This window comes from Nelumbo lutea, chromosome 1 (assembly GCF_056320005.1).
Source record: "Nelumbo lutea isolate HS-2025 chromosome 1, American lotus-T2T, whole genome shotgun sequence".
Lineage (NCBI taxonomy): Eukaryota > Viridiplantae > Streptophyta > Magnoliopsida > Proteales > Nelumbonaceae > Nelumbo > Nelumbo lutea.
In genome coordinates, this window is record NC_142684.1 from 45,165,011 (window position 1) to 45,309,189 (window position 144,179).

General features: G+C 39.4%; 1 protein-coding gene, 1 long non-coding RNA gene and 1 pseudogene across 4 annotated transcripts; 1 reads left to right on the forward strand and 2 right to left on the reverse strand.

Moving 5' to 3' along the window:
* The first annotated feature begins 18,869 nt into the window (after positions 1 to 18,869).
* LOC148874487 (ras-related protein RABA4d pseudogene) lies at positions 18,870 to 20,270 on the forward strand (annotated as a pseudogene). The gene has a single exon (XR_016112867.1). The product of XR_016112867.1 is annotated as a ras-related protein RABA4d pseudogene (transcript).
* Positions 20,271 to 21,321: 1,051 nt separating this feature from the next.
* Positions 21,322 to 117,134, reverse strand: LOC148874488 (DNA topoisomerase, type IA, core). 2 transcript variants are annotated; one of them, XM_088966096.1, is made up of 15 exons: positions 116,840 to 117,134; positions 116,630 to 116,686; positions 114,259 to 114,362; positions 113,260 to 113,353; positions 112,440 to 112,539; positions 92,938 to 93,181; positions 72,943 to 73,105; positions 72,725 to 72,844; positions 53,854 to 53,933; positions 52,823 to 53,101; positions 45,698 to 45,866; positions 45,330 to 45,458; positions 44,354 to 44,566; positions 35,444 to 35,623; positions 21,322 to 22,224 (listed from the first exon to the last, which is right to left on the reverse strand). In XM_088966096.1, the coding sequence occupies exons 1-15, from the start codon at positions 116,849 to 116,851 to the stop codon at positions 21,577 to 21,579; spliced, it is 2,592 nt and encodes an 863-aa protein (XP_088822222.1). In that variant the 5' UTR covers positions 116,852 to 117,134; the 3' UTR covers positions 21,322 to 21,576. The 2 variants fall into 2 exon arrangements, with proteins under 2 accessions (XP_088822222.1, XP_088822221.1); XM_088966095.1 differs by having other exon boundaries at positions 116,831 to 117,058.
* Positions 23,157 to 24,226, reverse strand: LOC148874489 (uncharacterized). The gene is made up of 2 exons (XR_016105532.1): positions 23,637 to 24,226; positions 23,157 to 23,496 (listed from the first exon to the last, which is right to left on the reverse strand). It is a non-coding gene; the product is annotated as an uncharacterized LOC148874489 (long non-coding RNA).
* Positions 117,135 to 144,179: the final 27,045 nt, after the last annotated feature.

The following is a 144,179-nucleotide window of genomic DNA, read 5'->3' on the forward strand; positions in this document are numbered from 1 at the left end:
ATTTAAAATTCAAGTGTGTTAATCTATCATGCCATAAAGAGAAAGAATCAACAATATAAGCAGAAACTTTTCCTTCATTAATACTTAATTTCAACATACCATTACAACCATATCCCTTTCCAACAAATATCCCATTCTTGGATAGGATCAGTTTGTCGGATTCAAAGACAACTTTGAATCCCCTCTTACATACAAGATTTACTAAAACCAAGTTCTTTCTAATGTCAGGAACATGGATAACATTCAAGAGAATCAATGTCTTTCCAAATGTGAAGTTCAACTGTACGTTGCCTCTTCCAGCAACTTCGGCACATGTTTGGTTTCCCATCTGTTAGACAGTTTTGTATGCCCTTAGCTTCAATCAAAATGATGTACTTTATGAGTTTATTGTAAATGAATAAAACTGCATATTTGATTCATGTTCCCTTGGTATGTTTCTATGTAATACCCTTAAACTGGACAATTAATGAGACTCATGTCAGTTTAGAATGTTCACAGCCAGTAGGTCGGTCTAGGGAGACCTATCCTGACAAGGCTGACACTATGATGCTACCAAGTCGGTTGGGGTGGCTAGTCTCAACTACCGGGATGAGACCCTAGGCACATACAGTGTAGGATTAATTGAATCTTTGAACTGGACCAGATTTCCAGTATTGCCCTAGACCTTGGAGATTGATGGGCAAAACTAGAAAGTTACACCCGACCCTAGACTCGATTATGATACTGCACTAGGTGTCGGATTGGGCTGTCTTTGATGTACCAATCAGTGAGATCCTTAGCGGGGATCAAAACTTGGGTATGTTGGGACAGTCTAAGAATTCATCTGAGTGGATGATCATAGTGACAGGATCAGCCCCTTTGTCGGACAAAGGTAATGATTAGGGATGCGCTCTCAGTGATGGAAACCAAGACTGCCGACAGTTGATTTCAATCGTTGAGATTTGTTTTGCAAAATATATTTTATATGAGATATAAAAGTTTATAAATTATGGTTTCGAAATAATTTGCAAAAGGTTTTAATTCCCGGAATCCATATAAGTAGAGAGTGCAACACTGGGTTTTAATTCATCTGAGTGGATGATCGAGTAGTGTATGATCATTATGGGCTGAGAGGTTAAGTGTAAGACCATTGAGGATAATACCTGATTGGCTAATCTTGCATCTGCCCACAGTCCCTGGGTGTTACAAGGTGGCTTGGCCCAGGGACCACTTAGGGTAAGTGTTGGGTCCATAGAGCCCATTTGATGGGTTTCAGAGGGTGCACTGTCCATAACAGTGTATTCAGCCAGGCCTTGTAACAAAGGCTGGGCTGAACCCATGTGGCTGATGTGTAGATCAATTTTGGGTCCCATGCCATACAAGGAAGCCCAACTAGGCAGCAATTTGGAAGGCTAAATGAATACATAACTTTAAATGGGCCTTAAGCCCATTTCAAACTGGGCTAATTTGATTAGTCACTTAAGGGGCGAATTCTGACATGGATCAGCTGATAGGATTGGGCCCACACCCTATCCACTTAGAGAGTCCAAGATCTAAATAAGATTTAGATCTGAAACTTCCTAATTAGATTAGGAGATGGCTGGTCTAATCTGCAGATAAGATAAAGGTTAGCCCTTATCTTAAAGGGACTTCTAATCCAAATATGATTTGGGTTAACAACTCCTAATGGGATTAGGAAGAGGGGGCAGCAGCCTTTATATATCACAAGCAAGCAATACATAGTCTTGTCTTCAGAGCTGAAATCACAGAAGAGAGAATCTGCACCCTGCAAATACTCTCTTGCTGCCTCCTTCCTACAGTCGCCGCCTACTGCAGTTTGATCTCCAATTCTTGGGAGAAATCAAGATTGGATCTTGATTCCAATCTTTTGGAGAAAAGATTGGTGGGAGTTGTATTCATAAGCCGTCCGGGTGATTCTTGAGAAGGATCAAGTTCTTTTGGAAGAACATTGTTGATTATGCTCCACCCTGCACTGCGCCATCTTCAGTGGGAGTAGATTTTGAATCCTTCCTTGGGCGTGAACACCTCCATTGGGAGATACTACTTCTCTATATTAGGTATTATCTCTCCCTATTCCTTTTGGTTCAGATCTGGTTCAGTTTATGGTTCAAGAATGATCCTTGAAAATATGATTTTCTAAATAGGGAATTCGATTACCAGTTGAAGGGAGAGGAAAACTTTTGAAATTTGCCCCCTTATTCTGCAATCTTTGGGTGTCCATGTGATGGATTTCCTATCCCTTCAGTGGTATCAGAACCAGGTTCAAATCTTGAACCATTCTGTTTCAGATCTCAACCTGCGCAAATAGGGAGAATTCGTTCCACCCAATTTGCGTAGATATGGGTTTTGGGAAATTTGTTCCCAAAACTGATGGGAAAATAATCTGAAATTAATTTTATATAAATCTAATTATTGTTTAGAATAGTTCTATATGATTTTCTTGATTTATGGGCTGTTCGTACAAGAGGAGATCGAATTCTTGGTTTGCGCAGGGAGAATTGCAAGATTTGTAGTTTCTTGAATTTATTTATTACATTTGGTCTGTAAATAATTTTTTTTTTATTTTTAGACTCAATGTATAGGCATTCGATCTGATGTAATTATTAATAGAAATAGGATTTCTATTTATTTTTATTTCGAATTGAAGATGGTAGCGCAGAGAAGGAGATTTTGCAAATGGGACATTCGCTATCTGCGATTTGCAGTTTGAGAAACTGCAATCGGTGATCTAACCTCTGTTTTGCAGGATGGAGTGTGTAAATAGCCCTGATTAACTGATTCTTGATTTTCTTTTATCAGTTATTTAATTTCAGATTATTTTCTTGAATTAAATATTTAATTAAAGATCAAACCCTAGACCCATTCGAACCAAGATTGGTTCAAAACTGTTTGGACCAAATCTAGGGTTTAATCAAGGCTAAAAGTCAGCCCTAATTTTCCCACTAATGGGTCTGATGATTGATATTTAATTAAACGGTTAATCCGGCCCAACCTGTAAAGGCCCAGTTTTAAATAGTTAAAACTGCTAAAAGCCCACTTCAAAGGATAAAGCTATATGGGTCGAACTGGGAAACCCTAATTCAGCCCAAATACCTAGATAATATTAATGGTTAATATTATGGATTTTCAACGGGCTTCCAATGGGCCTTACAGATAATTAATTGATTGGATCAATTTATCCTTGCATGAGATGTTTGGATGTGTGATGTGCTCCGTACATGGGCCATAAGTGCTTGGCCCAAGCTCATTCGACAGTGGCTCTTGTGCACACCATGGTTGAATGCACATCATTGCCATGGTGTCCCTTTTGGTCATTGGATGATCTCCCTCAGTGGTGGGCCCCACACCTCATCAAGAGGTTATGTGCAGAACCCTAGCCGATTTAAGGCCCACCGAAACTTGGCTTTATGAAAGCCAGTGGGAGCCACTTTGGTTTGACCTAAATCAATCTAGGGCGTAATTAACCATTCCCTCCAGCTAATATGAGTGCAAGTGATAGGGAGATTCATATGATGAACTCTCTAAAGGCCTTCCATCATTAGCATGAGGATGGGTCCCTCAGTAATGAGGAAACGCACTAGAAAATGGGCTATCCATTTGCTATTGAGCTTGTCTAAGTGTTTCATAAGATGATAGGGGCGTCATAGATCAATGTGGGAGGGGCTTCACCAGAAAATGGGAACTCTCTCACGATACCTTGGCATTCATGAACATGATAGTGAGCACTCCTTGGATAGAAAGGTTTACCTGAAAATGGCTATGAACATTGTCTGAGAAAGGCCAAAGGAAAAACTCTTATGATGAGTGGATATGATCCATAACAGAAAGGTGGTGGGGTTATGCAGCTGAAACAGTTAGCTCCATGCACCCTATGTGATTTACCACATTTCCAAAGACAACCCGTAGTCTCCATCTCTGAGAAAGGAGGAAAATCTCAGAGATGAATAAATGGAAATGGATCGTAGATTAAAATCCATATCTATGAAATGAACATGAATCAAATTAGGTTGTGGACTGATGTTTGCTCTTTTATCAGAAAATGGCAAACAGATTATTTGCAAAGCTTCTTGATGACAACAAGCTTAAGGGCCCAAACTATGTCGACTGGTACAGGAACCTTATGCTGGTCCTAGCTTCTGAAAAGCTGGACAGAGTGGCAAAGAATCCTGCCTCGGAGCGTCTGGGTGACAGGGCTTCTAAGGCCCAAAGGAAAGACTATCAGGAATGGGAGGAGAAAAACTCCCTATCCCAGTGTTACATCATTGCCTCCTTGGACAACCCAATACAGAGGCAGTTCGATCAGATCGAACTCGCCGAGGACATATTAGACAATCTCAGGATGATGTATGAAGAGAAGAATCATTCTACTCGACAAAATTCTTGAAACAGTTCAAGACCACACAAATGTTCAAGGGCCAACAAGTTCCCGACCATTCTCTTCGGATCATGGGATACATCAACGATCTAGAGGCTCTTGGATCCGGGCTGGACCTTGCAACCCAGATAAATGCTATCCTTAATTCTTTGCCTCCTTCCTTAAATCCGCTCATCATGAACTATAACATGAACAAGCTGAATGTCAGCTTGCAAGAGCTCAGCAATATGTTGCAAAGAGCCGAAGAACTTATTAGAAAGGATGAGCCTGTAGCTATGCTTATTGAAGCTAGCAAAATGGGCAAGAGAAAGAGAAAGAAAAAGAAGCCTTAGAAGAAAGCCACTAAGGGCAAGAAGCAGAAGAAAGACAAAGCATCGGATGCCTGTCACTTCTACAAGAAGACCAGCCACTGGAAAAGGAACTGTCATGCCTACACGGAATCCAAGAAAGGTAATTTCGAATCTTGTGTTATAGAAACCAATTTATTAGTAGCTTTTGCATCCTGGTGTATTGACTCCGGGGCTTCAACTCATGCGTGTAACTCACTGCAGGGGTTCAAGGTAAGCAGAAGGCTGAGTGAAGGAGAAGTCACTCTCTACTTGGGGACTATTGCAACTGTTGCAGCCGCAGCCATAGGAACCGTGGAGTTAATTTTTAGAGAAGGAAAAATTGTACTGAAAGATTATCTTTGTGTACAAAATTTAAGGAGAAATTCAATTTCTGTTTCAAAACTGTGTGTAAATGGTTATTCTGTCTTCTTTAGTAATACGATTACTATTAAAAAAAATAACAGATTCATTGCATACGGGGAACTGAAGAACGGTCTCTAAGTTCTACATCCTTCTCTAGAAACTAAAATAACCGAAACTACGTCGGCTGAAATCCCCAAGAAGAGAGCTCGTGATACAGTTAATCCCACGTGTCTGTGGCATTACCGACTTGGCCACATCGGTGTTGACCGAATCACAAGGTTGGTAAAGGATGGTCCTTTGGATTTTCTAACTGTAGAAGATCTTCCCACCTGTGAGCCTTGCCTACAAGGCAAGATGACGAAATGGCCATTTAACAGTAAGGCTGAAAGATGTAAAGGCACACTTGACCTAATACATACAGATGTATGTGGTCCCTTGAGGGTTAGGAAACGAAATCAACACGTGTATTTCATCACCTTCACAGATGATTTCTCACGATATTGTTACGTGTACCTAATGAGACACAAGTCTGGATCCTTTGAAAAGTTCAAAGAGTTTAGACAAGAGGTCAAGAAACAGTTGGGGAGAGAAATTAAAGCCCTTCAATCTGATCGAGGTGGCAAATATCTCTCTGATGAATTCAGGGACTACTTAAAGGACAATGAGATAGTATCACAATTAGCTCCTCCTGCTACACCACAACTTAACGGTGTTTCAGAGAGGAGGAATAGGACCTTATTGGATATGGTCCGGTCACTTCTCATACACTCAGAGTTACCCACATCCTTTTGTGGTTATGCATTAGAGACTGCGATTTACGTGCTGAATCGGGTTCCAACCAAATCGGTTCCGAACACTCCATATGAACTTTGGACCGGAAAGAAACCAAGTGTCAGACACTTGAAGATTTGGGGTTGTCCAGCACACGTTAAAAGAACGAGTGCAGACAAGTTGGAATCCAAGACCAGCCATTGCCTATTTGTAGGCTACCCAAAAGGCTCTGTAGGTTACCTATTCTATGACCTAAGTGAGCAGAAAGTGTTCTACAGTCAAAATGCCCAATTCTTGGAAATTGATTATATCTTGGACACCCATCATCAGGAAATTGTTCTTGATGAGGAGAGCTCAGGAGCAATGGGAGATGTCCCACAAGTTCCAGGTAGTGACCAACCTAGAAGATCCACTCGGGTATCCAGGCTACCAGTCCATTATAGTTATGACCAGATAGTTACCTGGTGGAAATCTTGACTAGTGAGGAGGATCCTGCGACTTACGCGGAAGCTATGTTGGACATAGATTCCTAGAAGTGGGTGGAGGCCATGAGAGCAGAGATGGACTCAATGGAAACCAATGGAGTCTGGACTCTAGTAGATCCACCCTCTAGGGTAAAAGCAATCGCTTTCAAATGGATTTACAAGAGGAAGAAAGGCTCCGATGGTAGGTTGAGACCTTCAAAGCTCGTCTGGTGGCGAAAGGGTCTACTCAAGATAGAGGGCATCGAATTATGAGGAAACATTTTTGCCTGTGACCATGCTAAATCTATTAGGATCCTACTAGCTGTAGCAGCATACCATGATTATGAGATTTGGCAAATGGATGTCAAAACTGCATTCCTGAATGGAGATCTTACTAAAGATATCTATATGCAGTAGCCGTAAGGCTTCATAGCTGCGGGTCAGGAAAACATGGTATGTAAACTCAATAGATCCATTTATGGACTTAAACAAGCTTCTAGAAGTTGGAACATCCATTTTGACTTTGCTGTCAAATCGTTTGATTTCGAGCAAAATCCGGATGAACCCTGTGTTTATAGGAAGTATAGTGGAGATAAGGTTACCTTCTTGGTTCTGTATGTAGATGACATTCTACTCATTGGGAATGATGTAGGAATGTTGACTACGGTGAAAGTATGGCTTTCACAGCAATTCTCCATGAAAGATCTTAGAGAAGCCTCCTATATCCTAGGTCTTCGACTCTATAGAGATAGATCAAAGCGGATAATAGGATTATCCCAATCTGCATACATTGACAAAATAGTCAAAAGATACAGTATGGAAAACTCCAAGAAAGGAAATGTTCCTTTCAGGCATAGAGTCACTCTCTCCAAGAAGATGTCTCCCAAGACTTCTGAGGAGATTGATGGCATGAAAGACGTTCCCTATGCTCTGCCGTAGGGAGCATCATGTATGCCATGCTGTGCACTCGTCCTAACATTGCTCAGGTAGTGAGTGTAGTAAGCAGATTTCAGGCCAACCCAGGGCAGGAGCACTGGACTGTTATGAAAAACCTACTTAAGTACTTTCAAAGGACAAAAGAGTTTTGTCTAGTATTCGGTGGTAGCTCACTATAGATCCAAGGGTATATAGATGCCGATTTCCAGTCGGATCCAGATGATAGAAAATCTACATCTGGATATATTTTCACGATAGGATCGTGTGTTGTTTCCCTGAAAGTCAGCAAACAGGGGTCCTAAGTAGCAAATTAACTGTCCAAAACCCAAGCCGAACACATTGCCGTAAGTGAGGCTGCCTTATGAATGAATGTGTTCATTTCTGAGATTTGGAATTCAACACATCACCCATTCCACTGTTGTATGACAATACTGGACCTACGGGAGGATGATATTAAGAGGTAGCATTAGCGGAGAATGTGTTAGACCCAATGACAAAGCCACTATCACAGAATGTGTTTGAGAAACACATGGAAAGCATGGGACTCCAGCTAGTACCTGATTGGACCTAAATGCAAATGGGAGCTGTTAGACAGTTTTGTATGCCCTTAGTTTCAATCAAAATGATGTACTTTATGAGTTTATTGTAAATGAATAAAACTGCATATTTGATTCATGTTCCCTTGGTATGTTTCTATGTAAGACCCTTAAACTGGACACTTAATGAGACTCGTGTCAGTTTAGAATGTTCACAGCCAGTGGGTCGGTCTAGGGAGACCTATCCTAACAAGGCTGACACTATGGTGCTACCAAGTCGGTTTGGAGTGGCTTGTCTCAGCTACCGGGGTGAGACCCTAGGCACATACAATGTAGGGATTAATTGAATCTTTGAACTGGTGTAACAAAGGTTGGGCTGAACCCATGTGGTTGATGTGTAGATCAATGTTTGGGTCCCACGCCATACAAGGAAGCCCAATTGGGCAGTAGTTTGGAATGCTAAATGAATACATAACCTTAAATGGGCCTTAAGCCCATTTCGAAGTGGGCTAATTTGATTAGTCACTTAAGGGGCGAATTCTGAGATGGATTAGCTTATAAGATTGGGCCCACACCCTATCCACTTAGAGAGTCAATGCTCTAAATAAGATTTAGATCTAAAAATTTCCTAATTAGATTAGGAGATGGCTGATCTAATTTGCAGATAAGATAAGGGTATCCCTTATCTTAAAGGGACTTCTAATCCAGATATGATTTGGGTTAGCAACTCCTAATGGGATTAGGAGCTGATCCCTTTAAGTCTATAAAAGGAAGAGGGGGCGGAAACCTTTAGATATCACAAGCAAGCAATACATAGTCTTGTCTTCAGAGCTAAAATCACAGAAAAGAGAATCTGCACCCTACAAATACTCTCTTGCCGCCTCCTTCCTGTAGCCACCTACTACAGCATTTCGATCTCCAATTCTTGGGAGAAATCAAGATTGGATCTTGATTCCAATCTTTTGGAGAAAAGATTGGTGGGAGTTGTGTTCACAAGCCGTCCAGGTGATTTTTGAGAAGGATCAAGTTCTTTTGGAAGAACACTGCTGACTCTACTCCACCCTACACGGTGCCATCTTCAGTGGGAGCAGATTTTGGATCCTTCCTTGGGCGTGAACACCTCCATTGGGAGATACTATTTCTCTGTATCAGGTATTATCTCTCCCTACTCCTTTTGGTTCAGATCTGATTCAGTTTATGGTTCAAGAATGATCATTGAAAATATGATTTTCTAAATAGGGAATTTGATTCTCAGTTGAAGGGAGAGGAAAATTTTTGAAATTCGCCCCCTTATTCCGCAATCTTTGGGTGTTCATGTGATGGATTTTCTATCCCTTCACCATCTATACCCCCTGGTCATCAGTCACTTCATCATATGTCTTGAACAAGGACTTGTCCTTGCACACATGGACTGTGGCACCTTAATCAAACCACTATCTAGAAGACGATTCTGCCATGTTGACTTTAGTAATCATGGCCACTAGATTGTCTTCTACCATGTTTGCAGACTTGGTTCCGCCTTTCGGAAGTCGACAAACTCGGGTATAATGCCCCTTCTTTCCACAAACATAACAGGACCCTTTCTTATTGTTGCTCTTCTTGAAACTCCCATAATTCTTTTTTACTTATAATGCAGGGTTAGTCTTCTTCAATCCATTTTCCATAAAATTGACCTTAGAGTTCAGCATACCGACCAAGGTCTTATCCCTACTGTCTCTAATCCAAGACTCTTCTTTAATACCAAGGTGTTGTTGAATTTGCTCCAAGGTAAGTTCTTTAGCCTTGTGCAGAAGCTTCTTCCTGTAATCCTTCCAAGAGGGTGTAAGTTTGGAAATGATTGCTCCCATTTGGAAAGATTCAGGAAGGATGATGTTAAGGGATCGAATTTTGTTAACTATCACCTGTAGTTCATGAACTTGCTCCAGTATGGGTTTATTGTCGTTCATGGTAAAGTCAAAGTATTCTGCAATAAGATACTTGTTCATACTTGCTTCTTGTACCTTGTATTTGAATTTCAAGGCCTTCTAGATTTCTTTTGGAGATGTAAGTTCCTTGTAGAAGTTGTAGAGCAGGTCTGATATGGCATTCAGTATGTGTCATCGGCACAGAAATGAGTCTTCTTCTCGTTTTGCTCTTTCCTTCTTTAGTTTTTCTGAGTCTTTGTCAGTGGGTTCAGGAAGTGATTGCAAATTCGGGTCCAGTAGATAGTATAATTTTAGTATGGTTAGAAAGAAAATCATCTTGTCTTGTCATCAGTTGAAGTTTGCACCATCGAATTGGTCTAGTCGAACAAGATCTTGATTCATCATCTTGATCGAAGTCGTGCTTGATTCCAACTCCATTATAGAATAACGTTCTAAAATTGTTGGAAGAATGGGGTCACCGTAACTTTGGAGGAGAAGCTCTGAGGCGTGTTTGAAGACATTGTCATTAGAACGTTATTTTCCCCCACTCAGTTTCACTGAGTTTGCTGTTGGGTTACAGGCAAATCCATTCCCAAGATACAACAGAGACTTGGGCGAGAAACTGCAACCAGCAAAGTTGAAGAATCTCCGGAGAAACCTTCTGTGAGATTGTAGCAGATCGGACTCAGAGAGAGAGAGAGAGAGAGAAAGAGAGTGAATTTCGAAAATGTGTGTTTTTAGAGTCTGATTCATGCTCCTTAAATAGTTTATGAAGAGGTATGAAGAAAAGGTAGGTGCTGGTTTAGAGAAGGCACCTTGAATAATCACAATTTCAAACATTGTGACTGTTTAAAAAGTAGTTAACAGTTAATGACTGTTAACTTTGAATTGTGCCTCTTGATCACACCCGATCGAATCGTGACCATTGATCTTATCAACGGTGATCAACGGTCAGCAATGCACCAAAACCAAAGTCGCCCTTTGCGAGCCATGCGTGTGCAAGCAAAGTGCGCCTCTAAAGCGCCTCATTGCACTGCACAAATGCGCATGTGTGCACGCGCGTTGCGTAGTATCAAACCACCATACTCTCCTCTACCATTTCTAAGGATTGTAAATCAGCTCCTATTAAAATACTGAAAACAAAACTTATAATTTTTCAATGTGGGACAAGTTCAAAATTGAGTTTTGCAAAAGAAAAGCTAATTTTTCAATCAAGTGTGCAGGTGCAATTTCTCATGTAATTGACCAATCAAACCCATTGAATTTAATCTCTTATATGAGATTAAAATCCAACAATGGCTACTGACATTGTTCTCAAAAAGAACTTTGTTATGAGAATGCCAGCTGATATGCCGCATAACATTAACACAACCATGCACCTCTTCGAAGATAGAATATATCTCATCATTTCTTGGATTCAAGCTAATGATCCCATGTTGAATTCACTCAACAAGTTATGAGCATGAGATTGTTCAAGATCTCAAGGGCAAGCTCGACATCCACCAAACTGATTTTGCCAAAGGACAGAAGAAGAATTAAACAAATGTTCTAAAGATTCACTATCTTCATTAGTTATAGTATGGACATCTGGGATCAATTTTGTTACTATGACGGGCCAGAACAGCTGTTACAGATAATGACTTAGACAAGCATCTCCAAATGAAAGTGATGATCACTCTTAGAAGTGGCAACTTAAATGACCAAAGCTTCTTCCAACCATCTGAATGATCATGAGCTATCAAAGTGGAGCTAGAGAGATTCTAGACTTCTTTAGGAGTTAAAATCCAAAGAAGTGAGTCTTGGGAGATTGGGGTGATTTTGCTGAAGTGGGATGTTGCTAATCTGTTTTGATGTCCAAGGGTCAACAATTTCTTGCACAGGCCTTTGTCAAATCCCATTGTATAGACTCTGAACAGAACAAATAATTGACTAGACATGAAGAATATAAATTAAATCATCTCTGAGTATTGGTTTAAATGAGCTAATGGATGGGATCCAAGGATCATTTTGCACATTAACTTTAGTTTCATCCCCGGTGATCCAACAAACACCCTTCTCCAACACATAACGACAACTCACAATGGCCCACCAAACCTTAGAATTACTGAAGCTAGCTTTAACATTCCAAAAGTTGTTCAGCTGAGAGATAAACAACCAACCCAACTTGGTGATTAAAGATTGGTTGACTAGCATAAAATTCCTGATCCCAAGATCCCCTATTTCTTTTGGGAAAAACTTTAGCTGTTGGGGGGCAACAGTCAATGCTGTTGAGAGAATTCTGGGAATGCCACGTTACCATGGAATGCATAAATTAGTAATTACATATTAATTTATTTTTACTAAAAACCAAAACATGAACGTAAATAAATGAATTGCCCAGAACATGCCCAGCCCAGAAACTGTCTCGGCACCACAGTTAAAGTAACCCCTTTCTTTTGGGGTCAACAAGCATCCCGCGCCTTAGGATAAATGTGGGTGGAAACCACCCTTCTTAAACCCCCACCAGAATTCACGCATTAGAGCATGGAGATCATCACAAAACTTCTTAGACATGAGAATAGTAGACATAATTCCATAAATACACTGGAGCGCTAGCCATTGCTGACTTGATTAACGTTAATCTACCCGCATGAGAGGCACTTGGATCTACAGCCACATAGTCGTTTTTTCATTTTATCCATGATAAATTATATCCACGTTTTAGAGCTACAACCTTGAAACTAGGACCGGCAATCTTGACCCCAATTCATTTGACCCATCCAATCCACCCACCTTGGAACTCACCCATTCTATTGGCGGGTCATTATGGGTCGAGTAACCCATTAGGGCCAGTGGAAAAGGGTTAGGGTGGGTTGGGTCGAGTATACCCATTAGCAAGGACAGGATAGGGTTGTGTAGGTCAGGATGGATTGGGTCAAAAGTCAAACTCAATCTATACTCACCAAATCTCAAAAAAGCAATTAAAGTAACTCAAACCCAGGCCTCTTAGCACATCCACACCTCATTACCATTCCAAACCACCATGCCACATTTCATTTTGTTATTAAAAGTGAAACAAAATATATTTTATTAATTTTCGTGTTCACATGCAACTTTACACGAAAACACTTTTACAAAAGTACTTTTACACAAAAGCACTTTCACAAAAATGCTTTTACATGAAAACACTTTTATAAAAGCACTTTTACACAAAAGCACTTTATAAAAGTACTTTTACACGAAAGAACTTTATAAAAGTACTTTCACGAAAGTACTTTTAGAAAAGTACTTTTACAAATGCACTTTTACACGAAAGCACTTTTACAAAACTACTTTTACATGAAAGAACTTTTATAAAAGTACTTTTATGAAAGCACTTTTCCGAAATTACTTTTAGGAATTTATGAAGTACTTTTATAGAAGTACTTTTGTAAAAGTACTTTTATGAAAGCACTTCTATAAATGTTATGCATTTTTTTTTTGCATTTTCTGCAATTTTCTGTAATTTTTTGGTATTTATTTTTGCATTTTTGCAATTTTATGGTAATTTTCTTTTTTTTTCTGGTATTTTTTGCATTTCTTACAATTTTTTATGCTCTTCTGCATAATTTCTTAATTTTTTGGTGTTTTCTTGCAATTTTTTGGTTTTTGTTTTTGCATTTTTATGATTTTTTGCAAAAGTTTTGCATTTTCTGCAATTTTTTGGTACTTTCTACATTTTTTCATAATTTTCTGGTATTTTTTGTAATTTTCTGAATCTTTTATACGAAAGCACTTTTACAAAACTAATTTTACATGAAAGAACTTTTATAAAAGTACTTTTATGAAAGCACTTTTCTGAAATTACTTTTAGGAAAGCACTTTTATGAAGTATTTTTATAGTACTTTTGTAAAAGTACTTTTACAAAAGCACTTCTATAAATGTTATGCATTTTTTTTTGAATTTTCTGCAATTTTCTGTAATTTTTTGGTATTTGTTTTTGCATTTTTGCAATTTTATGGTATTTTTCTTTTTTTTTCTGGTATTTTTTGCATTTCTTACAATTTTTATGCTCTTCTGCATAATTTCTGCCTTTTTTGGTGTTTTCTTGCATTTCTTGCAATTTTCTGGTATTTTCTGCATATTTTCATAATTTTTTGGTATTTTTTGTATTTTTCTGAATGTTTTGCATTTTCTACATTTATCTACAATTTTTGCATTTTTTAGTAGACGAGTTGACTTGACCCATTTTTGTCACATGGTAGTCTTGAGAGAGATAATTTTCTCAAAAATGTTTTTTGTCGGGTATACAGATCAGCTCGGCCCGGTTCTTTCGCTGGCATCCTTGAAATAGATTATTCTCTCAAAAATTATTATTTTCAGGCATACGGGTTGCCCTGACCCATTTCTGCCAGGTGGCAATCTTGAGAGATGTTCCTTTAAAAAATTTGTTATTTTTTGGTATACGGGTTGACCTAACCCATTTCTACCATGTGACAACCTTGAGAGAGAGATTCTCCTCTTACAATTTATTATTTCGGGTATACGGGCTGACCTGGCCCATTTTTGTATTTGTAGGTGAGGGTAGGTGGGTTAGTATGGGTGAGGGTGATTAAGGATCAATATGGATGAGTCAAGTGAGTCAATATGGGTGGGTCAAGGTTAGAGTGGGTTATGACCCTATAACAAGAATTGATGATGAATAATGATGGATTGATGGGTCAATATTGATAGATTGGTATTCAACCCTTACCCAACCTTACCCAATCCACCAATTTGCCACCCTTACTTAAAACAATGGATTACAAGATACTTATCTGTCTTTTGCATTATCTTGACCCCATCAACTGTTGGAATCTTCTAAGGAAGAAATGGCTGTGGATATTAGGACTGAAGTGAATGGCTGATTTAGAGAAGTCAAGTGAATCAATATGGGTGGGTCAAGGTTAAAATGGGTTATGACCCTATAACAAGAATTGATGATGGATCATGGTGGATTGATGGATCAATATGGATATAGTAGCTTGCCCAGAAATTATGAGATCATCAACATACATTAGGTGAGTAATAGCTAGACTTGCCCTGTTGACCTTCACTCCGTGAATAACCTTCTCGCTTTGCAAATTTGAAAGCATCCTTGAAAGAGTCTCTCAGTCACCAATAGAAACAAGTAGGGAGATAAAAGGGCTCCCTCTCATCAAAGGAAGGAATAGCACACAAATTATAATTTTCTTCAGCTATAATAATAGAAGAAAAGAGGTTCGTACCTTCAAAATCTTCAATGGGTTCTGCTGTGAAGAGATTTTTGTAAAAATTGAAGGTATCTTCTATAGTTCTTTGGTTAAAGCACCAAGAGATATCAGCTTGCTTGACCACACCAATTATGTTACGATTTTTTATTTTTCTTTTTGAATTGCCGAGACATGAAAAAAGTGAGAATTGGGATCCCAAAAAATTACTAAGGGTCCGTTTGGTTCATAGTCGAATTTGAAATCGGAATCGGAATTAGAATGGTCCATTCCCATAGTTTGTTTGGTTCAAACAAGAATAAGAATGAAAATTAAAATCAGCAGGAATGAAATTTCATTCCCAAGAGAGGGGCTGGGAATGGCTATTCCCTCAAATGGGGGAATACCATTCCAACAGGAATCGAATTCCGATTCTACCCAACCAAACAGTTGGAATTGAAATAACCCATTCCGATTTCGATTCCAAACCCCTGCAAACCAAACGGACCGAAAAAATTCTTCCCCCATCTTTATCTGTGGCTGAGGAAATGGCATTGAAATCAACAAATATCAACCAAGCCCATCAGCATTTTCATCTAAAAACATTAAATCATCAAACTATTTATATAAAATATATCAATGACATGGACCACATCAGCAGCCCTCTCATTCTCTCATTCCTCCTCTCATTTCTCCTTTCTCCCTTTAACCCTTCTCAGCTCTCTCTTTCCACCCCTTCCTTACCCACCCACCCACCATGTCAGCAAGACTTTTATTCATAGATTACCTATTACAATGAACACTCTCATAGAAAGTTTAGATTACGTATTTGTAGGAGGAAAAATCAGGCATGGGAGTTAGATCAATCGCAATGAAGAGAGTTTGATCTTCCAAAACTTCTCTCACCATTCTGCTAAACAAGATAGGGAAAGTTCCAACATCTATTGAAAAGTATTTTCGTATTTCAAAGTCTCTCTAGTGAGTGCATGTGGAAAGATTTGGAGAGGAAGCTTAATGGTGTGCGATCTGACGGGTCTCATGTGGCAAGTGACTCGGATCTCGAACTGGAAGTTTCCTTTGTCGGTAGCCAAGCTAAGGTTGGTTGAATTAAGTTTGGCCGAGCTATATAGTTCAATAATAGAGAGAGAGTTAGAGTGTCGGGTTGCTTTTACCCGGTGTGGGCACTCTAATGCTTAAGTTAGCAAAGAGTTGTTAGAGATGTTTAAAAGATTAGAGAGTGTGAGAGTTTAATAGCGCATACCTCTTGAAGTGGAAATGAGCCCTTTATATAAGTGTGAGTGGTGAGAGACCTCATGTAATGGGTCTCAGGCTCTCATAGAATTGTTTCCGTTAAGTTGGGAGAGAGTAATGACATTAGTTATGTAATCTGCGCAAAGGGCTAAGGTCCATCCGATTGACTCTGATGCACATGATGCGGGTAGGTTGGCCTAAAGGTCGACTCATTAATATTTCGGGGAACTCGGACTGACAATGGATCTATGTGATAAGTCAACTAGTACATCTTGTAGGTCACCAATAGTACCTTTAGGTCGGCGTGGCCGGTGTACTTTAAGTCAGCACTAGCGAGGTACTACCAGCCAACCTACCGAGATGATCTACTTACTCAGCGCCAAGGTATTACTTGGAAGCCACGTATGTTCAATCTATGTGATAACCACAACACACTTTCTACTTAACGCTTCATTTGTAAAGAAACCCAACACATGTATGTTGTTTAATTATTTTCAGATGGCATTTAAGTTGCAAAGTTCAATCTAGTTTATCTTCTATTAGTGTTTCAGTTGTAGACTTCAACATATTTTCTAATGGCTTTCCGTTAGCGAAGTTCAATCTATTTGAGCCTCATCTGTAGAGAACTTCAACACATGTACGTTGCTTAAGTTCTTTTATTTGTTGTAGAAAACATGTTAATTTCGTACTGTTTGAGAAATAAAAACACTTCTACTATATAGTTAATTTGTTGACATTTAGTCTAAAGGCACCTCCGAAGAGAAAAACCAATTAGAGAGAGAGAGAGAGAGCAGCAAGTAATAATCAAGAGCCACAATCGCAAAGTGATTGATCAAGATATGAGATTTAAGGCCACATTTTTAGCAGTCGGGCGAAGAAGACAATGTAAATGGGTTTTATGCAACCCATTTTTGGCTCTTATGGGTTTGTGTTAGCTGGGTCCATGGTTACCCCTTTAAGGAACCCGTGTAGGGTACAGTAATGTATTACCGGCTTACTGCACATTGAATGTGTCCATCAAATTTTCATAATTTAATTATTAAATAGTAAACTAAAAACAATAAAATCAATAATAACAATAATAAATGAACAATAATTTAAAAATAAATTAAAATCATAACGAATAATAACACTAATAGCAATTTTAATAAAATTATTTTACTAATTAATAACCTCAAAACAAAATCAAAAGTAATACATCATAATTAATAACCAATAGTAGTGATTGTTTTAAATAAGTTACTAAATTTATATTCAATTGGTAAATAAATGGCATAATCAAACATAATAAAAATAGTAAAATTGCACAAAAATAATATATAATTATCAAAAATTAATAAATTCAATGAAAGTGATTAGAAATTAACAAAAATTAAAAACACAATAAATTTAGTAGAATTAAGCTGTTATTTTTTATTAAAAAAATTTAGGGTATATTACTTAAATCTCCCTTGAACATGATTTCCTTCTATTCAAGTTTATAATTTAATTATTTGTCTCACACATTCATAGTCAGAGCTCTCCCTTTTCTTTAATTTGAACATAAGTTGAATTTATATTTTTGAGTTCTGATGCTGGATCTCTGTTTGGATTTTGAGCGAATCCTAATTTCCTCACAAAATGGTCCTCACACCCATCTCAAACATTTGGAGTCATCCTCCTCACAAAATGAAAGATGTTTTGGTGTTACTATTAATTAATTATTATTAAGATTAATTATTAAAAAGTAAAAAATTAATAAAAATATTTTTATAAAATTAAAAATACTGAAATTATTTATTTCTTTGTATTAATAAAATTTAAAATTAATTCATAGTAAAAAATTAATATGGATTATTCATAGGAAGTTTTATCACTCTCTAGGCCGCACTCAAACAGATTTGTTTCAATTTGAATGTCATAGGACTTTTATTTTAATTTCGTGCATTGCATAAGTTATATAAGAGTAATTTGGGGTTTTAGAAATGTTTAAACATGCACATGGCAATCACTAGGGGTCAATGTTTTCGAACCGCCATTGATCAGAAGGTCGAACCATTCAGACCGAGAATCATTCAGGTAGCCGGTTCTGTTTTTATCATAAATCCGACCCCAGGCCAAAAATCATTGAATTAACCCATTGACCCGGGTGGTTGAACCGTTGATCTATTCAATGATTTAGGCCATTTTTTATTTTAATTATTTTAAATTTTTTTTTATCAGAATGGGCCATCCATTCGAACCAGACGATTAAAAGATTGACCTAAAAACCAGTGGCCAGAATAGATCCGGTTCCAAGTCGTTTTTCTAAACATTACTAGGGGTATAAGTGGGTTGGCTGAGCCTGGTTCAAACTCAACCCATAGAATCGGGCATAAGGCCCGAGCCCAAATCAAGCCAAAGGTCAAATACGAATTATCCATCCCAGGCCCAGCCCACGCTGAAATTTGATGCATCGTTGGATTCAAGGCTGGGCTGAGCTAAAATGGGCTTAAACTCAACCCACACATGGCTTCTTTTTATTTTTGTAATTTTTTGTAATTTTGTTGCTTTAATAAAAATAGACAAATAAGACCCTCTCACAGGCTGTGACTGCGATCAATTCGGTGAGCCACAGACCCAGAAAAACCCAGCACTAACAGGATGAACTAGAGCTTCAAGAGCCGTCCATCCTTATGAAACCATTTGCTGGCTGTCACCAGCAAACAAACAAACAAACAAACAAACGAACATCTGCCACTCTTATTTTATTGGACCTTCCTCATCACTTTCATTTAAATTTTGGGAAGAACAAAAAGGACAATATAGTTCTGTAAACGGTGATGAAGCAGAAAAATTTCTGGCCCACATTGATAATTTTAATTGGCCCTTGAGAGAAGCTCAGACCCACAAACAAATTGATGGATTCCAGCCCACTTGAAATTTTAAATTCTATCCCATCTGCCTATGGTTCCTGAACGAGCTAGCTCCATTCTTCATCTTCAGAGTTGGATATGGTGATCCATATTACCGACAGACACCAGCAACAGAAAGGTTATTAGTTGGCTGTGGGGTGTGGGTAGATGGACTATGTTTTCAAGCTGGTGGTGATTGGGGACTCAGCAGTGGGGAAGACTCAACTGTTGTCAAGATTTTCCAAGAATGAGTTCAGCGCAGACTGCAGGTCTACAGTTGGAGTAGAGTTCCAGACAAAACCAATCCTCATTGACAAGAAGCTGGTGAAGGCTCAGATATGGGACACAGCAGGCCAGTAGCGCTTCCGATCCATAACAGGTGCTTACTTCCGTGGAGCTCTGGGGGCTCTACTTGTCTATGACATAACCAGTAGGCCGTCCTTTGACCATGTTCCCCGGTGGCTCAACGACCTCCGGCACTACGCCGGGCCAAACGTAGTAATTATGCTTGCTGGGAACAAGTCTGATCCGGAAGTAATGAGGTCTGTGCCAACTGAGTCCGGCAGGGAGATTGCAGAAAGAGAAGGCCTCATGTTCTTGGTAACATCAGCTCTGGATGCTACCAATGTAGAGAAGGCATTTCTTTCGGTGTTAGAGCACATTTACCATGCTAGTAGCCGGAAATCATTCGGCGGCGATGTGGAACGGCCTTTGGTGCTAAACTCAGATCTCAAGGGTACGAAGCTGGACATAAAAGAGAGTCAGAAGAAGCAATCATGCTGCACAGAGTAAACAAACAAAGTTAAGGTAGCTGATAGCAGGAGAGTATATATATTTTTGTTTTCTTCTTTTTTGATATTTTGCCCAAAATTTCTCCTCTCCTCTGCAGACTGCAGCTAGTTTTATATTTGGCTCCAAGAGTCCCAGGTCGTCTACTGTTGTAGTAAATGATAATTTCCTGCAAAGCAAAAACTTGGGGTGAGAAGTCTTAGAAAATAAGATCAGAAGACATGATTTACCTGCTTGATGAGGAGATCTTCTCCTAGATTGCCTACAGGTAGTCTCATTCTTGAGTAAGGATTGAGTCAACATTTGAACGATATCTTTCTTCTTTAACAATTACTTAATTTTTTTATTTTTTTCTGGGTCAGACGAAACAAGCATCCATGCTTCATTCTTCCTAGAACATTTGAAGTATAGAAATGTAAGTCAGTAGGGCTGCAAATAAGGATATTAACTTGTGTCTAAATTTAATCCAATGATATTCTGATTGAAATTAAATCTTATTTGTCAAATTCAGATTGGTGGATCCATGTTCCATCTAAAGTTCTAAACAAATTGAATCTTGGTTTCCTAAATGGGATCGCATTTTTAGATACCGTTCTCTAAGGCGATGTGTCATGGTTCATGGTGAGCCTTATCTGTACCTACAGATGGATGGATCTCAGGTGAACACCAAGGGTCCATAATGCCACCAAGAAAAAATGGGTAAAGTTGGGACAGTTGCCCAGTATTCTGGAGGTAGTGAGACCTACTAGGCCCCTGAATTTTCATTTGGGACGGACAGCTACTTAAGATTCCAACTAACTCGGAGTCCATCAGTTCTAAACTTTTTTAAAATTATTTTGCCTTTTTTTATTATCTCTTCAAACCCAAGTTTTGAATTTTTCCCATCTTATTTATATTTTTTTTTTCATTTGTTTAAGAGAGGAATAGAAAATTAAAAGAGGGCAAAATGGTCTCATCAAAGTTGGATGCAATAAAAGAGAGGGTAAAATGATCTGGTAGGTAGGTTTCATTGAAAATGTTAAAACACTACTACTTTTAATTTCTCTAAACAAAGCTTATACATCGCACGAGTCCTGATCTCATAAATTTGGGTTTTGAAGATAGAATAAAGGAGAACAAAATGGTCATATCACAAAAATTTCAAACAACCTGAATGCTAAGGTATAGATCTAGGAACTGATACTTGGTGAGGAATTTTCCCACAAATTTCCCACAAACGCAGTTAGGATTTTCCCACAAATTTCCCTTTTTCATTATATACCTCTAGGCTCTGGCTATTCAAATGACAAAAAGCAAGAAAAGCCTAGGTTTCTAGACCTCTAGGTTCTGACGATTCAAATGATCATTTCTTATCATATCTAATAGTTAGAAATAACCATATCTAGAATTACAAACAACCATTATATGAATGTAGCATGTATTATATTAACTGGTTCGAAACAACCCAAACCAGTCCCGAATCGATAATAATCGGCAAACCTGGAACCAGAACCGATCCAACATGGCTTGGAACTAGAACAGCTATAATCGGTTCGGATCAATATTTAATGACAATATATCCTGACTGCATTTCTATATATCCTGGAAGAAAGTCGAGGTTCTATTGGTGCAGCACATAGCCAAGATCAATCTACAATAATGTACAAATTATAATTACACGCCAAATGAAGCCAAGCCAGTGTCTGTGGTCATGATTTTTTGAGATTGAATGAGATCCAACACCTTCCCCTGTTATATGATTAACTAATGCTGTCTGCTTATAAATCAAACTATGTAGGAAGACTGAATTCAACATATGTCAGAAGTCTCGGAAGCTCATTTTTGGGTCCTCTCGTTTTCCACCACTCCGTCCCCTTCCCCTGCTGCCTCCTCTTCCTCTTCCTCTTCCCCTTGGTCTCCCTCCCATTCGTTTGAAGAAAGATTTCCCATGCCTCATCTCCACAAGAGAATGTAGCAATTCATCACACAAAATGCAGCCAGTGTGCAAAGTGGCCCCATCTTTCAGAGGTGTTGTTTTCTTATTGAAGTCAACTTCTATGATTGTAGAATCACAGTCAGGACACCGCTCTCGGGTTGTTGAAATCCTGTGGGCACCCTGAGGAAGGAAGACAAGGCAGTTGCACATGTTGCAATAAAGTCTCCACTTGGGAGCACTGACTGGATCAAGAATAAGAGTACCATTGCACTCAGGGCAGGCACACACCCCTTGGGATATCATAGAATGCCTGCATGTGGGATGTGGACAGAGGAAGCATGGCATGCCAGCTCCTTTCGTTGAGTTTCCCGAATTGCTTATCTTAAGGCTTCCAAAGAGAGTGTCTATACCTTCAAATGGAGGACTATTGTAACAATAAGGACATAAAGGCAAGGACTTTCCTTCTGGGCCAGCCATGGAAAAGATTAAGAGCTCAAAGTTGTCAAGAGGGCATACAAGTTCCTTGTACAGCTGCAAAATTGAACATGAGCAATTGTAAATTAAAATCATGCTTGTGCATTGGATAAGGATGTAATAGACAAAAGAACGGTAATAATAACAATACAATTTCTCACCTCAAATGTTATATTATTATTGCTATAATGCTATTTATTCAAGTCATTCAAGTTTATGACATCAACTGTTATTCACTTCAAAAATGACCAGTAATTCAAAACCATGGAGAACCAAAATGTTAGTAGCATGCTGTATATTATGTTAGTATCATAACATATAGTGACTATGCAGAATCCTGATCAGAGCAGATACATCATCTTACGCTTTCTACCACATGTCCAAGAAAGCCTCCATCTCTACAATGCCTTTCTGGTAGTAAAGATGTAGTAGTACATTAGTACTCTATCTCTCCACCCAGAGATTTATAAAACTTTGACCAGTTCTCAGATCAACTACCAAAGTTATCTTTTCTCGTTGTATATCTGACTACTTGCAAAATGTGCACTTTATCTAAAATTTGCACCAAGTCGCCAACAAAAGAAAATATTTGGAATAGTTGTGTTAAGGTTGAAGAAGCTAACATTCTCCCTAAAGGGAAGGTTGTAATAGACCTAAATACCCTTTTAATTATTATAACAAATACATTGTGTAAGAGCATGGACAAGCAAATCACCACAGACCAGAGCTGGCAGACATGCAAAAAAGGTCACAAATGCAGTTTTCAATAGTTTCCAACAGAAACAGAATCTTCAACGTGTACACATTTTGGTTGGGAATGACACATCTCTTAGTGCCATAACCAGTGCGGGACTTCACAATAATCTCCCATATTAATGTAGGCTGACGTGGCATTAGCCTAAGTAGTCTAGAATATTCCCAAATCACACTTTCTGCATGATCTGATAAAAACAGAACAAGAAACATAGCTGCAAAAGGCTAATAGAAAATGTGGAAGTTTCAAGAAAATTCCAAGAAAGCTATAAAAAGGGCAGATCACAGAACAACAAAAGAGACAACAGACTCCAGCTCTCCTGGTTTGAGTGGAGAACCCTAAGTCCACTCTCAATCCTGATCAACTTCAGATCTTAGGATAAAAACATCAGATCTCAGATCTGAGGATGGATATTCCACAGCCAACCTCACTCAACAATCAGGTAGGTATCGGCCAATCTGCCCCGGTGTTCTCCCATTAAGAATTTTTGGTTCTTGTTGTCTTATCTTGATGTGAGAACCATGGCGCTGAGGAAATCTACTATATGTTCAGATGATCCAACTCTAGTAAATGCCCTGGAAGAAGCAGCAGCTTTGTAAATTGAAGCAGAATGCATCCGTGCTGACAATCAAGGTGATTATGAAATCATGGCCATAAGGTGTATGAGTTAGCAAATAGAGTTGAACGTAACAAAGAAAAGTTGCAGAAACTGGACCTAATGGAAGGAAACCGAAGCAGATTTGATGAAAACCAGTGTCGGTATGAAGCAAGAATGCAAGAAGCACAAGAACAAGCCAGATCGTGAGATAGGGAGATTATGAGTCTCTTATGCCAGATCCAATGGCCGCAGCAAGCTGGATCGACAACTTCACCCAGATCCAACAAGATCTGGCCCCTCTGAGCAGACAGACATCAGAACCGAGCAGTCATGCATCACCACCAGCGACAGAGGCACAACCACCTCAGCAACCTGCTCTAGCACTGTGATAGCCAACACTGCCAGTGTTACCAAGTCCAGTGACAGCAGCAGATCTTGGATCTTCTATGCAAGGAGAAAGATACCCGATACCAGTGAAAAAAGAGGAACTATATGAGAATCTGCAAAATGTCATAGGAGGCACAAGCAGGATGAAGACAAGCATGTATCAAAAGCCCTATCCACTGAGCATCGCTCAAAAGCCATATCCGGTAAAATGGCAGTGCTCAAGAGCATGTGAGCAAATTTGAGGATACCTTAGGTCTGTTCCCTTGCATGGTAATCCGAAGATTAGAGAATTTTACAAGACTCATAGGATGAGCTTATACATGGTTTTTTAATCATGCATCGGGTAGTATTAAGTCATGGGAGGACCTGGTGAAGAGGTTCTTGGGAAAATGGTTCATGATGGAGAGAAAGATGAGCATGGAGGAGGACCACAGGAATGTTTGTCAAGGTGACACAGAATATCTAGTGGCCTACATCTTACGATTCAGACAAGCCACAGAACTGGTAATAAGATGAATACATGATGGAAAAAGATTTTAATTGATGAGTGTTTCCAAGGGATGCACCCATGCTATAGGGTCCACCTTGAGAACAATGGACATTCAAGAATCCTCCAAACTCTGGAAATGTGTAGAAAGAAGCAGCAAATCAATCCGTAAACCAAAGACAAACCGACATGGTGGCAAGCATCACCTTCTGCAGGAAAGCCAGAAAAGCATACCTAGTAGAGAAGAGAGGAAAGTATCTTAACGTCAGGAGCAAAAGGGGCAGGCCAAGTTCGTGCAATGGAGTTGCTACCTCCACCCTTCCATTCAACCGATCAGAAGTGCTCCTGATAATGAAGAAATTAGTAGAGGATGGAAAGACCGTGTTGCCACCACCACCCCACAGCAATGACCCAATAAGAGATAGAAACAGCAAGCATTTTTGTGAATATCACCAAAGTAACACACATTGCTTGATGGATTGCTTCCATCTTAGACGAACTTTTGAGCAAATGGTAAAAATAGAAGACAACCACCGAATGATGGCAGAGATAATGTGCACTGACTCAAAAATCAGAATACATTATAGAAAGGAAATCAGTTATGGGCCTAAAGAGATGTTGGTGGGAACTGCAGATCACAACAAATCATACATAATGGCACGACTGAATGGATATGAAGCAAGAAGAGTGCAGAGAGACCAAGGCAGTTCAACAAATGTAGTGTCCACACATGCTCAAACCAATGGGCATATCTGATGAGCAAATCAAGGGCCTTCCATTGGAGGTAGCAGATTTTAATACCAACTTCCTGAATGCAGCAAACAACATAACTAACAGTGAAGAACAGAAACAGCCTCACTTTTGAATACTACATAAATCTACAATCATTGAATCAGGAACGTACACAGCTGAAACATGCAGAAAACCTCTAATCAAACCTTGTGGGACACCCAGTGTTTTAAAAGCACAAGGCGCAAAAAAAGCGCAAGGACCAATTTGCACCTGAGGCACAAGGCACAAGGCACAAGGCACAAGGCGAGGCACGCGCCTTTTTAAGAAAGGCACAAAATTACAAAAGAAAAGGCTAAAAAATTAAAAAAAAAAGGTCAGAAAATTCAAAAATAATGCCAACTTTTTTTTTTTAAAAAATGCAAAAAATTCAAAAAATATTAACCATAATGTTAATAAAAAATATAAACTTAAATTTTAAAATAAATGATTTAAAAAACCTATTATCTAAAATTAAAATACATAAACATAACATATAAAGTGTATTCAAATGAAAAATTAAAAATAAAAGCAAACATATAAAGCATTTTCAAGCTGTAAAACCCACAATCTCTTTTTTTCCTTAATTGCATTGCTTCAAGTAGTTAATGTGATGTAAAACATATTGCATTCTTGATTCTATAAGTCGCTATTGTACCACGCCCCTCGAGGCAAGCTCGGACAAGTCTATGTTAAGGTCTGAAATTCTTATTTCTCACACAAAAAATAATGAGTTTATAACTTTCATTGCCTTTTAAGAAGATATTTTATTGCAATGAATGAATGAACAACATTAGCAAATAGGGGGTTCTCGGCCCAAGCATGAGAACCCCCTATTTGCTAATGTTGTTCATTCATTCATTGCAATAAAATATCTTCTTAAAAGGCAATGAAAATTATAAAATCATTATTTTTTTATGTGAGAGTTAGAATTTCAGACCCTAACATAGACTTGTTCAGGCTTGCCTCGAGGGGCGTGGTCGAGGGTCCAGGGGCACCGGGGCGGAGCCCCCGGTCCAGCCATTAGACTCAAAAAAAAAAAAGCAAAAAACGCAAAATTTTAAAAAGGCGCATCAGGGGCACCAAGCGCGCACCTTTTGAAAGGGGTGCGCCTAGGACCTAGGCGAGGCGCATACCCCAAAATGCGCCTCGCTTGTGTGCCTAGGTGCGCGCCGCGCCTGTGCACCTAGGTGCGCACCCCGCCTGTGCGCCTAGGTGTGATGGTTCAGCCACCATCAGCACGCCATCCAAGTGTTTTGGGTTGGGTCCTTGTACTCTTTTTGTAAGGGGGGTATGCCAATGGCAATTATGTAAATAGTAGTATGCATGTACAGTATTTTGATGTATTATTCTGTCACTCCCCCAAAAGCTTAACATACTCTTTGAGGGGAGGTAGGTAGTCGAGTGAGCTCATAAGCGTGTAAAGGTTAAGCACAAGAACCCCTCGACACTGTACTGTGTGCTTGTGCTTACCACTGATTAATGCAATACAAGTGGCTTTTGTCCAATTTGTGTGCACTCCTGTTTCCTTTTGTGTGTTGTTGCTTGCATTTGTAGGCTTTCTCGACCCCAATCGAGCGCCACACGGGGCCCCGTCGACTAGCCCCGTGACAGTTGGTATCAGAGCCACGTTGACACTAGCGGTTGTCAAGCCCAACGAGTCCCTGTCGTGCCCCGCAACAACACCAGCCCGATGAAGAATCGTGACACGCAAGAGGAGATCCAAGAAGGGATCTCACGGGTTTATTATGAGGACGAGCCTAGAGATAGCTCTCCCAAAGACAAAGGCGTCAGCTCAAAGCATAGCAAGCGTGACAAGTCAGTTGACAAGCTTGCGACCATGGACAAGCGCATCATGCGCTGTGAAGCAGTGGTTGGAGAAACTCGTGACCGCGTGGACGAGCTTCAACTCAACCTTGAGACCGTAGCTTCGGTCGTGGAAAGATTGGAGGACCAGTCCGGTGATAGCTCCAACAAGCCAGACAACCCAGTAGAAGACCTGGTGAAGTGCCTACAGATCCAACTCGAAGACTTGAAGGGCGAAGTGACCCTTCTGAAGAGGCTGATGGCCAATACAGCCAGCACACCTGCTGCTCCAGCCCCTCCAAAGATCGAAGTCTGCGAGCCTACCTCATATGCAGGGACCCACGATGCCCGGGAGCTTGACAACTTCCTGTGGCAAATGGAACAATATTTCACTGCCGCCAAACTTGTTGAGGTGGCCAAGGTGCGTACTGTTGTTATGTATCTTACTGATGTTGCTATGTTATGGTGGCACAAGAGATGTGCCGATGCGGAGCGAGGATTATGCTCCATTAATACCTGGTCCGTGTTCAAGAGCGAGATAAAGCGCCAGTTCTATCCAGAGAACGTGGAGTACCAAGCCCGTCGGAAGCTCAAAAACCTAAAACACACGGGCTCATTGCATGAGTACATTAAGGAGTTCTCCGCACTATCGCTCGAGATCACGGACATGTCAGATAAAGACCTGCTCTTCAACTTCATGGACGGCCTACAACAATGGGCCGAGCTTGAACTCCAGAGACGAGGTGTGAAGGACCTCGCCACAGCCATGGCCGTTGCTGAACAACTGGTAGACAACAGACGACCAAGCAAAGACGGCCCCAAACCCAACTCATATCAAGGCGTAGGGAAGGTTGGAGGTGATAGGAAACCTTACTACGCACCCAAGGGAGACTCTGGGCCAAGTATACCCAACACTATGAAGTTCTACAGGAGACCCGAAGGAGACCCTGGATACAGGGGTGGCCAATTTGTGAAGAGAACACCTCCGGCACCATGCTTCATCTGTGAGGGAAAACATTGGACTAAGGATTGTCCTAGTCGGGGGAAGCTCAATGCCTTGCTTGCAAAGCTTAGTGATGATGAGCATAGCGAGGAGGAGAAGGAACCAGGGGAGACAAGAATGGGGGCTCTACGAAGACTCAATGCAATGAAGAAGAAGACGAGCCCGCAAGGACCATCGAAGTTCAAGCCGAAGGGACCGATGTATGTAGACATTCACTTGAATGGTAAGCCCACAAGAGCCATGGTGGATACAGGTGCTACCCACAACTTTATCTCTATGGAGGAGGCATCCCGAGTAGAACTCACACCTACCAAGGAAGTTGGATGGTTGAAGGCTGTGAACTCTAATGCCAAACCCATACAAGGTGTAGCTCATGGGGTGGTCTTGCAACTTGGTGACTGGGAAGGGACGATAGACCTCTCAGTCGTGCCCATGGATGATTTTCAGGTTGTTCTCGGCATGGACTTCTTAACTCAAGTAAAGGTGGTGCCCATGCCTTTCCTCAACAAAGTGTGCATATTCGAAGATCAGGCTCCTTGCATGGTTCCAGTTGTGCCAGAGACCACGTCCACCCCGAAGATGCTCTCAGCATTGCAACTCAAGGATGGAGTGCGGAAAGGACATGCCACTTACCTAGCCACATTGGTGGACTCCGACTTGCCTGACCCACCAACCGGGCATATCCCGCCAGCGATTGCTATGGCACTAGAAGAATTTCAGGATGTCATGCCTCCCACATTGCCGAAGAAGCTTCCCCCAAGGAGAGAAGTTGATCACAAGATTGAGTTGGAGCCTGGAACCAAACCATCGGCCCGCCCGCCATACAGAATGTCTCCTCCTGAGCTGGCCAAGCTATGAAAGCAGTTGAATGAGTTGTTGGATGCTGGATTGATTCGGCCTTCTAAGGCCCCTTTTGGAGCACCAGTCCTGTTTCAAAAGAAGCATGATGGATCTCTTCAGCTCTGTATTGACTACCGAGCTCTCAACAAGCTCACCATCAAGAACAAATATCCCATACCTTTGGTGGCCGACCTCTTTGACCAGCTCAGCAGGGCCAAGTACTTCACCAAGCTAGACCTGAGGTCGGGGTACTATCAAGTGCGCATAGTTGAAGGAGATGAACACAAAACAGCTTGTGTTACACGATATGGGTCCTTCGAATTTCGGGTCATGCCCTTTGGGCTCACCAATGCTCCAGCCACCTTTTGTACATTGATGAACAGAATATTTCATCCCTACCTACACCAATTTGTGGTTGTGTATATTGAAGACATTGTAATTTACAGTAGAAACCTGGAGGAACATGTTAACCACCTCCGTACTGTTTTCCAGGTCTTGCGGGACAACAATTTATTTGTTAAGAAGGAGAAATGTTCTTTTTCCATAGAAGAGGTGGCCTTCCTCGGACATATAATCCGAGCAGGCACAATCAGCATGGATCCAGCCAAAGTCAAGGCCATTCAAGATTGGGCACCGCCCACTAGGGTCACCGAACTGCGCTCCTTCCTTGGCCTCGTGAGCTACTATCGAAGATTCATCTCTGGATTCTCAGCACGAGTCACTGCCCTCACCAACTTACTAAAGAAGACTAGTACGTGGACCTGGAGTGAACGTTGCCAAACAGCTTTTGATGACTTGAAGAGAGCTGTCTCAGCAGAACCTGTCCTCGACTTGCCTGATCCAAGCAAGCCGTATGAGCTACACACAGATGCTTCTGATTTTTCCATTGGTGGGGTCTTGATGCAAGGACATCCCATCGCCTTTGAAAACCACATATTGAATGATACAGAGAGGAGGTACACTGTGCAAGAGAAGGAGATGACAGCCATCGTCCACTGCCTCCGCACATGGCGACACTACCTGCTTGGCTCCAAGTTCGTGGTCAAGACTGACAACATAGCTACTAGTTATTTTTAGTCACAGAAGAAGCTGAGCCCTAAGCAAGCTCGATGGCAAGATTTCTTAGCGGAGTTTGACATGACTCTAGAGTACAAGCCAGGGCCGATGAACAAGGTTGCTGATGCACTTAGCAGCAAGGCCGAGCTTGCAGCACTATCCACAGGTGAAGGTCCCTCGCAAAGCCAGATCAGACTGGACATCATTAAGAGCATCAAGGAAGGACTCCAGAAGGACCCCATCGCTCAGAGCCTATTGACAGCGGCTCGTGAAGGGAAGACTAGGCGGTTTTGGGTTGAAGAAGGCCTTCTTTTGACAAAGGGAAGGCGGATATTTGTACCGAGAGTTGAAGACTTGAGGAAGACTCTTCTACGTGAATGTGATGACAGCTTATGGGCAGGACACCCTGGGTGGCAGCATACCTTGGCACTTCTACAACATACCTACTATTGGCCTCATATGGAGCAAGATGTTCGAGAATACACAAGGACATGCCTGATTTGCCAGCAAGACAAGCCTGAGCGGGCCAAGCCTCTTGGACTCCAGAAACCTCTTCCAACTCCCTCACAACCTTGGGAGAGTGTTTCCATGGACTTCATCAGCGGTCTTCCTAAAGTGGGAGACTATGCATCCATCATTGTTGTCGTTGATAGATTTTCCAAGTATGCCACTTTCACCCCAGCACCAAGGCACCTTTCAGCTGAAGACATGGCCTACCTTTTCTTCAAGCACGTGGTGAAATATTGGGGAGTCCCACAGAACATTGTTAGTGATCGAGATCCCCGATTCACTAGTGCTTTCTGGACAGAACTATTCAAGCTTCTTGGCTCGAACTTGAACTTCTCCAGCAGCAGCCATCCAGAGTCAGATGGGCAGACAGAGAGAATGAACTCCCTCCTTGAAGAGTACCTCCGCCATTTTGTATCAGCTACAAAGAAGAATTGGGTTCGATTGCTGGACATTGCACAATTCTCCGTCAACTCACAAAAGAGCTCCTCCACCAATCAAAGTCCTTTTGAAGTCATCACTAGCCAACTACCAAGATGTCCGCACAGCATCGCCAACGACCATCAAGGAAGAAGCCCTCGAGCCTTCACTTTCACCAGGGAATGGAAAGAATGCCTTGACATCACTCGAGCCTCCCTAGAGAAAGCCTCCAGAAGAATGAAGAAATGGGCCGATTTGGGTAGACGACCCGAGAACTTTTAAATAGGTGACCTGGCCTTAATAAAACTCCATACCCATTGCCTTAGGTTCTTTCGAAGAGTACACCCCGGGCTTGAGAGAAAATATGAGGGACCCTGCAAAATAATAGCCAAAGTAGGAGCTTTAGCCTACAGACTCAAATTACCCCCCTGGCTAAAAGTACACCCTGTCTTTCATATAAGCCAACTTAAACCCTACAATGCCGACAGCCAAGATACCTCCTGAAACAAAAGTCAACGCCCACACCCATCCTACCAACTACCCAAGAACCGATCCCTCAACTCCATCCTCGACCATGGGTTGTCCCAATCCTCTCAAACATCAGAATGGGAGTACCTGGTGAAGTGGAAGGGACTTGCAGAAGAAGACAACTGGGAGCTAGCAGAAGTCCTCCTTCCGTTCGCGGAGAAGCTGGATGAGTACCTGAGGAAGAATCTTCTGTTAGACAGTTTTGTATGCCCTTAGCTTCAATCAAAATTGATGTACTTTATGAGTTTATTGTAAATGAATAAAAGTGCATATTTGATTCAGGTTCCCTTGGTATGTTTCTGTGTAATACCCTTAAACTGGACACTTATTGAGACTCGCGTTAGTTTAGAAAGTTCACAGCCAGTGGGTCGGTCTGGGGAGACCTATCCTGACAAGGCTGACACTGTGGTGCCATCAAGTCGGTTGAGGTGGCTTGTCTCAGCTACTGGGGTGAGACCCCAGGCACATACAGTGTGGGATTAATTGAATCTTTGAACTGGACCAGATTTCCAGTATTGCCCTGGACCTTGGAGATTGATGGGCAAAACTGGAAAGTTACACCCGACCCTTAGACTCGATTATGATACTACACTAGGTGTCGGATCGGGGTGTCTTTGATGTACCAATCAGTGAGATCCTGAGCGGGGGTCAAAACCTGGGTATGTTGGGACAATCCGAGAATTCATTTGAGTGGGTGATCATAGTGACAGGATCAGCCCCTTTGTCGGACAAAGGTAATGATCGGGGATGCACTCTCACTGTTGGAAACCAAGACTGCTGGCAGCCGATTTCAACCGTTGAGATTTGTTTTGCAAAGTATATTTTATATGAGATATAAAAGTATATATATTATGGTTTCTAAAATGTTTGCAAAAGGTTTTAATTCCCGGGATCCATATAAGTGGAGAGTGCAACACTGTTCCTTGCAGCCGAGGGAGAGGTCCTCTCTTGTCGGGCAGTGTATGATCATTAAGGGCTGAGAGGTTAAGTGTAAGGCCATTGAGGATAATACCTGATGGGCTAATCTTGCATCTGCCCACAGTCCCTAGGTGTTACAAGGTGGCTTGGCCCAGGGACCACTTAGGGTAAGTGTTGGGCCCATAGAGCCCATTCGATGGGTTTCAGGGGGTTCACTGTCTTTAACAGTGTATTCAACCAGGCCTTGTAACAAAGGCTGGGCCGAACCCATGTGGCTGATGTGTAGATCAATGCTTGGGTCCCACGCCATACAAGGAAGCCCAACTGGGCAGCAGATAGGAAGGTTAAGTGAGCACATAAGCTTGATGGGCCTAAAGCCCATTTCGAACTGGGCTATTTATTTAGTTAATTAAATGGGTGAATTCTGAGATGGATTAGCAGATAGGATAGGGTCTTAATACTATCCACTCAGAAGGTCCAGATCTGAATGTGATTCAGATCTAGAAACCTCCTAATGGGATTAGGATAAAGATAATCTAATCTGCAGATAAGATAAGGGTTTATCCTTATCACTAGAAGAGGAGGCTGATCCAAATATGATTTGGATAAGCACCTCCTAATGGGATTAGGAGCTGATCTTTCAAGTTAACAAAAAGGAGGGGGCGGCAGCCTTGAGAGAGACCAACAAGAAACACATCAGATCCTCTTTAGTGCTGAAATCAAGAAGAGAGAATTCTGCAGCCTACAAATACTCTCTTGCCGCCTCCCTGCTCTTGTCGCCCTGTTTGCCAGTTCGATCTCCAGTTGTGGGAGAAGTCAAGATTGGATCTTGACATCAGTTCTTTGAGAAAGGATTGAAAAGGAAGCTGTGCTCACGTACCATTCTACTGATTCTTGCGAAGGACAGAGTTCTTGGGGAAGAACACTGCTGATTCTGCTCCATCCTACATTGTGCCATCTTCAGTGGGAGCAGTCTTTGGATCCTTCCTTGGGCGTGAACACCTTCGTTGGGAGATATTACTTCTCCGTATCAGGTATTATTCTCTCCCATTCCTTTTGGTTCAGATCTGGTTCAGTTTAAGGTTCAAGATTTATCCTTGAAAATATGATTTTCTAAATAGGGAATGTGATTCCCAGTTGAAGGGAGAGGAAAAATTTTTGAAATTCGCCCCTTATTCCGCAATCTTTGGGTGTCCATGTGATGGATCTCTCATCCTTTCAGTGGTATCAGAGCCCAGGTTCAAATCTTGAACCATTCTGTTCCAGATCTGAACCTGCGCAATTAGGGAGAAGACGTTCTACCCAATTTGCGCAGATTTGGTTTTTGGGAAATTTGTTCCCAAAACAGATGGGAAAATAATCTGAAATTAATTTTAAATAAATCTGATTATTATTTAGAATTGTTCTTTATAATTTTTTTGATTTATGGGTTGTTCGTACAAGAGGAGATCAAATTCTTGGTTTGCATAGGAAACCTGCGATTTTGCAGTTCTTGATATATTTTGGGTCTGTAAATAATTTTTTTTTATTTTCTAGACTCAATGTATAGGTATTCGATCTTATGTAATTATTAATAGAAATAGGATTTCTATTTATTTTTATTTTGGATCAAAGTTGGCGGCGCAGAAAAGGAGATTTCGCAGAGAAGATTTCGCAGATGAGAGAAATGATATCTGCGATTTGCAGTTTGTGAAACTGCATTTTGTGATCTAACCTCTGTTTTGCAGGAATGATTGTGCAAACAGCCTTGTTTGACTGATTCTTGTTTTTCCTTTTATCAGTATTTAATTTCAGATTATTTTCTTGAATTAAGGATTTAATTAAAAATCAAACCCTAGACCCATTCGAACCAAGATTGGTTCAAAACTGTTTGGACCAATTCTAGGGTTTAATCAAGGCTGAAAGCCAGCCCTAATTTCCCACTAATGGGCCTAAGGATTGATATTTAATTAAATGGTTAATTCGGCCCAGCCTGTAAAGGCCCTGTTTTAAATAGTTAAAACTGCAAAAGCCCATTTTAAAGGATAAAGCTATATGGGCCGAACTGGGTAACCCTAATTCAGCCCATATACCTAGATAATATTAATGGTTAATATTATGGAATTTTAACGGGCTTCCAACGGGCCTTACAGATAATTAATTGATTGGATCAATTTATCCCTACATGTGATGTATGGATGTGTGATGTGCCGCGTACATGGGCCATAAGTACTTGGCCCATGCTCATTCGACAGTGGCTCTTGCGCACACCATAGCTGAATGCACATCATTGCCATGGTGTCCCTTTTGGTCATTGGATGACTTCCCTCAATGGTGGGCCCCACACCTCATCAAGAGGTTACGTGCGGAACCCTAGCCGATTCAAGGTCCACCGAAATCTGGCTTTATGAAAGTCAGTGGGAGCCACTTTGGTATGACCTAAATCAAACTAGGGCATAATTTTGTTCCCTCCAGCTAATATGAGTGCATGTGATAGGGAGATTCATATGATGAACGGGGCCCCGTCGACTAGCCCCGTGACATAGGTGGGCACCTTTTAAATCACTGGGGACACCCTAATAACTGCATGAAAGCAGATGATTGGAATCCAAGGGAAGATACCAATCAGACCTCCTTATATCACACCTCTATGTCCACAGAAATGAATCTCCTCAGTACTCTCAACAAGGACAGTCCACAAATCTACTCAGACTACTTCCTTTACTTGTCTATAAATCCACAGGTTAAAGAAGAAGAATGAGAGAGAGAGAGAGAGATCAGTCCATAGGATCAGAAAACCTGCTCTGTTACCATGTTTTCTTGTGGCAGCCCTCGTATTATTATATTTGGGTGAACATAAAAAAATAAGGATCAAAAAGACCATATTGCCCCTAGGACATCAAACTGAATAAGAACACTATATAAACAAAAAAGCACTTTTATACTGTCGGGCAGGGCTAGAGAAAGCAAGAAAAATTGTAAACAACTGGAGATGGTGAAAAGAAGAAATGAGCACTGTTTCACATGGTAGAATACTAGAATATGGCTAATTGAGTATGTTTCAAGGATCACTGAAAATGGGACATCTGCCTATCTTTGATATTTCACTTTTTATTCAACCTCTGTATCTGCACCTTACTTCTGCTGTGTCGAGGTAAAACAATATGAACCAACAAATACAAATGGAAAATTATATTAATTATTTATAAGATTGAATTAGATTACCTTGATTGTGCCTTTTTGAGGAAGATAATAAACCTCCTCACATGTACCACAATATAAACGTGATGGTTGAGTGGAGATGTACTTCATGTACCGCAGACATTTCCCACATTTACTGAGCACACGGCCTGAATCTGCTAAAGGTGAGAACTGTGCTTCAAACAATGCATCCATGTTATCAATCTGCAGTAAAGAGAATTGAACCTGGTTGAATCATCCTGATAAAAAAACAAGTATGAACAGAAGTGATGAGATACATGGCTGCTTTCTAAACATTAAAAATCTGACGTTTCAGATGATCAAGTAGGATGAGAAAAACCTTGCAAAAACAAATCTTACTTGGTGTGTATAGAAGTATATCTAGAGATTTGTGAATGCACAAAACCCTAAATAAGAAACTAACAGAAAATCTCTGGGAAAAGACGGAGAAACCAAATGAAAATCCAGTCATTCAACAGCTATGTACGGTGAAGGGCTGCATTTCTTCCTGTTTTTCTTTCATTTTTCCTTTTTCTTGATAACCTTATATAAATATGCACTTTCACTTGCACATCTTCCTTACATTCAGGAAAGAGTGAATGGTTAATAGCAACAGGAAATAGATCAGAACAACAATCCCATAAAGCCCAATTGAACCAGAAGTTCAGGACCTTCAGGTTTCCGACTTTGTTGATAGGTATGCAGGTCTTGTTACATTAACCTGAAGTTCAGGTCTTGTTACATTAGACCGAACCGAAGCCAATTTCCAAATTCCATTAGAATAGCACCAACCTCAGGCACTAGTTAATAAATTTGCAGAATGCAGGAGTGAAATGGCTATTCAGACTTTGTTGCATCTTTTGGAGACCATGCTCATCTTGGCCTTGTAGCTTCTCTTTTTTCACCAACAAAAGTGGTATAAGCTTGAGGAAAAGAAATACTTGATGCCAAACATAACCTGATGCAATGTGAAATTTCCAACCTCTGCTATGAAGCTAGAACATTGAATTTGAATTACATCATTTACAAGTGTAGCCAATATTTCTTGAAGGGGAACTAAAGGAAAACCATTTAAAGGGTGTGTTACGAAATTATAGGCTGTAAGCATGTAGTATTAGCCCAATTAGGAATAGCTTGATTATAAGAATTATTCTTTCTTTGATTTTCTTCCTATTTTAGTATCTATAAGGCAGTATGATTTTCTTCCTTTTTTGTATCTGCAAGGCTGTATGATTTTCTTCCTTTTTAGTATCCATAAGGCTGTATATACATGTACTATTTTCTCAATTGAAAGAAATCAATTTCTTCCAATTCTTGTTCTATCGCATGGTATCAGAGCTGGAGACACCAATTCCAGTCTGAAACTAATTTCTAGTTTTCTTCCCTCTACTGCCCAAGTGAGCAGCTTTGAATTCTTTATGTTGCCCAAGTGAGCAGCAGCTGTGATCTCTAGGTCACCCATTCCGAGTAACATCTGCATCTCACCGCCCCTACCAGTGGAAGCGGAATCCCAGATCGGCCTACCCACCTTCACTGATATCTTTTCCGACGATCGCCTCAGCCTCGGTGTTACTCATGTGGTGTTGTTTTCCCATCAGGAAAGTCTTTCTTTTCTGTTCTTTTTTATACAGTTGATATTTCGGTGCTGCCAGTTGTGGTTTCTTGCTATTTGGGTGTTGCATCTGCTGTCGATACTGTTTAAGTGTGTTTTATTGTCTTTGTTGGTTGTTAAAAGTTTATTTTCCTGTGTTTATGATGGCAGTTGAACAAAAGAATTTTGGCTATGCCTAGCGTTATCCCTATTCTGTCTAAAATCACTGAACAAAAACTAAACGGAACTAATTATTTAGACTGGAGTAAGACTGTTCGTTTGTATTTACAGAATATCTCTAAGGACAACCATCTGACTAAGGACCCTCCTACTGATGAGACCCACACTGAATGGCTAAGGATTGACGCTCAATTGTTTTTGCAAATCCGCAATTCTATTGATAATGAGTGCGTCGGTCATGTCTCTCACTATGAGTTTGTAAAAGAACTAATGGAATACTTGGCTTTTCTGTTCTCTGGTAAAGAAAATATTTCCTGTATTTTTTATGTTTGCAAGACATTTTATCAGGCTGAACAACAGGATCAGTCTCTTCAGACCTATTTCATGAATTTCAAACACACTTATGAGGAATTTAACGCCTTGTTACCTTTCAGTACTGATATCGAAGTTCAGCAGACTCAACGTGAACAAATGGCTATTATGAGCTTTCTGGATGGCCTTAATCCTCAATTTGATGGTGCTAAGTCACAGATTCTGTCTAATCCTGAGATTACCTCTTTAAAAGAGGTCTTTACTGAAGGGATAGGAAACCATCATATGGACGCCCAAGATTGCGGAATAAAGGGGGGACGAATTTCAAAAATTTTTCTTTCCCTTCAACTGGGAATCGAATTCCCTATTTAGAAAATCATATTTCCAATGATCATTCTTGAACCATAAACTGAACCAGATCTGAACCAAAAGGAGGAGAGAGAGATAATATTTGATATAGAGAAAAAATATCTCTCAACGGAGGTGTTCACGCCAAAGGTAGAAACCAAAATCTGCTCCCACTGAAGATGGCGCAGTGCAGGGTGGAGCAGAATCAGCAGTGTCCTTCCTAAGAACTTGATTCTTCCCAAGAATCACCTGGGCGGCTAGTGAATACAACTCCTACCAAACTTTTCTCCAAAAGATTGGAATCAAGATCTGATCTTGATTTCTCCCAAGCAATGGAGATCGAACTGCTATAGGCGGCGACTGCAGGAAGGAGGCGGCTAGAGAGAATTTGTAGGGTGCAGAATTCTCTCCTCTGTGATCTCAGCTCTGAAGACAAGACTGTTGCTGGTGATTGTGTGTTTGGATGTCTAAAGGCTGCCACCCCCTCTTCCTTTTATAGACTTAAAGGGATCAACTCCTAATCCCATTAGGAGTTGCTAACCCAAATCATACCTGGATTAGAAGTCCCTTTAAGATATGGGATAATCCTTATCTTATCTGCAGATTAGATCAGCCAGCTCCTAATCTAATTAGGAAGTTTCCAAATCTAAATCTCATTTAGATCTTGGACTCTCTGAGTGGATAGGGTGTGGGCCCAATCCTATCAGCTGATCTTATCTCAGAATTCGCCCCTTAAAGACTAATCAAATTAGCCCAGTTCGAAATGGGCTTAAGGCCCATTAAGGGTTATGTATTCATTAAGCCTTCCAAACTGCTGCCCAGCTGGACTTCCTTGTATGGCGTGGGACCCAAACATTGATCTACACATCAGCCACATGGGTTCAGCCCAGCCTTTGTTACAAGGCCTGGTCGAATACACTGTTATGGACAGTGCACCCCCTGAAACCCATCAGATGGCCTCTATGGGCCCAACACTTACCCTAAGTGGTCCCTAGGCCAAGCCACCTTGTAACACCCAGGGACTGTGGGCAGATGCAAGATTAGCCCATCAAGTATTATCCTCAATGGGCTTACACTTAACCTCTCAACCCATAATGATCATACACTACCCGACAAGAGAGGACCTCTCCCTCGACTGCAAGGAACAGTGTTGCACTCTCTCAAGTACGGATCCCGAGAATTAAAACCTTTTGCAAACATTTCAAAACCATAATATATATATATATACTTTTTATATCTCATATAAAATATATTTTGCAAAACAAATCTCAACGATTGAAATCAGCTGCCGACAGTCTTGGTTTCCATCAGTGAGAGTGCATCCCCGATCATTACCTTTGTCCGACAAAGGGGCTGATCCTGTCACTATGATCACCCACTCAGATGAATTCTCAGACTGTCCCAACATTCCCAGGTTTTGACCCCCGCTAAGGATCTCACTGATTGGTATATCAAAGACAGCCCAATCCGACACCTAGTGCAGTATCATAATCGAGTCTAGGGGTCGGGTGTAACTTTCCAGTTTTGCCCATCAATCTCCAAGGTCCAGGGCAATACTGGAAATCTGGTCCAGTTCAAAGATTCAATTAATCCCACACTGTATGTGCCTAGGGTCTCACCCCGGTAGCTGAGACAAGCCACCCCAACCGACTTGGTGGCACCACAGTGTCAGCCTTGTCAGGATAGGTCTCCCCAGACCGACCCACTGGCTGTGAACATTCTAAACTAACACGAGTCTCATTAAGTGTCCAGTTTAAGGGTATTACACAGAAACATACCAAGGGAACATGAATCAAATATGCACTTTTATTCATTTACAATAAACTCATAAAGTACATCATTTTGATTGAAGCTAAGGGCATACAAAACTGTCTAACATTTACTAGGGTGCTTCGTACAGATACTGGTTCCCATACCTCACCTGTACAACAACCTAGTGCACTTGTCAGTCAGAATAGTGGATCAACTGGCCGGTCTCGTTCTCAGAATAGTAGCAGAGGTGGCAGTAATAGTGGTCAGAATGCTTGAACTCAGGCCACAGGGGGAGTAGTTTGCTACTATTGTCATGAACCGAGACACACTAAAAGGACTTGCCAGAAATTGCTAAAGAAAAAGCAGAAGTCTTCTGGGTCTCAATCAGCTCATGTTGTAAATACGAGTGATGCTCCTCATCCATCGTCAGATCAGACCATTACAATTTCTGCAGATGAGTGCGAAATTTACCCAATATCAAGAGGCATTCAAGAACTCCTCTCAGTCCATCATTGCCCTTGTTGAGTCAGGTAAAACCAATACATGTCTTCTTTCTTCTTCCTCTCAGTGTATCATTGATTCTGGTGCAACAGATCATATGACAGGTAATCCTAGTCTCTTTTCCACTTTCCAATCACACTTTTCCTTCTTCAGTCACCTTAGCAGATGGTTCTATTTCTTCTGTCCTTGGTTCTGGCACTATCAATCCCACACCAACAATTTCTTTGTCATCCGTATTGAGTTTAACAAAATTTTCTTTTAATTTGGTATCTGTTAGCAAACTCACTCGTACTCTTAATTGTTGTATCTCATTCTTTCCTGATCATTGTCTGTTTCAGGATCTTATGACGAAGAGGATTATTGGTAAAGGATGAGAATCAGGAGGCTTGTACATTTTGGATACCCAAGAACCTCCGACCATTGCCTGTTCCAGTACTTTATCTCCTTTTGAAGCTCATTGTCGGTTGGAGCATCCATATTTACCTTTGTTAAAGAAGTTATCTCCTCAGTTTCATGATGTATCTTCTTTAGATTGTGAGTCTTGTCAGTTTGCAAAACATCATCGTCTATCGTCTATTTCTCGAGTTAATAAAAGGGCTAGTCATGCTTTTGAGTTAGTACATTCAGATGTTTGGGGACCTAGTCCTATTATGTCTAAAACTAGATTTCGATATTTTGTTACGTTTGTGGATGATTTTTCTCGTATGACTTGGCTTTATTTAATGAAATCTCGTTCTGAGTTGCTTTCACATTTTAAAACCTTTTGTGCTGAAATAAAAACCCAGTTTGATGTGTCTGTACAAACATTGCGAAGTGATAATGCCAAAGAATATTTCTCTGATTCCTTCCAGACTTACATGGCTCAGAATGGAATTCTCCATCAATCATCTTGTGTTGATACTCCATCTCAAAATGGAGTGGCTGAGAGAAAAAATAGACATCTTGAAACTTCCAGGGCTCTTTTATTTCAAACACATGTTCCTAAACAGTTTTGGGCTGATGTTGTTTCTACAATGTGTTTTTTGATTAATCGCATGCCTTCCATTGTTCTAAATGATCAAATCCTTTATAAGATTTTGTTTCCTAATAAACTTGTGTTTCCTGTTGAACCTCATATCTTTGGATGTTCTTGTTTTGTTCGTGATGTTCGTCCGTAGGTTTCCAAATTGGACTGCAAGTCATTAAAATGTGTCTTCCTGGGATACTCTCGTCTCCAAAAAAGGTACAGGTGTTTTTCTCCTCTCTTGAACAGGTATCTTGTGTCAGTTGATGTTACATTCCATGAACATCTTCCTTTCTTTACTGCTCCATCTACACCTGTGTGTCCACTAGAGGATGATGATCTACTAGTGTATCATATCACCGGTCCAGACGCTAGTGTTGTTCCAATACCCCCACCACCACCTTCTCAACAAAAACTACCTATTACTCAAGTCTATTCTCGACGACCTAATCCTCTTGTGACAAGTCTGGCACCGGTCTCTTCTTCGTCATCGGATTCAATGCCAGTGAAATTGATCTACCTATTGCTCTTTGGAAAGGTAAACGTCAGTGTACTTATCCAATTTCCTCTTATGTTACCTATGATCGTTTGTCCTCTACTTCTTGTTCGTTTGTTGTCATTCTTGATTCTGTAGGGATTCCCAAAACTATTCACCAGGCTTTATCCCATCCTGGGTGGCGTGATGCCATGCTTGAGGAAATGAATGCCTTGACTGAGAATGGTACTTGGGATCTGGTCGATTTACCTGCTGGTAAGAAAGCGGTTGGATGCAAATGGGTCTTTGCAGTCAAATTTAATTCTGATGGATCAGTGGCTCGCCTGGTGGCCAAAGGCCATGCACAGACATATTGAGTGGACTATTCTGATACTTTCTCCCCTGTGGCAAAATTGACTTCAGTTCGGTTATTTATTTCTCTGGCAACTACATATGATTGGCCACTTTACCAACTTGATATTAAAAATGCTTTCCTGCATGGAGTTCTTCAGAAGGAGGTTTATGGGGAGCAACCACCTGGGTTTGTTGCTCAGGGGGAGTCTGGAAAAGTTTGTTGTCTTCGAAAATCGTTGTATGGACTAAAACAGAGTCCTCAAGCTTGGTTTGGAAAATTCAGTCAGGCAATAGAGAGGTTTGGGATGAGGAAGTGCAAATCTGACTATACTGCTTTCTATAAGCAGTCCACATTTGGCATCATTCTACTTGTTGTATATGTAGACGATATTGTTATCACTGGGAGTGACACGAAGGGAATCTCATCCTTGAAATCCTTCTTGCAGAGCCAGTTCAATACTAAAGATTTGGGGCACCTAAAATACTTCTTGGGGATTGAGGTGGCAAGGAGTAAAAGAGGCATTTTCCTGTCTCAAAGGAAGTATGTTTTGGACCTGTTAACAGAAACTGGGAAACTAGGAGTCAAACCATGCAGTACTCCAATGCTTCCTAACCAACAATTCACAAAGGATGGAGATGCTTTTGATGATCCTGAACGATATAGAAGATTAGTTGGTTGAACTATCTCACAGTGACTTGTCTTGACATTGCTTACTCAGTTAGTATTGTAAGTCAATTTATGTCCTCTCCTACAGTGCATCATTGGGCAGCCTTAGAACAAATCTTGTGTTACTTGAAAGGAACTCCTGGATGAGGGATACTATATCGGAATCGTGGTCACAGTAATATTGAGTATTTTTCTTATGCGGATTGGGCAAGTTCCAAGATTGATCGAAGGTCCACTACTGGCTATTGTGTTTTTGTTGGTGGTAATCTGGTTTCGTGGAAGAGTAAGAAGCAAAATGTGGTGTCGCATTGGCACAAGCTTCGTGTGAGGTTATGTGGATTTCTCAACTCTTAACTGAGGTCGGTCTTAAAGTCTCAGTTCCAGCGAAGCTATGGTGCGATAATCAAGTTGCAATTCATATTGCTTCGAATCCAGTTTTTCATGAATGAACTAAACATATTGAGAAAATTCAACAAAACTTGATCTCTACAGCATGTGAAGACTGGAGAGCAGTTAGGAGATATCTTTACAAAAGCTCTTAATTGAGCTCGGATTTCTTATATTTGTAACAAGCTAGGCATGATTGACATCTATGCTCCATCTTGAGGGGGAGTGTTACGAAATTATAGGCTGTAAATATGTAGTATTAGCCCAATTAGGAATAGCCTGATTATAGGAATTATTCTTTCTTTGATTTTCTTCTTATTTTAGTATCTACAAGGTTGTATGATTTTCTTCCTTTTTTGTATCTACAAGGTTGTATGATTTTCTTCCTTTTTTGTATCTACAAGGCTGTATGATTTTCTTCATTTTTAGTATCTACAAGGCTGTATGTATATGTACTATTTTCTCAATTGAAAGAAATCAATTTCTTCCAATTCTTGTTCTATCACAGGTGCTAATATGAACAACCACAAGCTTTCAAAGACCGAGGAAGATTTTTTCTTTCATAATAGAAACACATCAAAATACTGTTAAAAAACAAAACCCAAGAATCAAACTTATGACCTAGGAAATTAACCTCAACCATTTCTTTTGATAAATAAATTAACCTCAACCATTAATCTAATATTATGAAACAATATGCATTTGGCCCATTTTTTGCCTTCACATGAGATTTCTTTTTGGAGGTTTTCAACATTCTGTAAGGCAAACCCTAATCCAACTTCAATTTTTTCTACATTTGTTATGTACCCAACTGACTATCTAGCAACTTATTTTCCATTGCTCCAAACCTTTTCTTCTTCCTTTCTTTCTTCTTCTTTTCTCTCTTCTTCCCTTCTCTTCTCTACTTCCTCATATTTCAATCGGATTTATTGCCAAGAGGGCTCATTTGTAATTTTACTTTGTTTTTGAGGCAGCAACTCGCACTTCCTGAGAGATATCAGCTTTGTAAGAATTTGTTTGCTTTCTTTTGTTATTATTAATAAAATTCTTGATTATCCATAAAAAAAAATCATTATACTCTCTAGTTAGGAGAGAAATACTTGACGACATGGAAACATCTTTAAAGGTTCTGTTCCTTGATAAACAAATAAATAAAAATGAGATGACCAAAAAACACCCAAGAATAGTTTATTGTACATCCACTTTACAAGACAATGCTCCACCAAATGAGTGCAGAGAATATTGAACAAATGAATCAAATTAATAAACAATGCTATTCAAAAAAAGGTAATCTTTACTAACATGCACAAGCATCTTCTATTACACTATAAAATAATATATAAACAGCCTGAAGCTATCTTTACCTTCTTAACAAAATAAGAGTATTTCTGTCTGAACTGCTGCAGCACATGTTGCACTAACTGGAAATGATCTACCTGACCTTTAGCAATAAGGGTAATTTGATGCTCAATGAAACTGCGAATATCTGGCAAGCAAAGGTCTGAATCTATACATTGATATCCTCTTATCAAGGTGATTCCTAAGGCTGTAGGAACCAACCTCCTTCCAGGATGCACCTTCAAATTTAGAAGAAACTAAATTTTCAATTCTTGGAACATGGTTGCCCAAGGAAAACCTTAAAATAACCCAGGCATTTAGATTATGTAATCAAGTAATTAATATTTAAACATAAAAAATAAAAATTGAAATATGAGCATCCTCTATTAATTGTCAAACTAGGGTGTAATATTCATTTCAATTCATAGTTCACACAAAAACATGCCCAACTATGTTTAGTCAATCATGTTTCATGCTTATAACAGCATACTCAATTATCTTGTCTGAGTTGTCTTCTAGCCTAAAATTGAAGATAGAAACGGAAGAAGCAGAGAGAGAGAGAGAGACCAAGAAGAAAGAGATTGAGGTTCAATTAAGGATAGGCAATTCAATCTACTCCCCTTTAATTCAAGTATAACTATAGATAAATTACAATAACACCCTTGTGTTATTATGCTCTACTCCTAATAGCTAGTCCCCAGCTTATCTCACAAGAGTCTGTAATCAAAATGACTCAAGTCTCTTCTAAAATATGTGAACTTGATTAGTTGACGATGCTGTTCATTGGATGTTCCCTTTCTATCCAGTAATCATGTTCAAAGCAGCATAAATATGGTATTTTCGAAAGTAAATAAGCAGGTCAAATATATGATCAAAACATCGAATGCTTCAGATGATGTTGTGTGACCAGAATGGAAATATGAAGATGAATGCTTAACAAATGTGAAAAGAAAAACAAATACAAAAAATTGCAATGGTGACATATGGTAATAGGTTACAAACCTGCACATAATTGCGCTCACATATGTTGTTAATATGTACAGAAATGGATGCATCAGTACCTATCCCATTCTTCTCCATAAGGGAAATCAGCTCACTCTCACTGAGGTAATCTGGAGGTGTTGTATTTCCCTAAATGTTAGAAATTCAATCATGCAGATATCAGAGAACATCAACAATTTCCTATATACTTCAGATTTTACATCATAATCAACATTCTGAAATCCTTTACAAGGAAGTTTGTTAGAAAACATAAAATCCAGCAAATGATTGGAAAGAAATATCAACTATGACCAAAAGAAAAAAAAAAATCCATAAACAAAAAATTTGAGAAAGAACCACAGATTGAATCTAGAGTTTTGAAGCACTACCTCAAATAATTCAAGTTTTGAAATTTCTATTTTTTCCCCTTTAGTGAACTGAGGAAGATTCTTCTCAGTTACTGCCGTCCACGGCATTACAGATGTAAATCCATTAACTGTGACATGCTGTCCAGTACAGTAGAATAATTCCCCACCACTAGTAAAGTCTACTCTCGTCCTGGAATGACCATGAAAACACAAAGCACGTTATAGGAAAAAAGAACTTTCAGATATGGACTAAGATAATCAGATATCAGACTTCCTATTTCTTCCTTTCATTTTCTACACAACTAAGTATGACAAGAGTATATAAGCAAAATTATACAGTACAATTGTTAATAACAATAATCACCCTTTGATGAAGTACAAACGTTGTTCAACAATAAAATAATTTGATAGTTGGACACAGAAAAAACATTGCATTGTCTCAAGTCAGAAAATATAAACTACAGTGTAGGCCTGCCAATACAAACATTAATGTTGCCATTGTAAACAGAACCTTAGTACAGGGTGCCAAATTTTAATTATGGATGTACATATGGAAGTTGAGATTCTAGGGCTTTCCTTTCCTATATCGTATAAAACAAAAGAAAAGGTAAAATAATCATCATCCATTATTTGTGTACAGAAACTGAAATTTCTATTTAATGTGGCAAAAAGAAATTGCTTGAAGTAATAAAAATTAAGTGTAAAAGCTAGACAGAACATACATTTGCATTATACAAACTAATCTGATGTTTACCTTTTCCTTCTGTTTCTTTATTTATGCATCCAGATTGCTTTTAAGGGAAGAAGACTGAGGCTAACTATTATTTACCAGATTGAAATGAGTTTGCATTAGGCTTTGAGAATCTAGACAAGAAAGTTCACTCCTCTTTCTTCTATACTATTCTTTTTGGGATACCTCCCGTTTGTTTTTTGCCTTTATTTTAATGAAAAATTCTGTTTCTGATCACAAAAAGAATGTGTACTAAGACCCACCTATAACAGAGTAAAATAATATTTCAAAAAAAATCAAAATATTTAAGCTCAAATGAGTGTCTGCTCTAAAGATCCTAAAGAAAAGTAACCCCTCCCTCTCAGGTAACTTAACTGAAGTTCAAGGTCATTCATATTAGTGATTATTTATTTTTGATCATTCCACAAATGGAGCTAAGAATAATTTATTATCTTCTTGCATTGTCAATTGTGATTTTTACTACTTTTCTCTTTTCAATATCTTTAATCATCAAGACAAATAAAATGTTAAGTGCATGAAGTCCAAAACAACTTATCCATCATTATTTTTCTTGCCTTCAAATAATTGCTTCCTATATCTACCACAGTTTGCACCACATTTTCAGGTCCTTCCTCATTGACATCATGTACCACTAACTTATAAATATATAGTGCATCTTTCTTTTCTTTCTGTTGCATCAATGGATGTATGAAAAATCATCATTCCATTGCAGTACTCCATAAAGTTGATAATGGGCAACTTTGTAAACTTTCCCAACCATCAAACATGATTGTCACCATATATTTGTTTAGAGAACTTGTTGTCAAATGTAGGGGAACTCGAGTTGGCCCAAGTTAGCATTTTACACTGCTTTGGGCTCAGGCCTCCATGCTAGGCCCTTTCAAATTTTGACAAAAGCCCAACCCAAACCCGCCCAAGTTGCATCCTTACTCGCACAGACACGTAGCGATAGAGGGATTGGAAGGTGCATAATGAATTGACTCCTCAAAACCCAAGCACCCAATACTTAAAAACCCTAGTTGAGAGTGTGCTATAACTCAAATAAAAGAGAAAGAACCAAAAAGACCCCCAAAGAAAAAGCCCCCTTCTCTTTTATAAGATTCAATGGCTTTCTAGGGAAGGCAACTAAAATATTTAAACACAACCCCCTAAAATGCCCCCCTTCACAAACAGTCCCTCAAGAACAAAAGTATCTTCAACCAACCCGCCAAAAGGCAACTTTAATTACAAAAAAGTCCAAGGGACCAAAACACAGAAGAGATGTGCCCAGCCACCCCTAACCAAGATCTTGTATAATGACAAAAATGTCCCTGGACCCAAACTGACCACAAAGGTACTACAAAAAACAAAAAACAAATTCAGGATATATTTACATCTCCTTTTTCTTCTTTATTTTTTGGTGCTCATCAAAGGTGAAGCCATTTGCAACAGAATTCACAAGGAATTAGGAAGTGAAACAGGCAGATCATAATGACTAATTAAGAAGTAAATCTATACTACTTATAAAAGTGCGAATGAGGAGGTACTGGCTTCTGGAATTTTTCTTTACTGAAATACCCCTCCTCTTGAATTTAGTTCATCTCCACTGAAATGGCAGAAAATGTAATTAAAAGAATACCATTAAATACATTCAATTACCTCTCATTAAGCCTCACATTTAAGTCATTAAATAAACCACATTCTCTCGTTGAATCTAACATTTATACTTTTGTTTATCATAATTAAATTCCACTGATAAATCCATACACAATAATTATTAACAGAATGAAATTTTATATTTTTAAAATAAACATAGAAATGAAATCATATTTTTCATCTAGGTGGTGGGTAAGTAGTTCAACCATTTGGGTCAAATGGATAATTCCATGATGTCATAAATAAATCTATACTACTTTAAAAAGCACGAATGGCCTCAATAATATTTTTGGAATTTTTTTGAGGACAAAATTTACCCTTCTACATTTAAATTTGTTGATAAAAAGTGAGGGCAAATAGGGTAATCAGTTATTGATATTAAATGAGTTGAAAAGAGGTAATTTTCTGATATTCAATGCATTCAATTCCCTTTCAATTAACCCAATATTTAATTTATTAACTTGCATACATGTTCAATGAATCTTAAGTTATTTTTGTATCTTCTCATTACATGTTCAATGAATCTTATATTTAAGTTATTTTTGTATCTTCTCATCATTAAGTTCTATTAATTAAATCCATACTTAATAAACTAATAATTTCAATAACATAAAAGCTTATACTTTTAAAATTTACCTAGAAAAAATAGAGTTTTCATCTAGGTAGTGGTAAGAAATTAAACCATTTTGGGTCAAATGGGTTAATCCATGTTACCACGATTAAATAATAAAACTAAAAAATAGATAAAATGAAAGAAAAAAATAGTAATTAAAAAAATTGAGAACATTTTTAACATACATATTAAACTATAATAAGTATGATAAATAAGAAATGCTTTTATTAATGATGGAAATTGAATGTAAAATTTAAAACCAATTAGAAATAAAAATATTTTCCTATTCTCTCCCATTAAATCCTATATTTAAGATATATTTTTCTCAACATAAATTTTTGTAATTAAATCCACAATATTAATTTTAGTAGTATAAAAATAAATATTTTGAAAAGTAATTTGAATACAAAACCATTTTCTTCCCCCCCCCCCCGGTGGTGGGCAAGCATGGTATTAAATGAGCTAAAAAGACGTAATTTTATGATATTCAATGCACTCAATTCCTTCTCAATAAATCCAATATTTAATTTATTAACTTGCACTCATGTTCAATGAATCTTATATTTAAGTCATTTTTTCTTCCTCTCATCATTAAGTTCTATAAATTAAATCCATAATAAATTAATAATTGCAATAACATAAAAGCTTTTACTTTTAAAATCTACCTAGAAAAAATAAAGTTTTCATCTAGGTGGTGGTAAGAAATTAATAATAAAAACATTTTGGGTTAATCCATGTTGCCACAATTAAATAATAAAATGAAAAAATAGATAAAATTAAAAAAATAGAAATTAAAAAAATTGGGAACATTTTTAACATACATATTAAACAATAATAAGTATGATAAATAAGAAATGTTTTTATTAATGATGGAAACTGGATGTAAAATTTAAAACCAATTAGAAATAGAAATATTTTCCTATTCCCTCATTAAGTCCTATATTTTAGATACATTTTCTCATCATTAAATTCTTGTAATTAAATCCACAATATTAATTTTAATAGTATAAAAATTAATATTTTTAAAAGTAATTTGAAAACAAAACCATTTTGTTCCCTCCCGGTGGTGGACAAGCAATTCGATCATTTGGAGTCAAATGGATTAATAAATTATTCTATAATTAAATAATAAAAATTTTAAAATAAATATGTATGAAATGTAAGAAGTATTTTTATTAATGATGAAAATGGAATGCCAAATTTAAAATCTACCTAGAAATGAAATGATATCATAGTCAAATAATAAAATTTTTTAAAATAGAAAATACAAAGAATCAAAAAAATTAAAAAAAAAAAGATAGAGAAAATTTTGGGCACATATCTAATGTTATATATTTACAAATAATAAAATATTAGGTACATCTCTAATATTGTGCAGTCATTATATTGAACAAAAATAAGTATTATACACAATGCTTTAGAAGCGCAAGGCACAAAAAAAGCGCAAGGGCCAATTTGTGCCTGAGGCCAAGGCGCAAGGCGAGGCACGCGCCTTTTTAAGAAAGGCGCAAAATTACCAAAAAAAGCTAAAAAATAAAAAAAAAAGTCAGAAAATTCCAAACAAATGCCAAAAAATTAAAAAAAAAATGCAAAAAAAGTAATAAATGTTAAACATAATTCTAATAAAAATATAAACTTAAGTTTTAAAATAAATGATTTAAAAAACCTATTATCTAAAATTAAAATACATAAACATAACATGTAAAGTGTATTCAAATGAAAATTTAAAAATAAAAGCAAACATATAAAGCATTTTCAAGCATGTAAAACCCACAATCTCTTTTTTTCTTTAATTGCATTGCTTCAAGTAGTTAATGTGATGTAAAACATATTGCATTATTGATTCTATGAGTCGCCCCTCAAGGTAAGCCCGAACAAGTCAGGCGCATGCCTAGGTGCACCAGGCGCATACCTTTTGAAAGAGGTGTGCCTATGACCTGGGCGAGGCACATACCCCAAAATGTGCTTCACCTATGCGCCTAGGCGTGGCACGCCTTTTAAATCACTGATTATACATAAGAAAAAAAATTTTAATGATGGAAATGTAATACAAAATTTAACGTCAACCTAGAAATCGAACTATTTTTCTTTTTGGGTGGTGGGTTAGTGGTTTAGGTCAAATGATATCATAGACAAACAAAAATTAAGTGTGGTAAGTAAAAATTATTTATATAATGTAAATGAAATATATAATTTAAAGGGAAAATTATAGTCAAAGCCGGTTATACATTTAAAATTAGATTGTAAGTTGGTCCAGAAACCAACAAAACTCTGACAACCGGCTCCACATTTCAAATTATAAAAACCCCCGCCATGTCATCAGAGGCTTTTGTGGTTGTTAACAACATGGGACTCTTAGTCCATGTTGGACAGAAAAAAAGCCTATGTTGTTAACATGGGACTCTTAGACACTGAAAACTTTCAATTTCTATCTTGCTCCCTCTGGCAACATGGAACTCTTAATCCACGTCCCAGAAAAAAAGCCTATGTTGTTAACATGGGACTCTTAGAAACTGAAAATCTTGCTCCCTCTAGCAACATGGAACTCTTAATCCACGTCCCATGTTGACAACATGGGACTGAAAATAGGTTTTCAATCATCTCTCGATCTCCCACTCTCTCAGCTTTGGTATGTTGCCAAATCAAAACATCAGTTTCCCTTCCATTCTCTCTCTCTCAATCCCTCTCATTCTTCTTCCTCACTCTCCCTCTTGGTTAATATCTCCTCCGTCAATCTCTACCGTTCTCTCTCAGTCTTTCTCCCGCTACCTCACTCATTCCTTTTTTTATTTTTCTTACAAATTTTATAATATTAATCAAACAGTATAAAAGAACTAAAGGGACCAACCACTTGTACAATCAAGTTATAAATTTCTATCAAGTTGGTATAAATTTCATAGCCAAGAGTTTCTTGTGAACTTTTACCAAATTGGTGTAATGATTTTTGAACTATACCAAGTTGCTCTCATGTTCTTTTATATGGTCTAATTAATACCATATAAGTGTAAGAAAAAAAAAACAAGAGCGAGAGAAACTGAGGGAGAACAATAGATTAAAAGAGATTGAGAGAGAACGATAGGTAGAGAGAGAATGAGATAAATTGATAAAGAGAACGTAAATATAGAAACTGAAAACCATTTTTATTTATTTTCAAATCACATAGTCGTTGAATAGAGAGAGACGACTGTTTGTGTGTGTGTGAGAGAGAGAGAGAGGGAAGGAGGGAGTGGGAGAGAAACTAAAAACCATTTTCTTATTTTCCAATCACCCAGCACTAAAGGGCAATTTCAGTATAAGCTTTTTGTTGTGTCCAACATGGATTAAGTATCCCATGTTGGCAATAACCATACAAGCCTCCGATGTCATGGCAGGGCTTTTTATAATCTGAAATGTAGAGCCGGTTGTCAAATTTTTATTGATTTCTAGACTAACCTGTAGCCTAATTTTAAATGTACAGTCGATTTTGACTATAATTTTCCCTAATTTAAAATTAATCCGAAAGCAAGGCTATTTTCTTATCTAGATGGTGGGTCAATGATCCAACTTTTCTAAGAAACCCACGATGTCATAATTGAATAATAAATATTTAAAAAAAGATAGAACACCAAAAATAAAAATGTATAGAATTTTGTCAAAAACATTTGAGAACATTTCTAATGTTATGTATTCATCATATTAAACAAAAATAATTGTTAAAATAAAAGTTATTTTTATTTATGATATAAATGGAACACAATTTAATAATAATAATAATAATTGTTATTTGGTACAAGCATTTAAGTTTATTTTTAATCATATTGTTACTTTTGTTAATTTTCAATTTCTATCTTAACTATGATATATCTAAAATTCAAGTAATTAATATGAAGAAAAAAATTCTCACGTGCAACGCATGTGCTTAATTACTAGTCTAATACATTGGAGGAGACATGTTATAAATTGTGTCCGATGGTTGATTATAGGCAAGACACGTCTTTGATGCCAGATTTGATAAACAACCACTATCATCAATGAAAACAATGATAGTTAATGTGTTAAAGTAATGCCTAGAAGTCCATATGCCATTGCATACACGATATACTTACAGACAAATACCACTTGTATTAAGGAGTTTATAGTCAATAAGATAGAGGACAAAAATTAATACCTCAAATACTTGCAATCAGGACTGACAGTCCCAATAAAGTGTTGACAGATAAACTCGTACAATCTCCAGGCATCATTCCCTAGCATATCTTCAGTTGCTGACCGCAGTGGAGTTATGGGAGGATGGTCACCTGCATCTGTTCCCAATCGTGGCCTATGAAAACCAAGTTCTAGTAGCCACTGTACATAATTGCCCCATGTTGGATTCTTTGCCTGTTCCCCAAGTGTCCCCTTGAAGTCAAATGATGGAGGATAGGCCGTGGACTCTGTCCTTGGATAGCTAGAGAATATCATTCCAAAATGAGTATCATTATTAGAAAAAGAAACCAGAAGAGAAGCTGTAGGAAAGAAAGGAACCATGTGGAAGTTCAATCACGTGCTGAAATATATAAAGGTTAGTCTGTATTCATCTCACAATAGCTGTTCCGATAGTTATTGGGACTATTTAGTAGCATAAGAGAGAGAAACAGTGTCAAGAGTATAATTGTAATTATAATAAAAGTAATGTTTTGGATAAAAGAAAGTGGGATAGGCATATGTAACATCTATCCAAATTTCCCAACCTCTTTCTCCTCTCTCCATTGGTTCCTTCTTATTCATTGTTTCTCTCACAATAATTTATTTAATAAGACCACTACAGTAAATGCCATTAATAAGATTATCATGGCATGGGTAGAAAGAGAATGTACAAAGCAACTAACATTCTATTCCCAGAATGTGGAAAGTAATCTATGGCATATATACAAAAAGAGCAACTTCAGAGAACCCTCTGCCCCAATGCAGTCATATAACACAACAAAATAATAATAACAGAACAAAATAAAATAAACATTTGAAAAGAGAACAAAAATCTTGAGCAACTGATCCAGAAAAAACAACTAAAAAGATAAAGTAGCATTAATCTTCATTCTCACTCCAAGTTCAGCCAAAGAGATTTTATGATACCAATAGCTGTCTGTATTAACTACAGAGCTACGTGCATGTGATATATAAATATATATATATATATAGAGAGAGAGAGAGAGAGAGAACCTGATGAAACCTTGAGTATACAAGCGCTCAGCTATTTGCATTGCAACTTGAGGTCCAAGACCAAATGCACTTGAAGCAACCTAGACAAATGAAAATGATAATAAAAGTCATCTAATCTATAAGACTCTGAAGCAGCCTGGACAACAGCAATTTATTTAACCCCTCAACAGACAAACTTTCATTATGAAATTATTCTTGACGAAACTAGTAAGTAGGAGGGCCGATGATGACTTCGTCCTTCTTTATCTCGTAGGTAAAGCAACAAAATTCACAAAAAAAAAAATAATAAAAGAATCAATTAGAAGAAAAGCATAATAAGAGGAAAAAGAGGACTAAAAAGCCTTGTCATACTACTTGAAAGAAAACTGATTCCAAAACCACTATTTGTGTTACTATCCACAACACCACGTGTTATATCCATGGTTTAACTTTGGGCCCTTAAATCATTTATCACTACTTCAACCCACATTCTTTTCACTCTGCCACTAGTTCTTTTATCTCCATCAATTCATAATAGATGGCTTCTTCTTACAGGCATCCTAGATGGTCTTCTCTGGACATGCCTAAAACATACACTACTTTCCCTCATTTTATCACCTATAGGAGCTAATTCTAGGTTCCATCCAATAAGTACATTTCAGATCCTACTCCTAGTTTTCCCACTCATCAATCTCAACATTCACATTTCTGCCAAACTCTTTTTAGACATGTTGTTACTCGACTGTGCAACACTCTGCTCCGTACAAAACTGCTGCCCTTACAATTGTTTTATAAAATTTTCCTTTTAGCCCAAGTAGCATTTCCTATTACATGAAAATCTGCATGCACCCATCCATGAGAAGTTACATGCAAACCTCCATGAGAATCAATCTCTCCTAAATTGTGGATTATCAAACCATGGTAATGGAAGTGATGACATTGAAATTTCTTAGTCTCCAATTCTAAGTTTATCTTCATCATCACTCTTATTATATTAAATCTACATTGCATACATTTTGTTTTAGTCCTTATTTTAAAACCTTTGTTTCTAAAGTATTTATCCATAGCTCTTGTTTTAAAACCACAAGATTTCTTAGATTCATCTGTTGTGTTGACCACTGGAACTTCTTCATTTCATTTCTATAACACCAAATCACTGAGTTTGGATTTCTTAAACAACCTACCACAACCTTGGAGTCCCCTTCAATCACCAGGTTCTCCAAATTCATGTCTTTTGCAATCTTAACACCTTGTAAAACTGCAAACAGTTCATCTTTTAAAGAGTCTCCAACCCCCACTGGTCCTGAGTAAAGTGCCAGTACAAAGTATAAACCCTTATCTCTTATCACTCCTCCAATTCCCAAAGGACCTGGTTTGCCTTGACTGCTCCCATCAAAGTTTAATTTCAGAAAACCTTTTGTAAGTATGGCGGTGAGGCTAGAAAGGGTGGTCTCCTTGAAGAACAAAGAACGGTTAGGGTCAAAGGCCATGAGGGAAATAATGAGAGGTTTCTGCTTCTGGGAAATCTCGGTGGAGTTGGGTAATAAGGGTGGTCGAAGAGAAAGTGCAGATCGTGCTTTTCAACCTCCTTTTATAAGGGAGATCCCAAGACTTTAAGGAGAAGGATTCCAAAAAAAGGTTTGATTCCCATTAGGAAAGGGAATCCTCATCGGCTCATCCTTATGTCAGTTATCAAAGGAGCACCACTGGGTTTCGCCACGTGTTTGACGAGATCCTCTAAGGACAAAGTTCCCTTTTCCTTGAAGATTCTCACCTAGCACATGCAAGCTACATTTCGTCCATAGTTTTCAAGGCGCTAAGGTGAGGCTAGGTGACCATGGGTGCCCAAGAGCCTAGCCCTCACATAGGCAATGGAATTTAAAAATTAGAAGCCGATGGGTTTCTACCCCTTCTGAACTAGTTATTTTGGTTTTATGTATTTTGCACTTTTGTGCTTGTGCTTCTTGAACTGTTACTTGATGAGAACAATTACTAAAATAAAAGAAGAAAGTGAATAAGAAACGTAACGGGCAGAGCCCTTGTTCTAGACCCAGAAAAGCTGGTGAAAAAATATTAAAATTACAGAAAAAATATGAAGAAGAAAAGAAGGGGCTCTGCCCCTGTTTCAGACACCAATGATGAGAACAAAAAAAGGGCTGAAAAATGCAAGAAGTTGAGAACAAAAGAAGAGGGTGGAGACCCTGTTCTAGACCCAAAAAAGCTGGTGAAAAGAAGGGGCTCTGCCCCTGTTTCAGACATCAATAATGAGGGAAAAAGAGCTGAAAACATGCAGGAAATTTAAGAACCAAAGAAGGGGGTGGAGCCCCTGTTTTAGTCCAATAATATGATTCAAACAAGGAAAGAAGAATGGTTTTAGTCCAATGAAAAGGAAGAGGAGAACAATGGGGCGAGATATAAATCAGTCTTCAAAAATTAGGTGAAAATTTGAAAATTAGTGTGAAAAGAAGAAAAATAAGAGCAGCAGTACAAGAGAAGAAGATGGTGAAAAGAGGAGGAAGAAGAAGAAAGGTTCGAATAATCTTCCCTTTCTTCTCTAATCCTTTTTATTAAGAATTAATGTTAAAGTAATTACAAGTATGCCCTTGAGTGGGCGGCCAGCTAGGCAGTAACATAAAGAGATCAACCAAAAAGAAATAACAGGCTCATTAAGAGAGGCCCATTAGCTAACAAGAAAAGGAAAAGATATTACAAGAGAAGATACTAGGACCCATTCGGCCCAATCTCTTTACACTCCCCCTCAAACGAAGCATAGATGTCAATCATGCCCAGCTTGCTTATATAGTGTGTCATTTTCCCTCTTAGAACTCCCTTGGTCAAGATATCAGCCAATTGTTCATCTAATGTGATGAATGGCAAACAAACTTCTCCTGAGGAATTATGTGCAATGTTGATATCTACTTGATTGTCATAGTAGAGCATCATTGGCTTCTCATAGTCAACACCCAATTCTTCTAAAAGGGATCGTAGCTACAGTAATTCTAACACACCATGTGCCATTGCCCTGTATTCTACTTCAGCTGAGGATCTAGCAACTACAGACTATTTCTTACTCCTCCATGACACAATGTTCCCAGCTATTAGAGCACAATAACCTGAGGTGGATCTCCTATCATCAATACATCCTGCCCAATCGGCATTAGTAAAAGCCTCCAGCTTCATGTGTCCATGCTTGGCAAATAGAATACCTTTCCCTGGAGTACCTTTCAAGTCACACAGAACCCTTTCTGCAGCAGCTAAATGAGTATCTCTAGGAGAATGCATAAATTGACTAATAACACTTACTGCATAGGAAATGTCTGGCCGAGTCATGCAAAGATATAACAACTTACTGCATAGGAAATGTCTGGCTGAGTCATGCAAAGATATAACTCCCCAAGCAGTCTCAGATAAAAGGTCACCATCTGTAGCAGAAAGCTTATGATTGGGATCAATAGGAGTGGAGATTGGTTTAGCTCCAAGTTTACCAATCTCAGCAAGGAGGTCAAGGACATATTTACGCTGAGAAATGAAGATACCATCCTTAGATCTAGCAATTTCAATGCCCAAAAAATACCGAAGATCTCCCAAATCCTTGATCTCAAATTCAGAGTTGAGAAATCTTTTTAGTTTACTGACCTCTTGAGTGTACCCGTGACCACAATATCATCAACATAAACTATCAAGAAGGTCACCAGAGAGCCATTTTTCTTCAAAAACAGGGTATGATCAGATTGAGTTTGTGTGTAACCAAAGGAGACAAGAGCAGCCCTGAACCTCTCAAACCAAGCCCAAGGAGACTGTTTAAGACCATAAATAGATATCTGCAATTTACACACCTTGCCTTGCATTTCCTTCCCATACACCCCTGGAGGCAAAGACATATAGACCTCTTCATGTAGGTCTCCATTCAAGAAGGCATTTTTAACATCAAACTGGTGTAGGGGCCAATCAAAAGTAGCAACTAGAGATAACAAAACCCGTACTGAGGTCATCTTAGCTACAGGAGCAAATGTCTCAAGATAGTCAACACCATATATCTGAGTGTAGCCTTTAGCAACCTAGCCTTAAACCTCTCAATAGATCCATCAGAGTGATATTTAATGGTAAACACCCATTTACAACCCATTGGTTCCTTCCCTTCAGGCAAGTCAATAATATCCCAGGTATGGTTCTTATGCAAAGCATCCAGTTCAGCCATCATATCATCCCTTCATTCAAGTTTAGATAAGGCTTTCGGTACAGACCTAGGTATCACATAAGAAGAAACAGAAGCAAGAAAAGAGCAGTAGGAAGGAGAGAGAAGGCTGTAAGACAAGTGTTTGGAGATACAATGGGCTATACACTTCCGCTTGCCCTTGCAGAGAGCAATAGGAAGGTAAAGGTCTGGGAAAGATGTAGTGTGTCAAAAGAAGGCTGACCTGTTACCTCAGTAATGACGGGAGGAGCAAGAGGCTCTTCGGTAGGAGTTGAAACAACCTGCCCATGTCTGAATTTGTGCCTTTGGTACCACCATTGGAGAACAAGATGAGGAGGAATTATAGGAGAATGAGGTGGAGGAGGAGGAGGAATAGGACTAAAGATGATTGGGAAGAGGAACAGTTGGAGACATAGCAAAGGGCTCTTCAGATTTCTCCCCCTTAGGAGAAATACTAAAGAAAGGAGTCAACTCAGCAAATGTGACATCCCGAGATACAAAGCAGGTGCCACTAACTGGATCAAAACAGCAATATCCCTTTTGTGTGGAAGCATATCCCAGAAAAACACATTTACGAGACTTAGGTTCAAATTTGTGCCTTTGATGGCTGTGAACATGCACATAGCAAGTGCACCCAAAAACACAGAGAGGAAGAGAAAAAATATCCTCACCCGGGAAGAGAAAGCTAAAGGGGTTTTGAAGTTAAGAACCCGAGAGGGCATACGGTTGATCAAAAAGGTAGCAGTAAGAACAGCATCTCCCCAAAATATTATACAAGCATGGGATGCAAACAAGAGGGATCTGGCAACCTCAACCACATGTTTGTTCTTCCTTTCCGCCACTCTGTTCTGTTGTGGAGTGTAGGAACAAGAACTTTGATGAATAACCCCAAAAGTTTCAAGATAGGCGGAGAGGGTTTTCTCAAAATACTCTTTAGCATTATCAGAACGGAATATTTTGATCCGAGTGTTAAACTGGGTGAGGATCAATTCATGAAATTTTTGCACAATAGCTGGTACTTCATCCCTGGATTTCATGAGATAAATCCAAGTGTAACGAGAGTAGTCATCAATAAAAAGGATAAAGTACCTGTAACCCCCCATAGTTGGCAAATGATATGGCCCCCACACGTCAGAGTGAACAATATGAAAAGGAGAAAGAGATCTTTTATTGCTTACTGAATAAGAATCTCTACAATGCTTTGCCAGTTCACACGACTCACAATGAAAATTTGATCAAGACACACCCTTAAACATATCTGGAAACAAATGACTCAAAGCAGAAAATGACAAATGACCAAACCGAAAGTGACATAATAAGACTTTGTCAACAGACTCTGACAAAACTGACTCTAAGGCAACTCCATGAGGTGGTCCAAAAGCTCATGGCCACTCCCAATCATCCTCTGAGATTGCAGGTCCTGAAAAACACAATGAGTGGGAAAAAAGGTTATGCTACAATTCATGCATTTAGTTAAGCTGCTAACAGATAAAAAGTTTGTATTAAGTTTAAGGACATGAAGGATAGAGGATAAATAAAGGGTGTCAGAGGTCTTTATATCCCCTTTACCAGAGATGGGAGCAAGAGACCCATCAGCAAGGGATATTTTCTCTTTACCAAAGAGGTGGTATGAGTAGAAGAGATTAGACATGCTGGTCATATGGTTTGATGCACTTGAATAAATAACCCAAGGGATTTTATGATTACTTGAAACTGAAGCATGATTTGCAGAAGCACAAATACCTAAGTGAGCAAATGCAGATGAAGATGATGTGTTACTGGAAGAGTGAGATGAAGAAACAGTAGCTTCCAAGTGATTTAGCAGCCTCCCATACTTTTCAAAATCCGCCTTCATTGCTGCCAACTGCTCAATGGTTGATTTTTCTTCACTCTCCTTATTTCCTCCTTCAAGTACTGTAGCAACATTAGTTGTCTTAGGCTTTCCTACCTGACTGCCCTTCTTAGAGTTGTAGTTATTCTTAAACCTATCAGGAAGAAAATCAGGATGAAGCTTCCAGCAAGTGTCCTTTGTATGCCTCGGTTTCTTGCAATATTCACATATCTGCTCCTTTTTCTCAGTAGGACCCTTTGGCTTTATTCCAGCATGTGCAAAGTATTCTGTAGGTGGACTCTGCAACTGAACCTGCCGCCTACTCTCCTCACTGCTTATCATAGCATATGCCTGGCAAACAGTAACCTCATCTTTGGCCAGGATATTTTGCCTAATGATGTCAAACTCAGGTTGAGTCCAATGAGAAATTCAAACACCCTATTTCTCTCCACCAACTTCCTATACATTTCAGCAACATTCTTACTCTCTCATACAACTGTCTCCATAACATCAATTTCTTGCCATAGGGATTTCAGTATACAAAAGTAGATTGCTACACTCTTCTCCCCCTGTCTTAGGTTCTTCATGTCACTTTTCAACTTATAGACTCTGGCTACATTCAACTACTGTGAATAGATCTCAGTAACACTATCCCATATCTCCTTAGCCGAAGCATCCAGAGATAATGCTGACTTATATGAGGTTGCATAGAATTGACCAGCCATCCTATGACAGTATAGTTCTCCTGCATCCATTTCTCAAATTCAGGGTCTGTCTCTTTGGGTTTCACTTTACTACCTGTGAGATACCCGACTACAAACAAATTCTTATAGACCATACCCAAGCAAGATAATTTGTCCCATCTAGCTTGATTGTGGTCACTCCAGTCAAAATGGAATCTACCGAGCCAAGGCCGGAAACCGACACTTGCTTGAACTCACTTCCGTATGGCTCCATTAATCAAACGAAAATCAAAGAACCAGAAATTTTGTATATATAAACTTACTTGAAGTCAAACCAGAACCCAAATGCTTGAAAACTAGGGTTTTACTCCGTCCAACCCTGTTGGGGAGGGAGAGAAGATGCAGCCGCTCCTACCAGAGCTTCCCAATCTCTTCCAAACCTGAACCGCCCTCTTTTAGGAGTCAAAAGACACCTCCCAAGCACAGAGCGCCACACCCAAAGCTTCACCTTTATCTGTACCTTCGAAAATCTCTAGTCGGCTAGGGTTTTGGGCAGCAACGAAAAAGCACCACTTCTTGGCAATACCCAACCAGATTTAAACTCTCCAAACCCTCTACCAACTAGGCTAGAGATCCTCTGAACTATAGAGAACCTATCTCTCCATACACTCTTAATTTAAGGGTGTATGGGAAATGAGGAAGAAGAAAAAAGGAAGAAAGAAACCTGCCCTGATACCAAGATGTAAATCAGTCCTCAAAAATTAAGTGTAAATTTGAAAATTAGAGTGAAAAGGAAGAAGAAAAGTAAGAGCAACAATACAAGAGAAGAAGATGGCGAAAAGAGGACGAAGAAGAAGAAAGGTTCGAATAATCTTCCCTTTCTTCTCTAATCCTTTTTATTAAGAATTAATGTTAAAGTAATTACAAGCATGCCCTTAAGTGGGCGGCCAACTAGGCAGTAACATAAAGAGATCAACCAAAAAGAAATAACAGGTCCATTAAGAGAGGCACATTAGCTAACAAGAAAAGGAAAAGATATTACAAGAGAAGATACTAGGACCCATTCGGCCCAGTCTCTTTACAGGGCGTAGCCACTGTTTTAAACCAGTGGAAAAAGAGAACAAAACGATAAAGGAAATTGATTAACTCACCTTGACTTAGAGGACTGTGTCGAAACGATGGAGGGCTATTGTTCTCTCCTCTTCCTCATTCGATTCTTTTGTCAAAGTGAAACCCTTGATATTATTTTGTTTTTACTTTCCTCACAACAAAAGCATGATAACATGCAACATGTCCTATAATAAAAATTAAAACCAACCAATAAAATATTATATATTTTATGTTTATTTTTATTTAATAAATATTGTATATTATATATGTGTTTCAATCCCATAAGCATGCATCTAATACATTTTTTCTTGGCATTTGGGCGAGGTGCTCCTTGAAAAGTGCCTAGTCACCTTGACAACTATGATCCCATCATGGGTTTCCTCGTGGCCATGTGTCAAGGACAAGGTTTTGGGTTTGATTGTCATGCCTGGGTGTCCACCCAATCGTCTTCAAGGTGCCTCATCACTGCCTGCTGTGACCAGGAATGATGTTAACCCCCTCTAGTAGGCAGGTGTCGCATCAAGGTCTATCCACTATTCGTTACAGCGTGGGCTACCATCTCGTATCCATCGTGAGGCGCTAGTAATATATTGGGTTTGTCTTAGAATTGGCAATGTTGTTTTATATCCATCGTGAGTCTCAGGCGATACTCATTCTTTATTGTAGGTCCCATGAGGCATTTCTTGCCCATTGCAGGTCTTGGATGATTTTCTAATCTCATCGCAGATACATGTGGCTCAGTATCGATACCTTCATTGTGATTATGGCAATGGAGGACCACATGTACTTACACCTTCAAAAGGAGGTGTCCACACCGACCTTGTTTTAATCTTTTGCACTGAGCTAGATGCCACTGAAACCCAGTTCCTCCAAATATCATCAAAGGAGAATTGTTTAAATAAACCCAGAATTAATAGCCAATGTGTAACCCTAGTGATTATACAATTCAAAATCTGTTGTTTTCTCCTCACCTTTTCTTGAAAGATTCTTACATTTCTTTCTTCCCATGAGGTCCAAATCACTACTGCTCTAGTGCATCTCCATATTATTCTTCCCTCCTTTTTGGGCAAGCAAAAGTAGAAGGGTCAAATAGTGACTTAATCTCCATTGGCATGGTCCACCTACACCCAAACAAAGAGAAAAACCAATCCCAAATATTTGCAACAAAGGAACAGGAAATTAGTAAATGTTAACAAGATTCACCATTGGATTTGCAAAGAGTACACTAGTTCAAGGAAATACACAAGAAAGACCTTTTCTTTTGCAGATAGTCCAAGGTGTTAATCTTCATACAAACCACCTCCCAACAAAAATCCATAAATTTGGGGGGAATCAATGTTTTAAAAGGCATGCCTAGGCACAAAGGCGAGGCAATTTCCAGACTAGGTGCCTTGCCCAAGCTAAGGCGCATAGGAATTAGACAGGCTCTTGCCTCTATGCCTAGGTGTGTGCCTCATGCCATGCGACAGGTAGACCAAGCGAGCGTCTGGATGTGATGTTTTTATATACTTTCGAAAATAACATTAAAATATCAAAAAATAAGTCAATTTAGGAAACATAAGCAAAAAGGAAATTGAACCGGCAGAGGGGGTCTTTGCCAAAAAACCAAAAGAAAAAAAGAAAATGAGAGGGAAGAAGTGTTCATTCATCCAAAGTCCAAACCAGGAGTTCATTCTTCATTTAGTTCGTCCAAGGCTGAGACGAACAGAGTTACTGAGGTATGTATATCTTCTTATTCCTGCGGCTGAAAAAACTTGCATGTAGATTGCAGCAATGTTTTCCCCCTTCTTTCTACACACAAAACAGGGGCTCTGCCCCATTTTTTTCGGTATTTTCTCATTAAAAGTTTAAACAAGGGCTCCGACCCTTTCTCTTACTATTTTTAATGTTAAAATTGGGGCAGACCCCTAATTCTTCTTCTTCATTCTATTTTTTCACAGCTTTTCATATAAAAAACAGGGGATCCGCCGCATTATTTACATTGATTTTTTTACAATAAAAGTTCAAAATAGGGGCTCTACCCTATTTTCTTCTAGATTTCTTTGCATACAAAACAAGGGATCTACCCCATTATCTACACTTTATTTTCACACTTTCTACCTCTAAAAGAGGGGTTGTATATGTTTTATATCTATTTTTGGTGCAAAAGTTGGGGCTTCACCCATTATTCGTCCTTGCTGGATTCAAATGCAGGTACTTGAATTTGTAAATTATTTGTAAACAGTAGAATATTTTTTTATTTGTGTTATTATCAAGTAGAATTATTTCCAAAATCTGAGGTTTGAACTTATTTAAATTTGAGTAGTGATAGTTGCAAGTTGCGACTTGCAAATTTTGTGGCAAAGTGACAAATGGAGGGATCTATAGAGCAAAACAGCATTTAATTGGTGAAAGAAGAAATGTAAATGTTTGTACTAAATGCCCGAAAGAGGTGAAAGAAGAGACATTAGTGTACATGCAGAGAAAAAAATCAATGGTTGGAAGTCAAGAAGGAAGAATTCCAGACTGATAATTTTGAAAATATAATTGAAGATGAAGATGAGACAGGGGGCAAGGTGGAAGTGTTTGGTGGTAATCACATTCCTAGTGTTCGTGGGAATGTAAATTCTGCTTCAGGTTCAAGAAGAAATTCTAACCCCATAAAAAGGCAAAAGGGGTCTTTGGATAAATTCTTTCCTACTCCAAGCCCAAAAGAAATTGTGAAAGTGGAAAGAGGGAAGGTCATGTGGAGAAGCATTAGGGCGGCAGTGTGTTGGTCCATATGAGAAAAGAGAAACTCACTACTTTTTTTAGACAAGGAAAGAACCATGGAAAACTTAATTGAATTGATACACTTAAGGGTTTCCATGGCTGACATATTGAGAAAATGGAAAGAAATAGTTACCTCTGCCCAATGTAAGAGAACCTCTAGACCTTCTTGGTCCCCCCCTCCTGGGTTCATAAAACTGAATTTTGATGGTAGTAGCTTAAGGAATCCTAGGCCTTCTGGGATTGGGGGAGTGTTCAGGAATGAGGCTGGGATTATCAACGCTATTTTCTCAGGCCCAATTGGAGAAGGTGACTCTCTCAGGGATGAGATTCTAGCAGTTTTGGAAGGAATCCAAAGAACGAGAATTAAACATTCGATGCTTGTTCATTGAAGGGGACTCAGAGGTGGTGATTAGGTGGCTGAAGGAAGACAACAATGGTTTGTTGTGAAGCTACAGAAATGAAAAGAAAAAACTTAAATAGCTGAGTAGGGATATTGAGGTGAAGTACAGTTGGGTGAAGAAAAGCGCTAACTCAATGGCTGATGGGTTAGCCAAGCAAGGGGCGCTTAAGGAATCTATGTTTTGGACCAAGTTTTAGCTTTCTTCTTTTTTCCTTGTGGGGGAGTTAAGATAGTTTACCTCCCCTTTCTTGTACTTAAAGTTTCACAAATTTTATTATTTAATAAAGCATTTTGTTACTGATAAAAAAAAAAAGAAATTGTGAATTTGAGAAGAGAACAAAAAATGAGAAAGCAAGCCACTATAAGTGATGTGTATAATAAAGAAAGGAGAGAGCAAGTATGCATATGCATTGCTAGATGGTTTTATCAAGCTGGTATTCCCTTGAATATCATATGCTTGAAAAGTTGTGAAGCAATAGTAGAGGTAATAGGGCAATTTGGTCTGGGATTAAAAATCCCAAGTTACTTTGATCTGTGAGTTCCTTTCTTGAAGAAGGAAGTTGATTATACAAAAACATTGCTTCAACACCACAAGGAGTCTTGGGAGAACTGGGGCTGCTCTCTTATGTCTGATAGGTGGACGGGTAGAAAGGATAGGACCCTCATAAATTTTTTGATCTATAGCCGTGTTGGGACAAGATGGTGGAGAGAATTGGTGAGAAAAATGTTCTCCAAGTTATTACTGACAATGCATCAAATTATGTCTTAACCAGTAAGTTTTAGACTTCATTATTATTTTCATTTAACTTTCTTCTAGTCTTTTCACATGTTAGAGTCACAATTCTTAAATTCTTATTTCTTGAATTGTTTTCTTGTATTATTAGGGAAGTTTTTGATATCAAAGCATCCTCATTAGACATGGACACCACCGTGTGTTGTCCCCATTGTTTGGAGTTGATATTGGAAGACATTGGGAAGTTGCCTACTATGAAGAGAACAATTGATGGGGCAATTGCACTTACAGGGTATGTCTATAACCATCCAGGTTTATTGAACCCAATGAGGAAGTTTACAAATCAAAAAGAATTGATAAGGCCAGCAAAAACCCATTTTGCTACTTTCCTTTCTCACATTGCACAGTATATACAAACAAAGAAAATTTTGAGAGATTTGTTTAACTCAAAGGAATGGAATGATAGCAAATGGATAAAAGAAGCAAAAGGGAAAAGGGTAGGGAAGATAGCCATAATGCCCACATTTTGGAATAATGTCATCTTTACACTTAAGGCGTATGAACCTTTTTTTTGTAGAAAATTCTTTGAATCTTTTATTTTGTAGAAAATTGTCTATGACTGCTTTTTATCGTAGAAAATTGTCTGACTGTTTTTTTCTTTTTTGTAGAAAATTGTCTGACTCATTTTTTGATAGAAAACTATCTATGACTCTTCTTTTTGTAAGAAATTTGTCTATGACTCTATTCGCTTTTTTGAAAGAAAATTGTCAATGACTCTATGTGATTGTATAGCATTAATTGAACTTAATGTTGAGTGTTGAGTACTTGAGAACTTGAGATGTTCTTATTTCAGATTTTTGTTGATATTTGACATATTAGTAGGCTTTTTGTTAATGATTTAATTCAATTTGAAGTTTAGGTATATATTTTTCAATAATATCCTTCAATTTTCTCATTTTTCTGATTTTCCAAAAAAAAATGTGCACCTTTCCTCAAAAAGGCACACATCTTCCCTCGAGCGCAAAATGACCCTTGTGCTTTTTTTGTGCATTGCACTTTAAAAACACTGGGAGAATTGGCTCAAACCAAACTTCCTTGGCAGGAAAAGAGCAAGAAAAAAAGAGGCACATGAAAATAAACCTTTAGTACTTGGACACTAAACTTTCTATCCAAATTAGAAGGCTCTAAACAGACTTTATCAAGAAGAAACAAAAGCTTTGACAAGAAAGTGACCTCTTCATCCCTCAACCCCCTTCGAAACCCAAAATCCCAATTATGATCCAATAGATAGAAATAAAAACTTCGAGATCATCTCATTTTTATACAAGGAAAGAGAATACAAAGAAAGAAATAATTCCTTTTAAAGGTCGATCACCAACCCACAAGTCTTCCCAAAACCGGATTAAAGTCCATGAACAAACATCATACCTGACAAACCTGAGGATCTGATGGCAAAACCTATGGATTGCTTTCCAAGGTGCTGCCAAATAGTCCGACGTGATATACCAGCACCCCAACCATTCTCCAACCTCCCATGAATACTGCCCACCACCTTGTGCCACAAGTTCTCCCTCTCTAAAGGCCACCTCCACAACCACTTCCCTAACAGAGCCATATTCTTTTTTCTCACATTCCCTAAACCTAAGCCACCTTCTTTCTTACTTCTACAAACAATCTACCATTTGATTAGGTGGTCTCTTCTAGCCTCACCCAGCTCCCAAAGGAAATCCCTCATGATTTTCTCTAATTTCTTTTCTTCCTTTGGTGGAATTCTAAGGTCAAAGAGTAAGTAAATTGGTAGGTTAGCCAAGACCGATCCTATTAGAGTAATCCTACCTCCTAAGGAAATATGGTTTCTCCTCCAAGCAGCCAGTCTCCTTTCACATCTCTCTATAACTAGGTTCCAAAATATGCTCTCCTTAGGGTTGGAACCTAAAGGAAGACCCAAGTAGGTCAAAGGCCAAGGGGTCATCTAAATTTATTTTCAAATTTGAGATCCTTTCAAACTTCTTGATCAGTTCTTTTAAGCTCCTCACCTTCCTAGTATCTCCCCCATCACAAAAAATTATGATATCATCTGCAAATTGAAGGTTAGTAATTGGAATATTGTTTCTCCCCACTCTCCAACCTCTAATCTCCTCTTCCTTGTTAGCCTTAGAGAGAAATCTACTAAAAACATCTACCAATAGGGTAAAAAGAAAAGGTGAGAGAGGATCACCTTACCTTAACCCCCTACAAGCTAGGAAAAAATCTTACACCACACCATTAACAATAATAGAATAGTGATAAGACCGAACACAACCAAACACTAAATTGCACCATCTCTCTCCAAATCCACACTTTTGCATCACCTCTATTAAAAAGTTCCAATCCACCAGATCATTAGCCTTTTCTAAATCCAATTTACAAGGAAAACCTTTTCTCCTAGATCTCTCATTTCCTATACACATTTATTGGCTATTAGGATTTGATCAATTATTTGTCTCCCTTGAACAAAAGCTCCTTGAAACTAGCTGATGAGGGATGGAAGTACTACTTTGATCCTCAATTGCAGAACTTTAGCAATTATTTTATAGATACTAGCCGCCAAACTAATGGGTCGAGAATCCTTAGGTTGGTTAGGATCAGATTTTTTTAGAACTAGAGCAAAGACAGTTGCATTAACTGCAAGGCTGACAATATGTGTATTTGAGAATTCCTTAAAGACTTCCAAAGCTCATCATTTACCACTTCCCAACAATCCTCATAGAAAGCCATTGTGAATCCATCCGAACCTGGTGCTTTAGATTTGTCCATTGAAAAAACTGCCTTTTTTATTTCCTCTTCCTCAAAGTCCCTTTCTAGCCATCTTGCTGCCTCCTCTTCTAATAAGGGTCACTTTAACTCTTCTACAATCAATCTTTCACCCAAAGGTCTTCTATAAAAGGATTTGAAGTGATCTACAAATATCCTGGTCATCTCATCCTGATTAGAAACCACTTCCTGTCTTCCCCATTTATCTCTAAAATAGCCACAAAGTTCTTGTACCTTCTACCATTGGCCATTGCATGAAAAAATTATGTATTCCCATCCCCTTCCTTGATCCATTTGTGCCTTGATTTTTGTCTACAGAAGATTTCCTTTCAATTAAATACTTCCTCCAAATCTTTTTTTTTCCAACTTCCATCTTAATTCCCTTTCTTCAACATTAAGGTTTCTTTCAACCTCCACCTCATCCAATTCTTCAATCTAAGATATTAGGGTAAGCTTTCTTTCTTCTACCCTTCCAAAATATTCCTTATTCCACTCCTTTATTTTAGTTCTCAAGCGCTGCAACTTCTTATGGAACTTGATTCCCTCCTGCCTTACCCCCTATCCTCCTCCTGCCACCATTCCTCTGCTCTGTGAACAAAGTCTGGATGTTTCAGCCACATATTTTCAAATCTAAAGGGCCTAGAGCCCTGTAAAAAGGTTTCTGAACCTAATCTAATAGGTTAATAGTCCTAAGTGACTCTAGGCAATGCTCTAGACACCAAACCTTCCCAATGATTCTTCCATCCTATATTAAACAGAAATCTATCCAGCTTCTAACACAATGGGATTTCTTGAAAGTTGGACCAAGTGAATCTAGTTTGCAAGAGAGGAATCTCCTTCAAATTACACATGTCTATGAACTCATTAAATTTCCTCATGCTAGTGATGATTAACTGATGAGGGTTAGAAGTCCCATTGGAGAATCTTGTCACATTGAAATCCCCACCCAGACACCATGCACCCTCCCACACAAACCCCAATTTGCATATAGTTCCTCCTACATTTCATTCCTTTCACTAAATTAATTGGTTCATAAACATTAGTTAGCACCCAACTGAATCCATAGACTCCAAATATCTACCAGTTAACTCCTCCATAGACTCCAAAACTTCATCCTTCCACAATGTCACTATACCCCTTGAAGCCCCCCATGATGGAACCTCAATCCATCTTATGCCCCTCGATCTCCACAAGCTCCTCACCCATCTTCTATCTAATTAAGCTAACTTTGTCCCTTGCAACAACACCAAATCCAGATTTTCCCTCTTTAATACATCTTTAAGTACCCTCCTTTTCTGTGCACTCCCAGTCTTCTCACATTCCAACTAATTATTTTCATTCTTTCACTTTTGAATCAAACCCCTATCCTTTTCTCACGTCCCTACTTGGGTTGTCTTCTTCTATCCCCCCTCCCACTAAATTCAATATATCCCTCCACATCTGAAACTACCCTTTCTACTTCTGTCTTATTCTTCTTCTTCCTCTTTTTTTTTTCCTCACTCTTCCTCATGTACACTTTCATCTTTTGGTTCCCTTCCACCTTATGGTCCTTCTGATTTTGTGTGCCCTGCCCTACAGCTGAAACTACCATATCTTTCTCCTTTTTCTTCTTTTCTAACTCTCCTTCCCTCTTTTCTTCCCTACCAGACACCTGAAACTCTTTCTCTCCTATTTCTTCATTTCTCTCATTGTCTTTTCATTTTTCTATTCCCTTCTCATTCAACCTTACTGTTGCACATTCATCTTCCCCTTTCATATCTCTAGGTTGGGTGGCCAGTTTACCTGTCTCAAGCAAAGCACACACATCAGTAGCCAAAACTGAATGGACACACACCTGCATGCACCTGGAGGCAGTGAGGGTGGATTAAGCTCAGAGGGATAAAAAGGCTCCTTGTCTGGAAGCAACGACAAATGGTCTGCCCCCCAAACTGGTCTGCTGTAGTGTGGAAGTGGAAACGTTGATGACTCTTCCTGCACCGAAAGCCTTTTTCGGTGCACCCCTACCTGTTACCTCAATGCAACTCTTCCTAGCATCCTCTTGTCCCACCCACTTCCTGAGTTCCCTGTATTCGCTGAGAGCTTGGAGGTAGATTCCCAATGATAGGCGAGGATGCAACCTGTTCAAGTTCGATTAAGCACACTGCCTGCCCATCTTCCTTTTCTATGTTTTCAGATGCTTCTTCTCCTTCCAGAAACAGCTCCCTCGTGTTAAATCTCCCTGCTTCATTCATCAAGTCTAACCTTACAGTTTGGCCGATGCTACCTAAACTTGAACAGTCAGAGGATTCCAAATCACTGTCACTGCTACTGCCGTCAACTTATGAGTCTTCCACCTGACATCTGTTGAATCTTGGGTTACATTTTTCAGGAGAGATCGTCGCCTTCCCTTTATTTGGTACCCACTGCAACGAAGCTTGCTGTCCATTTTTCCCATTTTGGTCACCAACGAACCCTATCTTGCTCGAGGAAGACAATGATAGACAAACTTGTCTGTCTGAGGTCGGGCCTTCTTTATCAGTCACATGCCCTTTTAAGAGGTCAGGTGTTAGGCTCTTCTAACTAATTAGTAAATAGTATTAGCTTTTTAGGTCCCATTAGCGGGTTCTCAAAAACTAAACAGAAACAAAACTAAAAGAATGATACAAGGGAGAAGTGGAATTCTTAGGATTAATTTTGAGGGTTTAGGAAGGCTTGGGAGATTCCTAAAGTAGGTCAATGTCCTTAGGGATGATTTGGAGTTACGTACTCAGCCCTAACTAACAGAGAACTTGACCATCAACCATACAGTAGAGTTCAGACTAGTTTAGATAATCTAAAAAAGAATCTCTTTTTTTATAATAAAATGAAAATTCAATAACTATAAAAATATCTCTTTTTTTCAGTAACAATTGAAAGTTTAATATAGAATCCGAAGGTATAAAAATTGTACTGTTAGGTGCAAGGACGGAAGGGTCATTTCATATGATGTTATGTTTTACCGTATATAAAATAAGAGTATGACACCACCACATCCATTATTCTCTCCCGAACAAAAACAATGGTACTCAGTTGGAGGCATTTGAGTGGAGGGACCCTGCAGATGCAGACTAACACAAGAATCATGTAATGAAAATTTTGGAAATTTGAGCTTTTGCCTGACCTCAAGCCAAAGTTTGATTTCACCAGACAGCACATTAAGTAATGATATCTTGGGACTTCCTACAGCCTATATAGGATCATTTCATCTTATGTTATATTTTACCTTATGGAAAATAAGTGAGACATCACCACACTCATTTTTCTCTCCCAAACTAAAAAAATGGTACTTATTTGGAGGCATTTAAGTGGAGGGATCCCGTGGATGCAAGCAAACACAAGGTATGTAAAGAAAATTTCGGATTTTGAGTTTTAGGCTGGTCCCAATCCAGAGTTTTATTTCACTAAACAGCACATCAAGTGATGAACTGATGATATCTTGGGACTTTCTACAACCTAGTTTAGGGAGAACAACGACATAAGAAGCTATGAGTAAAGTGTCAAATATCGGTCACTCCATATTAGGGACTACAAAGAAAAACAAGGTGGTGGGGGGAGTGTCCCTAAAGAAAAATCTGATGAAGTAGTGGCAACTACTATAATCAAAATACCTCCCACTTCCGATGAAACTTGGCAAGTTTATTTTGTTTCAAATTTTTGGTGTTTCCAAAACCATCCATAAATGGAAATCTGTATATACAAATATCACTGATATTCTATAAAAATTATGTACCCATGAAATGCTTTGGTAAATATCTTGGACACTTATTAAATGGAAAGTTTCCCAGGAAATTGCAAAACTTGATGCTAATAGTATGAGTTTAAGGTATATCCTTATTGCTTGCATCTTATTTCCTGAAATACCAATTAATGATTCAATATGTCAACAGGCTGTCTTTTGGATTGGTGTGATAGCAGAAACACACCATAAAAAAGGATTCCCTAGATCTGCTCATCCATTTGTCTACAAAAAATGAGGAATGGGAAACATGGAAAGTAAATGTACTAGTCAAGTTTTCTGATAATTCAATGGAGAATGGGAACACCATGAAAGATTAGTCAACCCTAGTATTTATTTAATTGTAGAATCTACATCACAATCCAAACACAGCCTTGGTAATTTAGTAATTTTCTTAGGCCTCGTAAAGTTCTACAGAACATCTGTAGTTTCTATTTATCAAAGACAATGTTTTCAATTTTTGGGGAATCTAAAGAATCTGTTCACATGCATTATTAGTTGGTTGCAAATATGTCAGGAGAACATTAAAATAGTATATCACAAATTCACAACCAGAAGATGAACCAACTCTTGAAAATTGTAAAGTTATCTAGCTTCTTTGATTGATGAATCTAAAAAGAAACAGTCCCTAAACATGCTAACCTTCAGCATATTGACTGTGTTAAGACCAGAAGGACGAGTTTTGCACTCTTCTTTTGATGATACATCAGTTACTTCAAGAATTCCATCCTCATTCACCAACTTTTGAAACATCATAGCAACCTGGTGATTGGTAGAAATAGTTTAGAAATAGGCAACAAAAGAATAGGAAAGGCTAGGGTGGAAAATAAGGCAAAAAATACAAGCGCAGAGGAACTCACATCAACATCAAACAACTTGTTACGACTCCATTCTAATTTAAGTTCATAGCCATTTTGTATTATGTAAGGGTGCAAAGTCCAAAACTTCTCTGGCTTAAAAGTAGTAATTTGCAAGTGGCGTTGTACACAAAATCCAAGAGTAGGAGTCTGGCATGGCCCATAACTGAAACAAGAAGAAAGTACAAATACATCCTTTAAGAAAAATTGGAGCACCAACTGTTGCATGCAAATTCAAGCTTTTCAGTCTCCAGTCAACAATAGAAAAAACAACATAAAAAGTAGCCAAGACCAAAACAACAAATTGTCTAAAGGTCATAAAACAATCTACAAACCACATTAGTAAATGTTCTTTTTTGATAATTAACAAGGAATCATTTCATTAATATAAATGAGCCCAACACAACTGCTTTCTATTTACCTTTTGCCTTGCTAAAGAATCTTCCAGCTCATTAGCATCCCTAGGAACCCACCGAAATGTTACTTTCATTCCCCTTAATAACCATTTGATCTGCTTCACCACTTCTTCATAAGTCCAGGCTGCCTTTTTTTTCATTCTTTAGCCAGCTTATCACCACTGGGAGTCCCCTCCAACAATCAGCCTTCCCAAATTTAACTCTTTTGCTATTTGTTATCCCACAAAGTACAGCAAACAGTTCAGCTCTAGTGGAACCTCCAAGAGCAATAGGACACAAGAATATGGCTGTTATAATCCCATCTTTATCACTGAAACCCCCACCCCAATGCCTGAGGGGCCTGGGTTACCAAAGCTGCTCCTGTCAAAATTGAGTTTTATAAAGTTCTCCAAGGTTGGTTCCCAGGCTTTAAGTATTCTAATCTTTCTTGTAAACAAAGAAGCCACTTCCCACTTGTTCCTTCTTAAATCATCAAAAGAATAGGGTGAGAACAGGTCCAAAGATTTGACCCAATGAATCGCCCTTAATAAAATGCATTCCAAAATTGCTTCCAGATTGCATTCCTCTTCCTTGAAGAGCCTCACATTTCTTTCCCAAACTGTCCAAATTACAGCTGCCCTATTGCTTCTCCATAAAATTCTTCCTCTTTTCCTAGGCCACCTAAAAGTTCCACCTGCAAACAAACTAGCCAAGCTTGTAGGTAGACTGGTAGAGTCCACCTGCACCCAAATAGAGAAATGAACCACTTCCAAATAGAGGTAACAAGAGAACAGGAAATTAGAAGGTGATAAGCAATCTCACCATTTGCCTTACAAAGTGTGCACTAGTTCGGGGAAAAACAAACATTTTTTTTTCTTCTTTTTTGTAGAAAGTCCAAGATAGACCTCCCAACAAAAAGCCTCCTTTTTTACTTGTAAACCCACTTCACTAAGCCATCCTTCTTTTCTTCCCTAGGTTCCCAAAGAAAATCCCTCATTAGTTTCTCCAACAAGTTATCCACTTTCTTGGGCACTTTAATCACTAAGAAGTAGTACAATGGTAGATTTGATCAATGTTATTCTACCTCCTAAAGAAATGTAATTAGTTCTCCTTTTCCTAGAGTGTCAAGCCACAAGCTTCAACCTTTCTTGAGATTTTTGTTCAATGTTCATAGAACCGGACCGGTCATAGAACCGAAGAAGGGCGAGGTTCATGAGTCAGAGGTTCAACCAGGGTCGAACTAGAGGTCAAATTGTGATGGCGTGGCATATATGTATATATATTATGAGTTATATAAATACTATATAATATATATTTCACAACTTTTAGTGTACTTAAATATGGTGGATGGATGGAAAATTCCTTAATTTTTAAAGCAAATGAGTAAGGTTCAAGTCTCTTAATTTACATTTTCTTTAAATGTGTGTTTAATAAAGTAATATATATAAGTCATTAAATAGCACAAGTAAAGAGGTGGATTAGTGGTAATAAAGCAATATATGAAAATAAGAGATCGTGGGTTCAAATCTTGTTATACTCATTGTAGAATTTCAATTACTTAGTGACCAAAGCAGTTTCATGAAACCGGGACTGGTTCACCGATTTTCCGGTTGAATCGGATGGTAAGTCGGTTTTCATCGGGTTTTAGACATTATGGATCTTGGGGTGTGACTGAACTAGTCAAGGCCCCGAGTCATAGTTCAATTGATCTGACCAACCGGTCCAGTCCATTTTCTAAACACTAGATTTGTCACCTTTTCTTTATCCAAACTAAATTGAAATTTTGGTTTTAGAAGGAGGTTGAGGAATAACGAGTGTGAGGCCCTTATTTAAATGTTGGACAAACTTAAGTCAGTTTTCTTAGTTCAAACTGTGGACAACACTAGAGTTTGGTATTTTTCTTCTAGAGATATTTTTATTTGTGCCTCCTTCAACACTCTTATGTAGTCCATTGTAGTGGGGGAGAACGTCCCAATGAAAGATGTTTGCTGGAGAACAGCAGCCGAAGAAGAGGAAGAAGAAGAAGAAGAAGATTTGAGAATGGCAGCCTTTTCACTTCAGCTGGCCCTATAATCTTATATAGATGTTTACAAAGTAATGTTACAAGAATGGACTAGAATGCTCCTGATTAGTGATGGGACACCTAGACATAAAAAAAGAATAAAACAAGTTTAGGCCCAATAAGTAAGAACTTAAAACATAAACAAGACTAACATAAACACTAAACAAATTGAACCAACACTCCCCCTCAAGCTAAGCATGGATGTCAGTCATGTTTAGCTTGCCAAGTAAGTCTAAGAATTTCGTTGAAGCTAGTCATTTTGTTAGCACATCTGCAATCTGCATCTCGGAAGGAGTATAAGGAATGCAGAGTTCCCCTGAGGCTATCATTTCTCTAACGAAGTGTCGATCAATCTCAATATGCTTCGTCCTATCATGTTGCACTGGGTTATTTGCAATGTTGATGGCAGCCTTGTTGTCATAGTACAGCCTAAGAGGACACTCGACCTTTATCCTGAGCTCACCAAGAAGGGTCCTAAGCCACAATAGTTTAGCAACACCATGAGCCATAGCTCGATATTCAGCCTCTGCACTTGATCTAGCAACCACATTCTGCTTTTTACTTCACCATATAACCAAATTCCCTCCAACGAACGTGCTATACCCAAAAGTAGACTTTCTGTCTCCAACAGAACCAGCCCAATCTGCATCAGTATATGCTTCAATTTCAATTTTATTGTGTTTTTTGAACAGATTTCCTTTTCCTGGGCAAGTCTTCAAATACTTAAGAATCCTTTCCGCTGCTCTCATACGAGGAATCTTTGGAGAGTGCATGAACTGGCTTACAACATGTACAGCATAAGCAGTATCTTGTCGAGTGAGAGACATATATATATATCAACTTCCCTACCAGTTTTTGGTATCTCTCTTTATCAAGGTAGTCATCTCCTACCGATTCCTGTAGACCATGATTATGTTCTATTGGAGTATATATTGGTCTACTCCCCATCATACCTGTCTCCTCTAGAAGATCAAGGACATACTTCCGTTGACATATATAGATGCCCTCTTGTGACCTAGCAACTTTAATTTCCAAGGAAGTATCTCAGATGGCCCAAGTCTTTGATCTCAAACTCAGATGCTAAGAACTCCTTCAATCTTTTTATCTCTTCTAGATCATTCCCTGTAATCACCATATCATCCACATAGACGATGAGTGTCGTAAGTCTGCTATCCTGTTTCCTTATGAACAAAGTATGATTTGCACTACTTTGAGTGTATCCCACTCTCTTCATGGCCCCACAGAGCTTCTCAAGCCAAGCTCGAGGAGACTGCTTAAGACCATATAATGCTTTCCTTAGTCTACACACTTTCCCATCAAAACCATAACCTAGTGGAGGATCCATGAATACCTCTTCATGTAGATCGCCATTTAGGAAAGCGTTATTTACATCCAAATGATGTAGCTCCCATGAGAAGTTTGTAGCTAATGACAATAGAACCCGGATTGTGTTGAGCTTTGCGACTGGAGCAAAGGTCTCTTTGTAGTCAATCCCTTCCTTTTGAGTAAACCCCTTCGCCACTAGTCTGGCCTTGTATCTTTCAATGGACCCATCCTCCCTATGCTTCACAGTGAACACCCACTTGCATCCCACAGTGCTCTTCCCTTCTGGTAGATACACTAATTCCCAAGTCCTGGCTTTCATTAAGGCTTTCATTTCTTCACTCGTAGCCTCTCCATCTTGGATCAGACACTACCTCTAAGTACCTAGTAGGGACATGCACGAAAGAGAGAGCAGACACAAAGGAATAATAACGAGGAGATAAACGTGAGTAAGAAACATATTCAGCAATGGGGTGTCGGATAGTACAAGAACGGGTAGACTTACAAAGAGCAATAGGGAGATCCAAATCAGAAGTATAAGTGATAAGATTACCTAAAGTTGCTGAGACAGATTGATCCAAGTCTGATTGGTTGCTGCCATGAGTTGGAGGGTCTTTTTTCCTTCTATTGTAGGTGATTCTTATATTTTTTTGTTGCCTACTAGTGTCCTCAATTACATTTGCAGCACCAAGAGTGGTAATAGGTTCAATGAGAGCCTCACTAGATTCACCTAGGATGCTACAACTAGGAGGATTAGGAGGAGAAGATAGAAGGCCTGAGGCTGAAAGAGGTACAAAAAAAGAGGGAGAAGAAGAATCCTCTTCCATCCCACTAGTCTCCCCCTAAAGAGGATTCTGGGAAGAAGGAAAATAGGATTGAGACTCAAAAAATACCACATCTTTTGTGACATATTTCTTTTTGGTAACGGGATCATAACACTTGTAACCCTTCTGTGTAGGAGAGTACCCTAGAAAGATTCATTTCATAGCCTTAGGATCCAACTTGGTCTTCTTTGGATCCTTTACATGAATAAAACATACACAACCAAAGACTCTAGGTGGAAGAGGAAAGTCTGGAAGATTAGGGCAAAGGACAGAGAAAGGAGTTTTCATACCCAACACCTTGGATGGCATCCGATTTATCAGATATGATGCAGTAAGGATTGCTCGAGACCAATAGTGCTTGGGAACCTTGTGCTGAAATAGTAAAGCTCGAGCGGTCTCCAATAAGTGTCTATTTTTGCGCTCAGCAACCCCATTCTGTTGAGGGGTACTAGCACAAGATGACTGGTGTAGCATGCCTGCATCCTCCATGAACAGGTTCAAGGATCTTTCAAAATAATCAGCAGCATTGTCTGAACAGAATTTCTTAATCTTCTTGTCGAATTGAGTTTCAATCATTTTACAAAATGCCATAGTTATCTGTGGCACTTCATCACGTCCTTTTAACAAGTAGATCCATGTGCATCGTGAATAGTGATCAATAAAACTGATAAAGTAACGAAAGCCTTCTACAGAAACAAGAGGTGAAGGGCTCCAAACATCAGAATGGACCAAATCAAAAGGAGCTTGAATTTCATTACTAGAAATTGGATAAAGAGTTTTACATTATTTTGACAACTAACACACTTCACAAACTAAACTTTGACTTGAAATATCCTTGAATAAATCAGGAAACATCCCTTGCAATGACGAAAAAGGTAAATGACCTAGCCTAGCATGCCACAAGTATAACCTAGCTACTGACTCCTCATTATTCTGACTACTGGCAGCAGATGATTGTAAGGCCGAACTGATGTCTGCATCAAAATAGTATAGACCTCCACACTCATGACCGCTCCTAGTCGTTCTCTTCGTCAGTCTGTCCTGAAAGACACAATGAGTAGGAAAGAAAGTTATGCTACAGTTTAAATTCTTGGTAAGCTTCAAAACAGATAAGAGATTGGAAGTAAGATCGGGAACATGTAGAACAGATTTAAGAGAGAGGTCCTTGCTTAGGTCAACCCCCCCCTTCCCAGAGATGGTGGAGAGAGAACCATCAGCAACTCTCATCTTATCTTGGCCAGACATCAAATGATAAGAAGAAAATAAAGAGGACATGTGTGTCATGTGGTCAGTTGCACCGGAATAAATAATCCAAGAAGTAGACTCTATAGAACTAGTTGCACTATAAGCAGAGACAAAACCTGATCTGGCAAGAGAGGTGGAAGCAAGGGAATTAGTCCTTAGACGGGTTAAGGCCCGACTAAGGACCTCTACCTCATCAGCAGTGAAACCCAAGGACCCGGATGTGTGGGAATTAGCAGTCTGTCCCATGGGAAGAGGTGTAACCGTAGATGTGTTCTTCGGGCTCTCACCACTATGACTAGTAACAAGGTTCCCACTTGCTGTTTGATTCCTCTGAGGCTTCTTGTCTTTCCTTAAAGTAGATGGTTTAAGATGAGGATAAAGAACCCAACAAGTCTCTTTTACATGCCTTTCACCTCCACAATGAGTGCACTTAAGATGCCTCTTGTCCAAATGCTTGCTCCCTTTTTGGTTTGAAGAAATCAAGGCTAAATGTTCAATAGGCTATATTTGAGTGCCAACTTGCATCTCTTTCCTCCTAACCTCTTCATTCCTTACTAGATAGTAGACATGGTGTAAATCAGGCATTTCATCCCTTCCCAAAATTTGAGACCTTATGCTCTCATACATTGGGTCTAAGCCAGCCAAGAACTTAAAGGCTCTACCTTCTTCAGTTTGTTTATCATGCCTCTCCTTGTCTCTTACATTCTCCCAACCAATAATAAGATGATGATCAAGTTCTTCCCATAGTCCTTCTAGGGTTGCAAAATAAGTTGCAACTGTCATATCTCGTTGTCTCAATGCAGTAATGTCTTGGTTTAGCCTATAGATTCTTCCATTGTTCTTTCTCTGTCCATAAGTTTTAGACACTTTCTCCCAAATGTTAGCAGCAGTGGGAAAGTGATGAACAGTCCTAGTCACTCTTGGAGTCATCGAAGCAAGCAGCCAAGACATAACAGTAGCATTATCCTTATTCCATATTGCGTACTCCACACTACCCACTTCAGGTTCCTGCTTCTGTCCATCTAAAAAACCCGTAAGTTCCTGAGAAGTAATGAAGAGCATGGCTGAAACAGACCATTCTCTGAAGTTATATTCATCCAACAATAACCGGTGATCTACAAGCTGTGCAGATTTGGCTTTTCTAGATTAGAAGACCTCCCACCAGTTCTATTATCCCTAGAAGACACTTCTCCCGATATTGAGGACATCTCCTTCCTCTTACAGTGATCACAATTGAAAACTCAGTACAAAGAACACGATTTCAAACTTACCGAAGCTGTTACAAGTCTGAGAACCCCTCGTAACAGGTCTAAAACCAAGAACAATCCACCCCTGTACTGTGTTGAACACTTCTGAACTGGGTTGGGCTTTGACTTCTGCTGTCGTAGACTATGACCACCCTTACGATCTATACTAGGACTGTCTAACTCAGTCCTTCCACCTAGATCTGGTCCACACAGATCTCTCTTAGCAGTCGAATGGCAACTACCTGCTACAGGGTTTCTAGTTCAGCTTCTGGAACAAACTCCCCTTGGGCCCTACAACCAAGGGAAACCTTAGATACAGACGTTGTTGTGTTCTATGGTTAGCCCTAGGGTTTCTTCACAATAGCCGAGATAGGAGAGAGAAAAAAAAAAGAAGGAATAGAGAAGTGGAGAAAAGAGGCGGCTGTAACCAGACAGACCGATTAGGGCTCTAGTACCATGTTTGCTGGAGAACAGCAGCCAAAGAAGAAGAAGAAGAAAAAAAGGAGATTTGAGAATGGTGGCCCTATAATCTTAGATAGATGTTTACTAAGTAATGTTACAAGAATGGACTAGAATGCCCCTGATTAGTGATGGGACACCTAGACATAAAAAAATAATAAAACAAGTTTAGGCCCAATAACTAAGAACTTAAAACATAAATAAGACTAACATAAACACTAAACCAATTGAACCAACAAAAGAGATATGGAGTAAGCCCATCCCACCCAAAGTTCAAGCATAGTGTTGGGAAGTTTTTCTTGGAAAGGTTAACACCTGTGACATACCTCAAAAAAGGAGACCAAATAAGTATCACTCCCCTCATGTATGCTTCCTTTGCTTTGCACATGGAGAAACCTTACCCCATTTACTAATCTTGTCCATTTGTGCTTTGTGTTTGGGAGCTTTTTTGTTTTCTCTTTGGTTGCAAGTAGATTCCTCCTCAAGATGTAGTCAATCTCTTCAATCCAAATCTCCCAAGGCAGCAGAGAGAATTATGTTGAAAACAATCAAGGCAACATTGTGTGGACTATTTGGAAGGAAAGGAATGCAAGAATTTTCAAAGAGAACTACGGGTCAAAGGAGACCAAATAAGTATCACTCCCCTCATGTATGCTTCCTTTGCTTTGCACATGGAGAAACCTTACCCCATTTACTAATCTTGTCCTTTTGTGCTTTGTGTTTGGGAGTTTTTTTGTTTTCTCTATGGTTGCAAGTAGATTCCTCCTCAGGATGTAGTCAATCTCTTCAATCCAAATCTCCTAAGGCAGCAGGGAGAATTATGTTGAAAACCGTTAGAATGCTCGAGTCAGGGGTATTTTGGTCATTCTGGTGTATCTTATTGAAAGTGAAATGTCTATTGTATCTAAGTTTAAGTTATGTGTCCCATCTTCTATGAGAGACAAAATTGTTTTTCTTGTAACTCAAGTTTTTCATGAATAAAAGTCAAGTGGGTCGGCTAGGAGAGTGACTTTTGAACATCCTCTCTTCTAATCTGGCCAAATACTCTTCTCCTCTCCTTCTTTTTCTTTCTCTTTTCTTTCTTCTTCTTCTTTCTCTTTTCTTTCTTCTTCTTCTTCTTCTTCTTTCTCTTTTTCTTGGCTACTCAATGACTCAGAAAGGGTACAAGTGTTATAACCCTAAGTTTCATAAATCGTTTGTGTGCCCTGATGTCACCTTCTTTGAGTCAGTTCCTTTTTTCTCCAATGCCGAGGTCTCTTCTTCTCCCTCTGTGGTTCCTCTTCCTGCTCCGGTTGTGGACCCCCTTCCCGTAACTCCCACTCCTACTGTAGATGCATATCATATGCCAGTTACTACAGAGAAACCACCAATTACTCAAGTGTATACTCGCAGAAGTGCTTCGGCTCCTCCTCCACTTCAGCACCCGCCGACAGATCCTGCTACTGCTCCTTCTCCCCTAGATCTTCATCTCCCTATTGCTTTGCGGAAAGGTAAACATACTTGTACTTCTCATCCCATTTCAGACTATGTTTCCACTGCTCACCTTTCTGCTTCTCATTGCAAGTTTATATCATTACTCTCATCGATTCCCACTCCCAAGACTATACAGGAAGCCCTTGCCTCTCCAGGGTGGCGGCAAGCCATGGAAGAAGAATTCTCTGCTCTACAACATAATCATACGTGGGAACTCACCACCCTTCCTCCTGGTAAGCACACTGTTGGATGTAAATGGGTCTATACAGTGAAGCATCTTCTTGATGGCAGTGTGGAACGATTGAAGGCATGGTTAGTGGCCAAGGGCTATTCTCAGTTATATGGTGTGGACTATATGGAGGCATTCTCTCCTGTGGCTAAAATTGGTTCAGTTCGGGTGTTGATCTCATTGGCTACTATGTATGATTGGCCTCTCCTACAACTTGACATCAAAAATGCCTTCCTACATGGTGATCTTGTTGAGGAGGTGTATATGGAGTAACCACCAGGGTTTGTTGCTCAGGGGGAGGCTGGTAAGGTGTGCAGGCTCAAAAAGGCAATCTATGGACTGAAACAATCTCCTCGTGCATGGTTCGGCAGGTTCAGTGAAGTGGTGAAGGCCTTTAGGATGAAACAGTGTCAGGTTGATCATTCCGTGTTTAGCTATAACTCAAAAGATGGAAAAATCTTGCTAGTCGTGTATGTGGATGATATTGTCATAACTGGAAGTGACAGCAATGGAATTGACAGGCTAAAAAAATTCTTACAGGACCACTTCAATACGAAAAATCTGGGGAAGCTAAAGTATTTCTCAGGAATAGAAGTTGCGAGGTCAAAACAGGGGATCAACCTATGTCAAAGGAAATATGCTCTTGATCTACTTGAAGAAACAGGGTTGTTAGGTGCTAAACCAGCAGAGACTCCTATGGAACTCAATGCCAAGTTAAGTGTGGATGCAGGTGAAGAGTTTGATGGTCCTGGAAGATACAGAAGGTTGGTGGGAAAGTTGAACTACTTGACCATTACCCGACCAGATATATCATTTGTTGTGAGTGTGGTGAGTCAGTTTATGCAGCATCCCCGGGTTCCTCACTGGGAAGCTGTTCTGAGAATTGTTAGGTACCTAAAGGGTGCTCCAGGTCGTGGTTTGTTATACCAAAAAGGAGGACCTCTTGAGATAGTAGGGTACACAGATGCTGATTGGGCTAGCTCTATATCAGACAGGAGGTCAACCACAGGGTATTGTACCTTCCTGCGTGGCAATCTTGTAACTTGGAAGAGCAAGAAGCAAACAGTGGTGGCAAGAAGTAGTGCGGAAGCAGAGTACAGGGCTATTGCCCATACCACATGTGAACTAGTATGGCTGAAGAACCTACTACAGGAGATAGGTTTCTCAATTGAAAAACCCATGAAACTATACTGTGATAACCAAGCTGCTGTTCACATCTCATCCAATCCCGTCTTCCATCAAAGAACTAAACATATTGAGGTGGATTGTCACATTGTGAGAGAGAAAGTGATAAGTGGGATAATAACTACATCTCATGTGAGCTCAGGAAATCAGTGGGCAGATATCTTCACAAAAGGATTGTCTCGGGGAAGAATAGATTACATTTGTAACAAGCTGGGACTATATGATATATACTCTCCAGCTTGAGGGGGAGTGTTAGAATGCTCGATTTAGGGGTATCTGGTCATTCTAGTGTATCTTATTGAAAGTGAAATGTCTATTGTATCTGAGTTTAAGTTATGTGTCCCATCTTCTATGAGGGACAAAATTGTCTTTCTTGTAACTCAAGTTTTTCATGAATAAAAGTCAAGTGGGTCGGCTAGGAGAGTGACTTTTGAACATCCTCTCTTCTAGTCTGGCCGAATACTCTTCTCCTCTCCTTCTTCTTTCTCTTTTCTTTCTTCTTTATTCTTCTCTACTTTGACCTAGAAACAACTAGGGTTTATTTACAAAAACAATCGAGGCAACATTGTGTGGACTATTTTCAAAGAGAACTACGGGTCAAAGGAGGAAATTGTCAAGACTAATTAAAAGTTGCACACGGCATAAAAACACTTGATCTCTTCCAAAGTTTTTCAATAACTAATATAACAAGACTATGGAATGAAGCGGCACATTCTTACAAGGAAAAGGAAAGAATGGTAATGGAATGGAAAACCCCAGCAAGTAATGAAGTATAACTAAATTCTGATGGGAGCTCTATGGGAAACCCGGGAATTGCAAGAATTCAGGACTTATAGGGGTAGGAGATTCACTATAGGCTGAAGTGATGGTGTTGTCACAAGGCCAAAAATTTTGTTAAGCAATCAAATTTCAAAAGCTTGGAAGTTGAAGGGGACTCAAAATTGGTTGTATCTTGGACCACTACTAGACACAGTGTACCTTAGCAAAGCAAGGGGTCTATAGGTAGCAGCCATTTTGGGCATTATTTTAACTTTTTGTTCTTGGGCATTGTTCGTTCTAGCTTTTGTATCTTTGGGTGACTGGACACACACTTCACTGAAGCAAAAAAAACTATTTCCAAACCTTTCTACAACTACCGTACAAAAACTACCACTTCTTGGATTACCCCCCAAAGGCAGACCTAGGTATTTCAAGGGCCACGTGTATGACAACATAGAACTCCAGCAATTGTTTGTAATTCATTGTCCACCAAGTTCACCTCTGCTACACAGCTCTTCTCAAGGTTTATTTTCAAGGTAGAAGCTTTTTCCAAAAAGATTCAGCAACAACCTAAGCCTTTTCACCTGTTGCAAGTCAATCCCATCACCAAAAAAAAAAAAAAAAAAATCATTATGTCATCTACAAAGTGGATGTGAGTGACCACCACTTTATTTCTCCCTACTCTCCAACATCTTAAACATCTCACTAAGCCCTCTTGCTCAGCTTTGGAAATCATTCTACTTAGGACATCTACAATTAAGGTGAAAAGGAAAAGTGAAAGTGGGTGTCCCTGTCTTAGGCCTCTAGAAGCTAGGAAAAAATCCACTTACACTATTTTTCCCCAAACCCACAGTTCTTCAACACCTCTAATTGGAAAGACAAATCCACTAGAGAATAAGCTTTTTCAACGTCCAACTTGCACACAAACTCTTTGCTACCCACCCTTCTTTTTTCCTCCAGACAATCATTAGTTATCATTATTTAGTCCACTGTTTTCCTATCCTTAACAAATGCCCCTTGGAATTATGTGGTATTTTGTAAACAATAGTCACCAAACCGATTGGCCTAAGCTCTTTGGGGCTCGAAGCCTCTGGATTTTTTGTGATGAACACCATAAAAGTAGTATTCAGACCTGGGTATATTATGCCTTTCTCATAAAAATCAGCAAAAACCTCTAGCAAATCTGATTTGATTATATACCAATAATCTTGGTAGAATGCCATGGTAAAACCATCAGGACCCGGTACCTTTTATTTTTTTTCCTTTGAAAAGTAAATATAAAATTTTATTAATAAGAAAAACAGATACAAGCTGTTCAGGTGTCAAGATGACACCTAACTCAAAGCAAAAACATACATCAAGAGTTTCAGTTTAGACTAAACTGATTCATAATACAGCTTTGAAGCTCTAAGGTATTCCAAAAATTATCTGCAAAATCTGAAGGTGTAGATTGTTCAAATTCTGGGAGACAAAACCCAGCTCGTGATGAGTTCGCCAACCGAAGCCACAATCACTTCAGAGCTACTTTCCTTTCCTTCAAACAGCCTCCTATTTCTTTCCCCCCACAGAGTCCAACATACTGCAAAAGGAATGTAGCTCCAAACAATTTTAGCTTTCAAGCTTCCTCTGAACTTTGGCCATAAGGAAAAGATTTCTGCTAAGGATGCAGGCTGAAAGATGGGCATCCCAAACAAGAAACAATAGAATCTCCAGATGAAATTTTCTAAATGGCAGGAAAAAAACAAATGGTGAACAGTTTCCTCCTCCAACTTGCACATATAGCAGTAGCAAGCCAAGCAAAACCCGCTTCTTTTTAGGTGATCTGATGTGAGGATACTATCCATTGCAACCAACCATGCAAAAGCTTCAATTCTTGGTGGAACTGGATTGCCCCAAACTCCACACAGTCGGTCACTAACTACCCAATCCTTAACAGGGGCCATGTGAAATGATTTCACTGTAAATTTTCCATTCCTACACTCCTTCCACCACTGACCATCTTCACATGCAGTAGAAATATTGATCTGCTCCAATCTGTTCAATAACAGAACACATTCCTCCAGCTCTTGGTCCCACAAAGGTCTTCTAAACTTGGGGCTCGAAACCACCTTGTCACCACTAACTTCATAGCATTGAGCCACCGTAACCTGATGATCTTTCAGCCTGTACAATCTTGGGCACACATCACATAACTTCCCAACCCCACTCCATTCATCCTCCCAAAACCTCACTCTATCTCCAGCCCCTACATTAAAGCTCATTACCTTCCACGCACCCACCCCATAGGAATTGGATACCTCCCTTGGTTTCACCCCGTACTTCCCTGCCACCACTCTTCTCCATAATGATTCTCTTTCCTTTTCTAACCCAAACCATTTCCCCATCAAAGCTTTATTGAATTATTTTATCCTTCTGAAACCCAAGCCTCCTAAAGCTTTCGGCCTACAAACCTTCTCCCACCTTACTAGATGGAATTTCCTTGGACCCTTTGTCCCTTCCCAAAGGAAGTCCCTCTGAATTTTTTCTATTTTATCAGCTACAGAATTTGGAACTTTCAGCAGTGAGAGATAGTAGGTGGGAAGACTTTGGAGACACTTCTTAGTAAGGTAATTCTGCCCCCCCCCAAAAGAAAGATATTTCGCCTTCCAGTTTTCCACTCTCTCTATGAGAGGTCTCCAAATGTTAGCTGATCCAAACTTAGCCCCTACTGGGAGTCCTAAGTATGAAAAAGGCAGCTCCCCAGTTCTGCATCCCAAAACTGCTGCAAGAGATGACATCACTTCCTGACTGAAATCTCCATCTGCAATCAAGACACTCTTCTCTAGATTTACCTTTAACCCTGTTAGCAATTCAACATTTGCTAATACATCCCTTTGTTAAACAGTTTTTTGTATGCCCTTAGCTTCAATCAAAATGATATACTTTATGAGTCTATTGTAAATGAATAAAAGTGCATATTTGATTCATGTTCCCATGGTATGTTTCTGTGTAATACCCTTAAACTGGACACTTAATGAGACTCGTGTTAGTTTAGAATGTTCACAGCCAGTGGGTCGGTCTGGGGAGACCTATCCTGACAAGGCTGACACTGTGGTGCCACCAAGTCGGTTGGGGTGGCTTGTCTCAGCTACCAGGGTGAGACCCTAGGCACACACAGTGTGGGATTAATTGAATCTTTGAACTAAACCAGATTTCCAGTATTGCCCTGGACCTTGGAGATTGATGGGCAAAACTGGAAAGTTACACCCGACCCCTAGACTCGATTATGACACTGCACTAGGTGTCGGATTGGGCTGTCTTTGATATACCAATCAGTGAGATCCTTAGCGGGGGTCAAAACCAGGGTATGTTGGGACAATCTGAGAATTCATCTGAGTGGGTGATCATAGTGACAGGATCAGCCCCTTTGTCAGACAAAGGTAATGATCAGGGATGCACTCTCACTAATGGAAACCAAGACTGCCGGCAGCCGATTTCAATCGTTGAAATTTGTTTTGCAAAATATATTTTATATGAGATATAAAAGTATATAAATTATGGTTTCGAAATGATTTGCAAAAGGTTTTAATTCCCGGGATCCATACTTGAGAGAGTGCAACACTGTTCCTTGCAGCCAAGGGAGAGGTCCTCTCTTGTCGGGCAGTGTATGATCATTATGGGCTGAGAGATTAAGTGTAAGGCCATTGAGGATAATACCTGATGGGCTAATCTTGCATCTGCCCACAGTCCCTGAGTGTTACAAGGTGGCTTGGCCCAAGGACTCATCTGCCCACAGTCCCTGAGTGTTACAAGGTGGCTTGGCCCAGGGACCACTTAGGGTAAGTGTTGGACCCATAGAGCCCATCTGATGGGTTTCAGGGGGTGCACTGTCCATAACAGTGTATTCGGCCAGGCCTTGTAACAAAGGCTGGGCTGAACCCATGTGGCTGATGTGTAGATCAATGTTTGGGTCCCACACCATACAAGGAAGCCCAACTGGGCAGCAGTTTGGAAGGCTTAATGAATACATAACCCTAAATGGGCCTTAAGCCCATTTCGAACTGGGCTAATTTGATTAGTCTTTAAGGGGCGAATTATGAGATAAGATCAATTGATAGGATTGGGCCCACACCCTATCCACTCAGAGAGTCCAAGATCTAAATGAGATTTAGATTTGGAAACTTCCTAATTAGATTAGGAGATGGCTGATCTAATTTGCAGATAAGATAAGGATTATCCCTTATCTTAAAGGGACTTCTAATCCAGATACGATTTGGGTTAGCAACTCCTAATGGGATTAGGAGCTGATCCCTTTAAGTCTATAAAAGGAAGAGGGGGCGGCAGCCTTTAGACATCCATCACAACAGACAACCAGCAATCTTGTCTTCAGAGCTGAGATCACAGAGAGAGAATTCTGCACCCTGCAAATTCTCTTTAGACGCCTCCTTCCTGCAACCGCCGCCTATAGCAATTCGATCTCCATTCCTTGGGAGAAATCAATATTGGATCTTGATTCCAATCTTTTGGAGAAAATATTGGTAGGAGTTGTATTCACAAGCCGTCAAGGTGATTCTTGGGAAGAATCAGGTTCTTAGGAAGGACACTGTTGATTCTGCTCCACCTTGCACTGCGCCATCTTCAGTGGGAGCAGATTTTGGTATCTACCTTGGGCATGAACACCTCCATTGAGAGATATTATTTCTCTGTATCAAGTATTATCTCTCTCTCCTCCTTTTGGTTCAGATCTGGTTCAGTTTATGGTTTAAGAATGATCCTTGAAAATATGATTTTCTAAATAAGGAATTCGATTCCCAGTTGAAAGGAAAGAAAAATTTTTGAAATTCGCCCCCTTTATTCCGCAATCTTGGGCGTCCATATGATGGATTTCCTATCCCTTCATCCTTAAATTCAGAACTTGCTCCTCCACAACATCAAGAAAGATTAGAGTATCATCTGCAAATTGCAGATGAGAAATGCAAGGACCCTCAATCCTGACATTGAATCCTCCTGGACACCTTTCCTTGTTAACAGATTTAGAGCCTCCATTACTAAGACAAAAAATAAGGGGGATAATGGGTCCCCTTGCCTCAACCCCCTCGATATTTGGAAGAAATCTGTGGATATTCCATTCAGGATAACTAAGAAAGAAACTGATGATATGCAGCCATACATCCAGCCCCTCCATTATTCCACAAACCCCATCAATCTCTGAATCTCTTCTAGGAATCCCCATTCCACATCATTACATGCTTTCTCTATATCTAATTTGCACACTAATCCAGGACTCCCACTTGCCACAATCACCCCATCCAAGATTTGTCTTCCCTCCACAAATGCCATTTGGATCTCCCCCACTACTTCATGAAGCACTTTCCTTAGTCTCATTGAAAGAACTTTTGCCAGAAGCTTATAAGGACTGCAAACTAAACTTATTGGCTGGAAATCCTTTATGTTTACAGCTCCCATCTTCTTTTATATTAGTGAAATAAAGGTTACATTAGCTCTCTTGTCCACTATCTTGTGTTCACTGAACTCATTGAACATCTAAATAAACTCATTTTCTAAGAAATGCCAGCACTGTTTTAGAAAGTTAAAGTTAAAACCATCAAGCCCCGGAGATTTGTCTCCATTTATCCTCTTTAAAGCCTCCCTCACTTCTCCAAATTCAATCTCCCTCTCCAGCCACCCAGCTGCCCTCTCACTCAACTTCTTTGACTCTACATCCCCCAAAGATATCCAACACCATTGCCTTCCTGTGTACAGATTTCTATAGAATCCCATCACTAGTCTCTGAATGCTTTCCCAATCCTCAGCCTCCTCATCCCCTACCTGTATTCTTGAGATCAGATTTTTTCTCTTCCTGATGCAAAGGCATGAAAGAAGGCAGTGTTTTTGTCACCCTCTTTTTTTTTTTTGATCAATCACAGAAACTTTTATTAATAAAAGGATATGGAAAAGATACAACAAGAAGGGGGTAAAATCTCTTACCCCACCCAAAAAATATCACATTACAATACAGCCCAAAAGAAACTAGTTCTTCCCACCCATTGTTTAGCTAGATAATCTGCAAAAGAATTGGCACTCCTCTTGGACCACTGAAACTGAATTTGCATGTCTTCAGTGAGCTGGAAATTTTTCTTTTTTTTCATTCTAGAACTTCCATAAACTAGCCTCTTCCCTCTGCAGCCAGTTAATAGCCAGTTTAGAATCACCCTCCACCAATAGCTTCCTAATATTCAGCTGTTTGGCTCCTTTAATTCCTTCTAATACTTCTAATTCGACCTTCTTCATCCTAAACACTCCTCCAATACCTGAAAAGCCTGGGTTCCCTTCGCTGCTACCATCAAAATTCAATTTAGTGAACCCCATAATTGGAGGAGACCAAGTTGGAACAGTAGCATTAAATAGCCGAGCAGACCAGGCAACTTCTTTCCAATTTCTAATGATGTCTCCTGCTGAGATACCTTCAAAAAGCTCCGTAGATTTGACCCAATGAACCACCCTAATGTAGATTAAATCAATGATGGCTTCTTTGTTCCTTTCTTTTTCCTGGAAGGTTCGTTGATTTCTTTCCTCCCACACTGACCAACATACAGCTGCTCTTACACATCTCCACAAGATCTTACCTCTCTTTTTTAAACCCCTCACTGGAACAGAGTTAAACAAGCTTAGTACACTTGGGGGAGTGAGCCACCTGCAACCAAAAAGAGAGAAAAACCAAAACCAGATTTCTGAAACAAAAGGACAGGAAACAAATAAGTGATAACAGCTCTCATCATTCCTCTTACATAAGATACACCAGTGCGGGGATAAACACCATCTTGGCCTTTTCTTTTGAAGTAAGTCACAAGTGTTACACTGTCCTAGGATAGCTTCCCAGCATAAAGCACATACTCTGGGAGCATGTGTCTCTAAGAGGGGTCAACAACTACCTCCTCCAAAATCTTAATCAAATTAGAAATGGAATCCAATTCAGAGTCTCTAAGAGGCCTCCGGAAGCCCAAGTTCCAAACAGGGCCAGAAGTAGAATAGGTTAGGAAAGTAGCAACAGGCTCATTTTTAAACCTTGAGAGAGAGAACAAAGAAGGAAACTGCTCTTTCAAAGGTGAGTTACCCACCTTGATTTCAGCCTCCAACTCACCTCTTCTTTCAGAAGCAGCCTCTCTAGCTCCCTCTCCAAGCAATCTCTCTCCATCTTAGCTTCTCTAGGGAATATTTCCTCCTCTAATCTGTCTAGTCTAGCAATCTTCTCCAACACCTTTTTTCTAACTTCCTCAGTCCCAAGTTCTTCCTGTCTTCTTCCTTTCAGCTCTCCTTTAAGTAATTGCAGTCTGTACTGTATTATCATATTGTTCTCTTTTGAATAAAATATCACTCATTACTCTGAATCCAGCTGACCCTTCAACCTGCAAGGAATTCCATTTCTCTTCAGCCCACTCCACAAAATTAGGTTGAAGAAGCCAAACATTTTCAAACCTGAACGGTTTCGGACCTAAGATCTCTACAAGGACTCTTAGCACAATTAGCTTGTGGTCTGACATAAACATTGGTAATGGTTCCTGTATTAATACCCCCATTCAATCCATCCACTCCCTTGATATCTAAAACCTATCCAGCCTTTGAAGTATAGCTGGACATTGGCCATTTGACCAGGTAAGTTTCCCCCATTCAGAGGTAAATCAAACAGCTCTAAGTCAGTGATGAATTGGTCAAACCTCCTCATTCCAACACTGGAACGTTAGCAGCCACTGCAGGTGAACCCAAGGCCAAGGTGGAAAATGTTGACCGGATTAAGCATAGCCAAGCATTTACTATTTTTTTCTTTGTTAATAGAACTCGAGGAAAAACTTTTTGTTGCTAAATATTGAGATATTGAAAGTAATCAATGTGATTATTATGTGTTTAATTGTATTTAATCACACTAGTGTAAGGGCATGTGCTATGAACATGTGCAAGTAAAGATAAAAGGGTAAAGATAAGTATAACCTTATATGATATGATATATTGATGTAACTTTTATGGAATGCACTGAAACAAAGGCACTTATCAGCATTATATAGTATAGATAAGGGCAGTCTTGTAACCTTGTATGATATGATACATTGATTTAACCTTTATGAAATGCATTAACCAAGGAACTTATCATCATTTCATAGTGTAGATAAGGGCAGCCTTGTAATTGCCCATATCATATCTTTTCCTCCACTTTTCTTTCTTCTTCATTCATGCATGCATCTTTGCTTCAAAACCCTAGAGAGATATTTACTATAAGTGGTCACTCCATTTACAAATAGGATAGTTTTAGGCATTGGGAAGAAATAAACCAATCTGAATAGCCAATGAGGTTCCTAATGGAGTTACCAATTAAAGAAAAATGAGATAAAAAAAAGTTTTTACACCAGTTATGATGATAAAAGTGATTATTGGAATTTTTGTAAAAAAACTGTGATTAATAAATGCATAATGAAGATACTCATGTTAATACATATAAAATGAACAGTTAATATTGTTAAACAATAGAGATGATAATGGCTCCCACCACAACAATGAAGATAATGTTTGTAACCAACAGGAGCAATTGCTGCCGACAACACCATAGACAACTTTCCCAAAAGGAAAAGGAAAAAGGAAAAACAAAAGAAATGGAAGATAACAAGGCATTTTGTCAGATAAATTCAACATTACAACAGAAATGGATATGCATACATAATTGTACATATATTGGTAGAAAAGAAATGGACCAGAACAAAAAGAAGGTAATAGCTATGCAAGAGCTGCATAATGGTACTAAAATCTTAAGCCAGTGATAGAAACATACGAAATAACCCTGGAATCGAGGTTTCCATATTTTCCTTGGAAATAACGAGTCTGAAACCGTGTAAATGCAACACCAACTTTCAAATCTATCTCTTGGCGCGCATCCACAGCCAATGCTTCATCTTTATTGGGTTCAACAAGGTTGTTCATGGCCTTTAAAATGTCCTTCTCAGTAATAGAAGAAAACCGAGCACGATAAACTTTTCTACCAGTGTCTTTTGCACGAAAGCCGGTACACTCAATAACTGAAAAGCTCAACCACAATAGGTCAATGTCACTTATGTATTACATGCTTTATCAGATTTATGGCTTCAACATTATTTAAATGAAAAAGAATTGTCCATATTTCTTCCAAAAGCATGCTCAATTTATTCTGTGTCCTTACACAGTTTCTATCAGAGGTATCAAAGTAAGAAAGAAACCATGACAGATTTTCTTTGAGCTTGCTCAGGAGGTCTTTGTATCCAACAACCAACAATAACATGTTTCTTCTGAAACAATCAAAAACTGAATATCTAACAATTAGTCAATACCAGAAGCCCTTCATAAATGGAAGTCTGGCAAATAAACGCATACTATGTTCTCATAAAGAGTACTTTCAAACAGTCTTTCCAACAATATATGTATAGATATACAGACCAAGATAATTAGTGGAGATGTCCAAATGTGGATATGGCAGTACTGCTGGGAATAATCACAAAGTTACTTGACATCCAGTGGCAGCTAGAATTCACAATGCTAATAATAGTAGCATCAAGAACCCATAAATCATCTCTGTGAGGGCATCAAGGGAAGGCTTAACAAGATTCCTTAAGCTTGTGCAGCAGATATAGAGATGGCCACTGTGAGAAAGAAATCTGATCTCCAAATGAAGGTGATGCCTGCAGAAGGATGGTTTTTACATGTAGTCTAAAGATAAATGGTGGAGTAAGAGCCAACCCAAAAGGTGAAACACCTTATATAACAAGGAGCCCAGATTGCATGTGTTCCAAATGTAATCATTGGACTGAGCAGCATCTTTTCTTTTATTATTCATGTTTGTCTTTTATGTAATATATATGGGCTCTAGTTGTGGTGGCCCTAAGGCCCTGCTTATTGCTCTTTATTACTGCCACCTTATATAGGGGCAGATTTGTACTTTCCCCCTTTTTAATTATTAACTGAATATATATCACTGAGAAGGCTGGGAGGAGGCTATGATTTCTCTTCTCTCCCATTACCCTATCTTTTCTTCCTCCATCCTTTCTGCCGTGTTGCTACTTTCTTCTACCTTCTATTTTCTCTTGATTTTCCATGAAGATTACTGCTGTTTACTTTTCAACATAGTATGAAAGCCAAGTACGCTGTTCAAAGAAAAAAATCCAAGTTTCCCTCTTTTTCTCTTTCCTTTGGATCCATACACTCCAGGATCAGTAGTATGCATGTCATACTAAGTTGCCATCATCTACTTTTGAGTTTGCCTGGTTAGGAGATGATTTAGGAGTGCCAAGATAGTTGTTTTTCTGCCCAGAAAAGTTACTGGAGAGTTCTGCCCTAAATCTGAACAACCTGAGAGAAGGAACCAATTTTTGGCTACGGTACCTAGGACTTTCAGGCTGGCACACTTGGGGATTTGAAGCATCCTTGTGGACCCTCTTTGAGATCAATCTACACTGGAGACTGAATAGAGTTTGCTGGTAGTAGTAGTTATACCTTCTCCACTTTCTCCCAGGTCCCAAGTTGAGGTATTTTGATCCAGTAAAGGGGAATTAATTGTAGATCAGTTTCTTAGGGGTTGTGACACATTTTTTTATTTACAGTAAGCTTTTCAGTCATTAACTAAATCAATGGAGAAATCTGGACTTGATCCCAAGCAAGGTATGTATCCTGAGGTTGGTCAAACGGAGGCTGTAGATAGTTTCTACAATCCTATGACTACAGTAAAGTTGGATGGGATAAACTCCATGGAGTCGGCTCAATCCAAATGCATCTATATGTGTAGTAGAGGAAAGCTAAGGTTTCTTACAGGTAGTAGTAAGAAGCCAAAGAAGATTGATCCTTCCTATCAGAAGTGGATGCAGGAACATTACATGGTCATTAGGTGGCTTGTAAATTCAATGCAACCTCACATTATGAAGTGGATAGAAAACTAGTTATATGCAGCACTTCAAGCTGTGTACAGCAATGAACACAACAGTACCAAGCTGAAAACAACAAAACAAGTTGTATTCTTAAGGATTTCAGGCTTGATCTGAAGTAGAACCCCTCCTGGAACAGTTATGGCCAAGGTACAACTCAAACAAGAGGGAGTGAATGGTTTCCAAGCTCCCAATACTTGAAAACCCTAGTTGGGGCTGAGTTACAGCTCAAACAAGAGGATAAGAACCAAAAAAAACCTACTAAAACAGCCCCTCTTCTCTTTTATTAGACAAAATGGCTTGCTGGAGAAGCCAAACAAAATATTTAAACATAAGCCCCTAAAATGGTCTCCCTTCACAAACAACTCCTCGACGACAAAACTAACTTCAAACAAACCCCCAAAAGATGAATTTTGTTATAAAAACACCAAAGAGACCAAAACCTGACAGATGCACACCCAGCTGCCCCAGACTAGAATGTGAATTATAAAATGACGAAAATACCCCTAGGTCCAAATTGACAAAAAAATCTTCCGAAGACAACTCTTTGGAGATCCTACTACAAAAGCAAACTCAAAACATATTTGCATCTTTTTTTTTCTTTTTTCTTTGTTCTTTCTTTTTCTTTTCTTGGGTCCATTACAATAGTAAGCATTATCCGTAACAAGAGGGAGGTCTCTAGTATCATACTACTCCATGAGTCCATGTGTGCGAAAGCACTAAGGATGGAGGTCTTAATGGAAAGAGATTGACTTTTTGAAACTATTGCGTGAGAAAGCACTAAGGATGCAGAAACGTACAAGTTGGTGGAAGGAAACAAGGTGTTTTAATTTCTAATAGGATTCAACCCTAAATATGACATCACAAGACAAAACATACTCCAAGAATGATGTCAAACTATCACGTAGGCATATTCTTTGGTGAGTAATGAAGAGAATAAGAGACAAGTGCATAGCATAATAAGGATACATGTTGGACACTGTAATCATTCATGGAGAGTGGGAGACGAGAGAGAGAGAAAGAGAAGGAAAGGGAGATACGATTGAGAGAAAAAGAAAACTATCTCTGGCTGCCACCAGTTCACTATTTATATTAACTTAATACAAAAGAATAGAAATTACAAGTATGCCCCTGGCGGCACACCCTATAAACAAACTAATAAGAAAAAAGGAAAAATAACTAACTGACAATATCTTAAGAGGACAACCTATAGTTGGGCTGAATATGTCTATCATGCCCAGCTTGTCACATAACTCATTGTGCCGCAAGTATGGAAGCCCTTTTGTGAGGACATCAACAAGTTGTTCCTTGGAGTTGACATAAGGGATGCAAATTTCTCTTTTTTCCAATTTTTCCCTTATGAAGTGTTTATCCACCTCAATGTACTTGGTCCTCTCATGTAGGACAGGGTTGTTGGCGATGTTTATTGCTACCTTATTGTCACAGTAAAGAGACATAGGATTACGAACAACTTCAAGCTCCCCTAGAAGATTCTTTAGCCAAAGGACTTCAGCCACCCCATGCGCCATAGCTCTATATTCAGCTTCTGCGCTTGACCTTGCTACCACACTTTGTTTTTTGCTTTTCCAGGTCACTAGGTTTCCTCCCACAAATGTGCAATACCAACTCGTGGGCTTTCTGTCATCCACAGCACCTGCCCAATCAGCATCTGTAAAGACTTCCACCTTTAGGTGATTATGTTTACTGAATAGTAGACCTATTCCGGGATATTTTTTCAAGTATCTAAGAACTCTCTCTTATGCCTCCATGTGTGGTTTCTTAGGAGAGTGCATGAATTGGCGTTTCTTAGGAGAGTGCATGAATTGGCTTAGAACCCCAACTAAATAGGCAATGTCTAGACAGGTCATGGACAAATAAATCAGCTTTCCCACTAACCTTTGGAACTGTTTCACATCTTTCAAAGGTTCACCATCACAGTCACCCAACTTGTGATCAACATCCATGAGAGTATTTGTTGGCCTTGCACCTAATTTGTCTGTGTCCTGTAATAGATCAAGGGTGTATTTCCTTTGAGAGAAAAAGATACCCTTTTCTAAGCGGGCGACTTCAATCCAAGGAAATACTTCAAGGGACCTAGATCTTTCACATCAAATTTAGATGCAAGGAATTGTTTCAATTTTTGTATTTCTGAACTCCAACTTCCTGTAATGATGATATCATCCACATACACTATCAATACAGCAACCTGTTCCTAACATCTCTTCACAAAGAGTGTATGATCAGACTGACATTGTTTGAAGCCCATTTGCTGAACTGCCATGTGAAACTTACTGAACCAAGCTCTAGGAGATTGTTTTAAGCTATAAAGAGACTTTCACAGCTTGCACACCTTATTTTCACCTCCCTTGGCACAGAATCCAAGGGGTTGAACCATGTATACTTCCTCCTCTAAGTCACCATCAGAAAAGCATTCTTTATGTCCAGTTGATGCAATTCTTAGTCAAGATTAGCAGCTAATGACAGGAGAACCCTAATTGAGTTCATCTTAGCTACTGGAGCAAAAGTATCATTATAGTCAATCCCGTACACTTGTGTGTACCCTTTGGCTACTAATCTTGCTTTGTACCTTTCAATTGTTCCATCTACCTTATGTTTAACCGTAAACACCCACCATTTACACCCCACGGGGTCTTTCCCCTTCGAAAGATCCACCAATTCCCAAGTTTGATTTTTGTGAAGAGCATTAATCTCCTCCTTCATGGCATCTGTCCATTCGGGGCATTTTAAGGCTTCTGCAACGTTTCTGAGAACAGGGATGCAATCAACTACAGATAGGAAGGCTCGGGATGAGGGGGAAATGTGATCATAAGAGACAAAATGGGTAATGGGGTGTTTGGTAGTGCATGACCTGACTCCCTTTCGTTGAGCAATAGGAATGTCAAGGTCATCCACAATAGGAGTAGGGGTATCAGTAGGTGCAACAGGGATTGGACTTACCTCCTAGGAGTCTAACGGTGTCAATTGATCAATGTTTGGCTGCTCCACATCTCTATCACATTGCCGATCTCTACAGCGTGTACGTTGGAATACACGAAAGGGAGCAAAGTCCGAAATAGAAGGAAGAGATACTTGGCGGACCTGAACCTGCTGCTTCTCCTCTTCCACACTACTACTCTCCCCCTGAGGAGAAGCAGGGAAGAATGGGTTAGACTCAAAGAAGGACACATCCATAGACACAAAAAACTTATGACTAACGGGATCAAAGCACCGATACCCTTTTTGAGAGGAGGGATACCCTAGAAAGATACAAGGAATGGACCGAGAGTCTAATTTACCTCGAGATGGAGACAAATAATGGACAAAGGCACGACAACCAAAGACTCATGGGAATAGAAAATAAAGGGGACTAAGGGTACAATAACTTATGAGGGGCCATGTAGTTTAGCACTTTGGAGGGCATGCGATTGATGACATAAGTAGCCACAAGTATAGCATCCACCCAAAACCTTTTTGGAACATTCATGTGTAACATCATCCCGCGAGCTACCTCAAGGAGGTGTCTATTTTTTCTTTCTACAACAACATTATTTTTTCTTTCTGCAACACCATTTTGTTGTGGTGCTCTGGCGCATGAGCTCCTATGAATAGATCCGTGGGAGACAAAAAACTCATTGAGCTCACCATGGAAATATTCTTTTGCATTGTCGGTTTGGAAGATTTGTATTTCAACATGGAACTGCGTAAATACCATCCTCTGGAAGTCTTTCACAATCTTTGGAACTTCGTCTTGGAAGATATGTATTTCAACATGGAACTGCATAAATACCATCCTCTGGAAGTCTTTCACAATCTTTGGAACTTCGTCTCTACTACGCATAGGAAATACCCATGTATAGCGAGAGTAACCATCGATCAATGTGATAAAGTACTTATATCCGCCCTCAGAGATTACATTAGTAGGCCCCCATACATCAGAATACACAACATGAAAATGAACGCTTGATCTTTTATTACTTGAGTGAAAAGTTGTTCTACATTGTTTGCTCAACTGACACGTTTGACACTGTAACTCTGACATTGAACATGACTTAAATAAAATCGGAAACAAAGACTTTACTATTTCAGAAGAAACATGACCTAAACGACTATGCCACAAAAAAAAATTGACTCTTATTTGACTGACTATGTGACTCTGAGGATGACACCGAAAGACCAGCTTTGTTGTCGAGAATGTAGAGACCATCCATCCACTAGGCTCCCTCCACCAATCATCCTCCCAGAAGTTAGGTCCTGAAAAACACATGAGCCAGGAAAAAAGGATACACTACAGTTTAAAGAGCTTGTGATACTACTAATTGAAAGCAAATTTATAGGAAGTTGAGGGACATGCAATACATAATTCATGTTAAGGCCATGGGGAAGAGATATTGATCATTGGCCTGCAATGGAGGAAAATGAGCCATCTACAAGGAAAAAAGGATACACTACAGTTTAAAGAGCTTGTGATACTACTAATTGAAAGCAAATTTATAGGAAGTTGAGGGACATGCAATACATAATTCATGTTAAGGCCATGGGGAAGAGATATTGATCATTGGCCTGCAATGGAGGAAAATGAGCCATCTACAAGTCTCACTCTATCCCTTCTTGACAAAAGGCTATAAGTCTAAAACAAGTTCGACTTACCAGTCATGTGGTTGGAGGCCCCTGAGTCAATGATCCAAGGGGAACCCGTGGGAGTGACATGGAATGCAGAAGTCGTATTACCTAACGTAGATGCAAATGAAGTAGAGGGAGTACCAGTGACTGAGCTATCCATTTGTCGCAAAGCCCTACCATAAGACTCTAGGTGTTCTCTGAAGGAATTCATTATATCTTCCTTAGGGTCAGAATTATTAAGGTGGGTCCCAGGTAGTACTAGCAACCTGAGTATCTTGGGTTGCCACATGTGCTGCATTCTGTGTTGTGTTCATCTTCTTCTGACCTTGACCTTTACCCTGTTCTTGGTTCTTCACTGCCCACTTGGGTTTCCCGTGGATGTCCCAACATGTGTCACGTGTATGCCGTGAACACTGACAGTGGGTACAAAACAATGTCTTTATCATCAGTCTTCTTCGCGTCACTTTTCTTCCCCGTGGAGTTATTATTCATCGCAGCCAAAGCAACTTGTCGCTCCCCCTCAGCTGTAACCATCACACTCCGCCTACTTTCTTCCGACTGAACAAGGGAGTATACCTCGTGAACCAATGGCAACTCTTTGCTTCCTAGGATCTGAACCTTCAGAGGTTCATAGGCAGGGTTCAGTCCCAACAAGAAGGCAAATACACGTTGCTGAGAGACCACCTTCCTGAAGGCCTTAGCATCATCATCATGTTTCCACTCTACAGCCTAGTAATGATCCAATTCTTTCCATATGGAGGTAAGGTCTGAATAATATGAAGACAAACTACGGTTTCCCTGTTTACAGGTTGAAGATTCAGCTTGTAACTGGTAAACCTTGGCATAATGCCTTTGCTTAGAATAGGTAGTTTTGGCCTGTTCCCAAATCTCACTAGCGGTGTCTGCCCACATAAAGTTCTTCTTCACATAAGGTTCCAGGGCTGCAAGGAGCCAACATACTGTTTTCTTGGTACCACCTATCATGTTCAACTATCTCACCCTTGGGTTCTTTCACCCTTCCATTTATGTAACCAGCTTTTCCCCTTGTCGTTACATAGAGTTTTACACTCTTAGCCCACTCCAGGTAGTTCAGACCATTTAAAGGGGTAATTGGCATGGGAAACATCATGTTTTCACCTCCCATACCAGCTTCGTTGCAGGTCGGTGTAACCCCCGATGAAGTTGATTCATAATTTGGCATAGAATACTGCTGAAAATAGTCCAAATCCCACACAACTACACAACAGCCACAAGCAGAATACCAACCCTTACTTCTGGGATGTGAGGAAGAAAACAAGAAACTACTGAAATCAACTCTGTGATGGTTCAGTCATTAAACCAGCCCGGTAATTAGCCCAACACAGCCAAGGCAGACGTTACTATCAGTCCGACTACAATCCATACAGTCTAACAATCCAGCATCCAAACAAATGTATAGAACCAAGGAATAAGGCCTTCACACCATTGGCCAAAAAAAGACAAAAACAAGAACACACCTGTCTAGCACCTATACAAAGGTGCCAACCAGAAATCGACTTCACTACATCGAACAAAGAAGAAAGGGAGTCTCTATCAACATCACCCTTCTTCGACTAGGGTTTCCTTGATATTACGACCAAGGAAGAACCCACAGGAGGTTCCGCCAGTAATCTGCTAGGGTTTCTTTGTCTTCCACGTCCAAGAATTTAAAGAAGGAAAAAAAATGAAGCAGGTTCAAAATAGGAGGGACCAAAATTCTTTTACAGCCCAAAAACTTGCTTTGATACCATGTAATCATTCATGGAGAGTGGGAGACGAGAGAGAAAGAAAGGGAGATCCGATTGAGAGAAAAAAAAAACTATCTCTGGCTGCCGCCAGTTCACTATTTATATTAACTTAATAAAAAAGAATAGAAATTACAAGTATGCCCCTGGCGGCACACCCTAAAAACAAACTAATAAGAAAAAAGGAAAAATAACTAACTGACAGTATCTTAAGAGAACAACCTACTAATAGCAACTATAAAGTAACAATTAAATAAGACTTACAACAAAAACTACACCCACATTTGAAGCCAACAAGGCTCAAAAATAATAAGGGGAAAATGCTAAATATTTATATATATTATGCCTTTTGAACAAATGTTATTGGAGGGGACAATTTAATGATGATCCAATCACATTCTATCATTTGGAATTCGAGAGATTAGAGAGTAAAGAGTCTGAAGACTAAAGAGGGAAAATCAAACTTATCAAACAAACAAATCAAAAAAACCCTTCATCTTCCTCTTGGTTCTTCGATCAACCCTTCCATTTTCAGAGAAACTCACTCTCCCAGTCTCAAAGATTCGGTTCATCTCAAGCTCTCTCACAGTCGATGTCTGACAACCGACATCCGACGAGGTGATGACCGATGCCCGACGAAGCAACGATCGACGATCTTAGATTTTTAGCAATCAACAATCAGCTCTCTACAAGTCTACAACTTCTTGTTGTTTGAGGTTCTTGTTTGTCCTTTCTACAGCTATTCATATTTGGTGATTGGCTCATCAACTCCTCTATAACCAGTAACCACAAGGACCACCATCCAACATTCAAAGGTAACACAACACCCAAAATTTAAAGAAATGCAATGAGATGCTTTGTTTGGTTCGGTGGTGTGTTAAAACTTGTAAGTCCCAAAATGCAATAAGCTCGGTTCATTATCGAACTCGAGCCGAATCAAGCTCGAACACATAAATTCTACAATCGAGCCGAACTCGAGCTTCCGTTTCTAATTCGAATTGAGCTCAAGCCCTGCATTTTTCTACCAAACTGAACTCAAATACTCATGTGCGGCTCAACTCAGCTCAAATCCACCCCTAATTGGGGCCATGAGGCGAATGGCATATACCTATTGGATGTGTCAAAGAACCAAGGGTTAAAGTATTGATATCAGGTATCATATCAAACAACTTGGATATGGATGCGCTTTGGAAACGCATGGATACAGATGAAAATATGGAAACGCTTAGATACGTTAGGAGAATGCATACAAATTCCATAAGTATATTAGTACCACTAAATTTAATGTCAAAATAATCACAAATAGTGTATAAATACATAGGAAATGTATATTTTTATGATATATATAAAGAAATGCCTTACAATTATTTTACTAAGATGCAGAGATATCATACAACTTTTTTTTGACAAATATAGATATCATACAACTTTATTGACAACACATTACTCAAGAGTCCAAGACATATATTAGATTTTTACAAATTAATACATGCACAAAAATTATTATTTTATTTTCTATTAAAGACCAAGGAAAGAAAACATATGCAACTATTATGTTTGAATTATTATATTAATTATTTTATATTTATGCTTTTTAATTTTTAACATTAACAAAAAAGGTCAACTAAAAATATACAATGTTTGGTAAATAATAATTTTATTTTTGTAAACAATAAACATGTTATTATAAAATTTAAATTAAAATACCATTTAATAATTTACAAAAAAATGTATTCTTAAAATATATCATATGTAAATTCATAATTTTTAACTACTAAAATAATTATTTCATTATAATTTTTTTTATATAAATGTAGATTCATTTATATTATATTCTCAAATAATTTGTAAATAATAAATACATTGTTATTTAATACAAATTAAAACATTAATTAATAATTTATAATATTTTTAAGATATATATCATGTGCAAAAATTGAAATTTATAAAATTTAAGTACTAACATAATTATTTTGTCATTAATATTTTATTTGTATAAATTTCTTGAGGTTAAAAATCATTTTTTTATATAAATTTGGATTTGATAGATTATTTATTCTATTAGTTAATAAAATATTAATCTTAAATATTATTCCTTTTAATTTATCGTTGGAGTGGTTGAATATAATACATGTTATTTATTTGACTTGGTTAGGGAAGTCAAATTGAATAAATGTTAATGTATTTCACTTATTATCATAAAATGAGTGTAAGCTTAGTGGTTAATGGCGTGTTTAATTATTGGGAGCGGGTGTCATGGGTTCGAATCACGTCACCCTCTAATTTTTATAGCGTTTTAACTACAAGTTTGTTGATACACCTCTGTATACAATATGCACCAATACAGTAGTGTATCAAGCCGATACGCATGGAAGGATACACTTCCAATCATAGTGTATCCAATATCAGTGCCTTCTAATACCGATACGATATGCCCTGTATCAAGCATATCGTACCGATACCTTAATCCTTGCTAAAAACTTGTTACCGTCATAAAGGGTGTCTTTAAAGTCAAAAATGTCTAAGCCTTGTAATAAGATTATTTTATGTCATTTACATTTGGGTCATTTATCTTTTTCGTCTTTTTATTTATAATCTCCTAAATCTGTACTACTACTAAAAGTGTGAATGATGGTGTGGAATTTTGTTCGACTAAAATACCCCAATTTTTGAATTTGGTCACTCTTTAATTGTAAGGACAGAAATTTAATTTGAACAATTAATTTTTCTTCATTCAAATCCCTCTCATTAGTCTTATATTTAAGGTATCAATCACCATTAACATTCAATAAATCTTATTCTTGACTAAAATACCCCTATTTTTGAATTTGGTCCCTCCTTAATTGTGAGGGCACAAAATGTAATTTGAACTACTTCATTTCTCTCCTCATTCAATTCCCTTTCATTAAGTCTTATACTTAAGTATTAACATCCATTCTTTCAAGGAATCCTATATTAATTAACCATCTTAAAGAAAAACAAGCGTCACAAAGAATGGGTCTGTTTGATTCGTGGAAGGATCAGGATTGGAATCAGAATCAAAATAAAAATCCCCAGATCGGAATCAGAATCACCTATTCTTGATGCCTATTTGGTTCAGTTGGTAATCGGAATTGGGTTCCAATTGTTGTTCATTGGTTCATTTGAAGTTGGAACTGTAACCAAATAAAAATTTTCAATTTTGTATTAGTCGATTTATTATTTTGTTATTACTTTATTAATATTTTATGAATATATAATTATCATTTTACTACTACTTTGTTATTATTGTTTTATTAGTATTTAATAATTAATATCTTAGTCTCCATCATTAGTTTACAAGTATTTTATTAAATATTATAACTTTATTATTGAACATTATTTTTATTATTATATTTTATTAGTTTCCAATTAGTTTACTAGTATTCTATTATTTGGTTTATTTTTTAAATTAATTTATTATTATTTAATAATTAATATGTTAGTATTTTATTATTACTTTAGTTATATTATATTAATATTTTATTTGTACTTAATTAGTATTATGATTATTATTTAATAAGCAATATCTTTGCCTTTTATTATTAATTTATTAATATTTTAGTAAATACTATTATTTTATTATTAATATATTCTTATTTCTATTACTATTATCTTATTATTAATTTCATAATATTTTATTATTTAATTATTAACATTTTGTTACTATTTCATGAATTGTTTATTATTATTGTATTATTAATATTATTTTAACTATATTTTATTAGTATTTTACTTTTACTTTATTATTATATTTAATAATTAATATCTTTGTTATTATTAATTTATTAATATTTTATTATAGTAGTATTATTTTACTAATAGAAAATTTGTGGTAAATTTAGGAAATGGTCCCAAATGACCAATGACCCATTGACATGGTGGAGTCAATGACCCATTGACATAGTAGTATTATTTTATTATAGTAGTATTAGTATTTTGTTTCAAAGTAAGGTCTTTCCCAAGGGTGATGTCTCCCTAAACCAATGAACCATTGACATGGTGGAGTGAGATAAGTGACACAAAAAGAAAAAGCTATACCTACCTTGGCAAATTTGGAAGATGTAAAAGAGGACTGTTAATCGGATCATAGCTCGGTTAAGGATATCTACCTCCTTGGCAGTAATGTCAGGAAAGCTAGAATTAGAAGTAGTGGTCCCAAATGAGTAGAAGCACAAGCACTGGAGGGAGCATTCCATTCCTTTTTCCACTGTCAGCTACATTTGAGCTAGCAATATGTTCACCGCCATTAGGAACTTTATATGGTTTCTTTTCCTTCCTTAATACAGCTGGCTTGAGATTTGGATACAAGATCTAGCATGTGTCCCTGGTATGTTTTTCTACTCTACAGCATGAGAACTTCCAAGTTTTTCTTGTCCCCACTTTTACTTCATTACCAAGGCCAGAAACAAATACTGATTGTTCGGTTGATTGAAAACAAACTTCATTCCCCATCTTCCTTTCATTTTAGCTCTTCATTTCTGATTAGGTAAAACACATATTGCAAGTCTAGTAGTTCATCTCTCCCTAAGATTTGAGAGTGAATACTTTTATAAGAGGAATTCAGCCCTGCAAGGAACTTAAGTATTCTGCCTTCTTCAATTTGTTTATCATACTTCTCTTTATCTTTGATACTCTCCCAGTCTATAATCAAGTGGTGATTGAGTTCTTGCCAAAGATCCTCAAGAGTGACAAAATAAGTTGCCACAAAAAGCTCCCCTTGGTTCAAGGCTGCAATGTCTTGATTCAGCCTATAAACCCAAGAAAAATTCTCTCTGCCCATGTCTTTAGGAGCTTATCCCAAATTATATAGGCTGTGTTGTAGTGTTTCAGTCCTAGCAATCTTGGGTGTTATTGATTGGAGAAGTCAAGACATCACTATGGCATTCTCCCTGCACCAAGTTCTAAATTATAGTCGATCAGTCTTAGGCTCCACAACTTGCCTGTTAATATACCCTTACATACTCTCTACTAATAATAGCTAACTTGGCTGAGATAGCCCAATCAGCATAGCTGAATTCCTCCACGTTGGGCTGTCAAAATAGGGAAGTTCTTCCCCTGACTTGGTTTCCTCTGATGGGATCTCACTAGTGGTAGATATCCTAACAGCAGGTATTATTATCTTCAGACCTGAAAAAACAACAGTAAAACACAGCAAGGAAGAATACAGTTCACCTTCTAGAAAGCCAATAACAGCCTACAACAAACTTCTGGCAACAGTCCTAAGAGTAGCCCAGAAGTTTCCAGAAAGAAGATTGCACACAGCCCTCTTCCAATCCCAAATAGAAAAAAAAAAGATTGAAGTAGCAAGCTTCTGAATGGACTGTCTTCAGGCTAGTTCTTCCTTGCCTCAAAACCCTAGACCTGAACATGGATCTCACTAGCTGTCCATGGACTGCTCCTTTCCTTGCCTTAACAGGGCATAAACAGAAATTCTTAGGGTCTCCTTGGTTTCAATTCTAAGGATAAACCTAAGAGATTGAAGAACAGGTCCTTTAGAAATCCACAAATAAATCAGGGTTTCAGTTCACCTGGGCTAAAAGAAAAAAAAAATTAGAGAACACCAAGGAATCAAGAGGATAAGTTTGAATCTTCAAAGAAACTCCTAGTGCTTTGATACCACTAAATAAGTTGAGCAGAGGAAGAAGAAGAAAGAAGAATGGAACAGTAGAGTTTTTTTTTTTTTTGATAAGTTAGAACAGTAGAGATTTTGAGAACGGGGCAACAACTCGTGTTCTGTCCAGCCCAGATTGATATTTATATAGAAGTTTGAAATAAAAGAGAAATTACAAAAGAGCCCTTAACTAGGTGGGCTGAGAAAACAAAGAAGATACAAGGATATTTGGCCAGGGCCCATTACAAAAATAAAACATATATTTCAGCCAACAATAACCTTATGTCTCACAACAGAGGCCTTACCATTTACCTTCTATGGGTGGGTTACAAATACTTTATTTTGTTTATTGACTATTTTCCGGATATACATGGATTTGTTTGATGCGTTCTCATGATTAGGTTCCAAAATTAATAAACAATTCCATGAACTTGTTCTCACTTAGTTTAAAACTTATATCAAAATATTCCGGTTTGATAATGATAGGCCCCCAATTATCCTCACGTATACCAGGAGAGGGAAAGGGCAGCACAAGCCAGGTCAGCAGTCGGTTGAGGGAAATGTGTGGATACGCCAGCTGGGCATTGCTAGAGGGAGTTAGTTATGATATCAGGAGGGAATATTTCTGGAGGGAATTAGTTAGGATGTCAGGAGGGAATATTTCTGGCGGGAGTTAGTTAGGATGTCAGGAGGGAATAATATATGGGAATTTCTGGATAGGGGGAGGGGGTGTGTGCGGTGAGAAACATTTTGAGTGTTTTGGGAGAGCCGGCGGTCTCTCGAAGAACCAACCACTGTTATTACTCTCCATTGAATGAATACAAGTTTCTTTTCATTTGGGCGGTGTATTTTCACTAAGTGCCTGTGAATTGTGTGTGAGATTTCCGGGACATATCAGGTTACAAATACTTTACTTTGTTTATTGACTATTTTCTGGATATACATGGATTTGTTTGATGCGTTCTCATGATTAGGTTCCAAAATTAATAAACAACTCCATGAACTTGTTATCACTTAGTTTAAAACTTATATCAAAATATTTCGGTTTGATAATGCTAAGGAATACTTTGTGAAGGGTCTCTCTCTACCTACCTTGAAAACTTGGGGGTTATTCATCAAAGTTCTTGTTCTGCACCCCTGAACAAAACAGATGGAAAAATCGGCATATTGTTGAGATTGCTAGAAGCATTTTATTTTCCTCCCATGTTCTTGTAAAATACTGGAGAAGTGCGGTTCTTACTTCAACTTATTTGATTAACCATTCACCTTCAAGGGTTCTTGGGTTCAAATCCCCTTTTAGTCTTTTTTTTTTTTTTTTGTGATGAGGATGTATTCTCTATCCTTCTGAAAATGTTTGGTTGTACTTGTTAGGTTACAGCTAGGAAATGTATCTTCTTTGATTATGCCTCCACACAAAAGGGTTATTGTTGTTATGGTCCTCTTAGTGACACCCGTTTTGTTTCCATGGATGTCATGTTCCTTCCAAGGGGCTACTTTCTTTGATATTCCTCTTCTAGCTCATGTCCCTTGTGATGTTTCTTTTCTAGTAAGTCAACAACACCGATACCAGTTCCACCAGTTCCATCTTCTTCTCATGTTCCCTCTTCTCCTATTGATTGTTCTACCATCCTCTCAGCATCTACCACCCAATGGATGAAGGCATATCTTTGCCACAGACATGGGGAATTTGTTCCCCCTACATGGCAAGAGCCTCTTGCACCTCCCATTACTGATGAAGCAACAGATCCAGCACCTTCCTCATTCCCTTCCCTAATGTTCCTAACCTTGACCTTCCCATTGCCATAAGAAAACATAATTGTAAGTGTACTGCACTGAAACCAGCCTATCAATGTTCCAATATTTGTTCTCAAACAGTCTTCTCTCTCTTTCCAAATGATCCAGCAGACAGCAAAGGGAATGCAACTCCACACTACTTTGTCCTTCAAGCTTCCTCTGAACTTTGACCAGAAGGAAAATAAAGATTAGTACAATTTTCAGATGAAAATAGCAATCCTACAGGAGAAGAATAAGTGCTAAAATGATTCCTCCTGCTCCTAACACGCAGCAAAAACTAGCCAAGTTGAATGCTTTTCAGATGATCCGCTGTTGGAATATTATCCATTGCAACCAGCCACGTGAAGGCTTCCACTCTTGATAGAACAGGGTTACCCCAAACACCTAGAACCTGTCTTGTGTCCATCTGGTTCCAAATTAATGCTGAATTAAAGAACTTTACAGAGATTTTTTTTTGAGAAAAGGTAAGGTATTATTTGTATTAATTAAAGATCCTGTGTACAATGAGTAGCTGTACAAAAAAAGGACCTCGAAAAATGGCAAAGACATCCAACTTCTAACAGCCTCTACAGCCAAATTAATGACCTCAGCTTCAGTAGCTGTTCTATTCTCAAAAATCCTTTTGTTCCTTTCTGACCACACAGCCACTGCCGAAGGGATGGAAGACCAGCAGATTTTCCCTTTCTTGGTTAACCCAGGTAAATGCCACTCCAATAGAGCTTTAACTGAGACTGGCATGCACCAATTTAGGTCCAGAGCTTTCAAAAAATGATTCCAAACTGCTGAGCTAAACTTGCAGTGAAGGAATAGATGCCCAGAGGACTCCATCTCCATATTGCATAAACAGCACAATAAGTCTGAAATGTTAAATCCTTTTTTCAGCAACATCTCTTTGGACAGGCACCTCTCCAAAGCTGTCACCCAAACAAAGAACTTGACTTTTGAAGGAGCCATGTTCCCCCAAATGGCCTGCCTGGGAAAAGGGACTTCAATCTTCCCCACTAGAAAATTGTAAAAGGATTTAACTGTGAATTCTCCTGACTTGGTCCACTTCCAAACTCTTGAATCCTGCAAATGATGAAGGAAATCTGCTATCTGCTGAATCTCCCAATCATTAAAACCCATCCTAAAGGAAGGAGTCCAGCACAGTCTACTTTCATTTAACATGAATGAATCAGCCACCAAGGCTTCCGTTTCTGAAGCCACATTAAATAAGGCAGGGAACAACTCTTTGAGTGCTGTCACCAGTCCAATGATCTAACCAGATGCAGCTATTAAACTGCTTGGATGCTTTACAGATTCCTTTCCACACACCACATCCATAAGTCAAAGAGGATAAATGAGCACCAACAGAGCAAGGAAATCTGCTATCTGCTGAATCTCCCAATCATTAAAACCCATCCTAAAGGAAGGAGTCCAGCACAGTCTACTTTCATTTAACACGAATGAATCAGCCACTAAGGCTTCCGTTTCTGAAGCCACATTAAATAAGGCAGGGAACAACTCTTTTAGAGTGCTGTCACCAGTCCAATGATCTAACCAGAATCTGATTCTTCTTCCATCTCCCGCTTTAAATCTGATGCAGCTATTGAACTGCTTGGATGCTTTACAGATTCCTTTCCACACACCACATCCATAAGTCAGAGAGGATAAATCAGCACCCTCCACCCATTATTCCTTAAGCCATATTTCTCCTCTATAACCTTCCTCCAAAGCTTGTTTGTTTCAGTTGATAATCTCCACAGCCAACTTTCCAATAAGGCTAGGTTGAATAACTTTATATGTCTTATTCCCAGACCTCCCCGTGACTGGAGCTTGCAGATTTGCTCCCAATTCATTAGATGGTACTTATGGGAATCTTTCCAAAGAAAATTCCTCATCTTTTTTTTCCATTTCCTCTGCGACTTCTGAAGGAACAGGAAAGAGGGCTATAAAATAAGTCAAAGACTGGTGGCTAGTATACTTCTGATTAGAGTAACCTTGCCACCTTTAGAGAGGTACCTTGACTTCCAAGCTGCCAGTTTTTGGTCCATCCTTTTTAGGACTGGACTCCAAATAGCTTTAGAGGTGCATTTGGCACCAATCAGCAGCCCCAAATAATTTGAAGGCAACCTGCCCAGCAGCCCAAGAGATCAGCCAGGCTCTGGAAATTAGGCACCTCCCCAACAGCTAACAATTCACTCTTTGCTAGATTTGCCTTCAACCTGATACATTTCAAACCAGAAGAGTAAATATTTCAGGTTTAAGATCAGGTCCTCAGATGCATTGCAGAAAAGGAGGGTATCATCTGCATATTGCAAAATGGGAATTTTTGTCCCTCTTGAACCTACTTCAAAACCCTCCAAGAGATCCAATTCTGAGGCCCTACCAACCAATTTACTGAAACCTTCCATCACAATTAGAAAGAGCAAGGGTGACAGTGGATCTCCTTGTCTCAAACCTCTGGAACTATTAAAATTTCCTTTTGCTGACCCATTTAATAAAATTGAGAACCTTGGTGTGGAAATGCATACTTTTATCCAGCTTCTCCACTTTGATCCAAAATGCATCCTTTCCAACATATAATTCAAAAAAGCCCAATTTACAGAGAATTTCCCATCCCTGCATCCTTTCTGCATATTGCAAAATGGGAATTTTTGTCCCTCTTGAACCTACTTCAAAACCCTCCAAGAGATCCAATTCTGAGGCCCTACCAACCAATTTACTGAAACCTTCCATCACAATTAGAAAGAGCAAGGGTGACAGTGGATCTCCTTGTCTCAAACCTCTGGAACTATTAAAATTTCCTTTTGCTGACCCATTTAATAAAATTGAGAACCTTGGTGTGGAAATGCATACTTTTATCCAGCTTCTCCACTTTGATCCAAAATGCATCCTTTCCAACATATAATTCAAAAAAGCCCAATTTACAGAGAATTTCCCATCCCTGCATCCTTCCACCAAAGTTCGTCTCTTGATGAACTTGAAACCTTAGATTGTTCTAACTTATCCAGCAGCAAAATGCACTCATCCACCTCCCAATCAAGAAGCAGCCTTCTAAATTTGGGGTACCAGACCAACGGTTCACCTCTCATCTCACAGCATTGATGAATACTAATATCCTGTTCAGCCAGATTATAAAGCGTCAGGCACAGCTCAGACAACTTTCCAACTCCACACCAAACAGATAAATGGAAGTTCCCCAATTTGACATTCAAAAACAGCAACACACTCTTCAAACACTTCTCTTCTTACCCCAACTCCAATCATGACACTCTTGGACAAGTTCACTTTCAAGCCTGTCAGCAATTCAGATTTGCCAAAAATAGCTCTTAAGTTCAAGACCTGTTCCACCGATGCTCTATTCTATTACCAACTTGGTGTTATATAAGAAAAAACAATGTTTTGGGAGTTCCAAAAATCATATGACCTCTATTGTACACACACACACACACACAAATATGTATAAGCCTCACATGTCTCACATGTGAGTGTATAAGAAAGAACACCTTCAGTTACATTCAACCAATGAATAATGACACTGACAATAGTAGGAAGTTTTAAATCAAGAGGATCTTAAACTAGAATAAATGAGTACCTTCAAAACATATGTTCTCTCCCTCACGATCACAATCCAGCCACAATACCAGATGCCCACAACCACGTGCTTCTTGACTTAAGTGCCTACAAATATGAGCCTTATTTCCACAACAAAGTAACATATATCAGAAATAATGTAAAGCTGTAAACTAAGATGTTAGGGATAACATAAAAATCAGATTGCATAGAACTGGAGTGTTAAACACTGTGCACCAGTCACCCACAAATACTTTCTGGATTTCTTGACAACACATAAACTTGAGGGAAACAACTTTAGAGAAAAGATTTCATTTCTTGATTTTGAAGTTCTGTAGCTGGCATTAAAATAGAATTGCAATAATAAATTAAAGAGAAACAGGTGGGGTTAAAGTTGGATGAATTTAATGTGGGAATATAGGTTGAACAGCAAGCTCGTGAACAATCCATTATACAACAGCAAGAAATGATGTATAAGAATCTAGTTGCATGCTACCTCAAAATAAGCATTTTTTAGAAGGATGAAAAGTACCAAAATTTTCACCTAAATACTTGTAACTACCTGATGGTGAAGTAATTTTCATACCAACTAGTAACAAGGCGAAACATGGACTACAGAATTTTTCATTGTCTAATAATGCATCTATTACCATAACCAGAAGTGTTCAGAACCTAGAATATTCAAAACATAAAGAAGTCAAGAAAACCACCAAAATGATGTTCAAACAGAGAAAGCCAACAGCAACATTTGTAACAAAAGCCTTAAATAAGTTTAACCAAAAGAAGCATGCTATGAACTTTAAAATATAAAATTAATCAATAATCTAGCAAAAAAGAAATACCTTTGGGTTTGATTCCGTCTTTTGAACTGGCACCTGGAAAAGATCCAGAGGATCTGTAGCTTCCCAGTTTTGATAGGTTGGTGGAAAATCTACACTATATTTCCACAGAGGAAAAACCAAATCAACCCACAGGAAACTAAACAAGAAATGATGGCATGCAATCACCTAAAATTATCCCAGCTGTCAGCATTCGGAGTTAACAATGGTTGGTATTATTAAACTCTTTACCCAACCAGTGGCAGTATACAGAAAATTATGAATATTAATCTTATTACAGAATCCCTAAGAACAATGATACTACCTGTGTAATGAAATAAAGGCTCAAATTAAACTAATCAATATGCCCCACTTTTCAGTCTTGGAAACAAGACAAATTTTAATGGTTATCAAGGGAAATATGATAAAAATAAATTAGAAACTCATTCATAGAAGTATATATGTAATGGGAAGCTGCTAAATGGATCATTTAGTGTAGCAATGATGCAGGATGGGAAGGAGAAAAGTTATATTGGAATGACTGTAATGGACATAAAATAAGAGGAAAAATTAAGGATATGAATCATGACAGGAAGAGAACTCAGATCTGAAATAGAAAATAGAAAGAGAAGAAATAGTACACATTTAGAAGATCATGCTATTACCCGCAAGTAACTTCAAAATAAATTCTTATGCCATTAACTCAACTCTTAAGTTTCAATTACAATAACTCCACTAATAGGACTTTTTTCTTTGATAAATCCACCAATAGGACTTTCACACCATTTCATCCCAATATTTACATTTTCATAAAGAGAACAAGAAAAATCACTATCTTAGCATGAATTTTTAAAAATAAATTATTCAAACACGCTTAACCCTTTATTCCTTTACACTAAACCTCTATATTACTAAAGATATTGTATTATGTAGCATGTAAATCAGATTACAGGGTTACAGCATATTAGGGGCTAAGAACAGATTTTTATCGATGTCCCTTTTAAAGCAAAACAAAATAAGGACCTGAAGACATGCCCAATGACAGAAGTCACTTTGTAATGCGCACGAACACCCAAAAATGTCCCATCAAATTCATGAACCTCAGTACTACCTTTCTGAGAAGAAATCTGTAGCAAAGTATATGCACTGTAAGTAACAAGTAACGTCAAAATCCATCTGAAAAAAAAAATACATTCCAAAGAATGGAAATAAAAAATAGGATCTTAAAATTCAAAAGGAGAGAGAGCTTCAAAGAAAATTCAATATCATACTAGAAAACATGATTGAGAACTAGGTTCATGTGATGCAGTATAGTAGAACTTAGACATCAAATAACAGATATATCATAATCTCCACAATGCAGGTTCATGAGGAATCACAACATTCTGGAAAATCAAAAGTAAGAGCTCGACAGCCAACAGCATCACATAAGACCCTTAGTTCAATCGTGAGGGATAAGCCCAGCATCCCAACAAAACCATTTTTTCTTTTTTTTTTTATGCCACATATCCCCAACAGTTGCCGATTAAAATTAAATACTAAAAGCACATTCTCCACCCCCCCCCCCAGGGGGGAAAGCTACATCTCAACCCCTAGGCATGCCAAATCACAGTGTGTGTACTAAATACCTCTCTGTGCAAACACAAGTAAGATTTTCTCCCTCGCCACTCCTCAGTACCTTCTTTTTTATCGATAACAGCAAACTTAATTAATAATTCAAGATGAAAAATATACAAAAAGAGGAGAGGTAACCTTTCTTAACTCTCCTCACTTCTTCCCACCCCTTCCCAGAACAAATGACTTCTTCCCACCCCTTGTTTTGCTAGAACATCAGCAAAAGCATTAGCAGTTCATTTGACCCATTTCCCTCCTTTTGCAGCCAATCCACTACCAGCTTCGAATCACCTTCTATGATCAGCTTACTCAAATTCATATCCCTTGCCTTTTGCAGTCCCTCCATAATAGCCAGAATCTCAGCCCATAGTGAGTCACCCACTCCAATTGGACCTGAGAATAAACCAATAACTCTGTCTTCATTTCTAAAAACACCTCCAATGCCAGAGGGACCTGGGTTACCTGCACTACTCCCATCAAAATTTAACTTGAATTCCTTTCTTCCCAAATTGTCCAGCTCACTGCAGCCCTTAAGCACTTCCACAACACTCTTCCCCTTTTCTTAGGCCACCTCCTAAAGAAGGTAGTAGTAAACAGGCTTTGCAAACTAGGCAGGGGAGCCACCTACACCCAAACAACAAGAAAAACCATTCCCAAAAAAATAACAACAGGGTACAAGATTAATAACAAAGAGAAAATAGTAAATAAGTCCAGAAAATAGTAAATAAGTCCAGAAACTTTCTAAGTGTCATGATAAAGAGAAAATAGTAAATAAGTCCAGAAACTTCCAAATACAGTTATAAAAGGTTGATCAGATCCCAAAGTAAAGACAGAATAACAAACATAATAGAGTCTCCCAATCTAGAATATTCCTCAATTTTAGCCATTTTCAGGAGTGTCAGAACACTCATCACTATTACTCTTCCATTGCAAGGAAGATCAAGTCCTTCCTCACTCAGCTCTCAATTCAGAAACAATCTCAGCTCTCTAGATTATCAGATCGAGAGACTTACGGTCACTTTTCAGTCCCAGCTTCCTTGCTACCCCAACTTTAAGAAATTCAAGACAGATCAAAGCCTAACCACCGTACCATAGTAAAACTTCACTCCAACAATGCAAGGAGAAATATAAGATGGTTTTGGCCACGTAGAACAAACACCAATAAATGCACTACCTTTGAGCAATATGAAGGTTCTACAAAGACAAGGGCAATGCCAAAAAGAAACCATTTAATAACTCATTCTTCATATCCTTCAAAAAAAATAAATAAAGATATGGTCCATATGGATATGAAGAGAGCTGGAGTTGGATAAAGCAGGCAATGATCTTGATGATGGAATATATGTCAAATGTGCCAGAGCTGGAGAAATATAAGATGGTTTTGGCCATTTAGAACAAACATCAATAAATGCACTGTCTTTAAGCAACATGAAGGTTCTATAAAGACAAGGGCAATGCCAAAAAGAAACCGTTAAATACCCCATTCTTCATATCCTTCAAAAAAAATAATAATAAAGATATGGTCCATATGGATATGAAGAGAGCTGGAGTTGGATAAAGCAGACAATGATCTTGATGATGGAATATATGTCAAATGTGCCAGATTAAAGTTCAAAGTGCTTATTTAAATTAAATAATTATTTAAAATCAGCAATGTTCTGTCCTTTTACTTGTAAAGGGAACTAATAACTATAACAGAGCATGAAATTGAAAACGATTATTCACCAATACCCAATTCTAGAGTTTCAGAATTACTGAACAACAAGATTATAGAACTTACGCGACCGCCTGAAAGTGCAAGGGCAATAGAGAGAGCAATGCTAGGTTTCTCTGCGACCTGCAAACAAAGAGGGAAAAAAGATGATGTTGGAACCCATAAAGCAGACCAAGTAGAACAACTGGAACACTAACAATAAACCCCCTTTTACGGCGTGGGTCTGTGTGTGTGTGTGTGTGAGAGAGAGAGAGAGAGAGAGATCACCATAAGGACCTTCGCGGCCATTTCCACAATACAAATAGATCTGTACTCTGTAGTAAGCGATATCGCTTATTTGACAGACAGACAAGGCCGCCACATCAAAACCACGCGAATCAAATGGAAGTTGGCCATTCTAACTATTTGCAGGTTTCGAAGCTGCCGTTGTTTTTTTGTTTCATGGAGCACAACGGGACTGAGTTGCCGTGTCATCATGAAAATTTTGGCCGTTGTGTTCTCCACTTTTGTCCCTCAAAGTCGAAACCTGGGACTGCAATTTGGGCCGGGTTCGCCTGAACCCAAACTGAAAAAGTCAGGGTTGGGTTGAGTTGGGTTGGATCGACAATTGGATTAAGGTTAGGTTGACTTTTCCAATCGACTTCATGTGGTAAGGATTGACCGCTCCGGAACCCGATAGCTCTACTATGTGTTTTTTTTTTTTCGCTTTAGAAGTTTTCCTAATTACTTAGAAAAAACCCATTCATCTTCAATGTTCGACCCGTAGCACCATGAAATGGTTTCTTAACATGAGAGAAAGAAACATAATGTAAACCAGAGGCTATTTGCTGAGCATTCAGAAGAAGATGTTTCCATGGCCAAGGAGCAATTGAATCTCGGGATAGACGATCGCCCTGTATAAGCATATTTCCTCGTCAAATCCGATTAGCCACCTTTACAGCTAATAACATCCCTTCCATCTCTACCATATCTGCATCCCCTAAGTACTAAACATGATTTGGCCATTATGAAACATTCATCACCATCAACTGTTACACAAGTCGCTGCTCCCCTTCCATCTTTATATGAACCATCAAAAAACATCATCACATCCGAATGTTGGCTAATTTCTCTGTCTTCTCCATACTGAACCTGTAACCCATCCCTTGCATGTGCTTGAAGCCCCACTAACTCTATCATAAATTGTCTTATTTTGTTAATTACTCATTCTGGTACAATCGTAACACTAACACCATTGAACATAATATCATTTCTAGCTAGCCAAATCATCCATAGCACTATAGCATGCGACTGCAAACAATAGAACATTTGCATCCTCTATTAGACTCACCCGCTGAACACAATTTGTTAACCATTCAGCAATTGTGTTCTCACTCACCCCATCCGGTCTCCAACCAATACTACCAAACCAGATTGCCTTTGAGAAACTGTACCACCAAAATAAATGCTCAGGTGTTTCTTCTTCTTTCGCACAAAAAGCACTCCTCCTTTCAACATGTTGTCCCCACCATCTGTTTTTGGTAAAAATTAACCCCTGCACCAGCCTCCACATAAGTAATTTAATTTGAGAATTCATCGGGTCATGGACAAGCTGGTCCTGTGAGACACGTGGCCGCCCAATTATCACCCTGCCATATCTTCCTAACTCGGTCACGTCGGCAGAGCTCGGCCACGTTGGCATAATCCGACCGAGCTACACTATTATGGTGTCCCCTCCCCCCCATGTTCTCCTTTCAGCCACATCAACTATACGTCACGTGGATGAGCACAACCATGCTTAAAGAGGAATAAGGAAGACAACTCCGCCAGGGAATGAGACTCTATCCCGAATACCTTGACGACTAACCTCATCCCGACAACCCCGGAAGCCCAATCCGACTAGGACACGGATATTTTCCTATAAAAAGGTACTCCATGCTCAAGGTAAGGAATCCAACTTCTGAGAGTGACACAGCTACTTAACTCGAACCGGCATCCTTATAGCTCAGCCCGACCATCCTACCACCACCTACTGACTTGAGCGTCGGAGTTCTTACTCAGGGATAACTCCTCGAGTCTTTGACTTCTATTTCCTTGATCACATGTCTTAAAGCGCGGCCTCGTCCTTATAGCTCGGCCCTGCCCTGCCAACTAGGACTATCTAATTGCCCTCCTCGGTTCGTGCACTACCTCGAATTGAGCAGCATCAGATTGGCACCGTCTGTAGGAAATGCACAAAAAGCCTTTCCCGAAAATCTCATTCCTCGCCGTGCAATTAAGGAAGCGATCAAGATGCCTAAAAACCAGCCTGAGTGATCAACTGACCATTCCCCGACTCGGGAGAACCGACACTCCCCGCACCAAGAAGTCCTGCAGCCTTCAGTCGTAATAGATCAAGCGCAATTCCAAGCCATGCAGGAAAAGGTTCATAGGATCTTCAAATTCATTCAAACACTAGGGTCTGCTGCACCATTCAACTGGGCTGCCCCTCACGGCCCGATGCACACAAAGGACGATCCTCGGACCAAGGACCCCAAAGCGCGTTGGACGGACGTAAGGGGAGAACGGTATGAGCATATGAGGTAGGACACAACCCGAAGGCCCACCACCACTGCCCATTCCCGCGGACAGGACCGTTGTAGCCAGACACACCAACCAGTGCGCATCCCCGCCAAGGAAAGGCTCGGCAAAAGGACGCCGCCCTTCGTGGTCTCCGTCGCCAAGTCAAGTTCGGTCAAGTATCACCCCACATGACCCAAAAGGGAGGTCATACACACTGCAGCCCTTCGTGGTTGCTCTAACTCTTCCGACAATGTCTGGAAGAGTTAGAGCGTACTTCCTCCCCTAAGAGTGCAATCCCCGTCGTCGATCAACCTGTGTACGCCACCGCACATATCACCAAGGAGCCACCCTCCATCCAGGACATCGTGGATGAGGTACCCCCTGCCGGATGGCGAGCCCCCCAACTTGACAAGTACAACGAAAATCCCGACCCCTAAGACCATATTGCAGTGCTTCAAGCCTAGATGATGCTACATGGTGCGTCGAAGGGACAGATGTGTAAAGCCCTTGTAACCATGTTGCAAGGCCCAGCCTTGGCATGGTACTCCTCCCTGCTGCCGAGGTCTATAGTGTTATGGGCACAACTGGAGACCCAGTTCCTAGCACAGTTCACAGTAAGTCAGATGCATTGGAAAACCTCGGCCAGTCTCATGCAAGTCTGACAGAGAAAGACGGAGTCCCTTAGGGACTACCTAGCGAGGTTCAACAAAGAAGCACTTCAAGTCAGGGACATAAATCAATCAGTCGCAGTGACGGACATACAACATAGACTCCGCCCTTCCCCGTTCAACTTTTCCATCTCCAAGAATCCTCCTCAAACATTGGTCGCGCTAATGAGCCATGCACAGAAGTATATCAACGCTGAAGAGGCCCAGGTGCAACTCAGAGACAAGGATGAGAAGACCGACAGAAAAAGGAGAGAGAATGATAAGCACAAAGTCTGAAATGTTAGACAGAGACCCCAAGAGGCAAGATCATCGGACTGACCATAGACCTCGCACCCCTCCACCAACCTATCGGAATTTCACACTGCTTAATGTTCCACAATTTGAGGTTCTGATGCAAATCCGCAACCGCAACTATGTCAAGTGGCCCGAGAAGATGAAGATGCAAAGCAACAAGAGGAACCGAGACATATTGCGAGTTCTAAAAGGACACGACCACGATACGGAGAACTATTTCGACCTGCGCAACCATATCAAAGATCTAATTAGGCGCGGTTATCTTAGCGACTTCGTAAACATAACGGAGAAGTCAGCCCAAGAGGAAAGAAGAGCGGACGAAGCTCGACAACCTCTGCCCAAGTTGGCGTTATCCAAGTAATATTGGGAGGAAGTGCCTCCATAGGGGAAAGTAGCTCAATACGGAAAATACATGTTTGGTTGTGCGAGATCGACGATCGAGGTCACGAGAGGAGGTGCGACACATCTATTACCTTCATTGGCGATGACCTTCGAGGAGTCCAAACATTGCATGACGACGCCTTGGTCATTACAGCCAGAGTGGCCAATTTCGAGCTACAACGGATCCTATTTGACACAAGGAGTTCCATTAACGTGTTGTTTGAAGATGCGTTTGAAAAGCTCAGCATTGCTAAAGAACAGCTTGCACCAATTAGCACTCCTTTGATGGGATTTTCAGGAGAGTCCCTCCAGCCCACTAGGAGGATAGCTCTTCCCCTCTTGATCGGGGACAGCGACGTGACTGCGACGACCATGGTAGATTTCATTGTGGTGTGCTATCCCTCTTCTTACAACGTGATCCTCGATAGGTCAACCCTCAACGACCTATAGGCAGTAGTCTCAACATACCACCTCGCCATGAAATTTCCAACCAAATATGACATAGGGGTGGCACGCAGGGACTAGAAAATAGCGTGACATTGCTATTAGTTATCCTGCCGAGGATCATGTCTAATGATCGAGACATTGATGGCGGAAGCATATGACCTACGCGACAAAGTAAAGGCATAGTGTGGCCAACCTATAGAAGACCTCATCCAGGACCCCTTGTTTGCGGAAGACCCCAAAAAGACGGTTCAATTTGGTTCCCTGCTATGGGACCACCTCCGAGAGGAACTTGTTCAACTATTGAGGAACAATGCTGACGTGCTCGCTTGGTTGACAGAGGACATGCCTGGAATCGATCCCAAAGTTATCACACATCGGTTGAACATAGACCCTCATTACCGACCTGTGAAACAGAAGAAAAGAAACTTCACCTCAGAGCGGTGGCAAGTGATCACCGTGGAAGTATAGGAGTTGCTCGATGTCGGCTTCATTAGGGAAGTTAAATACCCTGATTGGCAAGAAAGGCCAACGGAAAGCAGAGGATCTGCATCAACTTCACCGACCTAAATAAGGTCTGTCCCAAAGACAGCTTTCTCCTTCCTCGGATCGACCAGCTCATCAATGCAACAACAGGACATGAGCTCCTAAGCTTCATGGATGACTTCTTAGGCTACAACCAGATCTAGATTGACCCGGATGACCAAGAGCGAACGGCCTTTATCACTGACTACGGACTACTATAAGGTAATGCCCTTTGGCCTCAAAAATGCCGGTGTTACCTATCAATAGAGGAACGTGGAACCGTATGTCGACAATATGCTCATAAAAAGAAAAAAGTTTGAGAATCACCTAGCCGACCTCCACGAAGTCTTCAACACACTTAGAAAGTACAGATGAAGTTAAACCCGAGCAAGTGCGCCTTTGGAGTTAGCTTCGGCAAGTTTCTAGGGTTCATGGTAACATAGAGAGGAATCGAAGCAAATCTAGAGAAGATCAAAGCCATCATTGACGTGCCATCCCCCCGGACTCACAAAGAAGTGCAATGGCTCACCGAGAGAATAGCCGCCCTCGGTAGGTTTATGTCAAAGTCCACAAACTGGTGCCTCCCATTTTTCAAAGTGCTCAAATGACCAAAGGACTTCCATTGGACGGAAAAATGTGAGCAGTCTTTCTAGGAACTAAAGCAACACTTGAGCTTGTCGCCCCTCCTGACTAAGCCAAGCCTAGGAGACGAGCTATTGCTTTACCTTTCGGCCAGGGATGAGGTTGTCAACTCGGTATTAGTTAAAGAAGAGGACCAAGTACAGAAGCCGATCTATTACACCAGGAAGGTCCTCAATGGCATAGAGACCCGGTACTCCAATCTCTAAAAGTTGGCTCTGGCCCTTGTTATCGCAGCCAAAAAACTCAGACCCTACTTCCAGGCCCATAGCATTCGAATACTCACCAACCAGCCCCTCAAGCAAGTGCTACAAAGACCGGAAGTGTCAGACCACCTAGTCAAATGGAGCGTGGAACTAAGTGAATTCGACATCACGTACGCACCCTAGTCGACGATCAAAGCCTAGGCCTTGGCAGATCTCATCGCGGAATGTACATTTACCATGGAGGAATCGGCCCCACTGCCCCCAGCATAGACCCTCTATATTGATGGCTTGTCGAACAAGCAGGGAAACAGTGCCGACCTTATCCTCCTCGGCTCAGATGACGTAGTATTGGAATACACCCTCAAATTCGAATTCAAGGCGTCTAACAATGAGGCCGAGTATGAGGCCCTGATTGTTGGGCTTCGCCATGCTTTAGACCTCGAGGCATGACGGATTGAAGCCTTCAACAACTCTCAACTTGTGGTCAACCAAATCCATGGCCAGTTCGAGGCTTGGAATCCCTCTTTGGCGAGCTACCTACAGAAGTTGCAGGAGCTCATTCAATAGCTCGAGCACTTCGACATCCAGCAGATCCCTTGGGCCGAGAACGCTCGAGCTGATGCCCTTTCGAAGATCGCCAGCTTGCCATAGTCCGACCTTGGCTCAACCATCCAGCTAGACACGCTGGCCCAGCCGAGCATCGCACCATCAACCGTCCTCATCCTTCTAGTGCAACATGGCTCATCTTGGATGGACCCCATAATCGAGTATCTTTGAGAAGGCACCTCCCCGGAAGATCGGACAGAAGCAAGAAGACTCCAACACAAAGCAACCAGATATTGCCTGATACAGGGTCAACTCTACCGCCGTTCCCATATGCTGCCCTACTTGAAGTGCCACCCCCTAGCCGAGGCAAACTACGCCCTTAGGAAAATACATGAGGGCATTAGCGAAGATCACCTTAGCGCGTGCACACTGGTCCATAAGGCGCTCTGGTAGGGCTATTTTTTCCTGACGATGAAGCAGGATGCCACCCAACTAGTCTAGAGGTGTAATAGTTGCCAATGTCACTCTAACCTACATCACTAGCCTACGATCCCTTTGAGACCAATTGCCAACCCATGACCATTTTCCCAATGGGGAATAGACATCCTTCATGAAGTGGGTAGAAGTCGAAGCCCTGGTGCACATCACTGCCCACAATCCTCGAAACTTCCTTTGGTAGGGAATCATCTGCCGCTTCGATATCCCATGCATGCTCATCACATACAATGAAACCCAGTTCACCGACAAGAAGTTTGAGGCCCTATGTGCCGACCTAAGGATCGATCACCGAACTACCGCGATACACTGACCCCAGAACAACAGGAAAACCGAGGTAACCAATTGCATCCTACTACATGGCTTGAAAATATGCCTGGATCAGGCCAAGGGAAGATGGGTTGAAGAGCTGCCAAGCTTTCTCTGGGCTTACAGGACGATCCCACAATCTGCCACTGGAGAGCCATTTTAGTATGGTCTATGGGGCCAAATCCATGATCCCCGTGGAGATAGGTTCCCCGACCCTTCGGACTGAGCTCTTTGATGAGGGACAGAATAATGAAGATCTACATGTAGAGTTGGACCTAATAGAATAAGCTCGAGACCAAGCATATGTGAAGATGGTCGCACAACAACAGAATATGGCACGACATTACGATTCTAAGGTAAGAAGATGTAAATTCAAGACAGGCAACTTCGTTCTGCGCAAAGCCATTGTACCCACGCCAGGAGAAGAGAAGCTCGGACCAAATTGGGAAGGATCGTATAAGGTCACCAAAGTCCTCAGACCAAGCACTTATAGACTTGAAGACCTCGAAGGTTAACCAATTCTGAGGAGTTGGAACTCGGGAAACCTCAGGATGTACTACCAGTAGACCCACAAGCAATGAAAGTCTTCTTTTAAGCTACTTCTTCGACCCAGAGGCGCGCCCACGGACATCGCACATGCTACACATGCGCATGCTAAGTCAAACTACCAACTGAGCTGACTCCATCAATCCCCAAAACAGTTGAGCCCATTACTCCCAGCTCGGCAGCACATTGCCAAGTTATCTACCTGACTCAGTTGCCAACGGCTGAGCCTAAACGTGGAGGAATAATGCCCCCGCCCACCAAGGCTTGAGGGCGGCGGAGGAACTCCGCACTACCGCTGGCTTAATTGAGCTAGCTAAGAAACAACTAGCCCTACAATGGCCCCAAAGGCTCTCGAGACCAAAAATTGAGCGTCCCATGGCTGAGAGCTCGGGAACCGAAAGATCTCAAACAACAACACCTTGGTCAGCACAGGACTGGGGACGCCGAGGCATAGCCCGACCGGGCTATACCTCGGCTACCGACACCTTGATCAGTATAGGACTGGGAATGTCAAGGCATAACCCCGTCAGCTACACCTCGGCCAACGGTAACTTCAGTCAGCACAAGACCATGGACACCAAGGCTTAGCCCGGCCGGCTACACCTCGGCCCTCGGTAACCTCGACCAGTGCAAGATGGGGGTAATCAGGCCTTAGCAGGGTCAATCATGCCTCAACCAACCATACCTCAGTTAACGAACTTGAATCGTAAAGTATGAAGAGGACGCTTGAGGCCCAGACCGGCTCGACCCACATAATAGCCCAGCTGGCCTCACCTGGGCCAGCGATAGAAAAATGGTACAAGTAGCAAGAGGCCAAGGTGTAGCTTGTCTCGACACGTGTAATAGCCCAACTGGGCATGCTTTGGCTAAAAAAAAAGCACATGCACAAGTATAGCAACAACAACAAGAGGCATACATGTAGTCAACATGAAGAAGAGTTTAAGGTTCGACATGTATTCAACTTAAGTCGATCTATTACAATCGTTTAAGGCTCGGCATACCAAGCCAACAAAAAAAAAACAACACCAAAACAATAGGAATAATGAACATATATGAGGCCGCTGATTAGTCCTTGGTGGCAGAATCAGCAACGTCAATATTCGGCCTCATCCTTAGCTCCCTCAATGTCCCAGCCTGCGACTCATCGGCCAACTCATCGGAAAAGGTTGAACCCAGGCACAAAGGAGGAATCGACATACTCATCCATGTGTAGCTGCATCTCCTCTAACATCTTGTACTCATTGATTGCTTCCTCGACAGCCTCCTGCCTCAGCCTATTCTGCTCAGCCTTGAGCTTGGCAATCTCCCTCTTTAGCTCCCGGACAAGACCAGCTAGCTCAGCCAATTGCGCATTCAGCTCGGCCACTTCCCTCTCCAACGCGGTCGGCCACTCCATAGCAGCCTAGAGCTCGGCCAACTGTAACTTCTACCACAGATACTTAGAGTGTTTGCACTCATATGACAATCGAACGTCCCGGAGATGATCAACTAGAGCAACCGTCGCGCAAGCATTCTGCATACAGATATGATAAGTACACTGGAAAAGAGAGCAACATACAAGGAATAAAGGAAAGAGGATTTACCTAGGCAACAGACTGAAGCATAGCACAATCCAAGGCTCCACTATCAACCCCGACCGATTCCTAAGCTATGGACATGGTCAAGATTCCTCATAGTAACTGCTCGGGAACCCCAGGTGTCTCCAGATTGTCATCCATGTGAACCGACCACCATGGCACGTGTAGACCCTAACTGCTTCCTACTTCAGTCACTGGCGTACCACCAGGACGACAGACCCTTCGGGGTCAACCATGACAACGTCGTCCTCCTCGACCTCCCATTGTTGAACCCTTCTTCGTCGACGAGCCGCCCTATCTTTGGATCATGGCCGCTCATCTGCCTCGGGACAAGCCTCCAGTTGCACACCAGCTCATTCCTACCTTTGTCGGAGCACCTTCATCCGACGAACAATTTCTTCCTCGTTGGCCATTTTCACACCTACAACATAGGAAACCCAAGATCAATACAAAGCAAGCAAGATAAAGTCATATCGGCAAACAAAAGTAAAAGGAAATAGACCGACCACCTTTTCCATCAACCCGACGAGCATCAGCATCTCTAAGCATGTGTACGCGATAACATCGATTTCGTGGGTCATGCTCAAGGCCGACCTCTCCTCCCAAGTAAGCACCAACGATTGGGGCTGCGGTAGAGACGTCCTCGGCCCCTGCAACTCGGTAGGAAAAGGGAGACCCCTAGGAATTCGCACAAAGAAGAATGACTCCTTCTAATGCTTCACAGAAGAAGGGACTCCAACCAATGACCGAATGTTCCACCAGGTGGAGAAGTAGTAGTACCCCTGTTGGTGGTGTTTCAATCAAAGAGGAAGCTTTGTCTCCATCCCAAAGGGACCAGCCTCGGCTTCCTTGATTTTGGTAGCCACGAAGTCTCTCAGCTCAGATTCACAGGTCGAGCCACAAGAAGAGCTAGAACCAGAACTACCAGGCAATTTATGGAACCGAAGAACAAAAGCTACCAAGATATCTACTGAACTATGTGACCAAAGAATCTACCGAGCAATGGATGCCAAACTCTTGCAAGGGATACTGAGGATGGAAAAGGGGAGGGACCCCTTTTCCCTTTTAGAGCCATCAGGGGCACGAATCGAGGAGAGATCAACGGTGCAGATGAAGCACCCCTAACAACGCCTTGGAAGGCCAACCGACGCAACCAATAGCATACATGAGCGAGTCTCAGAAACCGAAGCGACACCCTCGGCATGCAACAGTTGCACCCATTAATTGTGCCAATTCAACTACCTTACTGGTCCAACCTTCAACGCGGAGACCCGTCGTACTGGTCCAGCCTTCAACGCAAATCCTCGGACTAGGTGGCTTACGGCCACAAGGCCGCACAATGGTCTGGCCGAGCATTCCCCCTCCTCGACATCATAATTGGGGGAGTGGTTCGGGAACCAAAATTTTGGTTCTTATTTAAGTTATGCATCTGACAATCAGAGAAATCCTCAGAAATGACCAACACGACATGAATGATATGCATACTTGGAAGTTCCTCAGCTGGCCAACAAACCTAGGAGACTTCATTCTTCAACTTCAGAACTGGGGGAGTGGTGATCGGGTCATGGCCGAGCGGGTCCTATGAGACATGTGGTCGCCTAACTTTTGCCCTGCCAGATCTTCCAAACTCGGCCACATCAGGCTAGCTCAGCCACGTCGGCATAGCCCGGTCGAGCTATGCTATTATGGTGACCCCCATCTTCTTCTTTTAGCCACATCAACTACATGTCACGTGGATGAGTACAACAATGGGTAATGAGGAATAAAGAGGACGACAAAGCCGAGGAATGGGAGTCTATCCCAAATACCTCAGCAAAAAACCTCATCCCAACAACCCCGGAAGCCCAATCTGACCAGGACACGGATCTTTGGCTATAAAAAGGTACTCCATGCTCAAGGTAAGGGATCCAACTTCTGAGATCGACACAGCTACTTAACATGGACTGGCATCCCCATAGCTTAGCCTGACCATCCTACCACCACCTACTAACTTGAGGGTCAGAGTTCTTACCTGGGGATAAATCCTCAGGTCTCTGGCTTCTGTTTCCTTGATCACAGGTCTTAAAAGCACGACCTCGTCCTTATAACTTGGCCCCACCCTACCAAATAGGACTATCTAATCGCCCTTCTCAATTCGTGCACTACCTCGGATTGAGCAACATCAAGAATAAAAATTTAATTTCCAGAATTTCCTCCACCATTATATATTAACTTGTTCATGCATGCAACTTCCAATCAACAAGTTATAAACTGATTTAATAGTTAGCTTTCCATCCCTTTCATATGTCTAGATCCATTCATCTTCCAAGTTTGGCAACCAAGAAGCCCACATTGTGTGATAAGATTAGCAACATAAGAAGCCCCATCATGAATCTCTTTTGTTGGCCTCTGCTACATAAAACCTTCCAAGTCTGGCAACCAAGGGTCACCCCATATTTTGATAGTAAGCTCATTTCCATCCCTTTTACAACAACCTTTTTGTAATAAATTACGGGTCCTACAGAGACCTTTCCAAAAAGGTGAGCTACTACTTTCCACAGGAACTGTTGGGAAATTAGCACCTTTAACATATTTCTTTATTAACAGTTTACTCCAAAAGGACTCCTCCTCTGTCATAAGTCTCCAACCCACTTTAGCCAACAGCGCATTATTGAATAATTTCATTTTCCGAATACCCAATCCCCCACTGCTCTTTGGCCTACAAGCTTTCTGCCATAGCAGATCTATACCTGGACCTGAATGTCCATTCCAAAAGAATGATTTCATAGTGGTTTCAATGTTAGAACAGGTCTGGGTTGGCAAGGAATGAACTGACATAGTATATGTAGGCAAAGCTGACAACACACTGTCAATCAACACTATTCTCCCCATCTGTGATAAACAATTGCCCTCCAGCCAATCAGTCATGTCTTTACCCTATCCACAACTTCTTGGTAGCTTTCAGTTCTTCAATGTACAATACAAAGAGGCATCCCCAAGTATTTTTCCCATCTACCTAGTCTCACCACACTTAAACTCCTAGCAATTAACCTCCCTTGTCGGTTAGGTAAATTCTTACTTTAGATAAAATACCAGACTTTCCATAATTAACCTCTTGTCCAGAACATCTCCCAAACTCATCGAAAATGTTAACTGTTGGGGAAGATGGGGTCACTGTAACTAAGGAGGAGAAGCTCTAAGGCGCGTCTGAAGATACTGTCTTTAGAACGTTATTTGCCCCCACTCAGTTTTACTGAGTTTGTTGTTGGATTACAGGCAAATTCATTCCCAGGATACAACAGAGCCTTGGGCGAGAATCTGCAACCAGCAAAGTTGAAGAGTCTCCAAAGAAACCTTCTGCGAGACTATAGCAGGCCAGACTGAGAGAGAGAGAGATAGTGAATTTCAAAATTGTGTTTTTGGAGTCTGATTCATGCTCCTTAAATAACTTGTGAAGAGGTATGAGGAAAATGTAGGTGCTGGTTTAGAGAAGGCAAAGTGCACCTCTAAAGCGCCTCATTGCGCCACACACACGTGCGCACATGCGTGCGCGCACGTTGCGCGGTATCGAATCCCCATACTCTACTCTACTAATTCTAAGGAGTGTAAATCAGCTCCTATTGAAATATTGAAAACAAAACTTATAATTTTTTAATGTGGGGCAAGTTCAAAACTGGGTTTTTGTAAGAGAAAACCTTTTTTTTTAAACAAGTGTACAGGTGCAATTTCTCATGTAATTGACCAATCAAACCCATTGGATTTAATCTCTTATGAGATTAAAATCCAACAATCCCCCACATTGATTGATCAATTACATAGTTCTCTCACAATCCAAACTACTATGGCACAGTTATGCATACAAAAGGTGTTTATCAACTTAAACCTCTTGTTAGTATAGTTATCTCAGAGCCTTGTCAAAGTTATTGGTGGTAAGACCTTAAACCAACTACTCTCAAGATAGACCGGAGACACCTATACACATAAAAATGTTCTGTCTCTGCAAGAATTTCAAATTTTGCTCAGCACTGTTATGGCCATGTGTTTCTTTCCTAGTTTCATGAACAATCCCGAGAGCAAACCCAAACCCTCATGAGAAACGACACCACTTCTATGTTCACATAGGTGAAGTTCCACTATGTGCTCCATTATTTGATACATTTCAGAACTTCATTAAGAGTTTATCTCAACCTCTCACCATAACGGACATCACTGTTTATGTTGTGATGGGAAATTTCTCAATGTCAGTGCTTACAGTCACATTGCTGTAACTTGTTGTTACCCATTAAACCCAATACTGATGGCTTTTCAGTTCAGGTTGGGTTACCATTACAGGTGACTAAGTAAAGGGTTTTAATCACATCTCTTTGGTTGTCATTCTTACCAATTCTCTGGCTAAACCCTTGGTAAGAGGATCAACCAAGTTTTTACTTGACCTCACATAAGTTATAGTGATGACTCCATCTTGAATCAGTTGCCTAACAAATTCATGTCTCAGACTTATATGTCTAGATTTACCATTGTAGGTACCACTGTAAATGGAAATTGGAGACATAGGATTAGGCCAAAGCTTTATATCCAATAATAAATTCCTAATCCATTCAGCATCTATCCTAGCAGCCGCTAAGGCTATGAATTCGGATTCCATGGTCGAGTGAGATATACAAGTTTGCCTCTTGGATGCCCAAGAGATTGCACCCCCACCAAGGACAAAAATCCATCCAGATGTGGACTTGTTATCTCCATTACCGGTAATCCAACTTGCATCAGTGTACCTTTCTAGTACAGCTGGATAATCACAATAAAACAAGCCAAGTTCTAGGGTTCTCTTGAGATACCCAAGAACTCTCCCAATTGCCTTCCAGTGCTCTGCACCGGGATTATTTGTAAACCGACTGAGTTTACTTACTACAAATGCAATATCAGGTCTTATACAAAGCATAGCATACATCAAGCTCCCTACTGCACTAGCATACTCAAGTTGTGCAATTGCTCTACCAGTATTTTCTACTAGTTTTATACTATAATCATATGGAGTGCTATATTCTTTAAAACCTAAATGCTTAAATTTCTCAAGTACTTTCTCAATATAATGTGATTGGCTTAGTGCATAGCCCCTACTATGCTTTTTAACTTTTATTCCTAAAATGGTATCTACTTCTCCTAAGTCTTTCATCTTGAAAATAGAGGATAAGTAGTTTTTAGTTTCATTTATGCCAACCATATTTGTACCCACAATAAGCATATCATCCACATAAAGACACACAATTACTCCATAATTTTCAGTGAATTTTGAGTAGATGCATCTATCAGCAGTATTATGTTTAAAACTAAAAGCTAGAATGCAAGAATCAAATTTCTCATGCCACTGTTTAGGTGCTTGTTTTAATCCATATAGTGATTTAACCAGTTTACAGACTTTCTTCTCGTTTATAGGAAGAACAAATCTTTCTGGTTGTTCCATGTAAACCTCTTCATTTAAATTACCATTTAAGAAAACAGTTTTAACATTCATTTGGTGAACAGATAAATGATAAATGGATGCTAATGCTATAAGTGTTCTAATAGAAGTTGTTCTAGCCACTGATGCATAGGTGTCAAAGCAATCAATCCCTTCCTTTTGACTAAATCCTTTGGCTATCAATTTAGCCTTAAAAGTTTGCATAGTTCCATCAATGATGTATATTCTTCTAAACACCCATTTACATTTTATTGGTTTTGATCCTGGAGGCAGATCTACTAGTACCCATTTGTTATTTGACATTATTGAATCCATTTCATCATTTATAGCTTCCTTCCAAAAGGCAGCATTTCTAGAGGTCATGGCTTCACTATAGGTTTTTGGATCATTTTCAATGTTTAGGACAATGAGTATTTTATTTAAAATATTCTCTCTATCAGCCTCAACCAAAAATACAATTGACTGAGTAGAGATAAAATCTGAACCTAAGTGTTTCTCTGTTCTTTGTCTTTGACTTCTTCTAAGTCCTATTGTAGGTGTTATAGTTGTGTAATTTCTTCTTTCAGTCTCATTATTATCAACAGGTATTGAGATCTGAGTTTCTCTGTCATTTTCCATGGATTCATTTTCTACAGGTTCAAAACACAGTTTATTTTCAAAGAATTCAACATCTCTAGTTTCAATTATTATGTTGGACTCTAAGTCTAGAAGCATATAGGCCTTGCTATGTTCTGCATATCCAACAGACATAATTTTCTTAGCTCTGAGTCCTAATTTGGTTCTTTTAGGATTTGGAACTCTATAATATGCTAAGCACCCCCACACTTTTAGATATGCTAAAGTGGTTTTCTTCCTTTCCATAATTCATATGGGCATTTGTTATTAACTCTAGAAACAATTCTGTTATGTAAATGGCATGCTGTTAGGAGTGCTTCCCCCCACAGGTTTAAGGGTGCATTAGCTTTTAACAATATGCAGTTTATCATTTCTGTAAGTGTTCTATTTTTGCTTTCAGCCAAGCCATTCTGCTGAGGGGTATAAGGAGCAGAACACTGATGTATTATTCCAAATTCTTCATAGAAAGAATTAAACTCATTTTTAAAGTATTCAGCACCCCTATCACTTCTAAGGATTTTAATTTTCTTTTCTAGTTGATTTTCAACTTCAATCTTATATAGTTTAAACATGTCAAAGGCTTCATCCTTAGTTCTCATAAGGTAGACATAGGTGTACCTAGAAAAGTTATCTATAAATGTTAAGAAATATTTCTTGCCTCCTCTAGTTAATATATCATTGAGTTCACAGATGTCAGAATGGATTAGTTCTAGAAGTTGAGAATTTCTCTCAACACTAGGGAAATGTTTCTTAGCCATTTTAGATTTTACACATATTTCATATTTTCCAGTTGATTCATTACTGTAAGCAATTATACCTAGTTTGCTCATGTTCTTTATGGATTTAAAATTCAAGTGTTCTAATCTATCATGTCATAAAGAGAAAGAATCAACAATATAAGCAGAAATATTTCCTTCATTAATACTTAATTTGAACATACCATTACAACCATATCCCTTTCCAACAAACATTCCATTATTGGATATGATTAGTTTGTCGGATTCAAAGACAACTTTGAATCCCCTCTTACAAACAAGATTTACTAAGACCAAGTTCTTTCTAATGTCAGGAACATGGAGAACATTCAGGAGAGTCAGTGTCTTTTCGGAGGTAAAGTTCAACTCTACGTTGCCTCTTCCAGCAATTTTGGCACATGTTTGGTTTCCCATCTGTACCTCTTGGCCATCAGTCACTTCTTCATATGTCTTGAATAATGACTTGTCCTTACAAACATGAACTGTGGCGCCTGAATCAAACCATCATCCAGAAGATGATTCTGCCATGTTGACTTCAGTAATCATGGCCACGAGATTGTCTTCTACCATGTTTGCAGACTTGGTTCCACCTTTTCGATATCGGCAGACTCGAGCATAATGCCCATTCTTTCCACAAACATAGCAGGATCCTTTCTTATTGTTGCTCTTTTTGAAGTTCCCATCCTTCTTCTTTACTTGTAATGTAGGGTTAGTCTTATTCGATCCGTTTTCCACAAAATTTACCTTAGACTTCAGCATACCGGTCAGGGTCTTATCCCTACTGTGTCTAATTCGAGACTCTTCCTCAATACGAAGGTGTTGCTGAATTTGCTCCAAGGTAAGTTTTTCAGCCTTGTGCAGAAGCTTCTTCCTGTAATCCTTCCAAGAGGGTGGAAGTTTGGCAATGATCGCTCCCACTTGGAAAGATTTAGGAAGGATGATGTTAAGGGATCGAATTTTATTGACTATCATCTGTAGTTCATGAACTTGCTCCAGTATAGGTTTATGGTCATTCATGGTGAAGTCAAAGTATTCTGCAATAAGATACTTATTCGTACCTGCTTCTTGCACCTTGTATTTGAATTCCAGGGCCTTCCAGATTTCTTTTGGAGATGCAAGTTCCTTGTAGAAGTTGTAGAGCCGGTCTGATAAGGCATTCAGAATGTGTCATCGGCACAGAAGTGAGTCATCTTCCCGTTTTGCTCTTTCCTTCTTTAGTTTCTCAAAGTCTTTGTCAGTGGGTTCAGGAAGTGATTGCAGATTCGGGTTCAACAGATAGTATAGCTTTAGTGTGGATAGAAAAAAGTTCATCTTGTCTTGCCATCGACTAAAATTTGCTCCATCGAACTGGTCTAGTCGAACAAGATCTTGGTTCATCATTTTGATCGAAGTCATGCTTGCTTTCGCCTCCATTGCCGAATAACGTTTCAAAATTGTTGGGGAAGATGGGGTCACTGTAACTTAGGAGGAGAAGCTCTGAGGCGCGTCTGAAGACACTGTCTTTAGAACATTATTTGCCCCCACTCAGTTTTACTGAGTTTGCTGTTGGGTTACAGGCAAATTCGTTTCCAGGATACAACAGAGCCTTGGGCGAGAATCTGCAACCAGCAAAGTTGAAGAGTCTCCAAAGAAACCTTCAATGAGACAGTAGCAGGCCGGACTGAGAGAGAGATAGTGAATTTCAAAATTGTGTCTTTGGAGTTTGATTCATGCTCCTTAAATAACTTGTGAAGAGGTATGAGGAAAAGGTAGGTGCTGGTTTAGAGAAGGCACCTTGAACAGTCACAATTTCAACCATTGTGACTGTTTAAAAAGTTGTTAACAGTTGGTGACTGTTAACTTTGAATTGTGCCTCTTGATCACACCCGATCGAATTGTGACCGTTAATCTCATCAATGGTGATCAACGGTCATCAACGTACCAAAACCAGAGCCACCCATCACAAGCCACGCTGGTGCGAGCAAAGTGCGCCTCTAAAGCGCCTCATTGCGCCACACACACGCGCGCACATGCGTGCACGCACATTGTGCGGTATCGAATCCCCATACTCTCCTCTACTAATTCTAAGGAGTGTAAATCAACTCCTATTGAAATATTGAAAACAAAACTTATAATTTTCTAATGTGGGACAAGTTCATATTGGGTTTTTGTACGAGAAAAACTTTTTTTTTTTTAAACAAGTGTACAGGTGCAATTTCTCATGTAATTGACCAATCAAACCCATTGGATTTAATCTCTTATGAGATTAAAATCCAACAATCTACCCCATTCATCTCTAATAGAGAAGCCCGTCCAAATAAAGGAGATACGGGGATAATGGGTGAGATACCACTGGACATCCTCTACCAATTCTTACTCCATGCAACTTTTCCCTTGCAATAGCTTTGTCTATCATCAAAGAGAGCACATTCATCCCCAATATAAAGAGATACGGGGATAATGGATCACCTTGACGGAGACTTAAATTTGGTTGAAAAATCGAAATCTGAATTGAACCAAACCGAATAAGTTAATTTGATTCGGTTAGTTTGGTTTGGTTTTTGGTTTTGGTTCAGTTTGATTGAAATTTTCAATCAAAATAAATCAAAAATTAATGTTGTTATTTAGTTAAATATTAAACATTAATGTTTTGTTTAATACTTTATACTAATTAATTATTATATTTCTTAATAAACATAATACTTAATTAAAGGGGTATTGTCCAAAATCCACCATCACTTTTTATCATTTTTATGAATCCTCTTAAGTTCACCATAACTTTTCAAAACATCCAAAACTCAGCATGTCAGTGCAATAACGGTAACTTGACTAACGACATCACTAATTTACTATTTTAACCTTCATTATATTCGGTCCATCTTGCAATATACAACGTTATTCACGGCTTCTCTCTGTCTTACTTGAAGTCAGATACGAGATTCACACTACTCGGACGCCAAAGTTCCTCTGACTAGATAACAACAAGGGATTGTTCCCCAGTCTGACTCGGCCAGTGAAGCGATCGTCGGAGTTATAGACACAGGTGATACCTTTGGTACAACAACCAGAGTGGCCACTAGATTCACAACCACGACAGCGTCAGCACCGAAGTCGGCAACGGCCACAGCGGGCCAGCACTCGCCATGGCACTCTCCGGTGCCATACATCTTTGGGGGCTTAGCGGTGAGAGGAATGCAGAGAATGGGGACGAGAAGGCGGTGAGAGGGATGCAAAGAACAGATGCAGAGGGATGCCATACCTCTTTGGCGATGAGAGGGATGCAGAGGGATGTCGTACCTCTTTTGCTCTACTGACCCTCGCCTGTTCCTATTGGAAGCTCTCTGGGTAATTGGAAGGGAGAGAAGGCGATGAGAGAGAACGGGAACGAGAAGGCCGGTGAAGCCATCAAAATTCCAATTTCTGGTACGATTCTAGCCTTAAAAAACTACTAAAAACAGAAACTTGTATGTTCATTTAACTGCAGTTGCAGTCACCGCAACCCAGTAAACCAACCAATGCAGTTGCAGTCACCGCAACCCAGTAAACCAACCAATGCAGTTGCAGTCACCGCAAAGTGAAACCCAGTAAAAAAGAAAGGGTAGACATCTCTCTGTATACACCGTCACCCATAAACCTGTTCATTTAACTCATACCAACGGTCCAGAGAAATGTATGGACATTACCGTTCGAATTTAAAGCAAATCAGTAGAAGAATTCTTGCAAAAGGTTTTTGAGTTACAAACAGAAAACCTTTCCCCACCGACCATTCAGCCAGGCAGATTTGTCTTTTACAGTGAATAATTGTAGAAGCCCAGCTTCAACGACAAGGGATTCGGACCCGTCCCCAGTAGTTGGAAAGGCGAGTGTAAGGTTGGGAAGAATTTTGACACGTCCTATTGCAACTGGAAACTAATCTTCCCCAGTAGTTGGAAAGGCGAGTGTGTCGTCGGAGCATTTGCAGCTACGGAGCGAGGAATACTCGTCTCTTGCTCTGTCGGAAATGTCGGTCCGAATTCTTACAGCTTGTCGAATGTAGCTCCTTGGATAACTACCGTAGTTGCGGGCACATTGGACCGCGACTTCCCGACTTACGTTAGCCTTGGAAACGGGACAAACATCTCCGACATGTCGCTTTATAGTGGAAAACCATTACCAGATTCCTTAATGGATTTCGTCTACGCTGGTAAAATGACCATTGTTACAAAAGGGAATCTTTGCATGATTGGTACTTTAATACCGGAGAAGATCTCCCGAAAGATCATATTGTGTGATAGAGGGATTAATGCTAGAGTTCAAAAGGGCTTGGTATTGAAATAATCCGGTGGTGCAGGCATGATTTTAGTGAATTAAGATATGAGCTTCACACCATTCAGGGGCAGTTTAGTCATGAAACATGCATTTAAGTTGACATGGACAACTTGGGTCATTGAACTTTAATAGTGTTCTAACGGACGGTGAGTTTTAGAAAATAAAATTTCATTGACATGGTGAATTTTGGACATTTTGAAAAGTTATGGTGAGTTTAAGAGAAAAGTGACGGTGGGTTTTGGACAATTGCCCTTAATTAAAACCTAGACTCATTATATGAGCTTCACACTATTCAGGGGCAGTTTAGTCATGAAACATGCATTTAAGTTGACATGGACAACTTGGGTCATTGAACTTTAATGGTGTTCTAGCGGATTGTGAGTTTTAGAAAATAAAATTTCATTGATATGGTGAGTTTTGGACGTTTTGAAAAGTTATTGTGAATTTAAGACAAAAGTTATGATGGGTTTTGAACAATTGCCCTTAATTAAAACCTAGACTCATTATATGAGCTTCACACCATTCAGGGGCAGTTTAGTCATGAAACATGCATTTAAGTTGACATGGACAACTTGGGTCATTTAACTTTAATGGTGTTGTAACTGATGGTGAGTTTTAGAAAATAAAAACTCATTGACATGGTGAGTTTTGGACGTTTTGAAAAGTTATGGTGAGTTTAAGAGAAAAGTGATGGTGGGTTTTGGACAATTGCGCTTAATTAAAACCTAGACTCATTATCAATTGTTTACTAGTCATTAATTGTTCATTAATCATTAATTATTTTTTAAAATGGTCAATTCACCAATTCCCTATTGGCATAGGGCTTTGGGCCTATTTTAGCTTTTGATTAATAATGACTAATTAATTAAAATCATTGGGCTTTGGGGTCATTCTAACTTTTATTTAATAATAGTTAATAGTTAATAATTAAAACCATTGGGTTTTGAGGCCATTTTAACTTTTCATTAATAACACCTATTAAATGCTTGCCATTTATGTGAAACCAAGGACTAATCGAACTGAAAATGAACCAAATTAAACCAAATTCGGTTAAGGTCGATTCGATTCTAAAATATAATTAGGTTCAGTTCGATGAAATGGTAAAACCAAATAGTCAATTAGATCATTGATTTGAACCAAACCGAACCAACGGATTGTATACCCCTAGCCATGTGCTTTATGCCTTAATTTCCTCTCACTTAATGATGATCAACGTATGGAGCCATTAACAAGCGTCCACCACACTCACACCAAGGAGGTCTTGACTATAAGTGGGGACTGGAAGGCACAAGTAACTCTCTTACGCAATTTGAAGAATTTAACTGCTCTTGCACTCCTTTTACCTCAGCTTTCTTGAGTCCTTGGCTGACTTAACTGTTGTAGTCACACCCTAAGGCCCCTCACATCTTTTCACTAATTGCAAGTGAGACCCTCGACCTCACCACAACGGGAGTTTGGAAATCCTCATGTTCAAGACCACAAAGATGGGCCCACCAATCCTAGAGGAAGAACTAGTATGAGTAATCACAAGCCCAAGACGCTTATTCACAAAGTGTTTAGTGATTCAAAGTACACATCCTTGCCAAGAAGCGCTTGGGACCCCAAAAGCACCAACGGAAACACCAATGCCAATACCACTTGCACGATGAATCCAACTTCATTAAGGATCAACGTACTCAATCCCGAAAATTCAGCAAGCAAATTGACATCGGCACCTAAATATAAGACATGTGTAAGCACTAGTCAGAGGTGCTTGAATCAACAAAGCTGCTCTTCCTAGGACATCATGGATGAACTCCCCTACCAGATTCAAGCCGCCCTAGTATAAAAAGTAAGATGACACTTGTGATGCTATGGTCCATCTTGAGGGGTTCAAAACTACCATGCTCTTGTGTGGGGCCTAGGATGTGCTGATCTATAAGGCGCTTGTTTCTAAGTTCAAAGACCTCTTTTCAGCCATACTTCATCAACAACCAGCCACATAAGAAAAGGGATGCCAACCTCTTGCAAATGAGCCATCAGGACGATGAATCTCTTTTTGAGAATTCTTGGTAAGGTTTAACACCAAATTCAACTAGGTCCAAAACCTAGACTAACCTGTAGCAATGGCCGGTTTGATGTATGACCTTCGAGCCTCTCATTTCAATTTGTATCTAGAAAAGAAGGCTCCACAGGACGTGCCAAATCTCTTTGCCCAAGCTCAGAAGAACCAAGATAGGAAGAGGTCAATTAGTTGAGGCGGCACAACCAACTGAAGGGCGGCTAAAGAAGAACGATGTGATACGTAGAAGGAACGTAATGACCACCATTCCGGCCAAGATAGGAAGAGGTCAAATTAGTGCCAAGACCGTAGGTCAAGGAGTCCCCCACCAACTTTCCAGAACTTCATGTCTCTCAACATACTTAAATGGCGTTCAGTAACGCCAAATTAACCACCGAACGTTGAAAGTTTTGCTTTTCAGTGTTTGGTTGTGCCTCTTAACGAGCCACCAAACATCCAAAACCCCTCTGAATATTTCAGACGCTAAGTTACTTTCAAGCGGATTTAGAGTTAGTGCACGAAAATTGAGTTCTAGTGGTGCCCTTTTAAACTTTTGAAAAGTCCAAATCTATCCCTATCTTAATATTATTTATTTTATATTATCCAAAACTACCTCTATATTTTTATAGTATTTATTTTATATTATTTTTATTGTTTAATATATTTATTATATTCATGATACTTTTTACTAATGTTTTAAAAACTGACCCACAACAGAAACTATTCTAGCCATCAATGGACAATCGGTTGCCGGGATGATTCTCGTGGTGAATGGTCCGATTGTTCAGGTCAACGATGGTTCAAAAACACTAGTTTTTACTATTATACTTATACTTTTTTATTTTTATATCTTTTTACATTATTTTATTATTTTCAAATATCTCTATTATATTTATATTATTTTTATTATTATTAAATGATCTTTTATATATTTAATTTTTTATTACCATTATTATTTTCCTTTTATACAATTTTTATTATATTTATAATAAAGTTTACTATTTTATCTTTTTAATTTTAATAATATTATTTATTGATTTATTAATTTTATTTTTATTATTTTTGTACTATTTTTTTATAATATCATTTTGGTTTGCTTTTATTTAAGCAATAATTGAGGAGTAAACTTGTAAATTATAACTCTTTCAGATGTCAAAGTATTCAAACTACCAAACAACTCCATTATATTTAGATGTCTACAAAAGCAAGAAAATAAAATTTCCACTAAATGCTTCTAGGGCTTTTTTAGAGTTTTTTTTGCATTTCAAACTTCGGACTTCAAATTTACCGAATGCCACCTTAGGTCAAGATCCTCATGGAGGTCAGAGACCGGTGCTTCACCAGGTGGCCCAAGAAGATGAAGTCCCAATGAAACAGAGGACCTAGGACAAGTATTGTGATTTGCACAAGGATCACAACCACAAAATGAAGGATTATAGGGACCTTTGAAATCATATTGAATACCTTGTCTAATGAGGCTAACTCGATGAGTACATCACCTATTGTCGAGACCAGTGTAGAACCAACCCAAGCTATGTTGATGCACCCAATGATTGATATCCTCCCCTACTAGAATTATCATAGTCATCACTATGTTAAACAGATTAAAGGTTGAGCATGAAAGAAGTGCAAGGTTGACTTCCCTATCATGTTCAATGAGTACGATCTATATAGAATCCAAACGCCCCATGATGACACACTAGTGATATCAATCAACATTGCCAACTTAAAGTACATTGAGTCCTCGTTGACATAGGTAGTTCAACTAACACCATCTTTGATGAGGCCTTCCAAAGAATGAAGATTGGGAAGAGGATGAGTAGTCAGTTAATACAATCTAGTCAGCTTCTCTGGTGACAACACAAGGATAGGGCTGCAAATAAGTCAAATATCCCTCCTGATCCTAATAAATCAAATCAGAATGAAAAAAGGCAACCTATTAACTTAATGAATTAAATTTGAATATCGACTGATCTGATATGCCATGACTCAATCCGATCTACTAATATAAAATAATATATATATTAAAACAATTTTATATGACAAGTATACCCTTTAGTTTATATTTTAACTAGGTTTATATATTCGTAATTGATGAGGGGTAAGTTGGCCCAACCTAGCAACCGAAGTACACATGGATGCGATCAGCCACTAGGATGACAACTCAGCAAGGGAGCCCTACTAGTAGCTTGGGAGCTCGAGACCTTGAGCACCTCGGTACCTGATCCAGTTCAGAGCCAAAGAACCGAGGTACAAGGTCGGGGCCAAAGAACTAAAGCGCCACGTAATCGACTCTGGAAGCTTCTCCAACGGACTCCGAATTCCCCGGGTTCACGATGTTCATTAACAAGGCTCATCCTCGCTCTGCCCGAACCGGAGGGAACTGATAAACCTTATCAACTGGTGCATTGCTCTCCTTTGGAAACGGAATGGATCTTATCTACACAGCCCAGGGATCCCGGAGCCTTTTCGTGGGATTCACGACTACTCAACTATGTAAGGGCATCAATCCTCAAAGCAAAGGTGCGCACGATTATTTGCTCACTAGCACTCTAGTGTTCAAGTATTCAGCTTGCATCCATAATATAGTACTGACTTAAGAATCAAAGTGACCTCACTAGGTTAGTACTTGAACACTAGAGTGCTAGGAGTATTTAGATCGCACACCATCAGTAATTTTACACGAATGAGACTAAATTGTCTCTTCAGCCTTCCTCTTCAGTCATTCAACACTTGTAGTCAATAACTTGTAACCTTGGGCCTTCCTCTTCAGCGCTTGTAGTATGGTTATCGAGTAACTCCATTCTAAGTTATGACTGATCAGTTGTCGGCCTATCGTTGTTCTTCATCTTTGAACAATTGTGGTCATTGGACACTTGAACTCGAACCTCTATTGCTGAGCAGTCTTGCTACTCCATCACCAAAAGTGTCATTGGCAACATACCACCCTGTGTTAGAAACCAACACATCTCCCTCTTTTGTTGTCTCCTCATTCTTTCACTCAACCATTCACTCTCAGAAATGAGAGGGTCATTCATTTCAACCAACTTCCAGTTCCATCTACCAACCAGGTCATTGCAATCATCTCACCATTTAGGGTTTCAAGTAATTTGTCTCCGAACTATAATTAATCTTCTACTTGCCCCTATTAACCTGTCTCTGTCTCATCCTGTATCAAGTACAATAGACATTATTGATGCTTAGGACTTTATATAAGCATAATACATAGATGGTTTTCTTAATTATGGTTGAAAGTCCTCAACAATTAACAACTGGATTTGAATAAGATATTCGTTAAGATTAAATGATCAAATTTGGATAAGTTTTTTCTAAAATCCATTGGTTTTTTAACATATTCGAATCACTAAGAAAATCAGGGGTGGTCACTGTTCGATTAACCAAACCGTGATGTTTTTTTCAGGATCGAACCAGTACTACCGGTTTTTGGAAAACTGATAATCAAGACCAATCAGTTGACCGGTTTGGTTAATTGTTAGTTCGGTTCATTGGTTTTTTGGTTTTTCAATTTTTATAATATATTATAAAAATTATAAATATATATAATATTATATTTTAGTTACTAAATAATATATCATATATTATAAATATATATTTATATATAATGCATATTTATTAATTTATAATATATAAAAAAAATATAATATATATAATACACAAATATATATAAAATATATAGAATATATGTATATCGATCGGTTCGGTTAACCGCCAATTTTCTATATTGGTTAACCGAAACCGAACCAGTACCTTTGGTTTTTTAAAAGCACCGAACTGGTTGGTTCGGTTAACCAGTTTTTCGGTTTTTTTGCTCACCCCTAAAGAAAATTTATTGAATCGAACCGGATATACCTCTTACTGGTTCCTATTTGATCCATTTGAAGCCTTACACAATAATAGAAGGGAGTAGTACCCTACCATTTGTGATGGGAGAAGGGCCTCAGAAGGCCACCTTGGTCATAGACTTTTTGATAGTGAAGGTCTTATCATCATATAGCATCAACATTGTCCACTTGACGTTGAACGTGTTGGAGGCTTTGGTGTCCACTTACTACCTCGCAGTAAAATTTCTGACCAACCACAATGTTGGAACAATTTGAGGTGATCAACGAACTACCAAATGCGATTATGTTGTAGCATTGAAAGGGAAGGTGGCCTCCCAAGAAGCTCTTGCCATTAATAGCCTAGACCTTTGGGATGAGCTCTAAACACACCGCAATGAGCATGTTGAGGGTTTGATGGTGACTAGGAGGAAACCATTCAAGTTGGCTCCCTACTCGAGGATGGCCTCTATAATACCATTGTACAATTTCTAAAGGTTAACATTGATATCTTTGCTTGGTTTATTGCAAATATGCCCATGATCAACCCCAAGATCATCACCCTCAACTCAATGTTGATCTGCGCTACCAACCCATGTGGGAGAAGAAGAGGACATTGACAAGCACCTCATTGTGGACTTCATTCGAGAAGTAGAGTACCTAGATTGGTTAGAGAATGTAGTGTTGGCAAAGAAGGCCATCAGGAAGTGAAAGATCTACGTTGATTTCACTAACCTCAACAAAGGTTGTTTGAAAGACAACTTGCCTTACACCATTGTTAGCATCCAATTTGTGCTCAATTCCTTTACCCTACCTTAAAAACTTAAAAACACAACTAGATTAACTTAAGACTTGTTGAAACCCAATATTTTGTCTTTTGACACTATTCACATGACAAATGAGAACCTTGAAATCAACATTGAACATCCAATTAGACATGATCCCTAAACTTAAGAAACTAAAGCCTAGTTGCATATTGAACTTCATGACAAATCCTAAAGATCCATTGTTCGTCACACCAACCTCTCTAACAATTCTAATCTACATGACATTTAAACCTTGACTCTACAAATCCAAATCCAACACGTTCATTGCTTTAAGGACACTAAGATATGATCATCCCCCTCAAAATAAGCAAGCTTCTATTTTGGACCTTTTCAATGGTTGATGAGCCATAACCTTAATTTGAACCAAGTCCTTCAATCCATACCTCTGATTAAATATCCATCACTTCCATCAGATTCAAGACAACCAAAAGTGCTTACTCACTAAATTTCATGCCAAAACTACATCTTTTGACCTTTCATCAAACCAAGATTTTGTTTCAATAAATTTCATTGATTAGAGCTTATCAATTGTTCATCTCCATCATCTAAGATTCATTTGACTGATCAAACCATGTCACCTTGTTCAAAGACCCAAAAAACCCTTGTACGTCAAATTTCATAATCTAATTTACCCACTTTATCGT

What these genes read in the sequence shown, in the direction of transcription:
- LOC148874488 (XM_088966095.1), bottom strand. Translation starts at nt 116,851, where the DNA reads ATGGCCGCGAAGGTCCTTATG. An exon ending in AGAGAACATATGTTTTGAAG is followed by an intron (nt 93,182 to 112,439) that starts GTACTCATTTAT and finishes TGAGCTTTTCAG; the next exon opens with TTATTGAGTGTACCGGCTTT. An exon ending in ACTCTTATTTTGTTAAGAAG is followed by an intron (nt 35,624 to 44,353) that starts GTAAAGATAGCT and finishes TCTTTACTGCAG; the next exon opens with ATTGATAACATGGATGCATT.